Raw genomic sequence first — 144,179 nt, 5'->3', positions numbered from 1 at the left:
CGCCGTCCCTGAAGATAAACATGGAGGAGAACTGGAAATCAGAGGACAGCAGTGACAACGACGATGGGATCCACTCATCCTGGCGCCGATCGACCTTAGGATCCTTAACTGAAGAATGCGGTAACGAAGTTGATGGCGCGCTGCTATTGGCTCGGAAGATTGTTAGCGACGATTCGACGAAGGACGAAAAATGTGATGACGAGCACGAGACGTTGAGTAACATGTGTTACAAGTATCAGGAAACGTCAGATACTTTCCCAGGAATGGCGACAAAAGATTCTTTTTACGATTCGGACGAGGACATGAAAGACATGTTAATAAGTCAACGTGACGAAACGAAGGATATAATTACGTATAAAAATAAAAATAGATCAGTTAGGAGATCAGCATCAATCAACTGCAGCGTAATCAAGGATGAAGATGACGACACCAAGGTGAACAAATATTATTGATATATATATATATAAAATATCAAAATTTGTTTGATATTAATTTTATAAATAACTTTGATGAATATATATATGTTATTTATAAAATTAATATTAAACAAATTTTTAAATTTTACAAAATTATTTTGATACGAAGCTAATGTGGAGGAAGAAAATAGGCTATAAACTTTTGTAACAATATCTATATTTTTGAAGTAACTCGTTTTTCGAAATAATTAAAAAAAAAATCAGAGGACAGCAGTGACAAAGTTTTCGAAATATTTGATTAATTTCATAAGTTATCGCGATCCAACTTATAAAGAACAAATATAATTAGTACATAGTAAAAAATTACACGCGCAATATTATATTGTAATTCCAAATATTATGTGTATGTGCGTGCGTGTGCGTAAACAAATTAACATGTATAAATAATATATAATATATACGATAACAGGTTCAAGATAAAATTACGAAGACCACAAAAGCTAGTAGTACTATAAACGTAATGCGACAATATCCGCGTGACAAGAGTAATAATTTGGAGGATGAAAGTGATAAAATAGAAAATGGTCCACGAAGAGTGACCAGAGCCTTAATAAAAACTAAAAATCATAAAGAGTATCATGCCGGCAAACTCGTATGGGGATTCTTCGCAGGATGGTGGCCAGGTAAATATATTAAAGATAACGATCATAGAGTATTGTATATAATATATTGCGTAAAATCATAATCGTGAATACAGCTTTCACTGTGAGAAGTTAAAACTTAACATTATTGTTTAATTGGGATATTAATACCTAATATAAATTTTTGACTAATTAAAAATATTATTTTTATGACATGCGTGATTCCTTAGAAATGAAATAACGCTTATTTAATTAAAAGCTCTTTTTATGAAGTGATGATCTTTTAAAATTGAAAATTTAATGTTACAGCATTGATCGTCAAAGCTGAACATGTGGGAATGGCTTCTGAACCCGGGAAATTGTGGGTCTACTGGCTCGGAGAATCGCAAATATCGTTGGTAAATTAGCATAACGTAGGAATATCTTCATTGATGGAAGAAATGGTGAAATATAATCGATGATTTCAGCTCAAAGAAGAAACACAGATACAACCATTCTCGAGGAACTTGGAGGATCGATTGTCGCAACAGTCTCATAAAAGTATTCGTTCGCGCGCCATTAACGCGACTATACAGGTTCTTTGATATCTCTTCGAGAATAAAATTAAAGACAATAAGAATTACATAAGGAATTACTTCCAAAAATGCGATGTGCCGTTACAATTATTTTAGATGCTTCGCCAACGTTTCAACTGTACTCTGACAAAGCCTTATTATTATTGGATACGACGGAACATAGCTGATGTGGAAAAATGTAAGTTACGAAACCTTGCGAATAATTCTTCGTAATCGTTACGAATAAATGAAAAATTATTTGGTATGACAGTGGATGATTTAACATTTTATCCGTACCCGGAAAATATACAAGAAAGATTGGATGCTTTGAAGGAAAAGAATGCCAAAGCTACAAAGAAATATATATTAAGTCAAAGAAGTACGTCTTTCTTATATTTGTAGTATGCATATTTGTAGTATGCATGTTTATGAAAATTGCATAATTGCTAATTTGATACTTCTGGCGATAGGTTCACCAGAGTCACCACCGAAAAAACAGAATACGGAAAAAAACAAAGATGTAAATACAAGTTGGGAACAGATTGACAATGAGCGTTTACCTTTACAAAATCAACAGCCTGGTGTAATAGCCTGGGCAAAAATCCCAGGACACTGTTGGTGGCCCGGTATAAGCGCATTTGTTCTTCTATGTTTTTTTTTTATTTTTTATTAACATTTATTTAATCCTTTTCTCGTAACTATGAAAAATTTTTCGCATTCCCTTTAGCGATGATTATTGATTATCGCGATTGCTGTTTGAAAGAACCGAGTTTTGGCTGTCAGTGGATCATGTGGTATGGTGATTATCAAGTTTCGGAGGTAATAAATAAATTTAATATTAATATTTAAATTAAAAAGAAAAATTAAAAAGAAAATGTTTGTATATCAGATATTCTTCTTCTTTTTTTATGTATTAAATGATTATTTCATATTTTATATTTAATAGGTGCGTCATCTCGAATTTCTGAAATTTCACAAGGGAATAGAAAAAATGCGCGAATATATTCAAAATTCGAGTAGGCAGACATATCTTGAAGGCGTACTTCAAGCTTCTAAGGTAACAGATTTAAAAGGAATTTAATCAATAATTTTATAAACAACTTATTTGAATGTACGACATGTATAACGAATATTCTCTTGCAAAAGTTTTCAAAAACTTTCACGATGTTTGGATTTGATTTTTTAGGATTATTGTTCGCGTTTAGGATGCAACGTGGATAGCTGGACTTTAGATAATGTCTTTGAATATTTTTCGAATGATATTCACATACCATGTAACCAATTGCAAGTTTCAGACTCTAACAAGGTATATGATAAGTATTCCGACGAGATAGTAAAAAAAATCAACGAATTTAAATTCAAATCAGATGTAGATGATGAACGAAAACGTGACATAAAAGCGAGCGGTAAGATAGATTATGCAATATAGATCACAAATTGATTCTGTTAAACAATCTTTAATTCGTGATTTTTTTTACACTGTAGATGATTTACGTCGCGTAATGTCAGGAGAATGCGAAGTGGAAAAATTGTGTTTGAAATGTTTGAAGGTTCCTAAAGGTAGAAAAGATGAACATCCGTTCTTTATAGGATCTTTATGTAAAGAATGCTCGGTATGAGATAAGATTTTTGTAAATTTTTTCAGTAATAAATTATAAAAAATTGTTCATCACAAATATATTTTTAATTCAATAATAATAAATACATTGTACGTTTTGTTTTAGAACGAGTTTAAACCGTGTATGTTCGTGCATGGAAACGATGGCAAGTGCGTAAGTATTCGGCAGTTCCGGCTATATTTAAAGATTGAAATATTGATTGTCGCTTTGTTTCATTTGATTTCAGTTTTATTGCACAATTTGCGCTGCTACTGGAACTGTTCTTATTTGTGATTCAGAAGATTGTCCACGGTTAGTTCATTTACATTTAAAATAGATTTCTGTTATATTGAAATATAATTATTTAATGCATTATTAATTTCAGTGTCTACTGTACAGCTTGTTTGAAATTTTTGATTTGTCCAAAATCATACGACGATATGCTGTTGGAAGATCCATGGGAATGTTTCCTCTGCAGAGATGAAGCTAAACAGCCTATGAATATGATTTTGCGACCGCGGTTAAATTGGAAAGAGAAATTTACAAGAATGTTCCACACAGCCTCTAATATTACATCTAATGTAGACATTATAAATTATAAGAAAGATAATAGAGCTGTGCGTGTATTGTCGCTTTTCGACGGCTTGAGCACCGGTAAGATATATTTGTATTCATTATTTTTTGGAAAAAATATAAAATCTTAAATCTTAAATATTAAATCTTTCTACAATAATCAATTTCGCAAGTTTATATTTGAAAACTACATCTTACATGTTATAATGTATGATAGGTTTTTTGGTTCTTCAAAAATTGGGACTTGTTGTGGAAGTTTATTATGCTAGTGAAATCGATGTAAATGCTTTAACAATTAGCTCCGCCCATTTCGGTGATCGTATTACTTACTTAGGAGATGTAAGAGGCATAACAAAGGAGAAAATCCAAGAAATTGCACCCATTGATTTGTTAATCGGTGGATCACCATGCAATGATTTAAGTTTGGTCAATCCGGCGCGATTAGGTCTCCACGGTACTTATCAGCGCAATCAGTATATATCTTGTAAAGGCTTTTGTAAGCAATAATAATAATGTTTATTTATTATGATTTATTTGTAGATCCAAAGGGGACAGGTGTTCTCTTTTTCGAATATTGCCGAATTAAAAAACTAGTAGAAAAAGCTAACAAAAGTCGGCATATGTTTTGGTTATTCGAGAACGTAGCTTCTATGCCAAGCGAATATAGATTAGAAATTAACAAGTAAGTTAAATTATTTTTTAACTTCAATTGTCGAACCAGTGACAATAAGTAAGGCATTACGTAATATTAATAATTTATCATGTTAATTGTAGACATTTGGGACGAGAACCTGATGTTATAGATTCAGCAGACTTTTCACCGCAACACAGACTGAGACTTTATTGGCATAATCTTCCCTTTAATCCATATATGCCGTTGTTTCAAAGTCGACAGGACGTTCAAGATAAGCTTATACCAAACTTAAACCGTAAGGCTCTCTGTAAGAAGCTTCACACAGTTACCGGCAGAACAGGTTCTTTATTGCAAGGTATGTATCATGAATATTTTTATTATAATTTGGATTCGAGATTTTTTTTTTTTTTTAGGAAAAGCGGAATTGAAACCAATCATAATGAAAGGCAAAACTGATACGATATGGATCACTGAGCTCGAGGAAATCTTCGGTTTTCCGCGACATTATACGGATGTAAAAAATTTATCAGCTACAAATCGGCAAAAATTACTTGGCAAGTCATGGAGCGTACAAACGCTTACTGCCATATTACGACCTTTATGCTTATATTTTAAGTGCAATGAAGATGAAACGAGAAAGTCAACTTCTTGATTTCTCTATTTTTTTTACTTCTATATTATATTTTTAACGAAATTTTGATTTAGTAAAATTTTTCTCGCAGTGAAATAGTTCATAGTAACACACAATGTGGTAATATTTACCCAGTTGTTTCTATATGACTGCAATTTTATATGTATCTAAAATTTTTATTCCTTACACATAGACTTAATCTTAATGTTCCTTTGTCAATGATTATATTATAATCATATACGTGATCATATGTGTAATATGTTCATATATGATAAATGTATGCTGTATATTTATACATATTAAATTGTATATCATTTAGTATTGGTCTGATATTGTGAATTATTCAACATAGCATGATTCTTAATTATATGTCACTTAATTATAAATTAATATTTTATCTTTAATTACATCAATGTCTAAAAGAAGGGCAAAAAATGATAAATATTAATTGTTTAGATTTTAGTAATTATTATTTAGTGATTTCTTTTTCTTTTGGATGTTACATAAATTCATCCTTTTATCGACACAGTCAATATCATTCTGTATATATTATAATTTCATTTAAAAACACGTTTTTAAATATTCACATTTACGTGAATTTTTAAAAATATGAATTCACATAAATAGCTTTCTTCATAAAGCGTGGTTTTATCCAAAATTATATAATTATGTATACAGAGATACACATATATACATATCATGTATATTATACAAGATATTATATATGATATAAAAAAAAATTAAAAATAAAAAAAAAAATTCTCATTTAAATCTAAAAAATTGACAAGTATATATAAAGCGTCATGCTCAAACATATAAGATATCGTATATTCATATGATTTATTATGATTTAGTCGGTTTATTTTTATATTTCATTCGGAAGTATCCTTTGCGAGGTTCACGACTCGTTGGTAGCTTTGCCTTTCCACCGACATAAGGAACATCTTGACACAATTGTATCAATGATTCCGGAACAGGAATACAGCCCGCCAAGCAATTAACATGCTGCATGATTGATATTGGTAATGGTGTATTTATGAATATTTCTTGCTGTTCCATGTCGATACCTCGAATTATGCCTGTGCAATAACACACATATTTAAATTTCTTTAAAAAAAGAAACAGAATATTCTTCATGTATTCAATAAAAAATATTTGCAAATATTTCTTTAGAAAAGAAAATCATGTAAAAGTATTGTTACTTACCGAATCCATAACATGTACATAAAGGAGATCTTTGCGTTAATATTCGAAGATTAGAAATGTCTGTATATTCTCGTGAAGCTTTCTCTGTTAAATCTATACCGCACAGTGCTACGATATTAGCGTTTATGACACTTAGAGCGTGTGATGTAGGTACTCCGAATAATCGTTGAGGTATAATGCATAAAGAAGAAAAAGGCATCCTGTAATAGGATACATACATTTATGTCATCAGAATTCCTGCATTTATTGTTATTTAATCCATTCATTTCCAAATTATTTAACAAATTTATGAAAATATGTTAAAATCATCCATTTAAAGATTAAATGAAACATATTTTCATAAATATAACAAAAAAATAGAAATATTTTCATAATTCTGAAATGTAAGTTATATGACAGTAATAATGCGCGTATATGAAAGGGTTAATTTATATGATGATACGTGATACTAACATATACGGTATCACTTCGCTGATATTAAGCGATATTTCCGAATTGTACTGGCTGAAATAATAAATGTCGAAATTAAAATTAAATGATTGTACAAATATTATAAAACTGGAAAATATAATATAAAACCTACTCGGAATCGGTTTTGTTGTAAACGATACCGCTAAGATAAGACATCATAACAAGTTCGCGTTGCTGATATGGCTCCATATTCCACTTCTTTTTTTGTGTGGCGGTCTCCGCTTGAGAATACATTATAAATAAATCGTGTTCGCACGGCTTGTTCCAATTAATGAATTTCTCATCGCAGAACGTCCACGAGCATTCCTAGCAACACAATTTCTCTAGAAATTGATCATTTAACGACAAATGTCGTTAATCGAAATTGTCGAATTATTAAAGAAGTTGTATATTACCTGTTTATTTACAACTTTGGCACTTAAAACATCATCGAAGTTGTTTTTCTTTTTTGATGACACAATTTGTACGATAATTGATGGCCTGATCAATTTTATCGTGAACATTGCGATGTCCCAACCGAGACCCTTTGTAAAACCCATTGTGTTAACTACAATGGGTAAGAGAGATAAGAGAGGGCATTCCTTTAATTTCTCGATCAACATCTTAACGCCTTCCAAATAGCGTGTGACACAACGGTTGACAGATACATCATCGATAAAAAGTTGGTAGACCGGTACTTTCAGATGTGTAAAATTGGGTCCCATTAATGGCTCCTCGATCAAGCTGTAGGAGATGCAGCTGGATGGCGTGCACTCCGATTGTCCAGGGTCTATGTCTACCAAAACCACTTTCTTTGACGTGCGCAATAGGCTGTTAATCAAACATCGCACAGTGGTGGACTTGCCAACGTTTTTACCACCGGCGATCAATGCACAACACCATTCATTTTTGAACCAACAATCCAACATCTTCTCTGTAACATCTAGAGTAATACAGGAATCGACAATCAATTTATTGTTAAAATTATCGTACTGATTAAGATATAGATTCGCTTGTAATATTGTCGCTGCTCGCTTAGGATCTGTCCAAGAGTAAGAGTAGGAATTCTTCATTTTTGGGAATAATTTGAATGGAAAGTAGGTTTCCAAGAAATGTGTCAGAGTATTTTCGAAATTCTGCAATATGAGGACAGCCATTCCCGGTCGGATGTTATCGATATCAATCTGCAGTTTATTTTCAAAGTCTCGATTGATGCCTTTTGCAGCAAGCGCCTTCCACACGTCATCAATACTATCTTCCAACAATTCCTTGTTAGTCTCTATAACGATATTACTATATCCTCGCGGAGAATATACTTTCGTAGCTTTGGTCAATTTGTTCATTATGAAACCATAGATTTTCACAGAACCATATAACACTTTTATTAACAGCTTGCCAATAAAATTAAATCTACTTCCTCTCTCCATTATGATCACAACCATTTTTTTAATGCAATAAACTTTTGGTGGTTTTCTATTACGTAAACGTCGAGGCAAGTTAAGACTTTGCTCAGAACCACTACATGCTTCTAAATCATTATCATAATTTATTGAGCCAGAATTTTTATCTTCGACAAATTCTCTATATGTAAGATTTTCAACAGGATTGCTTTCATTATCAATGTTTTTTGATGTATTATCACTAACATCTTTGTTTTTATCATTTTTAACTGCATTTGATGATGTACATGACACCTGTTTTAAATATTATATGTATAGAGATGTTTTTAAAACTATTGGATGAAGCAACTATGCACTTACCTCACTTGAAATATTTAACGTTAAAATGTCATCACAAGTTGTTTTGTGATTCTTATCTAATCCTGTCTTTTGATTATCTTCAACTATTTGTGGAAAATTTACCAAACTGTCACTATCTGAAATTTCAATTGGTGTATCTAAATGTTTTTGTTCTTTGACAATTACCTGATGCCAATCATCATCTTGTATCTCTTCTTCAGGAATCAATTTCCAACTATCACCTATTTGTGTTTCCATTTGTTGGTCAAGAGTACATTTAATGGAATCATTTATTTCTAAAATTCAAAAAGTTGCAAGTCTGGTTGTAGACTTAAGAATCATAATTAAGTATAATAAGTATTCTAATTATCTAGATATATAAAAATCAACATATCAATTAAAAATAATATAAAAAGGTAAATTTTATATTTCTTACTTTTAAGATAAAATGTTTCACTATCAATTTCTTTATCAGAATATTCTTTTTTATGCTTGAGATTAACTTGTTGTATAGCTATTTTTTCTTTGGAAATGCTCTCTTTGAAAACTGGATTGCTCGATGAAGAAATATTCTCTATATTTTTGGCACATGTGTCATTCACCAAGTTCATAGTGGTATTTTTGCAAGCAGGTTTTATTGTCTTTTTCTGTATTTTCCGTATTTTCACTTTTCTGAAATCAGAAATATAAAAAATTAGTAAGTCGGTATGCTGCATTGATATTTCATACATCATTAGAGAATAATTTTAAACAAACTACGATTAATTTGCTAATCACGACAATATTTATGCTATATTGTTAATGTGAATAGAAATGTTTATTATTTAACAATCATTTTTGATTATTTAACATATGGAAAAGGATATTGAATTATAAACTTATAAGTAGAAATTTAATTTATAAAGAATTGTATAATTAGAAATTTTGCTTCTATCACGTAAACATTCGATGAATACATCAATTTCCATTCAATCTTGAATTACTTCGCTTACCTTATATCTAACGGTATATATCTAGGATTTTCTTCCTTTGTCTTATTATGCTTTACTTTCATTGTTAAACAAAATCAGTAAACAAGAATATCAGTAAGCAAAAATATATAACTACTTGTAAATACAGATTTTTTTATAAACGTTCCGATCTCATACGACTATACCAGCATGGAATCTGGACATTATATCCATACCTTTGATTCTGGCTGCGTTTCACTTTTAACGATCGCAACACTCGCGATCATCATTTGTTTTTACTAATATTTGATGAACACAAAGTAATTCTGAGAGCGTAAGTAGAACCATCGATATATATATAAGTTCCGGTCTACAATAGGTGATTTAAGCCTTAAGTCTTAAGAAATGGACGAATCATAGTCGAAGAATAGGAGAATAATCGACTATGATTAGTCAATTTCTTATGGCTTAAGGCTTAAATCACCTATTGTAAATTAGGACTTTTGTCACAGTATATAGCGCAACTCTCCCGTTTTAGCGCAACAAAATTGAACTGCACATGCGCGAGCTAAGTAACCAATCGTAATTAATTTTCTCTCGGGTTTTTCTATAGCGTTCTCTGTCATTTAAATGCTTGACAAACAGGCGGGAACAAACGTCTGACATATAGGGTGCAGTCTTGGTGCCACAAATGCTTCGAAACATTTTTTGATTGGTCAATTCATAAAATTTTTTGTTTTGATTGGTTAATCAAACGTTTCGAAACTTTTGTAGCGCTAAGTGAACCATAGCCATAAAAATGAAATCATAAAGAGTTTACTCTGTTAGTGTCGGTCCACAATAGGTGATTTAAGCTTTAAGAAGTAAGAAATTGACCAATTATAATCGAATATGAAAAGAATACTCGACTATGATTGGCCAATTTCTTACGACTTAAAGATTAAATACTTATTGTGGACCGACACTAAGTATCGGTCCACAACCTTGCTTTAAGAGGCCGTAAGCCGTAGGCCGTAAGCGTTAAGTGAGTGTCAGTCCACAATAGGTGATTTAAGCTTTAAGAAGTAAGAAATTGACCAATTATAATCTAATATGAAAAGAATAATCGACTATGATTGGTCAATTTCTTACGGCTTAAAGATTAAATACTTATTGTGGACCGACACTGAGTGCGCAATTCGCTTACGTCTTTAGGTTAAAGCCTAAAAACTGCGCGGAACAACTTAAAAACAGGAATTACGTCAGTGTAATAAGTATTTAATAAGTAAATAAGTATTTAATCTTTAAACCGTAAGAAATTGACTAATCATAGTCGAATATTCTTTTCATATTCGATTATAATTGGTCAATTTTTTACTTCTTAAAGCTTAAATCACCTATTGTGGACCGACACAAACAATTCTTACGGCCTAAAGCATAAATCTTCCGGTCGACGTATCATTTCATCCAATCAGCAAAAAGCAAAAGGAAGATTGTTATGTGAAGGCATCGTTTGAATGAGATGCATTTAGTATTCCTCGTGGATAACTTCCGATGGCTGTGATCTTGTTAACTGAATTAGTTAATAAATAAGCGTAACAATAATGGAAAATTCAAACGTGATAATAACAAAAGAAAGCATGAAGGAGGAAATTCAAGATGAAATTCTAATCGCTTTAGTGAAAGAGAACCCAATATTGTATAACAAAAAACATCCGGATTATAAAAATCACGAAGTAAAGAAAGATACCTGGAATATGATAAAAGTACAGTGTGGAATGTCATCAGGTTATTGCTGTTTATGTATGTGCTAAAATGTGTAATTTACAATTTATTTATTCTAACTTCTTTGTTATTCATATAGTCGAAGAAATAGAGAATAGATGGAATCAATTACGAAATTATTTTGAGAAAAAATTAAGAGAAATGAAAGTAAAATCAGCCAGTGGATCAAGTGGAGGCACTAATGCTAAAAAAGTGGAATGGTATCTTATGGGAGCTATGTCATTTCTAATTCCACATATTAGTCACCGAAGGTGAGTATTTTCTAAAAAAAAATTAATTTGTTGATCAATAAACATATATATTTATTACAGAGGTCGTAGTTCTATGGGAAACATATATTTTTCTACATCATCTATGTTATCTACGTCATCCGAGATTTCTTCCCCTACATCACCACAGCCATCTATAAGCAGCAAAGTATGCAACATTGATTTTGTACAAAATGATAGTGTAGATATTGTTGTTGACGATAATACTAGCTCAACAAATGAGAGTACTGCTTGTTCTGATAGTTATGATTCAAATGTTGAAATAAAGCCTGAAACTAAATCTGTTCTTTTAAAAAAGAAGAAAGTCATTTCTGATTTAGATATTTTTGCAAAAAAAAAACAAAAAAATGATGTAGAAAATCTCCTAGCACAATCAATCTCAGCCTTAACCAATGTTACAACAGTTGTGTACAAATCCATTTCTGAATCTGTTCCTAATAAAATAAATGAATACAAATATAAGTCGAATCCTTATGCTAAGAGTATTTTAGTTGCATTTGATCAAGTACCAGTGATAAAACAACTAGATTGTTTAATTGCTACATTGAATGTAATCAAAAGTTATCAAGCTCTACAAGCTGATTTAGTACAACATTAATTTGTCTTTACGTTTGTTATTTGCCTTCGTTTATTTGATATTTTCTTTATTTTAATTTTAATTTTAATTTATATTTTATTTTACATATTTAATTTTAATGTCTTAAAAATTTTTTTTTAAATAAACACTGCATTTGGCTAAACGCAGCTAATATTTATTAATATAATAAGATATTAAAACCTTCGCATGAATATATATATTTTTTTATGAATGTAAATATATTTTATTCATAACACATAAAAAATTGATTTTTTTTTAGTTAAGGTTTGATGCAAAAATAAATATTTATGTTTGTTACAGTTGTTATAACTAAATATATTTTTTTATTTTACTCACAAAATGTGTAATAAAAAATTATTTTTTTAAGTTAAGATTTATTATACATATGATATATAAATAAATATGTATGTTTATTATAAATGTAACTAAATATGTTATAATTGTAAGATGCAATAAAAAAATTATGTTTATGAGTTGAGGTTTATTATACATAAGCCAAATATGTTATTATTATAGTAATTAAAATTGCATGCTTAGAACTACACTATATGTTACACTGAAATATGTACATGTTTAAGGAACATTAATATAGTCACGGAAAACAACCATTCTTTGCCAAGGAACTTGACCTTCTTTGTGGTTGGTAAAATAATCGGCAAGTGTATTTCTTAAATTAACAGCTGCACGATTTGCACCTATTCTGTGCAAGATTTGAATATTAGGTGCTGCAGCATCTCTCCTCCATTCTCCTGGAATCATAATTCTATTATCATCCTCTTGATCAACGTACGCAGGAGGGCAATATTTCTTAAATCCTTGTTGATGTTCTTCCTTCTTCATTATAAAATTATGTAAGCTTACTTGCATATACAATATTTTCAATAGATTCTGGAAGTTGGGCTAATGAAGTCCGAAGAACACGCCACCTGGAATATAAACACAGATGTTGACAATGATACTTTCCGGATAAGATTAATGTCATGTTTTATTTCCTTTACTATACCTTGTTGATAAAATTCCAAAAGCATTTTCTATTACTCATCGAGCTCGAGAATGTCTGTAATTAAAAATACGCTGGGTCTCAGTCAATGGATTTCGTTTAGAGTATGGGCGCATCAAATTGTGACGTAAAGGGAATATCTCATCCCCTACAAAAAAATAAGACATCATAATATGTGTGCCGGGTAAAGGGGATGACGGCGGTATATTCAGTGTATCATTTTCCACAACTTGACCAAATTCTGTAGCACTGAATACACTGCTATCAGAAAGCGATCCTATAAAATGATGATATGAAATATAATATTGTATTTATATCACTACTCATGCAAATCAACTCACCATAATCTCCAATATGGATTGATGTAAAGCAGTAATTTGCAATTACACAAGTTGCCATTAGCACTATACTAAAATACTGTTTATAGTTGAAAAATTGAGATCCAGTATTTGCTGGACATTGAATTCTTATATGTTTGCCATCAAGAGCTCCGACGCAATTGGGCAAATTCCATCGCTGCCAAAATTATCAGCAATTTCTCTGTATTCTTGCTGATTTGAGGGTAAAAGATAGGTTGCACCTATAGTATTAGAAATAACGCGACAAGTTTCCTGGACAATGTCGTAGGCAGTAGACTTTCCAATTTGCCAATAATTAGCCAAAGAAGGCAAGCTATTTCCTGAGGCTAGATAACTGAAATAGACAACCATTTATAGAAGATTTTTCTATAACTATAGAAATATATTTTAATAAAATTAACTAATACATGTATATATGTATATTGTAATATATGTATATATATATATATATATATATATATATATATATATATATATATATGTATCATTGTATGTTGACGTGTTATTCTAAACACGTTATTTGCGATAAATATCATCACATGCCTCGATAGTTGAAAGGATAAGATGCTTGCTCGGTAAACAGGAGATCCAGGTTCGATTCCTGGCTGAGGTGGTATTTTTTCGCAAAATAATTACGAGTTTTCACGACTGGTGATCGGCCCCGTCGTGACGCACATCCTCCCTTCTTATTAATAATTATGGAATATTAACTTACCAAATAGTGAATGCTAGCCGAAATTCCGGGGATAAAAATTCTCTGTAACTGGCCTTTTGTAGATGTGGACCAACTATTTTTAGTAATTCGTCAAATAAATCGACTGTCAGTCTTGTCAGTTGGAAAACTTTTCGTGGTCTGTATATTTATATTTCAAGAACACTACTGTAAAAAAGCTCTCGATAGCGGTGTCGATTACATGGACGCACCCACCACCGTCGATTTTGATATTTTCTTTTTTGTTTTATTATATATATTTGCAACAAGTGCACATTCCACAAACAAAACAATGTTGTTAATGTTGTTAACAGAAAAGTATTACGCATATCCATCTCGCCATGTATAAACAAACGCGTCTTTGCTACAGCGCAACTCCATTATTTTTTTTCTGATTGGTTGAGTGTCGGTCCACAATAGGTGATTTAAGCTTTAAGAAGTAAGAAATTGATTAATTATAATCGAATATGAAAAGAATACTCGACTATGATTAGTCAATTTCTTACGGCTTAAAGATTAAATACTTATTGTGGACTGACACTGATATACATTACATCTAAGTATTTAATCTTCAAGCCGTAAGAAATTGACTAATCATAGTCGAGTATTCTTTTCATATTCGATTATAATTGGTCAATTTCTTACTTCTTAAAGCTTAAATCACCTATTGTGGACCGACACTCACGCATAAACATGAGCCCATTTTTTTCGTTATCATCCATTATTGCCAGTGCATTTTTTGAAGAATTATTGATATATACTGAAATAAATTTAAGTAATTATATATATTGATTTTATTCCTGGCTACAAAGCGCTTTATTTTATATTTGTGAAATAACTATGATCTTTTCGATTTGACATTACATGGAATCTCATTCATTTCAGGTGAGTATAATTCCTTTTCTCTTTCAAGGAAAACTTCTTTTCCTTTGAAACAAGCATGATGCTTAACATCATCTAAGTGTCGATCCACAATAGGTGATTTAAGCTTTAAGAAGTAAAAAATTGACCAATTAAATTGATCAAATAATCGAATATGAAAAGAATAATCGACTATGATTGGTCAATTTCTTACGACTTAAAGATTAAATACTTATTGTGGACCGACACTAATGTAGAAATAATTCCTTTACAATGTCGACAAAAGAACATATCTGCAATAAAAATCTAAGAAGAATTTTAGAATTTATACTAATAATGGGTCATCAATAAATACGTAATGTTTTTAAGCTTATATATTTATATATTTATATATTTCTTTAAATAAAAAAGAACTGAATATTGATTACCTAAGAATTCCGGATTCGGTACTACGTTATTCGAATGCGACGAAGACTTTTTTGCAGATAAAGAATGCGTTCCATTTCTCGCATGATACGCGTGATGTATCATTTATTCTTATCACAATACATTAAACAAGGATAAGTGATGCATTATGCGCATCATGCAAGAAACAGAACGCATCCAAAATGACAATAATGACCGGAATGTATATTAGTACCACACTTAAAAAAAATAATTTTGCTCGATATGTTGGCACTATTGATGTCCGACACGGCCAAACTTAAGCCAGCAGCACCCGATGTTTTTTTCCTGCTGATTTGCTAGCTAAATTTGCGTGCTTGCTGAGCTCTTGTCTTTGATTGGTATATTCTTTTAGATCTAAAAAAACATACCAATCGAAGACAAGAGCTCAGCAAACACGCGAATCCAATTAGCAAACCAGTAGAAAAAAAAGCATTGTGTGCCGCTGGCTTTAGGATTGAGCTGTGTTTCGCAGTGTCGTTCTGTGTCATAGATGGAAAGCACCAGTGTAGACATTGTGTTACACAGTGTTGCCTGTGTACGTGTTGGAAAGCACTCTGTATGTATTGTGTTTCTAACCTTATGTTATGTCATTGTAAACTAGGGCTGCGTTCCGACATTCACTGAAAATATATAATTCAGGTCACGTATATTATAGATTTTCAGTACTGGCAGTGAATATCGGAACACAGCCTAGACTTAATTATCAATTTAATATTGATTGGTTTCTACAAATACCTCATTAAGAATGTTTAATTAAACTTATAACTTATGCGATATAACTTTAGAAAACTTAAGAATCTTGAATGTTGATTGATTCAGCGTTTGCTATTACGGACATACAGCACAACCTCAAAATTTATATTTGATTTTTTTCTTCTTTAATGCTAAAAAATTTAATTTTATATGATAATTTTAACTTACCGGTTAGTAAAAAATTCTAACTCTTCTCTTATTTCTTTTAATATTAATAAAACTGATTCTTTGTTTAATCGAAATCACATTTTAAACTCTATATCATCCAAGTCTTCAAAATAACTTAATTAATAACTGCATTCTTTAAATCTTTTTCTTTTTCGGTGTTAGTGTCGGTCCATAATAAGTATTTAATCTTTAAGTCGTAAGAAATTGACCAATCATAGTCGATTATTTTTTTCATATTCAATTATAATTGGTCAATTTCTTACTTTTTAAAGATTAAATCATCTATTGTGGACTGACACTTATACTTGATCATTTTTATCATCGGAGGATGATAACACAAAATTAAATAAATTTGCCATATCTGAGAAATACAAGTTAAAGAATTATTTCTTTTCCGAGTTGCCGCCAGGTGGTGACTTAAACAATGTTTTCAACCTATTCTTCAGATAATATGACACAAACTTTCTATTCCTTTTTAATCAATATTATTTTCTCTTTTTTCTTTTTATTGTGTATAATAAAACTACTTATACTCGCAACTTCCGTATGAATTTTCAGGGTGCCGTCACATGCGACATAAGTTGCGTAAGCGTACCTTGCGCCAATCACATCGTTTTATTTGAACATCAGATTCCACCTAGTTATTTTATGTTAATTACCCTATTATTGGTCTAGTTTCCACCAAAGTCTTCAATTCGATTCGGGAGAGTCCCGTTAGTACAGTGCGATACTCACATCCAACACATCAGCCGCTGTTTAAGAATTTTCTAATGGACAACCAATCAGAAAATTTTATATTTAATTGGCCAATCAGTATTGTGTGCTATCAGATCCCTCTTTTCGATAGGTGAAATCCAATCGGACACATTACCGATTGATTGATCAAAATAAAAAAATTTTTGATAGGTGGTTCATTAGAAAATTCCTAGGCATTGACTGATGTGAGTGATGTGTCCGATTGAAAATGTGCGCATTTAGGACGCTCCCCTTTTCGATTCTACTTCAGTACGGATCAAATTTAATATGCTGTTTTCGGAAGTAAAGTAGAAGTGAGAAAGACTGACATTTCAGTAAAACCAATATAACTTCTGTTTGTCGAATATAAACAAATTTAATTTCTAAAGAATACATATATAAGTTACACTTATAGTTGTGTAAAAAATGGATTTTGAAATAATTTTGTTAAATTATCAATTATACAGAACTACTGATATATAATGAACGATTATTATTGTTATAAAAAGTAAAGTTGGTATTATTTACTTTCAATCGTTTCCATCGATTAATGCTCAATTCCATCAACGTAGATTAACTTTAATCTTGGTTCAACTTAGGGTTTATTTATGGAGGCCGTAAAAAATTGATTAATCACATTTGAATTGTAAAAGAATAATCTACTATGATTTGTCAATTTTTTACGGTTACGGCATAAGTTAACAAATTACGGCCTTTATAAATCAACTCTAAATCTTGTATCAGTTCGCTACATTTATATGTACTTGACCCGAGAAGTATGCCGATTTAAAAAATTATTATTTTAAATCATTTGTATTTCGTATTGTATTTCGTATGTAATGAATTTTGAAGTGCAATTAAAAAGATTTGTTAGTCATTCAGTTAATTGTAATTAATTAATTATTTTTATACCATGTACTTAGCCCGAAAAATTAATCGAAAATAAATTAGACAATTAGTATGTTTACACGGGCTTCTAACTAGTAACATTGATGTTATAACTCCTACTTAAATGAGTCACATTTACACATTCAGATTTATCTTTATCTCAGGCTTTACTCCCACCAAGTTGAAATAGCTTAACAACTTTCAAATGAAGTGAGTCAAGAATTTTCTTTAATACCAATGTAAAGTGATGAAAAATTAGATACTTGCTTGTGGTAAAATTGTAGTCTAAAAGAATGTGACTTTCACATTTTTTGATTTTGATTTTTTTTATTTTCTGATCTCTCTTTCTGTATAGCACAAAATATTAACCAACCTTACAAACAATGAAGAGTCAAGATGTTTAATTTTTATGGTTGGCATTATCGTCATCCTTACACTGCAACCGTTTATACATCCTTTTTAGGTCGATGTAGTAACTCTAAGGGCCGGTCCTACCAATTCTGGTTAAGTTAAACAGCGTTAACAGGATTAAATTTGAGAACTGCCAATTGCAAAAGTAAAAACTTTGTGATTTCTAATCTAATTTCTTGTTGTAAACATTTGTATTTATATTTCAAAGCACATATATTTATATAACTATTAAAAAATTATATTCTTATTTTATTATAATTTACACTTTACACACTTTCTCTTTGTCCTGAATAGATTAGGAAGTACGAGACCGATTTTTTATTTTTTGCTATTGGCAATTCTGCTGGCCAAATTAACCGGCCGATAGCGTTAACCGGAGTTAGTGAGACTGGTCCTAAGCTTTTTCACCAAACAACTTTGAATTACTACATTGATGTAGTAACTTCGTTATAAAATAATGTGTACATGGCATCTAATGTCAGTAGTTATAACATCTATAAGAAATAGACGAAATAAGCGAAATTCGGATTATAAACAGCTAACATAGAAGAGTCGCGGTCGTGCAGACTAAGTCTTGGTAGTAAACGAGAGATCCCGAGTTCAAATCCAGTCGATCTCTGTTTATTTTTCCGAATCTAATAAATATCTTTTACATCGATGTTATAACTTCGTCGTAAATCGGACCGTGTAAACATAGTAATAATTCTTGTATGGAATTGATTGTATTTTGTATAAAGAATTATGAAGATGTTATTAACAAGTTTTGTGAGTTCAGATAATTATAATTAAATATTTAAGCGTCAGCAGGAATAAGCCAACTCATTTACACCTCATTTATGCGGTGCAGATACAAATCTGTATTCTATCATATTATATATATCATATTATTATATCATATTTCTATCATATTATTATATCATATTTTATCTCGTACACCCAGAGAAAAATTATATTTAAATTGAAAAAATCATTTTTTTAACTTGATTTTTTTAAACTAAAATGAAAATTTATTTGATTTCAAAAAATGACGTTATTCGTCTTTTTTAAGATAAATAAATTATTTGTTCAAATTATTTGTTTAAATAAAATAAATAATTGTTTAATTCGAGGAAAATAATATTGACAGAAATGTAAGAGATAATTTTGTTGTTGTGGTTATTTTAAATCAAGAAAATTATTTTTTTAAATAAAATAAAAGATTTTTTAAACTATGTATGCTAAAGGCTCACGACTACACAAAAGTATACGTATTTCTTTGCAGCCATATTTTTGGTTAATTACGAAGATTGTTCGTGTGGCAGCACCACATAATATATAAATATACATCTAAAGTACATATATAAATATTCACGTATACATATAACTAACTACATAAATATATAAATACTAACATATAGCACACTGTACACACACACACACACACAGTACTATATACGAATACATAAATATACACTAAAACAATACACAAAATTAACACTTACCTTAGTCGACACATCTGACATAACGCCGAAGCGCGACACGTCGGCAGCTATGGACAGCGGGCCCGGCGATCGAGAGCACTTACCTGCTCTTGCGCCACGTCATGATACGTCGCGTCATCGGCGGTCCGGCACGACGCGCCATGCCCCCCTGCGGCCCGTGAGAGAGTCCTCTGACTACCCTGCCTGAGACGCGGTCGCTTTATATTCCGCGCATCGATGCATTGTTCTGCTACGTATTTTTATCCGTTGCTTGCGCTTTGCAATAATATAAACTTTACTGTGAAATCCCATGTAAATAAAATAAACGTTGTGTGTGTACATTACGAACAATTTTATTTGGAATCAATACGCATAATACCCCACATTGATGATCCCTGTCCTGGACATCGGATTGCAACCTTCGAGAACTTCTCCGACTTGAAACCCTGGGAACGCAATAAGTAGAAAACTATTTAATAATGTCAAGATCCAAATCCGACGACAATGCATTTGAAGACGCGCAAGCCGAAGATGGCGGTGAAATATCGTTGTCCACTGGTTGACACATAGCGCATAGGAATGAAAGTCCCACCTTTTTATGCGCACGACTCACAGCTGTAGTTTACACAAGTAGAGGAACATTTTCTCTTATCTGGAATCACAGCAGATAATACAAAGTTCTACTACGCGCTTTCGTATTTAGAAGCACAATACGCTAATGAAATTAGAAATATCATCATCAATCCACCAACGCATAATAAATTCGAAACGCTTAAAAATGAGCTCATTAAAAGACTGTGATTCAAGAGAAAAGGAGGTGAAACAACTTTTAATGGAAGAAGAGTTAGGGAATAAGAAATCTTCTCAATTCCTATGCCATCTCAAGCAGCTCGCAGGCCCCGATATACCAGAAAGCTTCCTCAAAACAATCTGGACAAGCCGTTTACCAACGAATATGCAGACACTCATAGCATCTCAGCCATAATCTCCGTTGGAATCGCTGGCCGAACTGGCATAAAGGAGTTCGTATCTAATATCCCACAAGTAGCGAGTACATCCAGAGACAAAATAATCGACGAAATGGAAAAGCAAATCACGGAGCTGACGAGACAGATTAAAGCCTTGACTACAGGCCGATATTCAAGATCCAGATCCAAGCAACGCTCCGACAAGAATAACTGAGGACACAGCCCAAGCCACGCCAGATCTGAATTCAGTTACCGAAAATACTCCACTTGCTGGTACCATTCTAAATTTGGCAAAAAATCTACAAAATGTGTCAAGTCCTGCGACTTCGATCCAAGCTCAGGAAACACACGCGGCAGTCGGTAATGGCGACTAACGATTGCCGAAAATCAGGTCGCCTGTTCGTCACTGATCGTCGAACGAAGACGCAATTTCTGGTCGATACAAGAAGCGACCTCTGCGTTTTCCCGAGGACAGTAATACGCGGACGCCGATCCAAAACTACCTACCAATTATATGCCGTAAATGGGACGGTTATCGACACATACGGCTTCGCGTATCTACTGTGGCGGTCCCCCGCTCACACAACGAATACCTAGCAGAAACATACACGAAAAAGAACCGTGACCCGCATGGCGCAGTGGTAGCGCTCGAGACTCATACACCGGAGGTCCTAGGTTCGAATCCCACCGCGGCCAACATCTTTTTTCCGTCATCAAAATTCTTCATATGGACAACGCTCCTCCAACACCCAACCAGACGCCACACTACAATTGGACTTAGGACTACGCCGCGAGTTCAGCTGGCCTTTCACCGTGGCAGACGTCAGCAAACCCATTAGGCGTATCGACTTCCTCTCACATTTTAACTTAATAGTCTGCAAAAATCAAAGGTTACTTGACAACATCACGTCACTCTCTTCATCAGCAGTTACAGCTAAATCGTCACATATCTTCCATTAAGACACTATATGGCGAATCAAATCATTATGACATCCTCAGAGAATACCCCGAAATTACCCGACTGCCTGGAAAGAAAAGCAAGCCACGATATAACACAGTACATCACATCCGTACCAAGCCCGGTCCACCAGTCCACTGTACGCCCCGAAGGCTGGCGCCAGACAAATTGAAGATTACTAAACAAGAATTTGAAGACCTGCTACACAACGGCACAGCAAAATCTTAAAGTCCCTGATCTTCACCCCTTCACTTAATACCAAAGAAAGAAAATGGCTGGAGGCCATGTGGTGATTATCGGATGCTCAACAAGCGCACCATCCTAGATCGATACCCAATACGTCACATACATGATTTCTCACACAACCACAAGCAGGATATACTGGCTTCTCCACAATCGATTTGGTAAAAGCTTATAATCAGATACCCTACATAATCAGATCCCAATACACGTTGACATTCCAAAAACGACTATAACAACACCGTTTGGGCTATTCGAGTTCCCATATATGACATTTGAGCTTCGGAACGCAGGACAGACTTTCCAACAATTCGTGGATGAAGTAACTAGAGAAATGAACTTCGTTTATGCCTAGACGACTTCCTTATATTCTCCAAAGATGAAAAAGAACACGAATCGCACTTAAGACAACTATTCGATAAGTTCAAGGAATACAACATCATAATAAACCCAGCAAAATGCGTATTTGGTGTCTCACAAATCAAGTTTCTGGGATACCACATTTCGGGGCAAGGAACAAAGCCTTTGGACACAAAAGTTGAGGCTATCAAACTTTTTCAACCACCGAAAACTGTCAAACAACTGCGAAGGTTTCTGGGGATGGTAAATTTTTATAGGAGATTTCTCCCAGGAGCGGCCAAGTTACAAGCTCCACTCAATGGGTTCACTGCTGATTGCGTAAAAAGTTCACAAGCGATCGAACTAAAAGACGACACACTCGCAGCCTTCGAAAAATGCAAGGAAAGTCTTTGCAAAGCAGCGCTTCTCGCACACCCGGATTGTGAAACTCAACTAGCCCTCGTTACGGACGCTTCGGATACAAGAATCGGCGCGGTATTGCAACAATTGAAAGAAGGCGAACCTCTCGCATTTTTTTCGAGAACATTTAGCCCATCTCAAATTAATTACTCGCCATACAGAGAGTTACTGGCAATATATGAGGCTATAAAATACTTTAGACATATACTTGAAGCACGAATATTTACTGTGTACGGACCACGGACCACAAGCCCCTCTGTTTTGCCTTTAATTCGTCCAAACAAATTGTTCACCAAGACAGTTCAAAAACCTCGACTTCATCGCCCAATTCACTACCGACATCCGTCACATTTCGGATAAAGATAATGTCGTGGCAGACACATTGTCGAAAACTGATCTCATCGAAAAACCGCTTGATATGAAACAGCTGTCTCAGTCACAGCAAGAAGAATTGAAACAAATCCTCGAAAATGGCACACCTCTTCAACTCAAGAAAGTAACCTTGCCAGGAACTCATGATGAGCTATACTGTGATGCTAGCACACCAGTACCTAGGCCATTCGTCATCAAGGATCTACGCGCACAGGTCTTCAAGAGTCTCCATTCACTCAGTCATCCAAGCTCCAACATCTCAGCTAAATTAGTGGCTGAGCGGTTCGTGTGGCTCAACTTGAAGAAAGATTGCAGAGCGTGATCGAGAGCTTGCATCCGATGCCAACAGGTGAAAACAACTCGTCACGTATCATCAGCCCTCGGAACATACAAACTATCGAAAGCTAGATTCACTCAATACACGTGGATCTTATCGGACTTCTCCCACCATCACACGGATACCGCTACTGCCTCATCGCAGTGGATAGATTTACGCGATGGCCTGGAGCAATATTCATAATGAATATGACTGCAGAGACAGTAGCCAAGGCGTTAATCTCCAGATGGATATCCAGATTTGGTTGTCCTATGCACATAGTCACGGATCGCGGAAGACAACTCGAATCCACTCTGTTGGTGTGCCATTTTCGAGGATTTGTTTCGAATCCACTCTGTTCAAATATTTGTCCGAAATAGCTGGCTTCCAACATCGTCGTACAACGGCATACCACCTCGCCTGCAACGGACTGGTGGAAAGATTCCACAGGCAACTCAAGGCAGCCATCGTCCGTCATGCACAGGAGAGTTGGACGGAATCACAATCTACCTTTGTACTACTGGGAATTCGAAGTGCATTCAAAGAAGACCTTGAAACGTCTGCAGAACTCGTGTAGAGAATCACTCAAGCTGCCTGGGAAACTTTTCCACCCTCAAATGGCGACCACGACGGATCCGGTTGACTTCACAGCACGTCTACGAAAAATAACGCAAAAATTGCAACTCGTGGCAACGTCGAGACACTGCAAGTAAAATACGTTCGTATTCAAGGATCTAACGAAGACGAGACACGTATTTTTAAGAGATGACACGATACGAAATTCACTCCGTCCTGCATACATCAGTCCACATGCTGTAATAGAAAGGAACAAAATAAAGTGTACAAAATAATAGTAAATGGAAAACCAGTCATCGTATCCATAGATCGCTTGAAACCGGCCTACTAGAACAAGACGAAGAGACCAGCATCCCATATGAAAATCCTGAAAAAGAGATCAAGGAAGAAAAAGAAACAGTGAGACAGACTAAATCAGGGCGCCGAATAAAATTCCCCGATTATTATCGCCCGTAAGACGGTTTCTTACGGAGGGGAGTGATGTGGCAGCACCACATAATATATAAATATATATCTAAAGTACATATATAAATATTCACGCATACATATAATTAACTACATAAATATATAAATACTAACATATAGCACACTGCACACACACAGTATTATACACGAATACATAAATATACACTAAAACAATAGACAAAATTAACACTTACCTTAGTCGACACATCCGACATGTAACACCGAAGCACGATCACGTCGGCAGCTATGGACAGCGAGTCCGGCGATTGAGAGTACTTACCTGCTCCTGCGCCGCGTCACAATACGTCATGAGCCGCGTCATCGGCACGACGCGCCGTGCCCTCCCCCCCCGCGGCCCGAGAGAGTTCTCTGACTACTTTGCCTGAGACGCGATCGCTTTATGTTTTGCGCATCGATGCATTATTTTACTACATATTCTTATCCGTTGCTTGCAATAATATAAACTTTGTGTGAAATCCCATGTGAATAAAATAAACATTATAAACGTTATAAACGTGTACATTACGAACAATTATTTGGAATCAATACGCATAATAATCCCATATTCGTAATTTGACTGTGAAGGATTGCGAGAAGCGGTTAATATTCTCTCGCGTCTGATCAGATGATTTCTAAACTATTTTTGTTGTTGCTCTCTCAAAATATTTTATTAATATTTTGAGAGAGCATAATTTCATTATATACTGTGATTTATAATTTATGAAAATTTTACGTGATTCTAGTGTTTTCAATGACACTAATCGTCAAAAAAAATATGCAATATGATATTGATTATTTTATTAATTTTTAATTTATTCGCAATGTCTGATAAAAAAGTATGTGATGAAATTTTTAATTAGCCGGAAAAAAAGTTTATATCTAATTATATATAATTATATCATATCAAATATAAATAATAACGTAAAATAAACGTAACATTTTTTATTTAATTGATCAATCGGTAATGACTTAGTTTACACTTAGCCGTCCAATCCCGGTTCACTTCAAAATGAAATGGATTTAGGGAGTGTTTACACCGGATTGATTTTATTCCGCTAAGAAAAGGAGAAGAAGATTAAAGTGGATTGAAATTAACCCGTTTACACTTAAGAAATATTACTTCATTCCGAAGTGAATCGGGATTGAACGACTGGGTGTAAACGGCTGGATGTAAGTCCGATGTGTCCGACTGGATCTCACCTGACCGTATAGCAATGGGAGCGTTCTGTTTGACCACGTTGCGATTGACTACAGCTATTCACAACGGCCAGTGCTTAGAGGTTTTCCTCTGTTCAAACGCTATGAATGGCGAGTGGTCAATTACAACGTGGTTAAACGGGCTCCACCCATAGCAATGCACAAATTTCTTTAATTTGAAATTTTTTTTTAATAAAAGAAACTTTTCTTTGGGTGTAGTAATATTTACTCGAGGTGATATTTTGTCACAAGTTTTTTTTTATCCATATCTTACAAAGTCACGAAATTTGTTACAGAGTCGGATTTTGCAATTTGGTTCTTAAAATAATATAATAAGTAAGATTATCTGTGCTATACTGCACTATAATGCAGTATCGCTGCAACTTTAAACGTTCCGGTTTACAATAGATGATTTAAGCCTTAAGCCATAAGAAATTGAGCAATCATAGTCGATTATTTTTCTATTCTTTGACTATGATTTGTCATTTTTGAAAAATTTATGAAAAATAATCAAATATATTTAAAAAATAATATATATTTGTATAATTATTTTTAATAAGTTTATGTAACATTGAAAAGAATAGAACATTAAATAAAATGGAAAAATGATTATCTTAAAACGATTATCTTGAACAGATATAAACGATTACGATTTACTTCGATCACAATCTAAAAAAGGGGGCTGACTTCAAAAACTGAAACGATATATGAAGGCGGTTATGTATCGGGTAAGGTCCATTTGATCATGTTGCAATTGACAGCTACTCATAGCGTTTGAACAAAAGAAAACTTCTAGGCACCAACCACTGTGAATGATTGTGATCAATGTAGTCAATGTAGTCAAACGGGACGCTCCCTTGTGTATCTGCCTATGATTCAATTTCTATGGGTCTGTTCTTTTTAGCTGAACTGGCTGTACTAGTTCAAAGTTTATCTTTCTTCTTCTAGTATAAGGGCTGCAGCACACACTTCTGCATAACGCATAAAAAAATGAACCAATCATAGTCCTCCATTTCTACCCTATAATGGAAATAAAAGATTCTGATTAGTTAATTTTTTTATGCGTTATGCATTATGCGTTAGGGTGCAGTCACATGCGGCATAATTTGCGTAAGCGTAACTTGCGCCGATCAATCATATCGTTTCACTTGAACATCAGATTCCGCCTAGTTACTGTGTGCTGTTTACGCTATTATTGTTACGCTGAATTTAATTTTTTTGCGGAAGAAACACACACGTAGTAAATAATCAGAATAATCAGAGCTTTTCGGCAAAATGAATAAAGATCAAATCAGGATAAGTTAATTAATTAATATAATGATTAATTAAATCAATTAATTAATAATAAATATATATGTTTATATATATATATATATATATATATATATAAATTAATTTATAATGTTTTTCAATGCGTGGCCCAACAATATCTAACAACTGATTAAACATTTCTATGGACATTCTAGAATAATTGTAGAACATTTCGTAATCTTCAAATTATATTTCTTTGACCAGATTGTCACTGTCATCCTGTAATAATCTTCGTCTTTCTGCGAATATCGGACACATCCACATTCTATGATGACTTTTTTCCTGTTGGTATACCATCAGTTTTCATATTCCAAACAATTTTAAAACGTATCGTCTAATTTTCTATTGTTGAGATTGTTTCATCTTCTTCCACTTTTGCCATCGTTTCCATATTATTAATAACAACACGTCAGAGTTCATAATGACTTCTGAATACATTCTCACAGATTAGGTTCACATCTACTCGACTTGTTTGCACACATACTTGTAGATAAAGTCTCGATTCCCCATGCATACTTTTCCAGATACGCAGATTACAAATTAGTTTAGCATTTCTATTAGAGAGTATAACAGAAATCCTAATCAGCAATTGGTTGTATTAATTACGCATTTCTCGAAATTTCGCGAAATATGCTCTATGTGAAAGAAGGCTTTCAGAATGGTGTAATGTGTTTTAGTAAAATACTAAGATTTAGTAAAATACTAGAATACGCAGATTACGCTTACGCAAGTTACGCGGCATGTGACGACACCCTTATGCAGAAGTGTGTGCTGCGGCCCTAATGCCTGTTTCTACCAACGCAGTTTAAAGAGTTAATCCCTAGTGACATTCGGTTAATCAAAATTTAACGAAATATTGGTTTCAACCAACGATTTGCTCAAATTTAAACTTATGTAAATTGAGTTTTTATTAAATTTATTAAATTTAATAAAATTTATTAAATTTAATATTTATTAAATTTAAATGGTCGATTTTGGCCATTTAGAAGTAGTTAAACTGTGATTAAAAAATATAACTAGTAATTTTAGATATGACACATTATAATATTATATTGGGTACTTTCCAACAACGTACACAGGCGATACCGTGTAACACAGTGTCTACACTGGTGCTTTCCATCTATGACACAGAGAGACACAGAATGACACTGTGAAACACAACTCGATCCTAAGTTTGGACGCCGTGTCGGATGTCAATAGCGCCAACATATCGAGCAAAATTATTTTTTTAAGTGTGATATTAATATACATTCCGGTCATTATTGTCATTTTGGATGCGTTCCGTTTCTTGCATGATGCGCATAATGCATCATTTATCCTTGTTTAATGTATTGTGATAAGAATAAATGATACATCACGCGTATCATGCGAGAAACGGAACGCATTCTTTATCTGCAAAAAAAAATGTTTTCGTCGCATTCGAATAACGTAGTACCGAATCCGGAATTCTTAGGTAATCAATATTCAGTTTTTTTTTATTTAAAGAAATATATAAGCTTAAAAACATTACTATCTATTAAATCTTGATATAGATCTTGATATAGATTACGTATTTATTGATGACCCATTATTAGTACAAATTCTAAAATTCTTCTTGGATTTTTATTGCAGATATGTTCTTTTGTTGGCATTGTAAAGGAATTATTTCTACATTAGATGATGTTAAGCATTATGCTTGTTTCAAAGGAAAAGAAGTTTTCCTTGAAAGAGAAAAGAAATTATACTCACCTGAAATGAATGAGATTCCATGTAATGTCAAATCGAAAAGATCATAGTTATTTCACAAATATAAAATAAAGCGCTTTGTAGCCAGGAATAAAATAATCAATACATATAATTACTTAAATTTATTTTAGTAAATATCAATAATTCTTCAAAAAAATGCACTGGCAATAATGGATGAAAAAAATGGGCTCATGTTTATGCGTGATGGTCTTCTCCTACGTCTTTTATGCTTTCTAGTGAGCGTGTTTAGTAACTTATGTGTTCCAATTAAACTCTATAACTGTGTCTTACAGTGTCTCTCTGTGCCACACTGTGTAACACCAAACTCTCTTTGTTGGAAAGCACCCATTATCGTTCTCGAATGACGAAGATATTATTAAACAATTGAACAGAAGGGAATTAATCAACATGCAAATTATAACAATGAAATTGTTAATGTGGCAGTACGAACAGAAATGATTTATAATTATTTTGCCAAGTATGTAAAGTTTTTATCTGAAAATTTTTATTTAATATTTTCTTTGTTTAGCTAGTAGATTAGTTGGTTTGGTTAGTAGATTAATATGTAATTTGAATTACATTAATATTAGTTATTCGTATTACAAAATACACTTTAATTATAATTATAATTATAAATTATTTATTGTATTGAAAAACTTTTTTATTTCTTTTTCAGCCTTTTGTGATAAATTAATAAACTATTATCTTACTATATTTACTATACTTAAATTAATATAACAAAAATATAAAATATATTACTAAAAGTAAATATACTCAAAAGTAAAAAAAAACTCAAAACGAAAAATAATACGAAGATCAAGCTATGAGCTAATAAAGCTAAAATATTGATGTAAAAAATATTGATGTAAAAAAACAAAAAAAATATTTTATCTATGTAGCAGGAAAGAAATACCACAGTATGAAGTATCTGTGTAACAGAATTAAATAGAACTAAGATAGATATATTATAAATTTTAATCATTTTTCAACATTTTTCTATTTTTTAACATTGTTCTTTTATCATTTTCCATAATTTGATTCTGTTATTTGTACTTATTATGCATTCATTAATTTATTGTTTAAACTTTAGTAATATGTATAATTATAAGAAAAATAGTTATACTTATTTATGTTATTTTATTTTAATTTTCAAAAACTCTTATATAAAATTATGAAACGTAAACAGAATAAAATAAAATAAAATAAAATATATTAATCTGAAATGATTCTTATATTGCTTATATTAACCTTTACTTATATTAACACAAATATTTTGCATTATATATTTTATATTAAAGTTATTACAATTATCATAAAACTGCAAACATTTTTTATATATTTCTTATATTAAAAAAAAAAAACATTTATACTTTAAAATAAAATTTCCAGTTATTATCACAAAAACAAAAACATTTTTGTAGAAAAACTTATACTTTAAACTATAACCATTATCACAATTATTTATCGCAAAAGAAGAACATTTCTTATATTATTGTAGAAACATTTCTATTTCAAACAGAAACATAACTATTATTAATTATTTATTACAAAGAAAAATATTTCTTATATTATTATAAAAATATTTTTACTTAAATATAACAATCACACAATTACTATTTTTTGTTATAAAAATATTATATTAATTCTTATATAAAAAATTTATGTTTGTTATTTATATTTTCTGTGTTTATTTTTAATTTAATTTTTATATTAGATGTATAAAAAAGTTCTGAGCTTTAGATACAACCGAAATAACAATTTAAATTTTATATACCTTTCCGCCCTTTTGCGGTTTTAAAGCGTTGACATTTGGTCTTCTAAAATGCCATACAGTTTGGCGTTTGATGCACATAACCTCAAAAATCAGTAGTGTTCACGATAGTAATAACAAAAGAGCATATTCGATTTTCCATCCACTTCGCGTTTCATCTGAAGAAAAATGCTGCTGAAGCCACTGCAATGATTTGTATTGTATATGGAGAGAACGCTGTAAGTCATGCTACATGTAAAAGATGGTATCAAAAATTTCGTCAAGGAGATTTCAGTCTTGAAGATGAACCGCATGTTGGACGCCGTCAAAAGATTGAAACGGACGAATTGCAAGCACTGCTGGATATAAACTCTGCGCAAACTGAAAAGGAGCTTGCAGAACAGCTTGGCGTTACGCAGCAAACCATTTCCGTACGTTTACATACGATGAGAAAGGTTTGGAAGGAAGGCAGATGGGTTTCCGCATGAATTGTGAATGTGTAAAAGACAACAAAAATCGTCGGCGTGACACTGCACTCACTTTGTTTTCAAAGTTCCGGAAAAAAGATTTTCTGCACAAAATCATTACAGGCGATGAAAAGTGGATTCTTTATGATAACCCTAAACGTAGAAAATCATGGGTTGACCCTGGTCAACCTTCGACATCGACGCCAAAGCCCAATATCCACGCCAAGAAGGTTTTGCTCTGTATCTGGTGGGATTGGAAAGGTGTGTTGTATTACGAGTTGTTATAACCGGGTGAAACAATCACGGCAGACCGCTACCAACAACAATTGACCAATTTGAGCGATGCATTAGAAGAAAAGAGGCCATTTACTGGCCAAGGACGTCGTAAAGTGATCTTGCTTCATGACAATGCTCGACCACATGTTGCGAAAGCGACTCAGGACCATATCTGTGCGTTAGGCTGGAAACTTCTCCCGCACGCGACGTATAGTCCAGACATGGCGCCTTCCGATTACTACCTATTCCGGTCGCTGCAGCATCATTTGGCTGATACACATTTCGTGAGATTTGAAGAGATACGAAAATGCATTGATTGCAATGACTTTATCGCTTCGAAGCCGGTGAGCTTCTATCAAGGAATTCGCAAGCTACCCGAAAGATGGCAAAAGGTCGTTGATGCAAACGGGGAATATTTCGCTGATTAATATTTTTTTGTTTGTTTTTGAATAAAGATTGAATTTTACAAAAAAAGCTCAGAACTTTTTTGTATACCTAATATTATCTCTTTCCAATATTATGTTTTTTGTGTATTTACATTACACATACCATTAGAGCCAATATTGGACCAATCAACAAGCTGCAATAAGTTTACTGAGTTATGACATATAAGTTTAGCTAAATGTTTACCACATAGGTCCGGTTTCATAACTTTCAGTTTAACTCGAGTTTAGCTGAACGGCCGTTAAAGTTGACGTTGGCGTTAAATATATTGCATTCTACAACTCATTTTTAACCCTAGGTTCGTAAACCTATATCCTATTCACTGAAACTCAAAATATACGCTTCTTTCTCCTTAAACATGAAATCTGATTGATTAGCTGAGATTTTGCAAAGGAGATGGTAAAAGCATGGCGGCAAAGAGATCTGATGTTTAATTTTTTACAATTTGCAATAAACATTGATTCCTTGAGAAGTGTGATTCCTTTTTTTAAAATGAATTTTTCGTCTGAAAAAGAAATGTCCATGAAAGACAATCCAAATAAAAAGCGGCTACCAAATTTTACGACAGATGAAAAAATAACTTTAATTCAAATCATCGATAATAAAAAAAATTATAATTGAAAGCAAGCAAACAGACGGTTAACTGTTAAAAAACGGGTAACTGTTAAAGAAAAAGAAAAATGTTGATTAGATATAAATCGTGAATTTAATAGCAAGTGCATACAAGCAAATCGAAATGTGACATCGTTAAAAAATTGTTAGGACAATTTAAAAAAAGGAAACATTTTGCGGAAAAACATAAAGAAATTTTCGCAACAGATATATAAATGTAGAATTTATTATAAACGTATATATGAGCATACTGTATACAACTATTAATTAATAATTGACATATATAGGCGGAAAGATGAATGTCCCTGATGACCTGATAGCTGAAAGAATCAAAAGTGTTATTCAACCATCAGTTGATAGTTTATAAAATCCATTCGACAGCAATTATGTAGCAAGTATATATTTTATACGTTTTGAAATAATTTTTACATTAATTATTACTGTTATTATTACTGTTTATATTTTTATTATCAATAGCAATTATCCTTTGTGAATGACAACCTTGTCAATAATAAATATTCTCAATTATAATGCTGTTTTATAATGCTACATATACCTACTGTTCTATTGGATGTGAAATTTCAGGTTCTATAGCTTCCAACACTTCAGTAATGCATTCTTTTGATAATCGGAATCGAGCGTGAAAATCTATCATCAAATTCATAAAAATGAATAGGTCTTCTAACATTATTTGGCCTTCGATTAACAATATTAGTAAAATCTTCATCATCTGATGTCAATAATACAAAAGCCATATTATATATAAATTTTCGAATTTTAATGAATCTTGAAAGTACTTTTCGATATATTCCGTAAAATGTAATACTCAATTCAACATAATGAAGTACACAACAGTAATCTCAAAAGAGAGTATATTATTGCGAAACTTTCAAAGCAATTTCAGTAGTGCCATGGTCAATATATATATAATTGAAAAATGTTGATATTATCGACTCTTTTGACTGTACTGAGAATAACAAAGGGAAGAAAACGTTTATTTATTACTGTTATTATGATGAATTTAATTTTAAATTAATAGTTCCTTTTACGAACTATTAATTTAAAATTAAATCCATCATAATAACAATAATAACAGCATAATAACATGATAATAAATGAATGTTACCTTTATAGACATATAATATAAACCCCGCATACCATATACTCTTCTATACTACCAGTTGAGTTTGGCCATAGACATAGTATAGATAGACCGAGCATGCTATATACCAGGCAATGGGCGACATATGCGAAATCCCTGTCATAGACATAGGCTGTGTTAGCAGAGAAAGCAGATCAGTGAGCGCTCAGTGATTTTTCAATATGATTGTTCCTTGCCTTTAGGTCTTCGTTGAATGTAAGTATAGAAACCAATCATAACAAAGAATCATTGAACGCTCACTGATCTGCTTTCTCTACTGAACGCAGCCATAGTCCCCACTTAATATTTTTCCTTTTTCTGTTAGAGAGAGAGAAAAAAATTAGGTGTTGTTTCTTCTCACTCGCACATGTCGCCCATTGCCTGGTATATAGCATGCTCGATCTATCCATACTATGTCTATGGATTTGGCAGAACCGTGAGAGAAGCAAAATATCGGGGAATATCTGTCCTTTACTGCGCGCGCATTATTGACAAATAAAAATGGCCTACTCGAGGATCATCTGATATCCGTAGCAATATACTTGTATTTAAAATGAAATAATATATTTTTAAGTTTATTGAATACGAAAAAGAAAGTTTTAATAGAGTAAAGCTATAAAGAATAATATAACTATCTATCACGACTGTTATATAATCTGTCAATAGATCATCGCGTATCTTATCTGCGCAAAGAGAAAGAGAGAACTTCCCCTATATTTTGTCTCTCGCAAATCGTTCTGCCAAGGACTGATATATATAGCTAATGCTGAGTCTATTATATATGTCTACGATTATCCTCCTTTTGTTATTCTCAGTATAACCAAAATTGATTATATGATTGATTATATCAATGTTCTTCAGTTATTCTCGGATTCTTCCGGGACTCCATTAGTGGACACGAAAATTTTCCTATGGTTATCGCTCTTTAATAGTATTTCGTCGTGGTTCTGATAATACAAGTTAAAGATGCATTTGGGATATACTCATCAAGATATAGAAATATTCCGAGTATATTACATGTAGGCTGTGTTTCCCTTTTTACTGGTAATACTGGCAGTACTGAAAAATTGTTCCGTTATTAGCATACATGCTACGGCATCATCTAGTTCCATCAATGACGTCATAAATGACAACCATATTGCCACTGCGACTACTGCAGCTCTCGAGGTGAGGCAGTACAGTGCAATATGACGTCGAACGCGCGAAAAATAAATTTGTTAGATGCTGAAACAAATAAAATATTTACTTTATATTTAAAACAATTACAAACAATAAATGTTTATTTTCTAAACATTTTATACATATAACTACACATTAGTTATATTTATAATTAGTTATATTTATCTTACCAAAAATGGCTCTTAAACTCCACATCTGAGTATTTAGTTATCACGTCCATATAATTTTTTATACGCGGTCGAACTAGAAGTGGTATTCGTATTATTTTTATTTGTTCTTCTTCTTCTTCGGAATCGCTCTCGCTATTATTTTCATTTAAACTTTCTAATGCTATTAAGCATATTGAAAGTTTCGAGTGTTTGTTCATCTTGTCTATAACGTCTACAACTGTTACAGTCCACTGCAGTTCCGAAATACGACGTCATGCTACTGGCAGTACTACAGTAATTTCGGAACGACTACGGCAGTGAACTATCATGACGTCATTATGATTGCACAGTAAAAAGGGAACACAATCATAATTAGGAGATCAATTATGTAACTTTTCCCCTAGGGCGGAAACGTGAAAAATGAAAAGTTTCATTTTTCATGTGAACTTACGATCATGTACGATTTCGGGATTATATAATTCTCTCAAATGTGAAAATGTGAAATTTTTCACGTGAACTTTTTCGCCATGTAAATCTTGCGTAATGTAAACTTATAAGAAATGAAAAATTTCATTGACGAATTCAATGTTAATCGAAGTGGAAATTACAAAATGAAAATTCATTAAACTATTTGCGTAAACTTTTTATATGTCGAAATCTAATAAATTTCTTCACTTTTGTAATTTTCATTTTATTTTATAAGATATATGCACAATTGACTAAAGGAGCTCATATTTCAATTTCGCGCCTATATTCGCGTAGCGATCTGCTGATTGGTCCGTATCTCCAGCAAACGCCATTTCTTTTTGCGCGAAGCGACGCCCTGACGCTTCACTCCTACTATGCCATCTCCGCCGCTGCTTCGGACGGAATTGTGCCACGGGAGTTGTGTCCGATATTAGTAATCGCCGATGAAATGGAGCAGTCAACCACGTACTGTTTTTGTGGTCGCACGTACGATCCGCCACAGTTTATGATACAATGCGATGTGTGCAAGGAGTGGTACCATGGCGGGTAAGCGTTTCCGTGTATGTTGGGGAAGTAAACGTCGGGACGCGCGCGAAAGTTGTTTCTTCTTTTGCAATCTTCTACAAATGTTAAGGAACCTCGCGCGTAGAGTCGCACATTCCAGGAATGTCTGTTTGCCTTGTAATTGGTCGCGGACTTGACAGATCACGCCGCGAGGAATGTTTTGTTGACGGTAACATAACCTATATCGCGCGTCGCTCATTCTAATGTCCGTGTTTATTAGTATATAGATAATGCAATGAAAGTCATCTAAGCACAGACAATCGCTAATCGCGATTGATCAAAACTCTTATTTGCGATTTATAGAATTGCGTAATACTTTATAAATATAATATAATTGACGCCTTTGTTGTGTCACTGTTATGTCATGTTACTATTTTGTTCTTGCAGGTGTGTGGATCTGAAGGAATATATAATTATAGATGTTGACAAATACCATTGTCCACGGTGTGAACTCACATGTGGTCCTTCACTTAGTAAGTGTGTTATATCATTATACATTTTGAATATATTTACAAGTTTATAATATTATTGTTAATATCTATTTTGTTACTACAGTGAAAGTAAGGACAAACTGGCATAGACATGATTATTCTGAATGTGATGCGGATACAAAACCAGTTCAAACTGGAACCCCAGTATTTATACGAGAGCTCAAGTCTAGACACTTTCCCAAAGCTGATGAGATTGTGAAACATGTGAAAGGATACCAATTAACTTTTCAGTATTTACAAATAAATGGTTTTGAAACTCCTATTATTATTGATGGAAAAGATGGACTTGATATGACTGTACCACCTCCAAGTTTTAATGTCAATGATGTCGAAACCTATATAGGTAAGATAATATATAAAAGCATAAAAATATTCATAGGATATTTTATTTTGTTTTTGATATATAAAGTTACATAATTTATGTTCTTTTGAGGTGGTGATCGGGATATGGATGTGATTGATGTTACTAGACAAAGTAACATACGTATGAAATTAAAAGATTTTGTAGAATATTACAACTCTCCTTCTCGAACAAGAGTATTTAATGTCATAAGTCTTGAATTTACTAATACTGGGTATATCAATATTTATTGCCTTGCTGTATATGTGTCTTTATAAATTGTCATAGACCGTACATATATAATTTGAGAAATAAATTACAGTCTTTCATCATTGGTTGAAGCGCCGTACATCGCCCGTAAACTTGACTGGGTTAATTCGGTGTGGCCACGTGATTGGCCCGAAGACAGTGATATAAAACGACCAGAAGTACAAAAGTATTGCCTAATGGGAGTTAAAGACAGTTTCACAGATTTTCATATTGATTTTGGTGGCACGTCTGTATGGTACCATGTATTACGTGGCGAGAAAGTGTTTTATCTCATCAAGCCGACACCGGCGAATTTACAATTGTACCAACATTGGATGTGCAGTTCAACACAAAGCGAAACTTTCTTTGGGGATCAGGCTGATGCTTGTTACAAGTGTGTGATTAAACAGGGCCAAACGATGATGATTCCCACAGGCTGGATACATGCGGTGCTCACGCCAATGGACTCCCTGGTTTTCGGTGGAAATTTTGTGCATAGTCTCAACATTCAAATGCAAATACAGTGAGTAAAGGAAACTTGTATATCAATTTATTAAGGAATTTATTATTCGTTTTGCGATCAAATTTCATCATTTTATAGAATATATGAATTAGAGAGAAAAATGAAGACTCCAGCGAAATTTCAATATCCTGGGTTTGAGACAATTAATTGGTTTGCGGCTAAAAAATTACTGAAGGAATTAAAAGAATTGAATAACGAGGGGAAGAAGTGTCCGCCGTATTTTTTACAAGGCGTAAAGGCATTGCTTGGAATTCTTAAACAATGGAACACGGATAAGGATGTAAGTCAAAAATGTTTATTTATATATATGAAAATATAATCTTAATTGAAAAATATAGTAATTCATGGAATAAAAGTCGATACATATGTAATTTTAGTATAACATGATTAGCCGCGGCCAAATACCAGTCACGATAAATAGTCAGAAGTTATTGAAAGATCTCAGCAAAGAGATACGACATGCGGAACGATACTTAATATCCTTAAATCCACCGAAACCGGAACGTGAAAGTAAACGAAAGAAAAAGAAACCGTTGAACAAAGATTTCGTAGACTTTGATTATGCTGATAGGATAGCCGATAATGCTTTTAAAACGAATAAAGCGACGATAAAGGAAACAAATAAAGCGACGTTAAAAGAAATGAATAAAGTGACGCTAAAGGAAACAAATAAAATGGAACCTGCTTCGATTGAACCGTCATTATCAAGACCACCATTAAAGCTTACATTACCGAAACCAATTATGTGTCCCGTAATTAAAACGCCCGCGACCGAGAAATCTGTCAACAGTAATAATAATAAACGACAATTAACTAAACCAGGAAAACAGAGCCCTACTGTGATTAGGTTTAAACTCGGCAACAACGAGGTTGTCAGAAGTACAAACGACAATATAAATGTATACGATAGCGGTATTGCAACCAGTCATCACTCTTTTGAAACAAAGGAAGCGCTGTCATGGAATCAAATATCGTCTGTGTATGATTTTCATGACGGCAGCAACGAGAGTGATTACGGTCTCGTAATAGACGAATCGCATAAACGGAAACGGGCACCGAGGTCGAAACGACTTAAACGCGATTATGACGGCAATGTTGATGTGCTAAATAATGCGCCGAAGAATGGTATAGAAGAATTGTTGAAAGCATCAGCATATACCCTTGGAAACGGCACTCAAAGGCTTGACATCACGTACGTATAAATTTAGATGCAGATCATCTAGTATCGAATTATGATGGTTGTAATAATTCAAAAATAATTTTAGGCCATCGACTACAATCTCAGTACAGTACAGTCAACCTATGCCACCGCCCACTGGGTATGCTAATTTGTCATGAAATCTGTGTGTTGTAGACTGTAGTCATTTGCTTTGAAACTATTTTAATTAATCGCAAATATAATGATTAATAAAAATTTGTAATAGCTAATTGCTATAATTTAATTACATACGTTATTATTATATAATTAGATACATTAGATACATTAAATACAATTAGATACATTAAAATTATTATGTATTTTATAAACTTTTGTAATTTTGTATTTAAAGTTATCAAATTTTCGGAATAGAATTAATGCCGAGTGACTGTAAATATATAGTTCGTTTTTAAGCAGAAAGATTTTTAATTAATTATCGAAGTGCTTATTAGAAAGCTCTTATATTAAAAGATTTTTAGCCGTGCGGAGGAATGAATTTGATTTCTTGGTGTCTTAGTATTTATAAATTGAAAACGGTCAGTTCCGACAGGGCATCACCATCCACGCGGGAGGCAATTGCCGGGATGTTGTCGTTCAGCCAGCAAAGTTATTCAACAACAAGTAGTCCTACGAAAACGTCAAAAAGGTCTATTAGGAATCAGCACATTGATGATGAAGACGATGATCAGTTGATAGAAAATATCGATAAAGTTCACCAAGACGATGATTTTAGTATGTATATATAATAAGAAATATTTTATATATGATATCTTTTTACGATGGAACTATATTAAATATATGCTATTTATAGTTTATCCAGCTTTAGATGCTTCCGACGATGAGGATTATATCTTTAAACCTAAAGCAAAAAGTCAAATTGATGAAGCATGGAATCCAAAAGCTAGAGTAGGTCCCCTTTTACCAAAGATGAATCGACCAGCGCGAGAAGGTGTGAAGAAAACGTCCGTAGAAAAAGTTCTGGAAGCAGCTGCGGCGAAGCGAGCGAAACAATCGGTAAGTAAATTATTTTATTTAATATTTTACTTTATTTTATATATATTTGTTTTACGTATAATATATCTTACACATAAATAATATGTTACACGCGCGCGCGCGCGTGCGCGCGCGCGCACACACACACACACACACACACGCGCGCGCGCGCGCGCGCGCGGTATCCCAGGTTTTAATGACCGAACTTTGTAAGTATATTCTGTGGGTATAAATAAGAAAAAAAATGTATACATATAGATATTTACAGTTTTATTCAAAAGTTATGATGAAAATATAAAATATGAAAGAAATGTTAATTTTTGATTACTATGATACAATGTAGGATCAACAATGTTTACATTTAGTCTGTTTCTAGGCTGTATCTACTATCTGAGATCATCAAAAGTAGTATGATACTTTTAGCACCTCCAAAATTAAATATTTTATTTAAAAAATGTAATAAATTTATATAATGAATTGACACAAAAAATTAATGATGCATTCAACGAAATAAAACAAAATAAAAATAAAATTCATAGAATACATTTGATTTTTGACTGCTGTCAATTTTCTATTGTCAAAAATGGTAGACATTTTGAAATAGAATATTAATTAATTCTAGAAATGCTAAAAATGTCATGCTACTTTTGACGACCTCAAATAGTAAACATAGCTTAGATAAACAAATTGAATGTAAACATTGTTGATTTATTCTTATATTATATCGTAGTAAAAAATTAACATCTCTTTCGTATTTTTATTATAACCTTTAAATAAAGCTGTAAACGATTTATATTTATATAACATTAATTTTATCTTTAGACTCACCAAAATATACCAAAATATGTAAAATTTGATCATTAAAACCTGGAACATCCTGTACATACACACACACGCGCGCGCGCGCGCATACGCATACGCATACATACACACAGTACTTATTTTAAATAATATATTTTAATATTTCTTCTGTAATTTGTCACAGAAAATTTTTCAAACAGAAGTTGCATGGAGAGGGTACGTGATGAAAATACGGAGTCGATCTTGAATAACTTTTTCAAAGTCAGATTGAAGTTACTTAAAAATTTTTAAATGGAAACTTTTATTTCTTATTTCAAATCCTTGTAGCTGATTTCAAGACTTTTTCAAAACATAATAAAGTATTTTTTTAATTAAATACTTTCTGAATTATAAGATTCGAAAGTTAATAAACAAATAAAGGTTAAATAAGCCCTCTATCTTAAAGCAATTAAGTTTGAAACTAAGCCTACTATCTTAAAGCAATTAAGTTTGAAACTAAGAGAGAATGATGACTTTAGTTGGCAACGTATGTAAACTTGGAACTATGTAAAATTTGGAAACTGTGCTCTTGTAAAGATGTAAGTTTTATTCAATATGTTGATATAAATGTCGATATTATGTTTCAAATGTTTTTACGATAGTTATCATTCAAAAATATGTCAATTTTTCGAAAAGAATTACAATATATAGAAATAAAGCAGAATTTAGAAATAATTTTGGAATTTTTAATTGAATTGCACAACAATATTATTATACATTGCAGATATTAAAATTATATGATAAAATATTAAATTTAATCAAATAGTAATTTTTCAAACAGACTGTATGCATTACCTAATTATTCATTTGCATATTGAAATCATTCAAATACATATTTGTAAAAATTTACATGGAAAAAAAAAATTGAAAGAGATTCGAATGGAAATCTGTAATGTGTAGCTTTGCAGTCCGTTGTCTTATCTGCTACATCAGGCTATCTGCCAAACTCGCTTGTGTATGCAGTAAAGAAGACGCGATATTTCCAGAGAAATTTACAAAATTTTCGATATAACTTTTTCACGAATATTTGAAAATTACATTGTGCCACTTGCACATGAATTTTTAGAGTGTAAGTACTAAAACATATTTAAAGTTAAGCAAAATTCGTGCATTCCCCTTGATTCTCCCCTTGTGACAAATAACAAACGAACAAAAGTAATAAACGATTGATGAAGAATAAACAATTGAGAGATGAAAACGCAAGTAATATACGAATGAATCAATAATAAAGTAAAAAATTCAAAATTTAACAAACATGTGAGATAAAATAACATTAATACAAATCACTGAAAAAGTCTTCTTTACAATCATTGTTCACAAATTAGTACAAACGAACTTGTATGTCGAGAGCGAGCGTGGCATAGTAGACAGCGCATTGGTCTAGTATACTAGAGATCCCGAGTTTGAATCTCGGTAGAACCAAAATATTTTCATACGCTTGTGTCTCCTCTCAATGGCCTGGCAAACCACGAGAGAGAGTATTCTTGCGCAGAACCTCCTCAAAAATTTGCTGTTCGGAACCGGCGTTGAAAAGTAGATCCCATATACCTGTGCATCACAGTCTTACATGCACATCACAAGCGCATATGAGAGTGAGGTAGAAAAGGCTTTTTAAAAGCCTATACAAAAGTAGAAAGAGGAGGAGGAAATTGATTGTATGAACCCTTTCAAAAAGATAACGATTATCTTTATCAAATTTTTCTCATCATGTTTTCCCCTCTTAATTGCAAACAACTTTTGATGCTCCAAAACGAACAGAAACTATTATCCATGCCGTTGTTCTTGGATAATGCCGAAGTAGAGTAAAAGTAGAATAAAAAATATTTTAAAAATTCAAGATAATTTCGATCTGAAGATAACAAAATCAGTTAAAGTCATCATTTTCTCTTGGTCTCAAACTTAATTGATTTAAGATAATAAATTTATTTAGCCATTATCTGTTAATTTTCAAGTCTCATAATTCAGAGAGTATTTAATAAAAAATACTTTATTGTAAAGTTTTGAAAAGATCTTGACGTCAACAAGAATATGACATAAAAACGAGAAAATATGAAATAAAAGAAGTTTTCATTAAAAAATTTCTAAATGACTTTGACCTGATTTGGAAAGGTTACTTAAATCCGTATTTTCATGTATCCGCCTCCAAACCATGCAACTTTCGTCGGAAAAACTTTCTGTAACGAATTACAGAAGAAATATTAAAATGCACTATTTAAAATAGGCTATGTGTGTGCGTGCGTGCGCGCGCGCGGACGCGCAAAATTGATAATTTATTTAATATAAAAAATTTAATATATTATTTATAAGTTTTCCAATTATTAAATACATTAATATTAATCCAGTCAATCAATAATTAGTAATGTAGTTAAACACATTTAATATTAGTAAAAAATATATATTGATTTTTTCATATTGTTATTTATCACAAAATGCTTTATCATTCATAATTTTTCTTAAATATCATAATTCCATATTTCTTGCATATATATTTCACATAGGATGAATACCTGGATAACGACATGGACAAGGTTACCAAGAAGAAATTGGTAGGCATATTTAGATCTCTGCAATTTGATATAAAATTCTGTAGTGCTTTACTTTTCTACAGCTTCCTAATTGTATATATTTTGTAATCACAATTTTATTCTTAGTTGTATTTCTTCATTTATAATTCATGTTCTTTTTCTTTTTTATTTTAGTTATTACTGTATTATTAGCCTTCACTTTTTTTCCATTGCACACATATAGATATTGTTAATTATAGTTTGCTATCATTAATTTATAAATTAGAAATAGGTACAACAGAAATTTAATTAAAATAAACTTTATATATAACTAAATATAACTTTATATAACTTTATAATAACTTTATATATTTAGTTAAATATCTCTATTTTGGTAATTTATTTTGGTAATTTATTCTTTATGTCTTTCGTCCTGTATTCATCAACTTTTTCATTTTTGTTGTCATGAAAGGAAAATGATTTAAATTATATTTTACGCGTGTAATAGGGTTCCAATAAACGAACATACAATAAAAAGAAGCAAAAGGATGCTATAGTTAGTGCAGGAACCACATCATCCACCGCAGCTTCTGAAAATATTATAAAATCGTCTACCTTTGGATCAATACTGACAAGTCCTAACAGACTTAAGGATGTTAAAGCCAAACTCGCAGCACCCGTTCCTGTTGGTAAAGTATTAATTTTTATTACATACGCATTTTCTTTTTTTATTTCAAAATTTGCGTATTTTAAGTTATATTTTTATAACTTGTAATTGAAGAATATGGAAGATTAAATAAATTCATAAATTTTCCAGAACGGAAACCTAAGAAGGGTATGAAAACAGCAAAGCAGCGATTGGGGAAGATTCTGAAACTTCATAAAATGATGCACTAATAAAATTAGTGGAAAAAAAAAGAAAATATATCATGCCATTTTTCATTTGTGTATAAAATCATATAATTGTATATTACCATGTAAATATAACAAATTTTCCATCGAGCTGATGTACACCTTACAGAAGCAAATTGTAAAGATCAGCACGTTTTCTAAGAGATACTTATATTTATTACCACATCGTGTTTAATTTTAGGTGAACACATACCCACATACACACACACACAAATATATATACATATACATAAAACGACTTTTGATATTTCGATATTTCAGTAAGACGATATACTTATATTGTAAACATTAGTAACACTTTATGTGATGACTTAAGTTGATAGTGATCTAGGAAAAGCTGTATTAACCCACAGTTTACAGCACGCAATCTTTATTATATTTCAATTTCAAGATCGCAATTTAATTTATGATTAAGGCTCGGTTCTCTCATGGCGCAACATGGATTGTGTGACGTCAGAGGCGAGAAATGACAAGTAAAAAGTTTCTTGCATCGTATAACATCTTGTACTTTTTCCTCAAAAACGTGATATTTTCGTATTTTTAAAACTTGTAAAAAAAAATACCAGAAAGTAAGATATCTGTCCAATAAATCACGTAAAAGTGTCTTTTTTTGTCACTGCTCAGCTATCAGAAACAACTAGATCTGGTAATTTTTGATAGCTAAGCAGTGTACTATTATTTCAAGAATTATTTATACACTTTTATGTAATTTATTGAACAGATATCTTATTTTCTGGTATTTTTAAGAATACGAAAATATCATGTTTTTAAGGGAAAAGTACAAGACAAAGCATACAACGCAAGAAACTTTTTACATGTCATTTCTCGTCTTTGACGTCATAATTCAATACGGCTACAGAGAGACAACCGAGCCTTAATAATATATAATAATATTAATAATAATAGATTCAACAAATTTTACAATAATTTAATGTTAAGAAAGTAAATGTTTTTTTTAATGAATAGTACATAAATACTTCACCGTCCATTATCAAGAATGCAGAGAATTTTTCATGCGTTTCATATTTTTGCATTTTTTAGAATACACAATTAGCATGCAAACTTCTCTGCTGTGTATTTTCTAATCCCAATTATCGGAATACGATTCTTCATTTTGATATGACTATAGTTTAGTATTTTCCTTGCATGTGAAAATGCGACAATAGTTTTATTGATTTCGAAAATATTAACAAAAATTATCTCCATGTTCAAAATGACAATTGCCACATGCTTTTTTATTTTATTATAGATATAATTAAATCATAAATATCAAACGTAACTTTTTCTTTGCTTTTTCAAAGACAAGAAAATTCAAGAAGTAGATTACAAATAATATCTAGATATAGAGTTGACTATAATAATAATTATTATTATTACAGGAATACACTTGTATACAATAACTATAATTTTTCTTCTAATATAATTTGTTCGATGTTATATTTAGTATTTTAGTTATTCCTAGCAACTTTGCCACTTAATTTGTATATTATAAAGAGAGGCTGTAGGATAATAATTTAGTTTTTCACATATTTGTTATAAAAGTAAAAAAAAAAGAATGAGATATTTGTCAGCAAAAATATTTTAATGTAACTTTCAAGTATGTGGTAAGATCTATTTTGATCGTTACGTGGAGTTCTAAGCAAAGTAGTATAAGGAATATTATCGATTGTTGTATCGTACAGGAAATTACCTAACACACACACACACACACACACACACACACACACACACACACATTGTACCTGTTTCCTATGATACAAAATGCGAGATATATATGAAAGCGTAAAATACTAGGAAGTTATAATCTCATAAAAGAAAATTATTTACAATCATCGATCGTTTTCACTTAATAAGTTAAACCCTCCAAGTTATCTGATATTTGTAAGAATACTGATAACATTGTCTAAAGAAATGAAGGAAATTTTGAGAAGATATTTTCTACTTAATAATTTATGTGTGTATATTAAAATTAGCTGCACAATTAAATTGTTTATGGACTTCTAATGTCATAAGATAAAAATTTATTTTACATTCTAATAATATTAATGATTAGAATCTTTACTTATTATTTAACAATTTAATTTCTACTAATATAGATTGTGATAAGTATTAAGAATTATATTTATTTCATATTTGTTATTGTTATGCAATTTATAACTTGCTTAAACATGTGGCAAGTAATTATTTAAAACGTGACATCTGATTTATTCGAAATTTTTATCATTGGTACATTGGTTTATTTTTTACACAACATTTGCATATATAGACGCCGAACATATATAAACATGCACATGTCACGCGCGCGCGCCCACACACACACACACACACACACACACACACACACACACAGTCGATATGAGTACACTAAAAAAAATAATATTATTCATATTAATAAATGTATTATTATTTTTTTTACAAAAATATACAATATACAAATATACAAAATTGTTATAACAATAATAGATATCAAAACAGCATTTTATTTCTCTAATATACAAGATAATAATCGTGTTACCTTTAGACAAATAGAATAGATTATACTAATTAAATAATAAAAAAAATTCTATTATTTTTCAATTTATGCAATAATATAAATCCGTGAATGAGCGAGCATTCGTATAAAAAAAGCCCAGTGTTATGCGTGCTCATAATTGCTAAGTACGCGACAATATGTTTGTAAGCACATAACGTGCACATAACGTTGTAAACAAATCTGTCATTTGTAAATCACATTCACATGCAACATCTTGTCTAGAATAAACTACTAGGCTATCCTTTCACGTGAATATTCATTTGCGAATCTGTATAAATTAATATCTCTTTAATTATTGCGAAAATCATAAAATGACACAGGATTTTTTCATTTAATATAAACCGCTCTATTTGCTCATGAAATGTTATTATCGAATATTCTGTATATTAGAGAATAAAATGATTCGATATTTGATATTCCTGTAACAATTTTGTACAAAAAAGTAATAATATATTTATTAGTATGAATTATTTCTTTTAGTCTCTCTTATACTCATATCGACAATATACATTGTGATAAATTAAGAGAAAGCGATAATAAAATACATGTTCTCTATATACTTAACAACAAAACTATTTATTTTATGCTATTATATATTGCTTTCTTGTATAAGATTATTGCAGAAAGAATGAAAAGGCAAGTACTTTGTTCATTCATTTGGATAAAAAGTTACGAAAATGGAAAAATGTTACGTTTTATCCGCTTTAAATAGTGCAATTTAATGTCTCACTTTTGTTGTCTTAAAAATAACGTTGTTTTATCCTACAGAATTTAAGTTATATGTTGCTTACATAATTTAGTGCGTTGTTTTAATAAATGTATCTACATGTACAAGTCTTGCAAGATTATGAAAGACTGACTGCAAAAACACCGCAAGAATCGTCTGTTTGGTCACCCTTGAAAGTGGACTTAAATTCAGCATACTTTTATTGAGTTACTGAGATGTGAGACCTCAAAGTTACACTTATACACTATCCTATCTTATGATAAGATAATACATGAATCCATTAATGCCCATGTAAATCCATTAGACCGATCTTTTTCAAACATTGCAAAAGCGGATATGGCATCACAAGATGATAATTCATGTGATAAAAATTATTTCATAATTTGTTTAAATAATTATTGTCATACAGACGGTTACTCTTTAGATGTGTACGCGTAGACATATGCAATACGCGCGCGCGCACACACACACACACACACACACACACACACACACACACACACACACACATTTTTTTTACAGAGCGTTCATCTTGAATTGCGAATTGTATTTATTTAATATCTATTCGTTATATGTCTTTATTAAATTTAATGATTCGCGCAACACGTTAACGCTGTACATTCCTACATCTCTGACAAAATTAATGTGGTTTATACGAGAGGTAGATTTGCAGACTTTCGTCACAAGAAGGATATATTTCAAATGTGTTCATTAAATTATAATTATAGACGATAATATTGACAACAGACTTTAATGTTCGATGAGAGACTACATTATTACTGAAACTAAAATATTAAATATCAGGGATGAAAGTAATATTTATTTTCAGGATGCGAACTCTTTATTATAGCTGTTCGTAGAAGCATTGCAAATGCAATATTATTATAACAATAGTATCTAGAGGTACAAGATTAAGACTTTAAGATTCTCATTCGATTTAGCTTTCGACACAAAGTAGTTTTAAAGAAGATTTTTAAATGATTTTCTAAAATCCAAGTCCATCAAAATTCGTCACTATTCTTATTCTCCTGTTTATAAAAATGCATTGATGCTTTCATGAGCTATTTATTATCTGCGAAAAGTAAAAAGTAAATGTATTTTTAAAGATCTTGTTGGCTAGAATGCAAACGAATTAACTATCTATTGAACGGATCTTTCTACTTTATCTCTAATAGAGATTTGAAATTTCGTCCTCATAACTTTTCACGAGTTTAAAATTTATCGAACCCTCGACAGTTCGTGCGAGAAGCATTGTTCAAAAAACGATTTGTAAAGATATTCGAGATGTATTATACGATGATTACGAATATTACATCAGCTGAAGCAACGGAATGATTTTTCATTGTGTTCGTATTATTGCCGAATAAAATGTTGGATTCATTGATTGTATTTCCTGATCTTTTTCTTAATATATAATATATTATGAATATATTAGGAAAGATTCTTGTATATCATATAATAAAAAATATTTTATTATATTTATTTATTTTTTTCGTTTATTACATTCCAATATTTTCTTCAAAATGATGTTATTATCTATGTTTCAAATAAAATTCAATTCATATAATATCATGTCGATACTATTACAGTTATTTTTTTCAGAATTGATAATGACGATATATTTTTTTTATTAATAATAGTAATAATATAACATTACGCATTACATTTTTGGATAATGGTAATGAATATAACCATTACTTTGCATACGTAAAATGATATGTATATTCTATATGTGATCTGAATACAAATAAGTTTTAAGAAAAGATTCTCAAAATTTGATGAGAAAGCAACAGAAATTATAACAATCTATTAACTTTTTCAGTATGATAATAAATTACTTTTTTAATGAGTAATAGAAACGGTAAGGAATTTTTAAAGTAACTTTCTTAATCGTGAATATTACACACACACACACACACACACACACACATACACACTCACTCATTCACTCACATACATAAGAATACATATTGAAATCGTCCAATTCATGCATTTAAAGCTTTTGACTAATCGCTGCGGCCATAATTGTAACGTCATAAACGACAAATAACAGTGAAATTTATTGCATGTTATTTGCAAATAAAAAGATGTTTGACTAAAACAATATTTGAGATGGCTTTAAAACATTTATGAAAATAGATGGTTACTATCCTTTCCCTTCCTAATAATCAATAAGTAGCAATAGTAAAAGGTATGTGAAATGAAGCTTATTCAGGCAGAAAACACAGTTTGACATCTGTTGAAAGAAATGAAAAATATGCTTTTACATGTAAAAGTCAAAGGTAACTTTAGATGTTATCTATTTTTACGAGTTTGATGAATACGAAATAAATCATCCGCACAAGTGAGCATATAATAATGTGCAATAAAAATTGTCATTTTTAACATGTTATTTTTCATGCCTATTCCTTCTTTTATTGTAGTCAGAAGTTGCAATAAAATTCCTGCTATTCATTCCTGTTACCACCCACTTTCACAAATGTTTTAAAGTGATTTCAAGTGTTGTTTTATCCAAATATCTCTTTATTTGCAAATGACACGCAAGAAATCTCAATATTTTTTCTCACTTATGACATCAATTCAATATGACGCAGTAACTAGTCAAGAGCCTTAAACTGAATCATCTTCAATATGTATAGAAGTAAAAATTGATTTAATTTTATATCACTCAGTATAAGATTTTTTTCAAAAACAAAGGAGCAATATTGATATATAATTTGTTTATTTTCAAAATTTTATCGTTCATCAATTCGATCTAACCCAAAAAAAATTTATCAATATTTTGACAGTTAAATTTTAAAATATTTTTCTCCTTTACTGAATCTTTCAAAATATTGCTTTACTTTTCTTGAGATATTCGTCTTTCCAATATTTTATTTCGATCTTCATGGACATATCTTCGCAGACATCGTTAAACTTTGCCAAGTATCAATCATCAAATTTCTTTTTTAGTATCTTGCGAGAAAATGCAAGAAAAATATTATATGTTACATATTCCAGAGAACATTGTGACGTTCCAAGACATTTTAAAGACGTCATATTTTAAAAATATCTTATTTCTAGTTCTACCAATGTTAACATCTAATTTGTAAAACTGGAAAAAGATAAAAAGTAAATTAACTCGAGAGTTAATCTTTTTTTTGTTTACCTTAAAAATATAAAAATGAAAAGATTAAAGATATTTTTAAAACATCTGAGATGATACAAAATTCAAAATCGAGACATAAAAAGACGTCTTAAAAATATCGTTATGAAAAATATCTAAAGACATATGTCTTATAATTCGGTTTAAACCGGTACTTGGTACCGTCTGGGATCTTTTAGTTAGGCATGTCGTTAGACACGTACACGTCTTACAAACAAGGAACTGTCCTAACATCCCTCGAGACGCTGCGCATCGCGCTCGCCATGCTTCCGTCTCGACGCGGTCGGCCGCGCGCGGCTTCATATTTGCGCGGCAACGCGCGTCGCGGCTATCAGTCCGCAGCCGTCCGCCGCGCGGTTCGGGTCGTTTGCCGTCGTGTCGCGCTTCGAGCGGGCGAGTGCGTGATAACCGTTGCCGTGCGATCGTTCATCCGTCCGTTCATCGCTCGTTCGCGCGCTCGCTCGTTTACTCGACGCCGGTTTCTCGGTCCTTTCGTCGAGTGAACTCACGCGCTCTGGTCACCGTCGCGAGCAAATCGCGGACGAATCGATAGCGCGAACGATAGCTGTCTCCTTGTGCGGCGACAGTGTTTCGTGAAATAGCGAAGTGATAGACCTGGCCGCTTTCGAGAACGGAACGTAGAACGGCACTCGTGGACGCCATAGCGTGAGCTTGACGTTTTCAAGGTATGTACGTATGTATGTTGCGTATATCGTATGTTTCGTAGTAGATAGTACAAAAGAAGTAAAAAGAGAGAGAGAGAGAGAGAGAGAGAGAGAGAGAGAGAGAGAGAGAGAGAGAGAGAGAGAGAGAGAGAGAGAGAGAGAGCAAGCAAGGAACTCGGCGCGTGCACGCGCGCGCGAGCACGCATACGTGTTTAAATTTCGCGTAACATTTTTCGCAAATGTCAGTCTGAAGTTGGAGCGAATCGTATTTATATTGATAAAGCCTGTTTTTATTTATCGTTGTACTGGACTGCACTAAAATTTTTTTTCTCACTTTCAACAAACTTCAAACGTATATTTATCTTTTTATGTATAATAAGTATACATTAATGTATCAATTAGAAAAAAAAAACCATTTATTTTCTTTTTCCTTCAAACTCGTAGATTTTTCATAACGTAAACAATCAATACGAAATTTCTCGAGATATATACATATATATGTAGTATATGTAGTATATGATATATGTGTGTATCATTGAATTGTGACGTTTTCTAAACACGTTATTTGCGATAAATATCATCACATGCCTCTGTAATCGAAAGGATAAGATGTCTGCTCGGTAAACAGGAGATTCAGGTTCGATTCCTGGCTGAGATGATATTTTTCACAAAACAATTGCGGATTTCTACGACTGTTCGTACTCGGGCCTCGTCGTGGCACACGCCTTCGCTTCTTATCCTCTTTTTATAAAACTAAAATCACCAAGTATAATTATAAAGATAATAAATTGGATTCGTCAAATTTGCCAGAAAATACAGATTGAAGATTATTTCAATTAAATTATAATTATTCGACGAATAACGCGGATAGAATTATTAATTTCTTGTTTAACAAAAAAAAATAATGAAAAGAAAGATTAGATTAAAGCTAATTACATAGCTAAAAATTTTACCACGGGCAAATCTACAACAAAATCAGCCGGCAAGTGACTTAATCAGAGTTTGATTTCAATCATTCGATATGCATGGTCTCTTGCGTTTGAAGAGTCACAGGTATATCACTGAGAACTTCCTTGTGCTTCTTTTGTTTGATATAAAATATTTGGAGTTGGTGGTAAAAACAGGAAAGTAAAAAAGGAGATAAAGGAGAGGAACGAAAGGAAAGGACGAAACAGAGACCTCACAATTTTCGAGAAAGTTTAGAAATGTCGCTAATCTAGCTCACGCCGGCTAATCTTCATCCAGCAATCGATAGAGCGCCGGCGCGGCGTTCGAGGCATATTTTTTGCCGCATTACGATATATATTTTCGCGTGTCTGTGATGTCGTACGGAAATTTTTCGAGCAGAATACCGATCATGTAATTTTTTCCCTACGATAGAAACATAAAAAATGAAAATTTTTTCCATTATCTTCAATAGTAAAACTAATGAAAATTTTTACATTTTTTGCTGTAGAGAAAAAGTTACATGATTGATACTTTGACCAATGGGAGTTGACCAATTTCTCGACAGCTGAAATTTGTGAGCATAAATCTCCAATTCGATATTGTCGAGTGACAGAATAAACATAATCGGTTGCACAAGGCAAGCATTCAGAGTTTATTTTAAACTGGTAAAAAAAATACCGCATTCAGCGTGCGATGACAAATTCTTAGGTGTATTATTTCATTTAGCGTACGAAAAATTTTTCAAACGCGTTGAGTGGTTGCAAAATTACTGGAGACTTTAAATAAAATATAATTGTCTTATAAATACTTATATGAAAAGAATGCATTCCAATTTTTTTTTTTAATTTAGAAGACAATTCAATTATAGCGGATTATTCAGTTAGTTATACCAGAGATAAAGGACTGAGAGAATAAGCGTGACGAAAATTATATCAATTAATTTCTTTTTTTCTTGCGTAAGCTCCTTTGCGAATAGCAGAATTGACCTTGATAATTAAATAGAATGAAATTATTGACAATTTCTAAGATAGAAACTAAGCTTTTTAATAAATTTGTCGTAACTGAGTCATCTAACGGAACTAACGGGTTTTACAAGTCGAATATATCCAGATTAAACATCAAGTGACTTCTCATGTTTATCCAGTTTTGCTGATTGAAACGTAACGATACTCATAATCCGTATGAATCAAAAAAATGTGCCAGAAAAATTGTTTGAAATTTAATTGAAATTTGAATTTGGAAAAGAATTATATTTTGTTGCAAAATCTTTGCCTAAGCTTTTTTTAGCCTTCTCTCTCACGCTTTTAGATTTTTTGCTCGCTTATAGATTGTTCGCGTGATTTTTGCCTCATACTCATGTAATTCGACTGATAAAGACCGTTGCTCCCTCGTGGTACTAATAAAATTAAAGATAAGATATCGCATCCAGACACTGACTCATGCGAGTCAATGTCGCACGGATTGCACTTCCCATTCGTGAATTTGCAAATCACGTGCATGGCGTAAACGCCAGACCAAAGGTCGCTTCGAAGAGCATATCAATAGTATACGTACATGAACGTATTGCAATTCCGATTTATTGCATCCAGAATGTAGATTATTGTGTGACGATAAGCTTGAGATATTCGTATCGAGAACCGACTATCGGCACAAATTTTTTGAAAATAAAACATCAAGTTTATGATAATAAAAAGAAAATAGAAAACAGTGCGTTAGAATGGAAATTTCTTATTTTCTTATTCATTTCTCTTTTTTTCCAACCATCATTATTTATGATTCAGCTCGGAATCACGAGTTTTCGATTGCATTTCCATCTATGTCTGTACAATTATTATAAATCTTGTCAAAATATAAATGAAATTGGCTTAGAGATGTGTTGATTGTATTTAATGTTATATAATGTTAGGAAAAAATTATTGAAATTTAAGAAGAACTTTAAAAAGAATATATTTCTTATGTTTATATTGTTTAGAACATCAATTAAAGAGATTTTAATTGTAAAAAGTTAAAGTATAAATATACAGAATAAAATCGGTTTCCGAATAGATGCATAATAGGCGTCTAGTTAAAATTTTTTTACCAAATCAATCAGATGAACATTGATCTAATATTTGCAAAATTTTTCATAAATTTCATTGATTGTTTATTTTTATACATTTTACGTTACAATTGTTATTTTTTAAATTTCAATTACCATTATTTCAATTACCATTATTTATCATCATGGCGGCTATTTTCTGATTAAAATCTGATTAAATCTGTTTTATCTTTTGCGTGTATACCTCTTTCTATCATGCACATTACATTTAAATATTTTTTAATTTTTACGTAATAGATTATATTTATTATTATATTTTACAGTGATGCTGGTTGTTTGGCAAGGAGCTCGCCGTTGCCTGAGTTGCAGCGGGCAGCGCACTAATCAGAGTCATCAATTTCATCAAAAGCACTATCGTCGCGAGCCAATCAGTGAGAAGCTCGATCGGTATCATCTCATTAAATCCAGGTAAATGTTTTGATCGTTATCGAGCAGTATTTTTCTATTGTTATTTTTTATTATGTAATCAGTATCGATATGAACACAACTTTATAAAAAAATAAAAATGCTTCATACAATTTGTTTGTACTTCCTTTGTACTTCGTATCTGTTTGTACCGCTCTTTATATCTCAAAGAATAAAAAGATACAGGAATATATATAGAATATAGAATATATATAGAAAAATAGTCAGTATTCAATTAGCTCTTTAAATTTTGTTTACATTATTTTGTTTATGTCAAAGATAATTATTTGTATCCGTTTATACCCCAAAACTTTAACTTCTTTAAAACTATTTGATTGATATTTCGAACATCATATTATAAACGTAAATATATTTATTTTAAGATTTTTTTTTTGGATATACATTTTTAGCATTTTTCAGTTTTAGTGTAATTCTATAGGGAACTAAACTATTTTACAAGCTACTGAACATCGATCTTTATAAAATATTTTTTCTTATTTCAAAGTAAACAAAAAATTTTAAATTGATACAAAAAGAAATATTACACAATTTGAATTAAATTAGTTGTAAGATACAAATTTATTCATTTTGAATTAAAATAGATAAAAATATAAATTATGCATTTATGAAATGTATTTTAATTTATAAAGAAATCAAGCCAAGAAATATTTTATAACTCGAATTATTTGAATTAATTAATAAAATATAAATAATTTAAAATTAAACAAATCAATGTAACAAATAAGTGTAACAAATAAAAAAATGAATAATTTAAAATAAATTCATTTTATATTGTGGTTACCTTTATAAATAGATAATAGTTATTAGTTATACCATCATGAAACATTTTAAAATAAAAAAAAAATTTTAAATTAAAAATATCAAATCATTGATTTTTTAATATATCTTATAGAATAGCTTATTTCCTAATTTATAGAAAGAGCTAAAACTGAGAAGTACTGTGCTTCCGAATTTTTTGCTGATATAAATAGATAAAACGATTATCTTTTAAATGGTATAAACAAAATTTAAACATCTTATAATTGGATTATGTTTTTTCTATTCACTTATATTTTTTTACAATTTGAAATATAAATGAAACAAAAGTTGATACAAATAAGATACAAACATACGAATTATATTAAGCATGTTTATTTTTTATAAAATTAGGTGCCAGGTAAATCGGTATAATCAGCTAAACTTATCTGTTCTTTGCATAATTATTTGATGAGGAAAAATTGTGTAATAAAATTTTGAACGATCTAATTTTTGGAATAGATCCACAATTATGATATACAACAGATTGTAATAAAAACGTATGTTGTGTTTCTTAATCATTAAGTTTTAAGGAAACGTGAAATTTTAAACTCGCAGAGATTCACTCACTTATAGATTATCGAAAACTTTATTCATGTTCGATAGAAAAATTTTAATATCGGAGACAAGATACAATTCAACTCTCGACAGCGGCGATTCAACAGATAAAAGAGCGCATAATCGATATATGTGAGATCTCAAAATGCACGTGCATGCAATATTTTTCAACGCATGCAATATTTTTGTTTTTATAAAAAATTAATTGAAACTATATAGAATATGAAACTATGCAAAGTCATTATTATCTTATCAAAAAATAATTGAGAAATAAGAAATTAAAAAAATCATTAACAGAAAATAGGTAATGTTATTACATATCTTTTATTTAGGGATAGGATATTATTTCAATCAAGATTTTTCTTGGAAGGAATGTTTAAAAAATCATGAATAAAACGATGTAACTTAAATATTTCTTGAATTTATATAATAAATGAACCTCGCACATTTTATATGAAAAAAGTGGCTTCGATCAAATTGGCTGAAATTAAAATATTTTTTAGTTTAGATGTACTAATCAAAAGTTTCCTCTGACGAAAAATCCGAAAATCAACAATACAAAAGATACGATCATTAAAACCCATGCCTAGACCGGCAGTGATAGCCAAAAAATAATTATTGGAAACAGGACTGAAGATAAAAAGATATTTCTGACATAAAAACCACATTGCAAAAATCAATTTTGCAACTAATTGTATTATAATTTATAATTATTAAATTATTAAAAATTGATTGTAGAAAAAAGTTGATCAATCAATTTTACGGGAAAAATCACTAAAGAAATATATAATTCTCTCTTAAATTGTTCTTTGCTTAAAAAATTATTTTTTCATAACTTTATAACTTTGTAAAAAATTATTTTTTTATAACAATTAGTTGCAAAATTGATTTTTGTGATGTGTGTTTTACTTCAGAAATGTTTTTTATGCTTCGGTCTTTGTTATGTGGACAACAATGATTGGTTGCACACGCTGTATTTTCGTATGTAAACTGTTTATTGTTCGTTAAAACTTAACAATTTGATTACCACACAACGCGCTATTGTTGTTATGCGATATGCGATAGTGTCCGACGACGCCTGGGAGCTGGCTCAAATGAGAAGGGAGGGTGTGTATCACGACGGGGCCCGATCACGAACCAATCGTGAAAACTCGTAATTATTTTGCGAAAAAATACCACCTCAGCCAGGAATCGAACCTGGATCTCCTGCTTATCGGGCAGATATCTTATCCCTTCGACTACCGAGGCATGTGATGATATTTATTGCAAATAACATATTTAGAATAACATGTCAACAATACAATGATACATATATACATGTATTCTTTCGAATCTCCACGACCGGTACTCCAGAGAGATGATGGTCCTATTCTCTCGATGGATGCAGGTCGGACTACAATGGCGACACCCTCCAACGCCATTGGCAAATATACAAATAATCCTCCTGGAGCATGACAGGAGAAATTGCATCAAGCATAGCTCGAGCCCCCGAATAAGAGGGTATGCGTCGCTCTGAATCGGCACTTCGTAATCTAGGATTGATGCCCTGTTTCGGCACTCGACAATGCTAGGACGTATCACTCTGAGTCGGTGCTCACACTCACGGATCCGCGACGAAGCTTCGAGGTCTTAGCCTTGTGCGCGGTTGTCGACGCATACTGCACGCAAGGAGTTGTGAATAGTATTGTATTATACAACTGAAACGTCTGATCTCCTGATTTAAATCCGTCGTAGATCGACTGACTGCCGATATCCTCGCGCCCGATATTTCGACTCCCTTGTTCCCAAATTTTATATGATTGGTTCGGCTTCGCTGAAAGAACTGGGACAAACAACACGTGTTCGAATCGAAAGCGAGATAACAGACGCCGCGCACATTGGTCGGCGATCCCATTGATCTGATCCTTCGAGCCGCGGATTGCTTCCGTGTGTGAACGGCAACGTTCTTTAAAATCGTCAGTCGGCGCGGATGACACGAATAATGCCATACAGTTTCGCACATGTGTGTATGATGTGTAGGTATATACGAGGATAGTCTGAAAAGTTTTGAGCCTAACATAGAAACAAGTATTTTTTCGGTCAAATATAGTTTTATTTTTCAACATAATCTCCTTTTAAGTCGATACACTTTTCCCATCGATACTCTAACCTCTTTAATCCCTCCAAATAGTTGGCGTCTCCGCAAAATAGGCGTTTATATATGCGATGACCTCCTCGTTCGATGAAAATCTCTGTCCTTCAAGCGAAGCTTAGGAAACAGGAAAAAGTCGCTGGGGCCAGATTTGATGAATACGGTGGGTGGTCAACCAATTCGAAGTGCAGTTCGTGAATTTTGGCCATGGCGACTGCCGAAGTGTAAGCAGGTACGTTGTCTTGATGGAACAGCACTTTCTTCTTCTTCAAATGCGGCCGTTTTTTTGCAATTTCTGCCTTCAAGTAATGATGCGTAATACGCTCCCGTTATTGTTTTACCTTTTTCAAGATAGTCGATACACACAATTCCGTGACTATCCCAAAAAATAGTCGCCATTACCTTCCCAGCTGATGGAACCGTCTTCACCTTTTTCGCAGCAGGTTTACTCTTTGCAATCTACTGTTTTGACTGTTTTTTTGTCTCTGGAGTGTAGTGGTGGATCCAAGTTTCATCTACAGTTATGAATCGACGCAAAAAATCTGACTCGTTTCGCTTGAACCGCTCCAACAGGGCCTTGGAAATGTTCATTCGAATTCGTTTTTGGTCCAAAGTGAGCAAGCGCGGCACCCAACGCGCGGATAACTTGCACATATCCAATTTCTTCAGTCAATATATGACAAACGCGTTCTTTCGATATGCCCATAGCCTCTGCTATCTCTCTAACCTTGATTCGACGGTCATCCAGTACCATTTGGTGAATTTTCGATGTTATCAGCGGTGGTCATAGTTTTTGGCCGTCCCGAACGCTCATCATCAGCCAAGCTGGTTTACGACCACGTTTTTCAGCTGCCTATCTTTTTACGGTGACAAATGATGGGGCAGAGTTCCCGTAAACAGCGTCTAACTCGATTTTAATTTGCGCAGGCGTATTGCCTTTTAAATGTAAGAATTTAATCACGACACGATATTCAATTTTTTTCCATTTTTACAAAAACATTGACATCGACTGACACAAACGACTGTCAAACAACAACTGAGTCCAAAATGGCTGAAATTTTCACAAAAGTCTTTCAAAGCATATACTATTGTAGTACTAGAATGGTTTTGACGAGTAACGTCATCTTCATGTTAAGGCTCAAAACTTTTCAGACTACCTTTGTATGTGAGTGTGCGTCATGTGTGCGATCGAACCGTGAGCGTTATCTTGTAATTTTCTCTTTCTTAAGTCGTGCACGACTTCGCTCGTATGCGACAGTTTTATTTTTAATAGTTATTTTTAGCTATCCTTGATCGTCTGGGCAGAAACGAATTTTAATAAATAAATAATAAATACCGTTTATTATTTTTTTGCATAAACAAAAAATAATTTAAAAAAAAGATATATGTCTCTTTAGTAACTTTTTCCATACAATCGATTGACTTAATTAGTTTTTCCCTACGGTCAATTTTTAATAATTTGGTTATAACAATTATAATTGATGTGCTTTTGCAAATATCAGAAATGTTTGCTCCAGTTCTGTTTTCAATAGCTATTTTTTGGCTAATCTTGCTAATCTAAGCATAGGCTTTAATGGATTAAATTCCAATAACACTCTTCAAATGATCACATTTTTTATACTATTGATTTTTGGACTTTTTCATAGGAAATTTTTAATCAGTACCATATAAATTAAAACATATTTCAATTTCAGCCAATTTGACCAAAGCCAATTTTTTTCATATAAAATGCGGAGTTAAAAATAAAAAAGTTAATAGATATTAAAAATTTTATCTGACTGAACAATGTTTATATTATCTTTTTTTTTATTGAACTTGGTCTTCACACACACACACACACACACACACACACACACACACACACACACACACACACACATACACACGCACACACACATATAATTTTATTTATTTATAATTTATAAACTAACCCTCAAAATAATTAATTCTTAAATTTAGAATAAAAATTTAATCTCTTAAAATTTTTCAATATTTAAAATAATCAATCTTCCCCCAATAAAATTTTATCTAAATACATTTTCCAATATATTTACTATGTTACGACTTCTCTCACTCATAAATTCATGAGAATGACGGGCAATTTGTACACATTATAAATCACTTATCAATTAATAAAATTATATTAATTTACAATTAAATTCTTCTTCAATTAATTATCAAAAACTAATATTCGCAAAATACACGCACACGCACACACACACACACGCACACGCACACGCACATATACTTATTTGTATTATTAATGTTTCATCATAAGCGTACATTGTTTAATTAAATAAATATTCGACAAATTGTTTGTAAAAAGGACAGGACTGATGTAATGGTTCATTATCCTACCGTCTGCCGATTCAAGTGTAATTGATAAAATTAATCACGCTCGGCTGAACTTTATGCATATATATGCGTATAATCATCATGTAGAATATTGGTGCCTTGTCGACGAACTCGAATAAGAGACGAAGTAATTTTCCAATGACCTGACCGTTTAATTATAGGACATTTGTAAGAGGAAAATTTTCCAATGGCGATTCCAAACGACAGTCTGGAACACACCCACGGTATTTTACGCGTTTCTCAAAGTCATCTTCCTCTTGCCGAGTTTCTATCCGCCCGCAGGTTACTTGAATCATCGAAAGATTCATTCAAAATAGGAATATCTCTCCGAATGAATAATCGGAAAAATTGCAGCTAAAAGAGCGATTGAATTCAATTGTGGGAAATACAAGAAACGTAAGAAAATTAATCATCTAACTTATTATCTTAGATATTAAATATCGATTGTTGTGAATTTTTATCGTCAATGATTTCCAAATAGTGTAATGTTTTATAGAAATAACAGACGCTAAAAAGAAATTTTAACTGTTATTATTTCTTTAAAATTTATCTTGAAATTTATCTTGAAATTTATCTTAAAATTTTATTGTATAATTTTTCTCTAAATCCGCGCGCGATTTTTTTTATATCTTCTGTTCAAAGAAATGCCAGAAAACGCACGCGAGTCGCTCGTGTCAGATCGGATTTAGCGTGTCATAATCGATGTTTTTATAGTCGACAGTTTTACGATAAATCCGTAAGCAATACCTGCATATCAGACACGTGCGTGTGCGGGGCATTCACGCCGCGGACACGTGTCGCGTGACATGCTATGCGAGCAGATTCCTCTACGGTTGCGTGCATTTTCTTAAAAATGAACGTGTGAACGTTGTGTAACAATATGTACACCTGATTCGGCTGCTCGACCTTCCCATAATCAAGTCACGTATAGCGACGAAGTTCAAAACAGCCGTGTCCAATGTTTTGATCTTCGTTATTACATTACTATCATGTAACATAAATGATAATAAATGATAATATCCCATGACGATGCCGAGAATTTCATGACTGATATTTTGAGTAAAAAGAAAGATTAGGGTTAAGTAAGAATAAAAATCGAAATGATATTTATAACAATTCTTAACATTTCATCGTTCGCTTATCATTCCCGCGTTGTGCGTGAAAGAACCAGTATCTCGTGTCAATGTCGTGCTTGATTGACGTTTCTGTAATAATTTGATCGCGGAATATGAAAATCAAGCATCAAAGAATCGGATGATGTATTAGGAATGAGCAGTTTTTTCAAAAGAATCGATTTTTTGGAACAGTTTAGGTCGAATATTTAAAAATCGATCTATCAAAAAATTTATTGTCAAAGAATCGATTTATTAAAAATCGATTTTTTATCTCATTTTACAAAATATTAAGTATTATTTGAGATAATTACACAATTTTTTATAACTGCAAATTTTTGTAAAATACAAAACACGTTTTGTAAATACAAAACATCAATAACTAAACATAACTTAATATATTTACTGTTTATTTTCAATAAATATATAGGGTCCTTCAAAAGTATGGGAACGATTAAATAACTCATTAAGGAATTTTTAGAAAAAAATGTTACAGTTGAAATTGTAGGATTGTAATTGTTTTCAAAATGTCGATTTACTGATTTTATCAGTTTGACCTTGGGTAACGTTACCAAGTTCATATATAATAGAAATCAATTTTGTTTCTTTAAATGGAAACCTCCACTTTTGATTACATATTCTTGCAGCTTGCTTCGAGAACTTTCAAAAACAATATGATAAAGTATTTTTTTAGCAAATATTTTTTGAATTATAGGCTTAAATTTGATATGCAATTTGACATAAAGTATAAAATATCTCGTAAACTATTTATTTTTCGGCAACTATGTTTTAATACTTTTATGCACAGAATAATGAGATGAATCAATTGGTGTAAAGAAAATATATAATTGTTTTTCAAAAAAACATTTTATATTGCGAATCTCATTTTTTTAAGCGACAACTTTATATTTTCTTTACACCAATCGATTAATCTCATTATTCTGTGCATAAAAATATTAAGATATATTTGCTAAAAAATGAATAGTTTATGAGACATTTTATATTTTACTTGATATCAAATTCAAGCCTCATAACTTATAAAGTATTTATTAAAAATATACTTTATCATACTGTCTTGAAAAGCTCTCGAGGCAAGCTATAAGAATATATGGTATAATAAAAAATGAGGGTTTCCAGGTTCTCAGATTAAAAAATACAGAGTTGCTTTTTCTATGATCTCGGCAACATTCAAGGTCAAATTGATAAGATCAGTAAATAAACCTTTTAAAATCCTACAATTTCTTTTGTAACATTTCTTTTCTTAAAATATACCCCCAAATTATTTGATCGTTCCCATATTTTTATATAAAAAAATACATATATATATATATATATATATATATATATACATACACACATTATATATATATATATACATATACATACATACATATATATATATATATATATATATATATATATATTTTGCATATAATATTGCATATTTTATATACATTATTATTGCGATTTTCTTAACTTAAACGTAAACGAAAGTTTTATATGAAATGTATCGTAAACGAGAATACTTTTAAAACAGTATCGAAGATAATGTATCGCTTAAAGCCTATTCAGTAAAATAGGACCATCATCTCTCTGGAGTACCGGTCGTGGAGATTTGAGAGAATACATGTGTATATGTATATTGTAATATACGTATATATATATGTATCATTGTATTGTTGATGTATTATTCTAAACACGTTATTTGCGATAAATATCATCACATGCCTCGGTAGTCGAAGGGATAAGATGCCTGCCTGGTAAGCAGGAGATCCAGGTTCGATTCCTGGCTGAGGTGATATTTTTTCGCAAAATAATTACGAGTTTTCACGACTGATTCGTGGTCGGGTCGTGACGCACATCCTCCCTTCTTATTTGGGAAAATAAATTTGTATAAATGCTATACACATAAACGAAAAAATAATCAATGCGTCTAGTGATTATACTTATATTTTATATTTTTATAGGATCGATCGTTTCGAGAATTGTTCGAGAATCAATTCACTGGATTAATCGAAATTATAAAATCAATTTAAAAAATCAAAAATCGGATACAAAAGAATCAATTCTCTCCACTCGCTCTCTCGGTGTGCCTAAAACACGTGGCGTTAATTGTAATAGCGATTGCCAATGAAACTTCGAGCACAGCTAATCTACTTTTTCTCATTAAGACTAACGCGGGTACATAATATAACAACGTTAACGACGCGTTCCTGCGACGGATCTACTACGTCAGAGATTGGTCGCCGCGCAACTTCGATCGTCGAAGTAAGAAATATTCGCCATCACGTGATAATTGCCGACGAGCACGTCGCTGGCGATTATAACGCACTTAAAAGGCGATTGACGTTCTAGTGCGTTAGTCCACGATCGAACATCGACGCGTCGACATCTCTTTACAATTCGCGCGTGTCGTGTCATCATAACATTCGTGCGCTATCTTTTATGAATTTTATTTCATACGTTTGTGGATTTCTTTACATTTTTTCGCGATCTCGCTCTGACACATCGCTGTACATCATTTCCCCGCAATCAATTCTCAGTACATCACTCGTTACGCTCAAAAAAAAGGAATATTCAACGGAAAATATCGAAAATAATCGAAGTTGGAAGTGAAATCTTTTTTATATCGAGGATAGATTATTTTAGAGAATCTCGCTTTCTCTTGTGAGACTTTCGGTAAATTAGCTTGATGTGTTGTGCGTTAGTCGATTCCGCGAGCGGAACAAAGTGCATGTGATTTTCGGCCGCGTGCCGAAAGTCAAGTTTCAAGTACTACGTGTTCTTGTGTAGAAATAATCCCGGAACTGCATTGTACGATAATAATCAAGCGTACTTTATATTTAATAGAAATCAAATCAAATTGTAGTGTGAGGGAAATTTGTTTTCGCTGCTCCTGCGCATTGTTGCACCTGCTTGCGTGTGCATAGCATCAAGGTTGAGGACGCAGCGGAAAGAAGTTGAAGATTACGGTACGTATAAGGTTTTTTGATTGATAGATAGCATGTAATTAATCTCCCGGAAGTGCAATTCTAGAAAATCCTAATTGCTGTTATTTGCTGTTTTCGTGACGTATCTTTTCCCTTAGAAATGGTCAAGTACTTTTTCTAGCAGCTTAATTCTTACCGATAATGAACTCAATGCCTTTAAAATTTGTTAAAAGCGATTTGAGAGCGTCTATTGAGAACGCAACGCTAATACATTGTTAGCAAGAGCTGTTTTTAAAACGCTCTTCGCAGGAATGCAGTTAGAATGCAGTTTTATTCACAAGATTCACAAAAGTTGTTGCTCCCATCTTCGATCGACTTTCATTCTTGTTCGAACAAGATCACATTAAAATCTGCTTGAGAATCATTGCAGTTTTTGTCGTGTATCTTTGATTCACGATCCGTTTAGAATAACTGAAACGTAAACGTGAAATATATAGATAAAATATTTATAAAAAAGAGATGTTATTTCTTTGAAACAAATTAAAAATAAAATTTTACTTATAAAAATAATTTATCAAATTTTAATCTAAGATTGGAAAATGAGATGTGAAATATTTTTTATATTTATACTTTTATTATAATCATGTTTCAAATAAATTTGAAAATTACAACGTCGTAACAGTTACATTAAAAGCCATAGTATGTTTTTTGCGATTAATTGCACGATTATATATATATATTTATATACCAATTTTTCCGTGAATCTAATTTACGATTAAGTTGTCACTACACATCTATTCCTTTATATAACACGATGGACGATTTTGATAGTAGTGATATGCCCGCAATGGCTCATAAGTGGGATAATCTATGCGATCTTTTTGTTGCGTAAATACGAAGATATCTGAATCAGTCGCGAAAATAGTCAAAGGTTGAAAGTCTCCCTCTCCCTTCTTCCCCCGCACATTCTTCAGACGCGAAAGTAAATGAGCACGTGCTATGGTTCTCGCGTTCCTTCGTCGAACTTCGTTCGGTTTCGCCGATAACGATACGTTGGAATAGCAGTCGACCGTGATGCTCACATACACCTTGATATATAAAAACCAGTTCATTCCGGGTCGCCGTTCAGTCTAGATTATGGGCGATATCCGAGTGCGTGAGATTTGCTCGTCGAAGACCGAATTAGAACTAGGAAATTCCCCTGGTTCTCGTTGATTTTAGCCAGTTTAGTTGAGATGCTTCTTCATTCTCATTTTTTTTATTTCTTGCATATTTTGAAATAATGAAATCTTTTATTTTTATTATCAGTATGTTTATCAACTGGCATGAATTAGAAAATCAGTTTGGACCACAAAAAAATATTTACAAGCACCTTAGAGTGTCCTTATTAATTAGGTAAAATAGTAGAAGTGCAGAGCGCTTCGGTTTTCTATAAAAAATTAATAAAATTATTCAAAATCAAGTTTTCAACATATTTACAACAATAAAAATAAATGTATTGAAAAAAATTTTGAAAATCAGTAGAAACAAAAATTTATCCATGGGATTTGAATTATGATTTTTTACTTGTTATTCTATTATCGAATAGAATTACTTGCATTCTATTATCGCAATCACAATAGAATTTTGAGAATGAACATAAAGAATTCCTCGTAAGATTGATTTGATTTTGAATAATTTTATTAATTTTTTATAGAAAAACGAGAAACGCCATCCATTCATATTGTTACCATTTAATAAGGACTTAACTCTAAGTTACTTGTAAAAGTTTTTGAGTTCAAAACTAATTTTCTAATTCGTATCATTTCCTTGTAATTTTTTTATTTTTTGAGAAGTCTAGTTTTTTAGTTATTCCATATTTCTTCTATTTTCTTTATCAAGGATATTTATTCTTTTTACATAATATGCTTTTCATTCTTTTTTCTTTAAAGTTTTATTTTCCTTTTCCTTTGGTTGTAATATCGTTAACTAAACGAGAACCTTAACTACTCAAATGGTTAAAAAACATTTGACATTAACATTTGACGAGTATCATTTTAGCCAGTGAAAATGATTAAAGTTTTAAAAATCCAAAACTTTAAATACCTGCTTTTATTTCGCTCCATTTGATTTAAAAAAAAAAGCATCAGTTCCTCGAAGAAACACTTTGGTTCGGTCTCAAACTCGAGTACAGTTAGCAGTTTTTTTTTTTTTTTACAGAGCGTTGCGAATATATCTATTCTTCGAGAGGAGAAAGAGCGTGGGCGAGGCTAGAGCGTTTGATAGACTGCGAACAAAAGAGAAATAGATTGATAGTGAGCGAGATTTGTGGGTGCAGTGCCGGAGTTAATCATTTGTTGCAGCTTTCAAATCGCTATATCGAAAGTCTCTTTCTTTTCCGAGATAAAAGTCAGCTGCAAATTGATAGTGTCTCAATTTAAAAAAGTCGAGACTACCGTTTCCGAGGTTAACGCGAGGCCTCTGGTAACGCGAGTGCGAATCCATGCCTTGCGGTTCGCTCAGCTTGTACGCGAAGTTCGACCCTGATTCAGCCGAGTGAGAGAGGGAGACGGAGACCCGAGACCCGACTCCCGACTCCCGACTCCCGACTCCCGACTCCCGACTCCCGACTCGCGCGCGCGGAGACACTCTCGGATACTACTCGCGCGAGCGAGTTAGTCACGTACGTAACGCGGCACCATCGTGAGGTTCACGTTTTTCGTCTCGCCTTTCGTCAGGGGACGAGTTTCGTCAGCGACGTCCGACGCGCGATCGACTCTCCCGATCGGCTCTCACTTCCCCAGTTTCGCACTTGCGACGCGCCCGCTCGTTTCCTCCGCGGTGATAAACGACGCCAAAGTGGGCTGATAGTGCGGCCGCAATTTCAGTGAATATCTTGCTCTTCCTCTCTCTCTTTTAAACATTGTTCCGGCTCACTGCGCCCAAGCGGGTACAAAGGTACGTTATAGATCCGAATGTTGTGCGTTAGCACGTGTCTGTGAAGGTTCGCAAACGCTTCTCAACTTCATGACTGTGTACATGTATGTGTACATATTCGCAGAGGTTTATTCCTTTGCGTTACATAATATTTGCGTTAAATAAAACATGCATGACAATTAGAGAGTGGAAAGTTAGAATGATCCCTATATTAAAATAAATGCTTGCTCTTTTGAATATGAATTATGAAAAAGATTATGAAAAAAATTATGTCAAACTTGTATTACAAAAAGATAAAATGCAGAATATTCGTTAGAATATTAAAAGCATTATTGCATTATCAGAGAGACTTGCGAAATAATAGAAATAATAAATTTTTTAAATATAGATAGGTAATTTTTCTAAAAATGTTAATTTTTATATTTTAAAAATATTTTTAATTCTCTTTTTTAATTTCTTCTATTCCACAATATTGTACACCACAATTGAATTTACATCGTGACGATCTTTATATCGTCGCGCGAGCATTTGTGTTCTTTTGGCTCAATTTAACAATTAGAAATTAATGTAGAATACTTGAATGATCTTTTACGAAACGCAATTCTCTGTCGCGATTAGAGTAGCTATAGGGTAGCTATAACGTGCGTATTTTTAGATCTGTTCTGCACTATTGCAGTCATGTTGTAAGAAGTGAAGATCGGAATGTACATATATATCGTTACAGAAAATACAAAATGATATGATAGCATGATACTATTCTCATTTTGAATTACATGATTTGCATTTCGTGCATGTGTCCGTGTCGAAGGACAATTTGGTATCATTGTCATTTAGTGTCCTCTTGAATATCATTGACGATGAACATTCTTCTCGGAAGCGGCAGCCGAAGGTTCCGATTTGCATTCGCCGCGGGAGTAGAAAAATGTGGAATTTAATTAGCTTAGAGCAATCTATGGTATTGTAAAACATTTGACCTCACAATCCACCTTATCGGTGGATTAAAATCTTGAATTGATCTTCCTGTAATCAATATAGATAAATTAGTGTCTAAATTGCGATACCACTAATGGAATGTTACTGTTCTTTGTAGCATAAAACCAGTGAATCAATTTGAATTAGGCGTCAATCAATTCAGCGCATGTGAATGATGTTAATAATGCCATTGGCCGTGAACAATTGCGTAGTCGAAATTAGCAAGTCTCGAATTGTTTTGCGTATTATTTTATATATTTGCGTAGTATTTTATATATTCTTCTTAACCTGCGTAAAAAAGAAGAGCTCAATTAGTTTTTTACATTATACATACTGATCAATATTTAAATATTTAAAAATACGTATATCACCTATAATTTATACATATTGAAACGCATTACAAAATTTTAATTAATCATTTCAGATATCTAATGTATATTTTACATTATAAAATAATAAGGATATTCTGGGATTTTGCTATAAATATAAATAATGTATAAAATATGACGTTTACATGAAATTGTCATAAGATATAATGCTATGACTTGAGATTTTTTATATTTTCATATATAAGCGGATGCATGAAAAGTCTCACTGAAATAAATACTACCTGATTTTGGTTTACGATTTTGGTTTAAAAAGAAGACTGAAGGCTGAATAATACTCGCGAAAATTTTTAAATATTCACGATCCACGTTGACGATATTAATTTTTACCTGTTAGTTTAGTTCTTCGCATCATGATGTGGCATTTTTTTATCTTCTTAATCTTCTATATTTATTTCTATCGTGTTACTCATTGAATTTTTTGGGGGAGTTGAAATAACACGTATTAGAACGATCGGAGTTACGAATGTGAATGAGCAACTATGTACGAAATTAACATGGGTTCTCGCGAACAGAGAGCATGCTTTTCGTATGTCACAATTGACGCTGTGCCAAAATTGATGTCGACCTACCTAAGTAAGTTATACGGCCGGCGCGGACGATATTATTAGATGAATGTGAGTGCAGCTATAACGTATCGATGAAAATCGCACACAGCATCGTTTCAGACAGGGAAAGACAGACAGAAAGAAAGAGAAACAAAGAGAAAGAATTTCGTGTTTGTTCCTCCCGCATGCTTGAATTTTATTTAGCGGGTTGATAGTAAACTTCCTAGAACTTTTAAATATCCGCGAATGATCTTTTTTCACATGACATCGTCAAGGCGCGACTCTTATTTTTAGTTTTTGTTTAGGTCGTGGATATAAAGTAGCGGGCAGCCGCATAAATGCTGTATCAGCAAGAACGGATGTTGCTTTGTCTGCAGCGCAGACTGTGCAAAAGCGCAGTCGCCGATTGCGGTTGGGTAATTCTTGAATAACGAACTTCTACTTATGTCAGCTACGAATAAATTTCACTCGCTAAGAAATTCCCGATGTGTTTTCCATGAATTATCATTATTTTTTTATGAGTAGTGGGAAATAAATTAATTCCCGGAATTTCAGTTTTACATGATCGACACGTTTTATTTTAACAAGGAGGATTTCGTAAAACGCTTTTGTTGCGGTTTAATCTTTAATCGATATCGTAATCTCGTAGTCATATTCTTGGAATGAACATACGGATCCAGAGTTATCAAACAATATTTCGTGACAAATGTACATTAATAATAAAAGAAGAAAAAGAAGAATAAATTTCAGTTCTTTGAATGAGAAATATAAATTATTCTGCTTACTCAATTTTTTTGGAGTATATTAATAAAAATTTATATTGCTAGGATATTAAACGGTATAAAATAGGTCAAATTTCATCCTCTCTTGCCCTTCAGTTTCGTACAGCCTTTCGTTCGCCGTTAGAGAACTCGTTCACAAGCAGCAACGCAATTTTGCGAAAAAGTTCCATCATCCTTCGATGCACTTTCGATCTTGCCTTGCGTCATGCGGTGACGCGCTTTCCATTATCATGTCAATATCTACGAGATGTTTGCCGTCTCGTCATCGTGAGACGAATACATGAGATTTATTGTTGCCATGCGTCTCGCTCAAAGTCCGTTCGAATAGCGTAATTGTCGGTTCAACGTCAAATCTCACGATTCAGCACGATAGTGCCGAAGAGAAAGCTTCAATGTTGGAGGTGCAAGATACAAGACGAGCCTTCGCCTTGGTTGCTCGTGATTCGTCGGTTCGGTAGGCGTTGGTAGCGAGACGGTTCGTGATTGGCGATCCAACCGGTTGAACGAGAGGCTCGTCTCGAGCGGTTCTCATTCTGAAACTCGTGGCAAATTTGCCTGTCGACTGTTAACCCGTTAAGCGCGAGATATGACAAATCCCAGGTATTACAAACACAATGTTATTTTTACAATTATTCTACATTTGTTACTGTGATTAAAAAAAAGTTTTTTTAAGTAATTTGACATTTGATATATTTTGGTTCCAGAACCGAATTTTATTGAACATATTCTAAAAATTTTGTATTATTATAATTGAGCTTCTTTCTGGGATTATAAGAGATCCTACTTTACTAATCGTGTTAAATATTTTCATTTTAACAACATCAAGTTAAAGATCGTCGATTCTGAATTGACACAAAGGAACATTATAACAAAAGATATAAAGTTTAACAAAAGCTACAAAGGTTATTAAATCGACAAAACAAAGAGCCAAAATAGTAAATTGTAGTAAAGCTACCGCATGCCACAACTTTTAGCACGCACCAATGTGTTCAACGCAATTTGCTATCAGAGATTGTATTCGCTGACGTCAAATTACTTGATTATCTTGCGTCATTGAAGACAATATTATATTCCCGCTGCGATTGTGCGGAAAGAGAATCCCCGCGGAAATTACGACGATTATCAAATTGTTTACGAAAACTTTGGAGTCGCGTCAAGGAAGACACGTATTTGATGCAAATAAATCGATTATTTAATTATGTCGATTTATGAGTTGATTAATCATTAATAGTAATTTATGTTGCACAGAATTGAATTTATTTTATTTTATAAATTTAAGTAATGGATATAAAACTTTTTGTTTCATATATATATAATAATCTTCGGAAATTTAGTTCTCTTAGAAAGAGATTTATTTAAGATGCTAATGCTGATGGTAGCAAAAAATTAAAACAAAATATTTCACTCTTTTTGCAAAACAAATTTTGTAATCTGATCAAAGAATGTATCATTAGACGATTGCGGAAATTGTTTGATGTCGGTGACTAATTTAGCAGTTATACTTTTGATGACATTGTTTAGCGAACTAGACTCGATTGACCGCAACAATTGGAGCAATATACGTGACTTTGACCGATTTGCCAATAAAATGTCTCGTAATGAGTAACACGCGAGCCGACAAATCAGCCGTCGCTTGAATTTGATGACTTGATGACCTACGACGTCACAACAAGAAAGCCGCTCATTGGATAGATTGATTGTTGACCGAGGGGCTCGACTAAATACTGGTTCTCAACTTGAATATTCCAAAGCTCGTGATTTTCGATATATGATCGATTTAGCTCGAGTTACAAAAGATTTCCTGATGAGAATCTTTTAATTTGAAAATATAAAATGAGTAAAAATGTCGTGACGTCACTTTGAATTTTAATTTTACTGTTATCAATCGTTCCTCGTATTTTGTATTATGCTCGATGATGTAACATTACACATTTTGCGGACTTTGGCCTCGTATTAATGTGAGATAAGCGTGAGACTTTCGCCATTTGTTCGTTTACCACCTGCGCAACTTTGTTATTATTTTAACCTTTGCTAGTTTACTTTTCACGTAATCTCTCATCAATGAAACAAGACATATTTCATGTGGAAAAAGGAAATTCGCAAACTTTTATGTACTAATCACAAGCAAATAAAATTCAAATAAAATTTGCAAATAAAGAATTTGGATTAAATTGGATGAGAAACATTTATTTAATTAAAGCGGAAATCGAAGATTGTTTGCATGATTGTATGATAACGCAGGGATCTCGAGAGTATTGTGAGTTGGTAAAAAGATCCACGATTGATCGAACGGAAAGTAATTCTACTTTTACCTTGATTAGCGACATATCAACATTCTATCCTATACTCAACATTCTTATTGTTACGGAATTGCACATTTTATCGAGTAGAGACTCGTAAAGTGACATCCGCAAATTAACGCGTTCATGATTATTAATATTGTATGCATATGTATTTATTAAGTTTTATAATTATCTAATTGGAAAATATCGAGAATATCAATGATTCTTGAAATTATGAAGGCTTTCAGAAACATAGTTGCATTATGACTATATGTAATAGGTATTATATCTTCTTTTTTTCCGAAGATAAAATGGCAAGAAGTAAAATATATTTATTCATTCTAAATCATAGCTCATTAGAGAAAATTACTTACAGTGCATGATCTATTCAGTTCATTATCATTCGGTATTACTTAATATTGTTACGCTAACAATCATAATTACTTAACATTCTATGAAGTTGCACATCGTCATGGTTAATTAATTATACTTTGCAATTATGAGTCTTCGCTTGAGTTTACTCACTTGTCATTAAACGTAACAATATATACACTTGGTGTCTGTTTGCGAATAAGTACGAATAATTTTGGTCGTTAAAAATAACTCATTCCAATAGGTGCCTCTAATCAGTCGGATTTTCAGAATGATTCACATCATTGATCATATTCGCAGAATCATTATATGGACGTTTTTTCAATCGTATAACGAGAATGATTACATTTAAAAATTCAAGTATCCGTAAACGCGCAATTCAATGTTACATTCTCATATAATTTTGTATTGCACAATATTACATTATTAATTAATTTGTCGTTATCAATGATCTTTGAATAACAATAAAATGATATTGCAATTTTCCTAATCCTTGAGTCGAATAAAAATTTGTTATATAATGTGCTATTTTCAAAACATTAGTATCGTGAATTTTAATCGCCTACAAAATATCTTTATTTTTACGAAGGTCGTTTGATAAGTCAGGTAAAAAAGCAATAAAATCACCTATTTTCTGAAAAATTCTTTTTCATTTTTCGACATAGTCTCCTTGGAGCTCTACACACTTAGTTCAACAGTGTTCCAATTTTTTTATCCCTTCGGAAAAATAGGAAGTCTCGAGGCCTTCAAAATACGCATCGATGACCTCCTCATCGGACGAAAATTTCTTTCCCTCGAGCCAGATTTTGAGGTTTGGGAATAGAAAGAAGTCATAAGGGGCCAAATCAGGAAAATAGGATGGATGGAACAGCAATTTGAATCTTAATTCATGCAATTTTGCCATTGCGACTGTGGAGGTGTAAGCCGGAGTATTGTCATGGTGAAAGATGACTTTTTTGCGCGCCAATCTCGGCCGTTTCGTTTGCAGCTCTTCGTACAAACGATTCAAAAGTGTAGAATAATATGCTCCTATGACTGTTTGACCCTTCTGTAAGTAGTCAATGAAGATGATTCCTGATTTGGGAATCCTAAAAAACAGTGGTCATTATCTTCCCGGCCGATAAAACAGTCTTCGTCTCCTTCGGCATACATTCACCAGGCGCTGTCCATTGCTTCAACTGTTGTTTTGACTCGGGTGTATGATGGATCCAAGTCTACGGTCGAATCGACGCCAAAAGTCTTGTGGATTGCGCTTAAGCATCGACAAACACTGCTGCGAAATATCTTTTCGCATGCGTTTTTGATCGATGGTCAGCAATCGCGACACCCATCGTGCACAAAGTTTTTTCATTTCTAATTCTTTGTGCAGGATATTATGCACCCTATCTACTGAGACGCCTATAATTTCAGCTATGTCATGCTATGTCACCTTTATTCGGTAATCTTCCATGATGATACAATGGATTTTTTCAATCGTTTCTGGCGTAGTGATTTCAATTGGACAGCCGGGGTGCGCTTCATCTTTGGTTGATGTCCGACCTCTTTTTCATTAATCCAAAAATAAACGGTCTTCAACGCTAGTGCAGAATCCCCGTGAATTCGGCTTTAATCTGCGCAGCCGTCCACTTCTTTAAATAAAAAAGTTTAATCACGGAATTTGTCTTTCTCTACTTTTATGACACTGCTGCTATGTTCACTTCCAACGTCTGCTATATGTAAACTAAGCGTCACTTTTGTCTGAAACTTGAGGTATGAGGCAGTTTGTGAATAGTGTTAATTCCTGGCCATATACTACACAGTTCATTGTAGCACTATCTCGCAAAAATTTATCTTACCTATCGAATGAGCCTCGTATTAGTTGTTATAAATTAAATTAAGAATATATATTATATATAAAATAAGAATATAAAAAACATTTTTATAATTTTTGATATTTCAAGTTTTATACATAATTCTTTAGATCACATGCACACAAAGAAATGCTTTGTGTTCGTTGGTCCTTTAATCGCTATTAAGTAGTTCGATCAGAATTTATCGTACGACGTTGTAAAGCCTGACGTTCGCAATTAATCGTCATTGTCGGAGGTGAAGGGTCAGTCTCGTCTGTCGCCCACGATCGTGAAATCAATTTTAATTGAGCTTGCGCTGATATCGTTCGCCCGCCGATTTCGCCTTGGGGTTCACTCGTGGTCTCACATGCGATTGGCGAGCACGCTTGTTGACGTCACATAGCGCAATGAAATAATTGCAGATCAGTATTCTCTCTATTGCGTTCTTTATTATTTTGTCTCTCCCCTACGAATCGACTGAGACTGATCGCGTTTGCAGACGGTGATAAAAATTTTCCACGATTTAAACTTTGCGTGTCTTGGCAAATGCGCAAAGCTCCTCTTCGTGATCTTAAAGACTAGCCATACAGTAAATTGCGCGTGTATTAGTTTCTTAGCGATGTTTAAAATTGCAAAAATTGTGATTTATAGTTTTTTTTATATTGCAAGAAAATTTTCTGATGTTCGTACAAAGTTTTGAGTATATACGATGCATATATACGACTACGTAACGTAATTTATAATACATTAACGCGAAAAGTTACACTTGACAATGTTGTTGTATATTTTACAATATTTTCCATTTTTTCAGACACGCAAAGCGAACTTCACCGGATTGATAAGATAAAAAAAACGTTACTCGATTACTTTGTTCGCGTTTCTGTATGCTGCTATTAGCATAAAATTGCATTGAAGAGATGCATTGAAATGCGCTTTATGTAAAACACCGATTGTCTCATATTGTTACAAATTCGTGGATAAGTTTACAGAACGGAGCGTTTTCAAGGTCATGATAAATGAACAGACTACACGTGACAGCAGACCTTCCACTTTCGGACGATGCGCTCATTCGCGAGTCTCGCGTTAACCAGAACTCGGATCGTACGTGCCGACAAGCACGGATCTACAATTTATCATAAATAAATATTCGCGAAGAAATATTTTCGGGAATGCCTTATTGTTATGATATGGTCATTATAACAAACTATATATGCAAAGAAATCCTTGTATAATTAATTAATGATAAATAATTTAAATGAAAGATAATATTTAAATAAAAATTAAATGAATATTTAAATAAAATAATATTTAAATGAAAATTTATAAATGACTTTATTTTATTGAATAAAATTAAAAAAATTTCTTTTTCTCTAAAAACCCTTCTCGCTCTTTTTCATTTTTTTTCTTTTTGACGACTTTTGATGTATTAAACTCTTTGATATAAGTTTGATATAATTTTTGCAATTTTTGCATATTTTAAAGTTGTATATAAATGAGAGTATATTTTGTGATGCAACACAATGTAATAATTTATTTCTTTTTTTTTACCGACTGATGAACTGCCTTATCGACGTTGTCTTTATCGACAGTTTCTTATCCATCAGTGTGTAAATCATTTTATTACGAGATCATATTAAAAGATGGCAGTATGGCTTCTTTCATGAATGAAAATTTGCATTCCGCAAAGATGCAAATGATTGATCTGTATGATCATTTGATCTATCAAATCAACGAATCTAAGCTCAACGCAATGCAGAGTATATTTTTACACATATTTTTACACACACACACACACATATATATATATATATATATATGTTCTTAAGTTTATCAAACACATATATATTTTACCTATTAGAAGTTAGCCCCCCACTTTTAGAAATAACTTATTTTGAGAGTTGTGCTGAATTGTGCTAGGTTTGTGCTACATTGTGCCCGAATTTTAAAACCGTAATGTGAAAAATGTCATAAAAAATGAAAAAAAACGACATTTTAGGCTAGCCCCCCACTTTGCGATTTTTTTAATTTTCTCGATTGTGCTAGGTTGTGCTAGGTTGTGCTAACATTGTGCCAAAATATTATCTTTAAAAAATAATAACAATAGAAGTTATGATAAAAAATAGATTTGGGAAAAAAAATATATAAATGACATTTATTCTTATATCAGTCATCTAAAGAGTATGCAAATGCATATCTAATATATATTCGCTTAGCACAAATCGGCACAATCGTCGGTTTCGTCAGCAGAACGATATGAAGGGCACTTTACTCTTGAGCGCGACCCTTCGCGCGCGCATTTTTTGTTAAAAATTCGGATTTGTAGTTATTGGATGTTCATAATATTGCATATCTGAGTTGTGCTAGCCTAGCACAAGTTGGCACAATCATAACTTTCGTCAGCACAACGATATAAAGGGCACTTTACTCTTGAACGCGGTCCTTCGCGCACGCATTTTTTGTTAAAAACTCGGATTTGTAATTATTGGATTCATAATACTACATATCTGAGTTGTGCTAGCCTAGCACAAGTTGGCACAACCGTCGATTTCGTCAGCACAACGATATGAAGGGTACTTTACTCTTGATCACGGCCCTTCGCGCACGCATTTTTTGTTAAAAACTCGGGTTTGTAATTATTGGATATTCATAATACTGCATATCTGACTTGTGCTAGGCTAGCACAACTCAGATATGCAGTATTATGAACATCCAATAACTACAAATCCGAATTTTTAACAAAAAATGCGTGCGCGAAGAACCGCGTTCAAGAGTAAAGTGCCCTTTATATCGTTGTGCTGACGAAAGTTATGGTTGTGCCAACTTGTGCTAGGCTAGCACAACTCAGATATGTAGTATTATGAATATCCAATAATTACAAACCCGAGTTTTTAACAAAAAATGCGTACGCGAAGGGCTGCGATCAAGAGTAAAGTACCCTTCATATCGTTGTGCTGACGAAATCGACGGTTGTGCCAACTTGTGCTAGGCTAGCACAACTCAGATATGCAGTATTATGGACATCCAATAACTAAAATTCCGAATTTTTAACAAAAAATGCGTGCGCGAAGGGCCGCGTTCAAGAGTAAAGTGCCCTTTATATCGTTGTGCTGACGAAACCGACGGTTGTGCCAACTTGTGCTAGGCTAGCACAACTCAGATATGCAGTATTATGAACATCCAATAACTACAAACCCGAGTTTTTAACAAAAAATGCGTGTGCGAAGGGCCGCGCTCAAGAGTAAAGTGCCCTTTATATCGTTGTGCTGACGAAAGTTATGGTTGTGCCAACTTGTGCTAGCCTAGCACAACTCAGATATGCAGTATTATGGACATCCAATAACTAAAAATCCGAATTTTTAACAAAAAATGCGTGCGCGAAGGGCCGCGCTCAAGAGTAAAGTGCCCTTTATATCGTTGTGCTGACGAAAGTTATGGTTGTGCCAACTTGTGCTAGGCTAGCACAACTCAGATATGCAGTATTATGGACATCCAATAACTACAAACCCGAGTTTTTAACAAAAAATGCGTGCGCGAAGGGCCGCGCTCAAGAGTAAAGTGCCCTTTATATCGTTGTGCTGACGAAAGTTATGGTTGTGCCAACTTGTGCTAGGCTAGCACAACTCAGATATGCAGTATTATGGACATCCAATAACTACAAATCCGAATTTTTAACAAAAAATGCATGCGCGAAGGGCCGCGCTCAAGAGTAAAGTGCCCTTTATATAGTTGTGCTGACGAAAGTTATGGTTGTGCCAACTTGGGCTAGCCTAGCACAACTCAGATATGCAGTATTATGGACATCCAATAACTAAAAATCCGAATTTTTAACAAAAAATGCGTGCGCGAAGGGCCACGTTCAAGAGTAAAGTGCTCTTTATATCGTTGTGCTGACGAAACCGACGGTTGTGCCAACTTGTGCTAAGCGAATATATATTAGATATGCATTTGCATACTCTTTAGATGACTGATATAAGAATAAATGTCATTTATATATTTTTTTTCCCAAATCTATTTTTTATCATAACTTCTATTGTTATTATTTTTTAAAGATAATATTTTGGCACAATGTTAGCACAACCTAGCACAACCTAGCACAATCGAGAAAATTAAAAAAATCGCAAAGTGGGGGGCTAGCCTAAAATGTCGTTTTTTTTCATTTTTTATGACATTTTTCACATTACGGTTTTAAAATTCGGGCACAATGTAGCACAAACCTAGCACAATTCAGCACAACTCTCAAAATAAGTTATTTCTAAAAGTGGGGGGCTAACTTCTAATAGGTATATATTTTTCTTATTCTTATTACTTCTAATTTTGTTATCTTTATTAAGCCAAGCACTTTGCTCTAATTATCTTCAATTGTTTATCGCGGTATATATATATATATATATTTGTGTTTATCAAACACAACAATCAGCCTATATACAGGGTGTCCGGCATCGGTCATATCATGTGTAAATAGAGCTAGTAAAACTGAATAGAAAAGTTCTGTATCATTTTGCAATTTTCACGATAATTATCACGAGTTATTAATACTTAAAAATGACCGTATTAGCCCGGCCCACCGGCAAATGCAAGCGAGCAGTAAAATATTCCCGCCCGGCGATCATCGTTGCTAGGCGCGCGAGGAATTGATTTCTTTAATATATTGGCTATAGCTATTGCCACTTGAAGTAAACAATTCCTCACGCGCCTATCAACGCGGTGAGATAAAACTGCCCAGTGAGACACATTCGCCGTTGCTAGACACACGTAGAGCACACTAGGCGCACGTAACATACGTAGATGAAAGCGTAGTCAATGCCGCTTGCAATTAACAACTCCACGCGTGTCTAGCGACGGCGAACGCGTGTCTCATTGGGCGGTCCTCTTTCATCGCGCGTTTGCAATTTGACTATTTTCATAAATTAATAACTCGTTAACTATTGCAAAAATCGCAAAATAGTACAAGACTTTTCGACTTAGTTTAGTCTGTTCTATTTGCATATGACCGCTTGACCTTTTTTTGGGACACCCTATATATATATATATGTATATATATAATAGGTTGATTACTCTCAATATCGCGAGATATTATCATTAATGTCGATCGCTGCTCTTATATTACGACTCGCGTTAGAAGAAACACAATCGCATATTACATAATAGAACTCACGACATTCACCGCAAGAAGGAAACCGCGACACCAGCTTCATCCATGAGATCGACTGAATAATAAAGTTAGCATCAGACTATGTGCGATTTGCGCTTCGTAATTCGCAGTTCGCTCTTCATATAAGATTTGTCGTTCGTTAAATCTTCCATAGTGTTCGTGATTTGTTATTCGTTATTCATAATGTGCGACTCGTTTATGTTATGTACTAATTCATGTTTTACTAGCAAGTATCTTATCAGTGGGCTGATGAGTCACGGAAATACATGAGTAAATACGAATTTTAACGCATAGTCTAGAATGAATTAACTAATTTATGATGAATTCATATTCTTTAATTTTGTTTAAAACTGCCTCGTTAGCGATGTGAATGATAAACAATAAATCTGCTCTTTCACACTGTTCATGAGTCTCAAATGAATAATAACGAATTGCAATCACGTGCATAATCTTATGCTTAACTTAAGTGATTCCTCTCGAATTGATCGTCATCGATCGTACGATGATCTGTGATTCCACATCTACAAAAGAATTTAATTACTATAAACTGGATTTACCGGATGTCACGAGACATTCATCTTATTCGTTTTCGTGCGCTTTTTGTCATCGGACTGAACAATTTGCGTAATTGCTCGCGCATTACATAACTGTGATTGCACGTGCAATCTTCCTTCCTTTTCCCTCGTATTTTTTTCGACATTTTTTTATCGGGCGATATGCATCGTACAAAATGAATTCTCGTGTTCTTGGCCGATAGCGATTAACTAGCGGCCGCATGACAAGAATCCTTCGGACCTCTCCTCGAAGGCGGATGCATTCGTAACTCCGTCGTTTTTCATTGAATCGTGCCTGAATAATCATATGTCGTTTCTGCATGATTTAGATGTATGCGTATCCTTAATTAACACATGTTGCGTCGATGAGTACGAACGCGAGTGCTGGGGAATGCACATAGGGAATGTATCGTCTGATGCGATAAACATATACGCGAGAAAATTTTATATTAAGTTTTATTAATACAATTTTGAATCACATTTTACTATTTTTTTATTATCAGTAGATCATCATGACTTTATAGACTAAATTACAGTACGACATAGTAAAATTTAAAATTAAATTGAGTCGCTGAATTTGAAACGTTTACATGATTTCGATATAACTTTTACTATGGCAACACTAATTTTTGTCATATAAATAAAATAATTTTTGTTAAATCGGCGCTCAAGCCATATTCTAAAGTGGAAAGTGTTAATTTTTACTATAGTATCTACTATAGTAAAAAATTACTAAATAAAAATTTTCTCTCATATATTTTTTACTTGTCTTTACAATACTAACTTTTATTCAACAAGTTTTGCCTTGTATAATATAAAAATTTTTACTAAGACAAAGTATAAAAATTACATTGCATTATTGTTTTTAAAAAAATTTGTAATTACCTGATGGTTTGTAACTTCTATTACATTATTACATTAGTAATTTTGGATATAAAGTTTTCTTTGTGCAGATGTGCTGTTGCGTGTGATGACATCTTCAATCAGAAATTTGTCCCATAATTGTGTAAGAAATAATATTATTTCTAGACGATTGATAGTTCATATTTATTATATCTCTTTAATTTTCTTACCAGTTAATTTATCGATTTTTTTATAACGGTGCAGTACACTCAGAGCTGAGAGAATCTTTTCAATGGATCAGGGTTAAATATTCACGCTTAAATATTCATTCTATTATGTGCGTCATAACAAGTGCCGTCATTTATTGGTATCATTCCGATCGATTTTCCAATTAGCTTCCGATTAGATTATTTGAGATTATTTGAGAAGTACGTGAAGTTGATATCGCGCAGAAACACGCGATTTGCGCCGAAGCACACATTCTTCGATCATGTAGCGGATGCGACCCGCATTTACTCAAGTGCGTACAGTTATATTCAATAGATGATGACGAATTCTTGAATTGCCTAATGACAGTGTCATTACGCGTGTGGTAATTAATTCCATGACACCTCTTAGTTGTCGCCTGTTGCTATTAATAATCATTTACCATCGCCGTGGCTGATCAAGTCGACCTTTCTCACTGCGGATTGAGTTCGTCTGTAACAATCTTGGTCCGAGATGCGATCATATAATTAATTAATTTTCGTTAATTCATATTTGACAAAAAAGGTTTGGGTTTTACATTAATGAGCCTGCTAAAAATATTATTATTTCTCAATGTATTTCTCAATGCTTATTATTTCTCAATGTATTTTTAGATTGAACTTATATCAAACAAACTTAACTCAAACATCTGTTTAAGAATACATATTGTTCTAATAATAATTTTAGACTGTAGTGATTGATCGCTCTTGGAAAGATTGAAATCTATTTCGGATAAAAACGTTAATTATTTACTGTTTCATGTACTTTCGTGTGGAACAGTCGTTTAAATATGCGACACAAAAAAAAACAAGATTTTTACGTAAGCTGATTGTGTGTTGATTGATGAGCGTGATAGATGTTATTCATCCTTGCACAAGCTTACATATAGTGATACGAGTCTAAATTATTGTACATATCATGTCCGATTCTTTGTCGGTTAAACCAGAAATGCGTCAGACAAACTTGAATATGTTGATATTAAGAGTATTTAATTATTAAAAGACAATATGCTAAATAATACATTGATATATTTAAAAAATTTATTATTTTTATTATATTATAATTATAGTTAATATCTATATAGATATTGATAGATAATTGTTCGGGGAACAAAGGACAAAAGGATAAGCAAATTGATATTACTTATTGGCGGAATATAAAGTATATCCCTATTCTAAAGAAAAACAGAACATCATGATTAGATCACTCTTCACCTGTTTCTCACTTTCTATTTATAATTGTTTATATATAATACAATTATAAATTGATTATTGTATATAATTATTAATTCATACAAAAAAATAGAGAAAATAATCTTTTAGATACTTAAAAATGTTTAATATATATAGAATTTTTAATTGTATGTAATTTTTGTTATACAAAATTTGTATGTCAAAAAATAAATATGATAGAAATTTATTAATGCTTGAGGAATTGGATAAGAATGATGAAAAAAAGAAGAGAGGATTTCCCGGAAAGAGATAAGTACGGGATGCATGGCTGTCATCACATGCGTAAACACCGACGATTCTAGCTCATCATACTCAAATATATTCATCGTGCACTAGAACATCCATCAATCGAGATCGTTGTCTTACGCCGTTAATCAATCTATGTTAATAAGCGGACATATATCTAGTTATAGCGCACAAATCCTCTTAAAGATGTCGTATCAACTATATATCGAAATTTTTTTTTGGATTATCCTATTTGAAACCATCTTTGATATCGAAAATTTAATGTGATATTCTAAATTAGCGGTTTCTCTGCATAAAATCCATTCTTCATATTCTGACAGTAACGTTTGTCGGTGTCATGAATCACTGTCAAAAACACATGCGGTAATTGCGGCGACAGATTGATGCGAATCGGAAGTTACAGCGTCCCATCAACTTGCTATGACAATTTCGCGATATTTTTTTTTTTTTTGACACCAAAAATATGTTATTAACGTCGTACGGAGTCGAGATTTTAATCGCGAGACTCAGAAACGAGAGACGAAGAAAAGATACCCATGAAGATAATTGACTCGAGCAACGGTGATTCTCGAACCTCGTGGCTCGGCGACGACACCCGCCGGCAGAAACTATTCAGCATGGCCTCTTATTGCCACCAACCCTCCACACACACCGACCTATTTCCGGCTAAAAATAGCCAATAGAATGATTGTCGCTAAAATGATGTCCACTCGAGCGCGGCGTGTTGCGATTAATTGTAAGTGCGAAGGCGCCGTAACGCAATCTCTCGTGTTACCTTTGGCTGCTTTTGTGTTCGAATCTTATGCCTTCTATCGCGTGAATTTTCTTTAAACAAGAAAGAAAAGATTTCAAAGATCGATTTAACAATTCTCGTAAACATGGATGAAATTGAATTAGCCAAAATGACAACAGTTTCACCGGTCTATTATGTTGTATTTATAGGTACATTTATAAATTTTATCTGAAATCCTTGTTTCTTCTGCATCGTTCAAGATGTTAAAGCATAATTTATTATATGGCGGTTCGCAAAAATTACATTCTGTATTATATAAATAAAAAGTTGAGAGGATAATTCTATTGAATTTCTCGATTTTTTGTATTGTCTCATTAAAGTGCAAATTATCTTTAATGGGGGTTGATCTTTGCAAGTAATTTCGCTTGTAATAGCGCTTGTTTCTTTAATGATAAGATTAAAAACAACGTTATCATCCATTATCATCTCTCACAGAATGACAATTCGACATTCTTGAACATCGAATAGTACTTCATAATATTTATCTGCTCCTTCACACTGTGATACTGAACTAGAATATAATTTTTAAATTATTTAAAAATTACTAAGTTACAGAAATAAATGCAACAATTGTGTGCAATTATTGCTGAGACATTTCTATCTACAAATAATGTTACTAAATTTATTTTCCGTAATATTTTAATCGGTATACGATGCAATTGTTAATGGGTAATTCGATATTTTGCTTTGAAATAAGTTTCGCGATACGTTTGAGATAACTCTCGTGAAATGTTCCTCTTACTTATCCCGAGCTAAAATGGTTCCAATTTTTCTCTTACTTATTCCGAGTTAAAATGGTTTCAATTTTCGATGACAAATAAGAAGAAAGTCAATCCATACCAAAAATCGATTTTGCAATTTTTACGTTTGTATAATTTAATTAAGACGGAGCGCTACGCACAAAAAAACGTCATCCGATCGCGCTCGGCAAGGCTAGTCTCGCAAAACATCTCGAGGGAAAGTATTAAAAGAAAGTTTATACACAATTAATCTCCTCTACACTTCGTCGAAATCGGGTAGTTAAGACAAGATTAAGTCGGATAATTGTTCAAGAGTATCGCGTAAACCAGTTTTTCCGCGAAAAGCAGATTCTGCTTGCCGATTAACGAACACAATGAATGTTAATTTTGTTAATAAGAAACGTTCTTCCATTTGTCATGGACACGCGACAATATATTAATTGTCTGCAAAGACTTGCAAATACAAGCAGAAATAATCGTACCTGTAAAATAATTGTAGATTACCGCGTCTTTAAACAAGGCGAACAGCTTAATTGTCAGTGATTTCGTTATCCCGAACAAGAATCGTGCTCGATAAGAGAATTAAATCGTTTTAATTACATTCATTACGCTGAGTGTTCTTTTAATATTATAATAGCGAATTTCGTTCGTTGAAATAGCGTTGAAACAGCTGCAAAAATTGGAAAATAAAATGATATAAAAAATGATGATTGTGATTTAATAAATGATAGTTTGATATACATAAAGTTGTTTAGTTTTAATTACATACAACTGACTGAGTTAATTAATCTCATCATGTTAAGGAAACAAATAACCGCGGTCTTAGTATCGTCTATGATATTAGTCTATGATTTCGAATACATGACGCAACGAAAAGTAATGTTACATGTTGAAATCTGACTGGGATCAAGTCATTGCACCGCATAAAGCTATCTGTAGCTTGTTAATTTGTAAACGGTCATAGGAAAACTTGACTCGAACTGCTGAATTTGTAAACCCGGCATTTGAATCGCGTTTGAATCTTGAAAACATGATGACTCGGAAAAGGAAGTGCCCGATTATATAAAGTTGCACGAAACTTGGTCCAAAAATTGTTTCGCCATCGTAACGATATATGATGGCAGCAGAAAAACGATCGTGATGTGCCAATTTTTGTCGAGGAGGCTGTACAGGCGCGAGATATAGATAAGATATCGAGATTAGACAGCAGATAATGAAACGCAGATGCAAGAAATAGGTGAAGAATGATCTTCTGAATCATGATGTTCTGTTTTTCTTTAGAATAGGGACGTACTTTATATTCCGCCGATGAGTAATATCCATCTGCTTATCCTTTTGTCCTTTGTCTTTTGTTCTCCGGATAATGTATTTGTATTGAACGACGGACAATTAAATAAATGTTATGCATATGTGCATATGTACCTGCCGCCGTTTAGAATAATGTAACTCGTGACTGTTCACTCGTTAGGAACGTGAGTGGAAAGCTCAAAGCTGTGGTGATTCAAAGTATTATAAAAAGGATTATATAATATCGATTGCGCAATGATAGATGAGGAGGGTATGTGCATTTCTTCTATTTAACCGTCACGATTTCTGTCGATACGATCATTATCAAGAAACAACACGATGACGAAAAAACGATTAACATGCACAATATTATCGATTAATGGTGAATGATAATCCATGATATCTGTGAGACGATTCAATTTTATATTACGATAGCACGGCGGTTTTACGCTGATCATTCGCCGTTTCACCGGTCAGCACAATCAATCTTTTTTCGCGGCATCTAGTTGATATAACCTTGAAGTATATTTTCGCTTATTGTCAATGAACCATGGCATACGACCTACTTTTTACTTGCACGAAACGAATCGTTTCGTGCAAGTAATGATCGTTTTGTCGATTTTTTATGAATTTAGCAATACACTTTGTTCCGTCGAGTGAATTTACGGACTCTTCGAAAAAGAGAAAAGAACTCTCCGATTGCCGCAATAACTTTTGCTTATTACAACTAGGTAGAACGGTTTCTTAAATATGTTATATTTAAACGTCACTTCTGACGTTTATTTATTTCTCATCAGTTGTGCACAGTTCTCAATTTTGTACGTTCCTGCGATACTTTCACTATTTGCGCCAGCGATCGACGTCATGAGCACTATAAGCAGAGAAATTGTGAATTAAGACGTCAGAGCTCGATTAACGTTTGCGTATATGATTTTTTTATATCTTGACATTTTCTTATCCGCAAAAAGAAGTTTTAATAATATCCTTTATATAATTTTCCCTACTTATAAGAGACATTAAAAATAACTCGAACTTATGAATGTCATTTAATATGTGATTGTAAACGATTCCGTCAATTTTAATACGTATAACTTTGATTTATCGCGAAACGTGTTTATATTAAAAATAATATTTAAGATTCTACGTCACACATTCAAGTATCTAAATGTCCTTTCGTTTAGCTTTAAACGTGTGTAATTTTTTTGTAATCTTCTCAGCATATACTAGATTCTTATCTGTATAATCGTCGAAAATGATATCTAAAAAGGTTTGTTCGCGCGCATGTGTACGAGAGACGTTTATGATATCCGCGATTTAATCGTCGGTCATTGTCATCCGATCTTATTTACAGATTCATTTTCGTTTTCCAAAACGCACGCAACATCAGTAACAACAACCTCTCTTAGATCCGGATCATTCTCCCTTTCTCTCTTTTGCGCGTGCCCGCGCGCGCGTATCTTTACGTCCCGCCATGAATGCGTCTCAAGTTTGAATCCGACATGGAGTGTGTGTGTCCCATGTCGACCAATCGGCGCAACTACCGCGCCGCTTTTGTCCAATCGACGGCCACGCCGTCGGAGGCTCGACTTGTAACGCGGTGTGACGTAACACTGTTTAAAAGGCGAGCCGCGTGGGACGCGCGAATCAGTCGCACGACGCACGTTGCACCGTGTGCATTGCTGGAGGAGCTGAGGAGTCAGGAGGAGTCGGATTCCCGTCGGCGGGAAAGAGAGAGAGAGACTAGTGCATCGTCGGCGTGTATCTCCTTCTCTCCTTTCCTCTTTCGTTTTTTCTCTTCTTCCTTCTCTTCTATCTCCCGTTTCTCCCGTTTCTCAGATCCTCATCCTATCCAATTCTATCTCGCATACATCGGAGATCTCGTCGTCCAGCATTAGTAGCTGCAATTAGACTAGCCGCGTGTGCGTTTCTGTCACTGAACCGTTACGCTCTTGAGGGATAATTTTACACGACGAGTTGGCGCACGATCAGGAGTGGAGCGATCACGCTATTCGAAGAAAAAGATACGCAAAGGTTGATTGTAAGTGGTTATGCGCGCGTCGAGATAAGAGGTACTTTAATTGTAAAGATTGATTTATCGTATCTTGATCATTTCCTTAAAATCCTTATATAAATAAGATCAAAATGAGGATCAAACATTCACAGTTACTTGTACTGTGCTCTCGTTTGTTGTAATCTCAAAATTTTTTTACGATTATATGACCGATTACATTATCACGATATCAGAGGGTGCTATAATGAAACGTATTGTTAATTTATAATTTTGTTCCATTGAATCATGGTTAATCAAATAATCGGTCACGGGCGTTATGCCGTGTTTCGCAACATAGCTATTCGAAAACTAGCTGGCCTTCTTATTTTCGCGTATCTATTAACCTTTCAGAGATATATATAAACTTAAAACAATTACACAATTTTTATATATATATATATATATACATACACATATATAATTGCGCACGCGTGTTTGAGAGGGAGAAGAGGAAATCTTAAACTATGTCACGAAAGTTATTGATAATTATTTGATAATAAATATTTAGTCCTTATTTAATACTGATTTGATTTATTCGTTCAATTCATATATCGTAATTAAGGCAGGTAACACGTGTCGCTCTCGTGGTCACTCTGTGATTAAATGTAGCCGATGCCATTTAGAGACGGAAATAAGTGCAAGCGATGTCAATTTGGTGACTGATATTGACAAACTTAACAAGCGTATCGCTGATACATGCACACGTTTCAATGGCGAGCGATCATGCAGAAAATAAAACGCATCTTAAAACTTGCGATCAGAATTTCGTATTTATAATCCAGAATTTTGTTTTTGATCTTATTTTAATTATAAAAGTAATTTATCTATAATTATAAAACTATACTTAAACTATAATTATAAAAGTAATTATATATGACTCAAATGAAGTCACGTTGTAACTAATCTTTTAATCTTTTAATAGCTTGAAAAAACTAAATTGTTGAATTTTAATAGTAATATGTTATAATTTAAATGAATGACTTATTATATCAATAATCATGTAATATATAAATTAAATAAAATAAATATATTATTAAATATATTGTTATATGTTAATTGTATTGTTAAAGGATAATTTTATTAAATAATTTAATTTTGTCAAATTCAAGATTAATTTTTTCAAATTATTAAAAAAATCAGTTACATTATTATGGAACACTTATTTTTTTAATCAATTAGTTAGGATAAATTTCTCAGTACATTTACATTGACGAATTGAATTGCGATTCTATGAAATTTGCAGACTATGTTTGTTCATGCAGGTACCTGTTACATTATTAGTATTAATTACGACACGTGATATATTTACAGATAATTTACAAAACCCAAATATAATATTTTCAATCCAGGTTCCGTTGCCGAGAAATGTTTGAAATTATCCAAGGCTTCTTGACGAGGTCAATTTTGCTCGCAAAACTGATGGGACTTATTGCAATCTTACGTTAAAATGTTTGCTTACAAAAATATAAAAACTTTATTTTCTTTTTTTTTATTTTGTTTGTTAACAAAGTCACAATGCTTGATTACCGTTACCGTCTTTCATAAATTTGTCGAATTATTATTTTCAAATTCATAAATGATTCATTGCGATAGATGCTCAAGATCATTCTTTACTGTATGATATATTTATCATCCCCGTGATCAGCACGGCGTTGTAACACACACCCAATTATTTTAATGTGACTCACAAATCATAGACTCAGCTCGTCGCATAAATCAGACGCAGCTCGTCGCATAATTCAGACGCGTTGAGTGTAATTAGCTAATGAGAGTATAGCAATCGATTTACCGGTGCGGTTATTAGACTATTGCTACGTGGATAAGTTTAGTTTCCTTGAGACAAGAACGTAGTAAGAATCGAACGGTTGTTCGCGGACGCAGTGAAAGAAAAAACCGTACTATATATTTTTCCATTTTCCGAGAATATCGTTTTCATTAAAAAATGACATTATTTGATTCACTTTAATTTGTTTTCATGGACGAGTTTGCTAAATGCGTAAAATTTTATAGTTAAAATTAAATTAACTTGATGAGATATTTTATTTCTGCAAGTTTTACTAATTTCACATGTCTAATTTTAATCATATGTAGTGAGAAATGCTCTGCGAAGATATTGCGAATATAAATGTAAAAATATATAAAAATTATAAATGTATAAAGAATATGCATATAAGCGATTGCGATATTAATAGAGAAATGTTTTTCATGAGAAATTCATGCATGTCTAATTTAATTTTTTTTTTTTTTGTATTGCAGAGGAGATGCGGCCTCGCTGTTGGAGCTGAGACCGCCGCGTCGGCTGCGAAAATTCGTAGGCCCGCATCCGAAATCGATCACGAAAAAGTAAGGATCATTCGTGTCAGGATCATCCCGCGTTATCATCCTCGTGTCCTTCGAGAGACACTGTGTCGAATCGAGCCGAGGCTAAGCAAAAATAAAAACAAATATCAAAAATCGAACAACGGAGGGAGAAACATTTAACGAAGAAGGCAAAGCCGCGATCAAGAGTGAAAGAGGAAGAGAGAGAAGGAAAAATAAAAGAAACGTTTAAAAAAAGAAAGCGCGCGTACACGATTGTAACATCGAGAAGAGAGCAGCTTTTCGTTTCTTAAATGAAAAGAGGGAAAGTCGGAGAAAGACGTCGTTAAAATCCAACTTTCGGTATACGCATTGTTAGTTTTTTTCTTGTTTTCATTATACGCTATTTTTTCGTAAAGCTTTAAGAAAAAAAATTGACACGCGCGTGCTTCTATAACTTGTGTGTAACGTAAAATCAAATCGTGATACTCGATCGACGATACAACGTAATAAGAAACGAGCAAAAAAAAGATAGATTGTACACATACGTGATAGTAGTACGCAATCGAGAGGGGCGCCGAAAATCGGTAGTCGAAAACGAAAAAATGGCCCCGATATGCTCCGTTTTGATGTTTCGTCCTCTGGTGCACGCTGCGTTCTTCACGTTCCTCGTCGTTCTTCCGAGTTCTGCTATCGCGGATAACACGGGCACGATGAAACCGCCCCCATGCTCAAGGTAAGTGTCTCAGAGAACCACCCAAAAACGAAATTCCAGTTTCCACTCGTTATTTTTTTTTATCTATCCCGATTACTATCGGTTTGAAAAATTTTTTATTCTCGTTTTTCACGTCGCGTCACCGTTCGCGATGGATAATGAATTCGCTCATTGTTAACAGATAATTGCTTAAACCAATAGTTGCTGAAACCGATTGCCAGCTTTAGCTTTTGAAATTGCGATAAACTGCAAGTTGATTTTTCGTCGCATATTGTTGGAAACTTTTAACGTTAGTTTCTATTTATAATTTAGCGTCAAATAGCGTTAAAAATATTTTTGTCGTTCATTTTTTATTGTCTATCTTTAAAAGTATATTATGTTTTTTCGATATGTATCCGTTCTTAGTTAACGTTGAAGAATACGAAGATGAGAGAAAAATCTTGAATAAAATGTTTGAGAATTTTTCGGCGCAAATTCATCTTGTTCGCAGCGATTTATGTATCTTGTGATCTTGTCAGAAACAGACACTCGAAGTGCTTTACGCCATTGACTTATACGTAAGCGATTACGTTAGGTGCGTATAATTGCATAAAATCTCATCCCAATTATTGTATACCTATCTCACTAACTATCATTTACTGAAGTGGAATTACAAAATGACATAGAATTAATTAGGACTGGGCATTACTACATTTTGTACGCATCCGCATATGAGATTACAGGTTATTATATATATATATAAAAAAAAAAAAAAAAAAAAAAAGAACGAGAAAAGTCCAAATTTTCTAGTGAATTTATATCTTCTCAGTGTTTAATAATGATTCTTTAATTTAAAACAACAAATAATGATGCTTTGCGTCAGAATTATTTATTGGCCGCGTATGAAAATGAATTTGTTTAGACCATCTTTTTTTAGAATTGATTGTTTGTTGCACTTGATTTAAAATTATTCTGATTGTTATTAAAAATAGACGAAAAACTGCAACAAAAATTTGTGTAGTTGCCAGAAATTAATCGCGCAACAGAACGATACAAAGTAGAATCATAACTGTAGAATCTTGGATATAATTGCCAAAGTATCGTTACCACACTGCTTTACTCAAGGAAATTTAATCAAAAATGAATCTTATGAAATAAGATAAAATACTTATGAAATAAGTATGAAATAAGATAAAATACTTTGAATGAATATTTATAATTCTGTCATTAAAAAAAAAAATAAATATTTTTATATAAGACATTTAAGAGATTTTAACATTTAAAGAGTTTTGAACTCATACTTATTTAGATATTTATCATTTTCATTTATCAGAAAATCGCGTTTCTATGACAGTAAACAATATTAATTCTGACAGTCGGTCTTATGTATCAGACGCATCGAGGAAATGGGACGAGACTTCAAATAATCTGTCGACAACGACAAGGCAAGTCGTTCATACGGTGATAAAAATAGTCGCGTCACGTATATAAGTCATCCGTAAGTTTTCTCAGTGGATTAGCAAACAATTTTGTTTGCAATAAAATTGCCTGTTTTCATTTTACTATGTCTTAAAATTTATATTATTTATATCTGAATTTTGTGAAATATTTTTTACTATTTTTATTACATTTTTTAATAAAATATATTTTTTTCTATATAATATTAATTTATCAAAATGACATTTTTGTTAAGCATAGTAATGATTCATAATTTACAGATTAAAATGTCTGTAACATCAAATTTTTATTATTTGAAACTTTCCAAATGATTCTTTTATTTTATTTTGACGTACAAATCATATATTGCAGAGATGTACGGAAAAAAGTTATCCGCTTTCGAAATTAGATTTATAAAATTTTAAATATACCACTGTTCTTTTATACGTTTATTGTTATTTTATTTGGAAAAAAAAAAGAATAATTATTCGAGAAATAAATGATCGAAAATTAATTATTGACGAAAAATTATCATTGAACGCCCGATTTCGAAGGAGACCGAAGAGATAAGAATAATAGTTAGATTTGAATGAGTTTGCCACTTTGCAAATTTTACGTTCTTTTTCCTTAACAAGTGCAACGCGATTGTACAGCATAATCTAGTGGCTCTGACGCACTAAGGAATCTGTGTCGATGTTTTAAACGAACGGGATTATGTATGCGGTATTGTATTAGCGAGCACGCGTGACGCGAGCATTTAGGGAAATGACCTTAGCAATGAACCTCGTCCTGAAATGAGACGCGTGTCAAGTTGGGCTCTAAATTAACGTGTTCCGCAAGCACAATGAGCGTGACCTTTACGCGTCTGCACATGCATGCATGTGTGCACATGCTAATGGCGGACCTCATGTATATACATACGTCGACTTGCAACGGAAACTTTTCACTCGCGCGATCGATGATGCGTCTCCAGCATCTCTGCCTAAGAAAAATTCAGCATTCATTATTGTGCACGCCGAAAAAAGCTCGCGTTTTGGCGAGAAGCGTGTCTAGAGCACAGAATTATCGAGATTTTATATACTCATTTTATATGCTCGTTTAAATGTAAATGAAAAATACATTATTAAAGTTCGCGCGCGCACGCGCGCGCGGATGTGTATGTGTATGGTGACGTTCTAAAAATATTTTATTTGAGATATTTAACGTATTTTTAACCGAATGATTACTCGGTATAGATATATACAAAGAAAGAAGGTTGGCATATTATGAAACTGCTTTTTACAGATACATCACGGTTTTTAAACGAAGCAATGAAGGATATCGAATGTTGTTAACACTACATAAGATAAAGCCGTGGACGATATCGTAGTGTGTTCTCCATAAACGCTATATATTTTTTCAAGAAGCCATCAGAAGAAATTTTATTATTTTATTATACTTTGATATTTTTACAGAATTGATATACAAGAGCATTATTGAAACAAAATCAAAATTTATTATTTTGACTTTATAATTTTATAAAGAGTTTTGGTCACGAGATTTTAATCAAGTCAGAAATGATGGTATTTATATATTGAAATTCCTAGAGAAATCGAACATTTTCGTGTATATTTATGACTTCGCGGATTTTGGCGTTACGCCATCTGATTTAAAACAAAATTTATCAACACTCTCCACAATGCAGAAAGAAATTAGTCAATGATGATATATATATATATATATATATATATATATATATATATATGTATGTATATGTATATCCGGTATTTATTTCTTGATAAATCATAAAATTACTTAAAAAAAAAAACATAATAACTCTCTTCCTAAAGTGCTCAAGGATCACGATGTTGTAATTTGTGGATGATGATAGGTTCCGGTGTGGAATTACCTACGAATTCGCGGATATATGAAATTCGGTAATGTTTTCCAAGAAGACAAGGTGTTTTCATACACCTCGCGCATCACATGATGCAAACATGTTTGTGAGGTATAAGCGTGTCGCGACATAGACAGATCCGTGGCGAGATCCAAATCATGTCGGCGAGATAACATGCACCGAGTATATCCGGTAATGGGCGCACATTTCATGAGTGCGACAATGACGAACTGCTGATCTTTGTCGAAATCTTTTTGTTTTCCCAAGTCGGCGCGTGTCTCATCTTTAATCGTGGCATGACGAAAGCGAATGTAGGATATATGACGATGATGCATAAGGGATACGAGAGGCCGAATGCGCTCAGAGCGAAGTAAATTGATTCTTCCGGAGATCTTTCGAATGACGTCTTAATAAAGTGGCGCGATCAGGCCACTTCTTGGCTCGCATGATATCTCAGTCTAAGATGCGCACCGAATTTGACGTGAAACTTAGTTCGAGGCATTCGCTTATACATAAACAAATATTTATCCGACTGCCAATGAAAGTGCATGTGTATAGTATCAAATGCAGAATAATTTCTATTGCAAACAAAGTAATAGCATGTAGATGCAGACGTACGATTCTTTTGTTGCATGATGCAATATTTGAAATCACATTTAGTCGCGTAATTAAATTAACCTGCAATTAAAACGATCCGTTGCTGGCGTCGAACGGTCCGCCAGACATTTGACACAGCTTTTCGCGTCTGTTCGCGATAACTTCTATCGTTATTTTTCACGAGATTTTTTGTACACATAACGGATATGAAGAATAATATCAATCCATATCGATTGTTTGAAAGAAACTTAGTTATGTATTTAAATTAAGTTGTCGCATAAAAGTCAGTGATAATTAGCAATATTGAACATAATCGCAGATTCATAGACGAAAAAATAAAAAATACTAATAATCCATATCGAGATCGATTATATAAAATAAAAAAGTAGAAACTTATCTATGTGTTTAAATTAAATTGTAATGAACTGTGATTGAAACCGAGGATAATTCGAGCAATATCAAACATAATCGCAGACATTTATTATACATGGAATTTATCGTTAATCTTACGATAGAAATGACAATAGTGGAAACGGTGAAAATATTGAAAATTGAATGACCACGGTTAGCGTACGAACGTATGTACTTGAACAAAATTATCATAGATATTAGTGAATGACGCAAATGCTAAAATGTGTTATCATTCCCACGACATAATTTCCATTCATTTGAGAATATATTAATAGATAGTCTGAATAGATAGTCTGATAATAGCAAATAAATTTGACAGAAAAAAAACCCTTTAAATAACATTTTAAAAACAGTTTACTTGAACAAAAACAGTAACAAAAATAGACATTTTTTTAAAGAAATATATATTCGAATTATCCGGATTATTAGAAAATACTGAATTAGAAAATTGTCCGTGCAATTATTCCACGCGGATAATTTATATTTCCATAAAAAGAATCGTGCCGGCGCGAAATCGCGGACTAATAATCAGATCGGAGACTTCGCGAAAATTTGCACATTTCTGCCGCGGTTTCTCGCGGTAATCTCGTTAGCACATAATAAGAAGACGCGTGGAGATCAGGTCGGTTTTTAGCGAGCGGGAAAAATCATTATCCATCGCATATTTGCGAAGCGAACGAGACGCTGTAAGACGCGCGTATTAGTGATGATAATGATAATGAAGTGTTTGGCACATTTCGCGAGGCTAATCGCAGTCTCCTCGCACATTCCGTCACGCCACGCGAATATGGTCTCTTCCATATCGCGCAGATACACGATCGATTGCAGTCCTAGCTGTGGGACGCGTGCGAACACGTGCATACGGGGATCTCGCTCGATCAAGGTCGCCGAGAAAAGCAAAAGTCGCGCGATTTCGCACGTATCGGTAGCCGGGGGGCGATCTACGTGTTCGCGAATCCGCGATATCACACTTGGCGCGTGCGTGATTAGTCGAAAAATAATCCACACGAGAGAGAAGAAACGGAAACGAAAAGAAGTTCGTACGTCCAAATGCATATTATTTTCGTCATATTATTTTCGTTGGCGTTGGGTAACAGTGGTCTTTTTTTAACGAGTTATCTTGATATAAAGAAATTTCATGAAACTTTAAAATTCTTTTTACGCTCGTTTTTACGCTCATGACTTGTAATAATGTAAAGCTGGGATAATTTTCATTTTTATGGGATTTAATAACTGTTGCTATATGAATAGGCGTTTGTCCGAATGAATACGTTCTTTTTATGAGCTCTGATCTAATCCTACTTCGGTCTAGCTAAAGGTGTACCCGGAAGTGAATCAGGATACTTACAATTCACAGTTTATAAGAAAAAAATAAAAGACGTAATTGCAGGATTGGAATTTTGCTACTGTTAAGCAGGCGTGTAATTCTTTATATATGTTGCTTGCTGCTATTTTATCGACGTATCATTATTGTTTATGAGGATAAATGATTGGCTAATAGATAATACTGTTTTACAACTAGAAGTTATAACTGCTTTACTCTTACAGTCAAAGGCTACAACTTCCTTTATTCTTATTAAAGATTGCGCATTCTGAAGTATCTCCAGTTTGGCTGGAGGTCCGCGAGACATTGGTCCAGATGTCGATCCAACCGCGAAAATCACGAATAGTTATAAAGCGTGCCACGTAAACTTACTATGCCATAGTTCCGAATCTTAAGTTAGAGTTTTCTCGAGTTGGCTTTGCATTATCGTAAAAAAGAGATCTAATAAATATTATCGTACCCAAAAAATTAGTAAATAACGGGAATATTAATCCTCGGATATTAAGTACGATCCCTCATCAAGATTCTTGGTTATCGTGTTGTTATTAGATAGATCTTTATAATCTGCATAAATTAGCAATTCCGTTTGTTATCTCTTTAGATACGTTTGTCCTTTCTTTTTACTTTGGTGCAAAGTTCATCCTATTTGATCGATCTCATCCACGTAACCGGTGGATCTCCCGCGATCGGTCCCGGTGAGAGAGAGAGAGAGAGAGAGAGAGAGAGAGAGAGAGAGAGAGAGAGAAAGAGAGCTCACCGTTGCGACCAATCGCATACGATCGAGAGAGTCTCGTGTTCGTCGAGTAGCCATGTATCGTGCCTTTCCAGTGAGATATACTGCCACGGCGAGCTGCTGCACACGATACAGATGGCTGGTATATACAAGGATTCCAAGTACTTTGTCGACATGAAAATGAAACAGCCGGCGAACGAGACGCTGGCGTCGTTCCGGGCGTTCATGCGGAGCGTGAACAATACGCCGAACAAGCACCAGGTGGAAAAATTCGTCAACGATACGTTCGAGATGCCCGGTTACGAGTTCGAAGACTGGGATCCGTCCGACTGGACGGCCACACCCAAGTTCCTACAGAACATCGAGGACGACGAGCTACGGAAGTTCGGCTCCGATCTCAATCACATTTGGAAGCTACTGGGCAGAAAAATGCGGGATGACGTGAAGATCAATGAGGACCTCTACTCGATCATCTACGTGCCGAATCCGGTAATCGTGCCCGGCGGACGATTCCGCGAGTTCTACTATTGGGACTCGTACTGGATCATCAAGGGCCTGCTGCTGTCCGAGATGTATACCACCGTTAAGGGCATGCTGAATAATTTTGTCTCGATAGTGGATAAGATTGGTTTTATACCGAACGGCGGTAGAGTCTACTACAAGATGCGTTCGCATCCGCCGCTATTGATATCCATGGTGGACGAGTATCTGAAGACAGTCCACGACGAAGCTTGGTTGAAGGAGAATCTCTGGTTATTGGAGAAAGAATTTGACTTCTGGATGACCAATCGGACCGTGGATATTGAAAAGGACGGGATCAACTATACGCTCGCTAGATACTACGAGGAATCATCGGGTCCTCGACCGGAATCCTATAAGTGAGTAGCGCGACTTTAATAATAAAAAATACTATGACGATGCGACGATTTCCGACGAGAGAAACTAGATGATCCAGAATTGAAACAAATAAATTGAACACGGGGATATTATTTTTGATGATATCGAGTCGTGAGCATTAATTTTTATATGTATATTAATAATTAGTGATGCTATCTTCATTTTTTAACATTAATTTCGACTTTCGATTTTCTAATCTCGCAATTGAATGATCAGGGAGGACTATCTGACAAGTCAAATTTTTCGAACCACCGAAGAGAAGGACAATTATTATGCAGAATTAAAAACGGCAGCTGAGTCCGGATGGGATTTTTCCAGTCGATGGTTCGTACACGAGGGTACCAACAAGGGTAATTATCATTATTTAATTGTTTCCCGCGCGATGAAAATACAAGTCTTTATGGGTGAGCGAGGTTGGACGCAATAATATTACATGCGTGTTCGCGAGTACGATTAAAATAGCTTTGATGACTGGTATGATGAACGTCTTATTGTCGTAAAGATGACAGAAAATGATGTATCACACTAATCATAAGTTTATAAGAGTGATATTTGTTAACAAGAAAAGTTAATAACGAAAGTTAATAACGTTTGTATATTCGTGTAAAAAGAAACTGCATATATTTAAAATGTTCCGCAACTGAATAATTTTTTATTCGCGCAGGTTTTCTATTAATTATTCGCGATATTCGTTTGAAATAGAGATATTAAAAGAAGCTAATAGTCAATCTTAATCATTGGTCATAATTTTTTTTAATGAATCGAACCAAAGCTATATGTAATGATGTATTACATATACATTCTCACGCAATGTTATTCAACAATTATAGTGCTATTCTACATTAAACGTATCTTCAATGAGATCTGCACTTCAAGGCTTCCATCTCGTTTCTTAAGTGAAAGCATTGTTTGAAGCATCGGTACTCTAAAATCCATTCTCGCAAAAGCGTATATTACAATTGAGATCGTTAGACCGTGCCACTACTGTTTCTGTAATGTTTAAATCGCTTCATCTTGCTCAATTTCATCTTAATGAAATTGAAATCGCCATTTAAAAATTGTCATTATAATTTTTTTTATTTATGAATTATGCTTCGATATAACGAGAGCTCGTAAGAGCGACTTGGAGGGAACTGGAAGGTTGATAGCGACACTAATTCTAGGTAATCTGACAAATCTCAAGACCAGATACATAATCCCGGTCGATCTGAATGCCATAATATACCGAAATGCTGTACTGCTGGCGCAGTACAATCGTCAAATGGGTAACGAAACGAAGGCCGCGTATTACGATGACGTGGCCAAGAAATGGAAAGAAGCGATCAGGGTATTGTTGTGGCACGAAGAAGTGGGTGTTTGGTTGGATTACGATATTCTAAATGATATTAAGCGGGACTACTTCTATCCGACCAACATTTTGCCGCTCTGGACAGACTGTTACGACACTTCGAAGAGAGCCGAATATGTGCCGAAGGTGCTCAAATATCTTGAAAAGAATCAAATTATGTTGAATCACGGCGGCATACCGACGACATTGGAACACTCTGGCGAACAATGGGATTATCCCAATGCCTGGCCTCCTCTCCAGTATTTCTTCATCATGTCGTTGAACAACACGGGCGACCCATGGGCACAGAGATTGGCTTACGAGGTTAGCCAGAGATGGGTCCGTAGCAATTACAAGGCTTTCAACGAGACACATTGCATGTATGAAAAGGTAATTCAAGGTATTCCGAAGAAACATATTCGAATAATTATAAGAATATATTCGTGTGCACCACAATTTTGAGAACAAGAGTAAAAAGAATTAATGTCGCTGTTGTCTGAAGAAATAAAATTTACACGACGAATATTAAGAACTTAATTAATTCTTAAAGATTTTTTCTGAGCTAGTCCGCGGGATTGTTGTTTGTGCAGTTCTGGGAGGAAATAAAATAGGAAAAATTGAATTCTGTTTGCAGTACGACGCGATCGTCTCGGGTGGTCACGGTAGTGGAGGTGAGTACGAAGTACAACTTGGTTTCGGCTGGTCAAATGGAGTCGTTATGGTATTGCTGGATAAGTATGGTGACAGGTTGACCGCGGAGGATTACTTCATGTCAAACGCCGTGGTCGAGAATGCGGCACCACCGCCAGTTGTTTCGACAGCTGGTCAAATGCTGACCGGGATTTTAGCTCTCATAATATCGTTAGCAGCAGGATTTATAGGGTGAGGTAAGTGTCAAGCGAGAAAATTAAAAAATATTTTCATGTTACAAAGGAATAAATACACATACACACACACACACACACACACACACACACACACATACACACACACACACACATTTAGACACATTTTATATATTTTTATATTTGAAATTTATAATATAATTAATGAGATAATTTTTTTATAAAAAAATTATAAAGTCATATACTCATCTACAATCTTTTCCATCGATTAATTAGTAATACATACGAATTAAACAAAATGTTTTGTTTTGCTTTTTCTGTTTCAGATATTCACGTCACCTAAATCAACTAGTATAAATTCGCGAAAAAATACATTAGAAAGATCGATACGTATCGATCAGTAGTGGTAGTAGATACTTTCAGTCTCGAAGAAAACAAAATCCATCTAAGTATTTTTGCTCTTCTTCTTCGCTCGTTCAATTTTATATAATTTAATCGGACGATCAATGAAGAGAGCATAATGGGTAAAAGGACCAAATAAAAGCAAGTGCGGGCACTGTTTTTCTTATATTATTATAAGACATCCGAGTATGCGAGGGGGGCCTCGAACGGGTGTTATTTTTATTTTCTTGCCACACACGCTTCCAAAGAATAATCTATAAGCCACAGGATATATTTCATACATTATCGATAGTATTTTGCATTTAAATATCGCTTTAGAAGGAACATGAATCTTTATTGTCTTACTCGCGATATATTATTGTTATCATACTTATCAATTATTCACAAATTTATTATGATATTATTCTGTCACGATACTATCTATCATTCTACGCTTTACATTCCGTGTGATTTATGATAAATTTTACAAAAGTATTTATAGTGCAAAATATTGATTTTTTCTGAGATTATATTAAAATTATATCGCCAGTATGCCTAAACAATCTACAAACATGTACCTTCTTAGCTGGAATTATGTTATATTATTTATAGGAATGTTGTGGCCCTTCTCGCTGATGGATAAGGTAGACAGGATCTATTATCGCTAGACAATCGTCTATTACTTAATCGTTTCATCAGACGTGCGCTGTTACGAGGTATATTCTGTGATCATTTAACGAACTATTTCGCTGGTCGAATTACGTTCTATCATCCTTCTATTGCAGGAATTTATTCTTTAACTTTAGATCTAAAACTTTGGAAATACCGCAGGCGATATCTCAATTTTAGTCTATGATATACCTATATATATAAACCGATGTATATTATTTTATTTTGAGATTAGCTATTGATATCCTATTGTACTAGTATTATTAGGATAGATAAATTATTATATACGCATATCTATGAAACAAATGAAAAAAATCGACATCTCCAAGATATTTCGGAGAAGGTCGGAGTAAGATTCCTCAGAAGAAAAGAGGAAGAATATAAAAGATGCAAAATGAAAAGATTAAGGAAATAGTTTGGTAGGACTAGTTACAAATAAAAAATTTAACGGGAAAGATTCCACTCTCTTTCTCTTTCTTTTCTCAGAAAAGAGTGGACTCATCTAGTCAGTTATGTATACGGCGCCTAGCTATTTTATTTTTATAAGTCGCAATGGCGACATTGTGAAGGTTGGGCGTCGCCAAAATTACTTCTCTAATCTTCGTCAATATTCGAAGGGTGCCTATTTATGTAACTTGGATTTAAAACAGGCGGATAATACAAAGTTAAAGTTGAAGCTGCAGAGGATGCGGGATAATGGACGATTTATCGACGTTTGATAGTCCACAATGATAACAGATAGTTCACTTTTGATTCACGAAATGCCGCCTCTGTATTTTATATCTCTCGTCCATCCTTGCGACGATCATTCTCTTTTGTACTAAATTTGTATGAGCTTTACATATATATTTGGCGAAATATTAAAGCTATGATCTCGCAAATATTGTTATATTTACATATTCGACGAATTTATTGAGTAGATTCTAAAAAACAATAAAATATATATGTATATGTAGAAAATTGAAGAAACATATTTTTATTAAAAAAGGAGAGATTTATTATATGCTATTTAAAAGTTTATTTGAAATATGAGGATCTAATATAAAAAAGTAATACCATTATTTTATATTTAATTATTTAATTATTGGCACAGTTTTGCAAGTTATTTATTTGTACAGATATTAGATAGCGTACGAACGGCACTATAATGAACCCTCCGATTATTTTGTATGTTTTATTTCAGAGAAAAAAATATCGACTTCTTTTAGGACTTTTATTTTGACAAAGATGATATTTAATAATGCATGAGTGAGTATATATCAAACTATCGCGTTTGTCTTGCCATAAAAAATGTTTGCACGAGCTATTTTTATAATTACAATACTGGGCAAAGACAATTATTTTTAGATGAGTACCATTTCTTTTTTTCTTTCCATAATCTATTTGTATGAACGCGAGTAATGTGTTACGCATGCTTCCTGCATCCAAGTCCATCTCCTTGTACGATAACTTTATAAAATAAATAAATCAAACATTTATAATAACCTATCCTGTGATACATCAAATGTTGCATGCTGCCATTTACGTTACTTTCGTAATATCCGTAAAATATTTGAGAAAAATAAGACATTCCAGATACGTCATCGAAACTAAATCGGATAAACACACGCTCCTTCGTTCTATTTGGTAAGTCTACATTTAATCTGCAACCGGATTTGTCAAGAGTCATTTGTAAAGGAATTGCATTCACGAGATGAATTCATAAACCAGTATTTATAAACCAGTTAATGATAGAAATTAAACGTAATGATATACATGTGCTAAGATATGTATATTTGTTCTTATGTATAATTAAAACGGATAGGTATACATTTTTTTGACATTTATATAAAAAAGGAATGTCAGTTTGCAAGGATGTTTCTTTCAGTAGATGGCGATCGAGAATCTTTTGTTGTAGCAATAATTATCATTCCACTGTGCTACGCAAGTGGAAGTTTTCACGCACAATAAGCCACCTTTGATGGTGCTCAGTCAATAGTAATTACGTAGATAATAATCGAGCCGTAATGTTATACAGGGTGATCCAAAGTATATGTATTAAGAGGCAAAGAATATCTTGAAGTTTTTAAAAGTATTCTCTAAATAAAATTTAATCCGAAGAAGAAAAATTTATATCTAAATATAATGAGATATCTAATAGTACTCAAACCTCTATGAAGTTAAGGTTTTTTGGATTAGAAAAGAACCTAATTTCACCCAGGAAAAGAAATTGAAAGATTATCTCAAAATACGGCATTCTTGTGCGAATCTCGCTGTTGATTTTTTTATTTATTAGTCTGAATATCCAAATAAATATGTCGATCCCGAACAATTTCTAAACTTGTTTAGATTTTAGGTAAAATTAACTGTATCTTGGATCGAATGTTTAACAGAGAAGAAGTTTTGAATACCCACAAAATATTTTTTGCCTAGAACATATTTTAGATTCTCTAGATGCATTACCATGCGAAAAACACGTAGTTGCGATATCTACGACATTATCGCGATAGGTGTTATGAAGCTACTAGCTGTAGCCATCAGTATTCCTGTGAAGGTACCGATACAATTACCAGCACCAGCACACGTAGTGGTTTAGAGAAAGAGGAGGAAACGAATGGCCGTCGGTGAATATACACGTGATGTAGGCGTGATTGGTAGGCTGCATTTGCCATTCAGACTTTTTGCGTGAATTCCTGTCGACATTAAATCGCGCTCAAGGACTGACCTGCGATTGTATTGATATAACATGGTAATCCCGCGCTGAGCTATTTGTGCCGTTGATAAAGACGCGAAGATAGATTTGTACAAAGAAAGTATTTTCGAGAGTGGAAGAATACTTAATTTATTGATACACTAAGTGAGGAAGAAAAACCATAAACATTTTTTGATAAAATTGTTAAAATAAGATCGTTTTTGTGAAAAAGAAACAAAATTATTTAATTTTATGAAAACTTGGCGACACTCTTTTCTGAAAGAATCTGTATTTGAAAAATAATATTTTTAACATCCTTAAATAAAGAAAAATTTTTCCTGTATTTTCGACAAATTATACAGTTTTTTTTTTCTTGAAAAGGAGATTGAAGAAAAAATTTAAGTTTTCTGCAAAAAAAAAATTATAACATACACAACGTTATACAACATTCTGATAATATCTAGTTATTTAATAACTTTTTAAAGGAATTATTTAAGAGAATTTATGCATGACGTTTTCATAAAAATGTTGTTTGTTATTTCTAACTTTTCTATATTTATAACTTTTATGATTATTATAATTTCTTATACTAACTATAATAGTATTAAAATCTGATCATAGAATTATAAAGAAGGAACAGCGCACGTAGATGGACAATATTGCGAACGAAAGATTACAATTCATTGCAATATTATATTATTTTGTTATTAAAATAGAAGGGCTCATAGAATATTGTTAATTATAGCAAATTATAATTTACGAAATAAATTCCGAATAATTTTTCTTTAAGAAATGTATTGCAGACATGCTAATGTATTGCAATATTATATTATTTTGTTGTAAAATAGAAGGATTCACAGTATTGTTAATTACAGCAAATTATAAATTATGAACTTCCGAATAATTTTTTTTTTAAGAATCGTATTACAGATATGTTAACGGTCTTCTTCTCTCGCAGGTTGGTCATGTACAAGAGACGACATTATTACGTACCAGGTCCATCAACAATGCCGAATCAGAGGAATGTGTTATCGAGCGGTAGCAATCTATATCGGAAGCGGATTGCGTACACTGAGTTAAAGGATATGAATAACGATTGATGACCGCTCATTATCTAGACCGAATATCGATTCGTTACATGACTAGTAAAAGAAAAAGATACGCGCACATGTGTAAGAGAAGAAAGAAGAAGAGATCAGCAGGAAGTTGAGACACAGCGTCAGGATAGAACTGAAACGAAGTCAGGATGAAGAGATGTTTCTAAATGTCAGATGCTGAAGAATATACTTGTAGGAGAAGAATAATGAAATTGACTGACGCGGAGTATTAAACGGAGATGGAAGAATGGTCTATTAAAAAAATATCTAATAAAAGGAAGGCATTTCAAGATGGAATGACATGATACCGTTCAACAGGATTTTCCAGTTTGCGAAATCGAATAGCGACAGGATTGACATTGATCGCGCAGGATTCTGGAAACATTTGAGAATTGATTCTGATTGTTGCTTCTGTTTGACTTAATAAAAGATTGAGATGAGAAAGAAGCAAAAGATTTATATATAATGTAAGAATTAGAATAAAGAGAATGCGTGTGACGGTCTACTCCAGCGATAGAAAAATATAGTTTTAATTTAGTGAAATATTAGGTAAAATAGAATGGAGTTTCGTAAGTTATTTATTGAATCAAGATGAAAGATACAATTGTGCAGGAACTTTATATACCGAAGCTCTTTAAAACAGGATTCGTTCAGGAAGACTCTTGTGAACACATTGTTAGTTTTGATATTACATTTGATATACTATTCTCCGAGCTAATTTTAAGATTATTAAGATTATCTCTAAAAACAATTTTCAAATAATTGATACATTAAACGACCACTTAAGCGTAAAGTTAAACCCTGGTGCCATCCAACGATGTAATTATGTACGGAAATTAATTCTCTGTACAATGTTAAATATATTCAAGTAACTTTCTCCCGCGATATGAGCAAGTATGTGAATATCAACATTATAGTGATTTATGAGAAGCGCTTTTATAGTAATAAATCAATTGATAAAAAAACGAAGACTCGTGGACTCTATTTACGAATACGGATAATTGCACGTGAGATGCAAGAATGACATATATGTGGTTTATACAATGTACGTCAGATGTATCAGAATAATACAAAATTATAAGTATAAATAAGTGTGCGTGCGTGCGTGCGTGCGTGTAAAATTTAGCTAAATGTAAATAGTAAATAATTGACGATATTATAAATAAATTATTGAGGATGTTGTATTTTTGCTGATATTTTTATAAGTGAACGAGTGCGTTTATCTCGTATTATCAATTTACGGATGTTCATTTGTTAAAAAAGCGATACGCCGTGTATGACAATGTTAAAATGACTTCACAATGTATAAGAGGTAGAAAGTTCCTTTGCCAATCTTATGACAGAGCTTTCATGCGCTCAATTAGTTTTATTTGCTAATTCTAACAATCCTATGCTTTATCGTGGTATTTATATTTTGTTCAGCGTAAAATAAGCCTACTAAATAGAGAATTATTTTAAATAGTTGTCAGAAGAGTTACGAGTGTACATTTTATTGCATCTATATAATAAATTTATATAAATAGTAAATTTGCTCTCTTACAAGCCAATGCGATTTATGATCAAAAAGATAATTTTTGCATGAGGGCATTTCTCGATGATGTCGCGATTTCAAATGTACATAAAATATTAGATGATATATATAAATTTTATTTCTGGCCAGTGTGTGATACAAAAGTACCTGGTAATTCTTTGCGACACATTCGAGAAATTTCCTAACGAATTGTATGGGATTTCTCAATTGCAAACTTTTCACAGATTATGATCTAAGTTAATTGTAAATAATTATTCATAAATGGTTAGAGGGAAGAAAGAGAAAATATATGGAAGAATATTCGACCTATTGAAAATACCCTTTTCCTATTTTTTTTTATGTATTTTTTTTGTTAGATATTCAGAAAATATATTAAGAAATAATTATCTGTATTACTTATATATAAATAAGAATCTGTTAGATTTGTTAGATTCTTAAATTGCCGTACACGACGCATTTAACGGAATACTCGGAAGAAATAATAAGATAATAATAAAATAGACAGTTAAACGAAGGTGCATTCGATTTAACTCGATAAAATCGCGATATCTCGAAAATATTGATTTTATTATATTATAAATAGAATATTTGGCGCCGTGCATGCTACGATCCTTGTTCTTGTTGCTGTCTGCTTATTTTTAGACTGTTTATTGCAACCGCACATACATGGATTACACAGCGCCAAGTTACATAGTGCCAAGAGATGCAACAAATCGACGAATCCACAATAAATGATATTACATAAAAATTAATCAGATAAAAATATTTTAAATTGTTCAAAATCTAGATTTTAATTTAATATTATTAATATATACTTTTATAATTCATTCAGATGTATATTTGGAAATTTGGATTTCCAATGAATCTTCATTTAAATAGCAAGGGAAAAGAAGATAATTGGCGAAGGATATTCACATCATGAAATATTAGCGTATATATTTTCAAATATTAGCGTATATATTTTCAATCATAAGTATGTATGTTAATAGGACTACTGCTCGTACTGGATTTCGAGCTTAGTTTTATAAAAAATCTGAGATCTCTCTGCGAGATAATTTACTATTCGGATATAATTATCCTCTCGAGCTTTTTAAGCTTAACATAAAGACGTTTCTCAGGGATGAGAGTGGTGTTGGAGAATATTGCCGCCGCGGTCTGACCTGCATCCATCGAGAGAATAGGACCATCATCTCTCTGGAGTACCGGTTGTGAGGATCGAGAGTATACATGTATATATGTATATGTAGTGTATGTATATATGTGTATCATTGAATTGTTGACGCGTTATTCTAAACACGTTATTTGCGATAAATATCATCATATGCCTCTGTAGTCGAAAGAATAAGATGCCTGCCCGGTAAACAGGAGATCCAGGAAATCGATTCCTGACTGAGGATATTTTTCGCAAAATAATTTCGGATTTTTACGACTGGTTCGTGGTCGAGCCTCGTCGTGGCACATGCCTTCCCTTCTTATCCTCTTTTTATAAAACTAAGATCACCAAATATAATTATAAAGATAATAAATTGAACGAGCATTGGTATGAGCATTTTTCCATGTTTTTTTCTTTCAATATAATTAGGATTTCTGCGTAATATTTTTTGCATCAAATTATTTTACATTTTAATTTTAATTCACTTTTGCATTTGTACATAATTATACAAATATTTAAAAATATTTTGACATGAGATATCGAACTGTAATTTCGAAAATCTAAAAATTTTATTGTAATGCAATTCAATTGTAATGCAATTCAATTTACATAGGAAGCTCTTGCAAATTGCTGCAATTTTCTAAATTATCAATTTATCATATGATTTATGATAAATTTATTTTCCCGCAGGCAGAGAATGGTATTTGGAATTTCACTTATTAGCTTCAAATTTAGTTCTTCAAATTTAGTTGAACTGGAAATTGAGCGAACGTACGATTTCTTCCTACGATCATTTGCATGGAAGCTGAAACGCAATATCATAGGCACGCGATTGCATGTAATAAAATTTTTCACAAATACCGATTAGATGTAAATGAAAAGATTGTACGATTGAATTGTTAAACTTTATACGATGATAATTTTTGTGAATCATGCACGACCAGCGTTCGATGTAACGAAAATCGAATTGCAAATAAACGATCTCGTATTAGAGACTACTTCAAAGGAAGCGTCCTATATTTTAATATGTATACAAGTATATACACAATACATATGTATATCCTGTGAAATTTACATCATTTGCAAATTTTACATCATAGTCGGAGAAAATGCAATCGATGAATTTGATTCTCTTTTAATTGTGATGGGTAAAATTGTTGAAATATTCTTCGTATAGATTTAATTACTTTTAATTTTTTATATTATTCAGCATTAAAAAAATGCCAAAGAAACGTGAGTGAATTTCAATGGAAAAGTGTCCATATATTATATATATATATATATATATATATATATATATATATACATACTAACATTTGTGCAGTTTTGTAAATATAGGTTGCAAAATTTTTATATAAAGCAAACGCAAGTTCTTAGACAGCTTTAGACGTCATATTAAAGTAAATAAATGATAAAAAAGATGATAAATTAAAAAGATTTTTTCTATTCTTGTGTGTGCGTGCGCGCGCGCGCGCGTGTGTGTGTGTGTGTGTGTGTGTGTGTAAAACACGAAGTCCATGTAGCAAACATATTTATCATAAAGTTTAATCGCGAAAAAGTTTCCAAGTCTATAAATGTACAAGTTTTTACGAAAGATATTGCATTGGTAATACAGACGAATTTAGCATTTCCTTAAGAAGTAACAAATATTTTATCTTGATGAATATTATTCATTGATGACAGCAATATTAATAAAAAACATCTGGAAACGAGTAAAATTTATACTGGAAACATGACTAAATAATTTGAAGAATACAGTGCCCTATTATTGGAGAATATAGATGCAATATTTTCATAGGTTTATGTTTTCAGAAAAATTGTCGAAAAACATTGATCTCTCGCTCCTGTAATATACAAAAAAATTAAACTTTATATATTATACGTACATACACTGTTGGAAAAAATGTGTTGAATTTAATATAAATCGCATGTCCCAAACGATCCACTCAAAATTTTGTGTTAATTTAATATAATATGGATGTGTTAAATAGTAACACCGACACTATGTTAATATTTCAACAAAAAAAATGTATTCTTGATCTTAATTTGAAGTTAATTGTGTATTACAATTAACATAATTTTTATGATAAAATAACATGTCGAGACGCGTCAAAATTCGAGACTGTGCCGAAACTACACAAAGAATAATAACAAGTCATCCCCACTCCTGTTATAGAGTAAAACCAACATTTTTTTTTGTGTAAACTTTAACATATTGAATAAATACGTACGAATTGTGTTATTTTAACACATTTCTTAAATCATTTTAATAATTTTACATTTTATATTTGTTAAGATCAGTTATCAGTAGACATGTGTTAAATTTACATATAAATATGTTATTTAACACAAAAATTTTAACAAGGATCGATTTTAACACAAATACAAAATGTTTTTTACTGTGTACATATTACACTCCCCTCCACACACACACACACACACACACACACACACACACACACACACACACACACACACACACACATGCCCGCGCGCGCGCACACCACACGTATATATAAAACATTTATTTTTTTTATATTGTAGAAAAACAAGAGATTAATATTCCTAAAAATATAATTATATATATATATATATATATATATCAGACGATACTAGAGAATAATTTATTGAGTGAATAATTTATTTTAAACGAAAGGCATTTTGCTTACAATTCTTCATCCTGACTCCAAGAAGAAACACATTATATTTGTATTTATATATATATATATATATATATATATATATATATATATATAATATATATAAAATATAAATATATTTCTTCTAAAAATATATTTTTTTTTATATAAATATATATATATAAAATGATATATGATCATTTTTATCTACTTATTCAATATTCAAAAGAATAAATTTAGCATATACGTGTATGTATATATATATATATATATATATATATATATATATATAATGTGTATAATATATATATATATATATATATATATATATATATATTATACACATTATAGATATATATATATTATATAATTATTTCATTAAATTTTAATATATTAAAAGATTATTTTCCGTCTCATATCCTTTTTTAATCAAGCAACTTGTTTTTTTATAAAAATAAATTTAATTAAAGCTTTGATTATTATACATTATGTTACATGAAGAGAATGCGAATTTCGACTGTGCGATAAATGTGAGCGATCAAAATTAAAATCTCAAAATTAATGATGTAGAATATATGTCACACACACACACACACACACACACACACACACACACACACACACACACACACACACACACACACACACACACACACACACACACACACATTCGAATAATTGTGATATTTGGGAATAAGTATGTACATTTTTGTTGTTTTACATTTCATTCTTTTATTAATCTCCACTATTGCGAAGATAAACCTTTTAATCCAATTCTATTTTAAAACTGGCTGAGGATAACTAGAGAATAATTTATTGAGCTTTAAACGAAAGGCATTTTGTTTACAATTTTTCATCTTTTTCATCTCCCCAAGAAGAAACACATTATATTTGTATTTATTTATTTATATATATATATATATATATATATATATGTATAATATAAATGTTTCTTCTAAAAATATAATTTTTTTATTATGTATTAATTTTATTTTATTTGTTTTAATATAAATTTATATATATATAAATTTATATTAAGAGAAATAAAATAAAATTAATATATAATAAAAAAAAGTATATTTTTTATTTATATTATTTTTATTAATATTAATGAGTTTGTGTATGTGCGTGTGTTGTGTGTGTAATCATCCAGTGTCTTCATTAATGTTAGCTGTGATAAATGAATTCTATAATTATATAGCTTATTTTTAGTAAATAAATTTATGCACTACTTTTTTCTTCTATTAACGGACTTGAAGATAATTTATTGTAAGGTAAGTGACTTTAATATTGTGGATATAAATAACAATGCACGAGTTACATTACAGTTCATTATTTGTATTTGTACACAATATTATATAACAAGTAAAATACTGAACGAGAAACAGATGCCTTATTTGGTGTATCACACGGGCACAAGTCAAAAAACTATGTCGCAATAGAGCATCTCTCTTTCTTCCCTCCTTTTCTCTTTGTTGATTATATAATTTAATACTCATGGCTAGCAAGGAGAAAAAATACTCTACATAGACTACATTATGAAACATGTTCTCGATTTTTCTTCTCTATCCATTCGAGAAATTGCTAATTAATGTTTTTAATATCTCGATTAAACATATATATTACGAGTTACATAAATAAATGGAATATTACGAACTATTTATTTTATACAATACTTGAATTTTACTCGTAATGAAGCATATCATACATTGAGAATATGTTAGACATATGCATAAATAAAAGTAATAATTCATGGAAGGAATTGCGCAACTTGTGGTCAATTAAGTAATAGCAGTACTGGCTCATTGTCTTATACAAATTTTATGCCATTTTAAATTCTTTTGCAATATATAAGTCATAGAAAAATATATACATTATATCGTGAAAGTTAACTTTCCAATAATACCTGTAATAAAGGCATTTATTTAACTTTTTACTTTCATAATAATCACTTGCGCGCATTTCACATTTGAACTTTTCTATTAAACACTCTTTTTCGTTCTCTCTCTCTCTCTCTCTCTCTCTCTCTCTCTCTCTGTAAGAGTATTTTAAAAATGTTTTTACTGTTAAATTTAAATATATGCAACAAGTTAATCGAAATTATTTATATAAGTAAAAATTTATTAGAAATATACGAGAAGGCTCTTAATGTTATTAAATATATAATTTTATCCTACAATGATGCATCAATATATCCAAGTAATTTAGAACCAAATAATTAAATAACGAAGTAAAAAGATATTAAAATGAATAAAAATGTGTTATATTTTTCACAAAGAAGGCTTTTAGTCTAATTCAATCCAAATTTTGCCATTTACAAACTTCAATATGCAAACATAAAATCATGAAGAAAAACAAATTTTTATATTTTTCATGATATATAATATCGAAGAATCTTCGAGTCTCTAGTACATTACTCAAATCCCGAAAACAACTATAATAGTACATGGAAATTTATCCGTAAAAGTCTCACATTGTATGCGTTTCAACTTAATTGATATTAATACTAATGAAAAATGCCTACAAAAGCTAAAGATCCTACATATATCTGGAACACAATATATCTATTAGTAATGAGCAACATTTTGATTAGTAAACGAATTAAATTAATCGAAAATATAGTGGTTTGATGTCACGTACGATTGCGATACAAGAGGCAAAGCAAAATACCTAAAATCAATGCTTTGGTTGGCAGATGTACACCCATCCGTTAGTAATCGCTTTTTCGGAATAAAACGATATTTCTATTCTCATCTTTTCTTTTCTGCGCATCCATAAATAGCCGCAATAAATCTAAAATAAATATCTATCACAAAGGCTCTAATATATATGTGGCTTTTATAATTTATAGTAATATTCTTGCACGTGTCACAATGGTTATGTTAAAAAAAAATACAACGCTCATACAATAATTGAATAAATGTTTACGCGCTATATAATCAGTGAATGCATATCAGTGTATTTAACAACATAATTTCTAAAAATAACTTTTCGATATGCTCAGCAATTATTATATGTTAACTGAATGAAATTTTTTCAAAAATTTTAAACCAATTGATGTTTGTATATTACTCTGAATTTTATATTTACATATTTATATTGTAACCAGATATAAATATTATTAATAATTTAATACAACAGTAATGCAAATGCTATAGAAAATATATAATAAAACAATAAATGAGACAAAAATAGAAATCGAGAATATAATAGAATCTAGGAACAAAAGATTACGTTTTTGTTTGTATATCAATATATATATATATATATATATATATATATATATATATATATATATACACATATATATATTCCTCATATACTTACACACACACACACACACACACACACACACACACACACACACACACACACACACACACACAAATATATATATATATACACATATAAATTATTCGAAAGATATAAATATATGAGCGCTGCATTTTTCAGAAACGTCAAATCAACGACACGCGATATATACTAATTTTGTAATAAAATCTTAGTCTAATTATTTACATCTTATATATGCCTGATCTTCCTACACCGAGTTATCGAGAATCGTGTTAATAATAAATATGATGATGTTGACATATAAATGTTTCGCTATCGTTTTTTTTTTTTTTTTATATTGTACTTAAGCCATGACTCACTGATTCATTCTGAAACAGTAGTAACAAATACTCCGTTGTGCATTAGACTGTCGCAAGGATCAATGTCCACTATAGGTCACTTTCTAGGCAATAGGACTGATAAGTCCATGTTCCTCATAATACTATAATTGATTAATATACACGACTTATAGAATATTTATATCCTAGTTTAAACATTAGTCGTGTTCACGAATATTCACTGCAAAAACGCTAGATGCGTAAATTCTGTTGAGTGACACTCGATTTCTCACATTAGTTGATTAAATATTGGATTTTTTGATAGATAGTCCACTAAAAAATTTCTAAGTAATGTGAATAGATGTCGCATAACTTAATGCTTAAACCAAATCAGTGATACTGAGTTCAAATCCAGCCGTCTTATTTACAAAAGTTTAAATCTTGCAATTTTTAAATATAAGGTTCGGTTCTCTTTGCGGCGCGACATGGATTGTATGACATCAGAAGCAATTATCAGAAACAACTAGATCTAGTAGCTAGATCTGGTAATTTCTGATAGCTAAGCAGTGTATCATTGTTTTAAGAATTATTTTACACTTTTATAAGATTTCTTGAGCAGATATCTTACTTTTTACGAGTTTTAAGAATACGAAAATATCATGTTTTTAAGGAAAAAGTACAAAATAAAGCTATACGATGCAAGAAACTTTTTACATGTCATTTCTCGCCTCTGACGTCATAATTCCATATGCAGAGAGACAACCGAGCCTTAAAGCTTAAATTAAAGTCGGAAAATGAATAGTAAAAAAAATTCTTTTATTTCCGAGTATGTCATCTAGTGAATTTACGGTTCATAAATCGTGATATGGGCCAATTTCATGCTGAATTAGCTTAATTGGCCGATTAAATTTAACAATTGCAAAACTTATAATTGATCATTCTTATCCCAATTTTTAATTATTTTAATTAAAAATAATACTGAATATTGTATTATTTAAAAATATATTTTACATAAATAAATTATAATTTGCGGAATATGAAGAGGAAAAATAAAATAATATGATCAGTTTTAAATTTTGCAATTGACAATTGCTAAATTTAATCAACCGATCAAATTAAGAGATCGTGAGATCGGCTCTGTGATCGGTTAAAGTGAGTTGGAAATCCATTTTTCTCAAAAGGAGAGGAAAAAAAAGAATGGGCATGTTCAATTACAACGTGGTCAAATGGACGATCCCGTTCCATTTAACGCATATTTCGCATACTTCGTTTTTTTAGACTGCGCTATCGGCGTTTTCACTTGCATGCCGCTCGTGATTTGTGTAACGTAAGAGAGGATCGTCAACGTTTATAGTTCCCATTTCTTCCTCGTTATTGACAGAACTAATCACGGCCTCTTCTAATGAATATAAAAATATGTTATTCGTGACGATAATCAAAAGACATTAAATATAATATTAAATATAATATTACAGAGCAATATTAAATGCAGTTTCATAATGGAAATGCTGAATCTTTGCTCTGTGTTTAAGACATAAGAATTACTTACCAGGTAAACACAATTGTAGCTGATCGTTGCTAGGATTAGTACTGTCTCCGGTTCCACTGTCCTTGCTGTGTTGCGAACTTGTATCTAAATATAATTGTGTCTGTACCTCTGGTACGGTCAGTATAACAGTCGTTGCCGGCTGTATAGCGATGTCCTGCGTGGAATTCAATTGGCGTCTAGTTTTGTAAATTACGAGCACCCAAACCACGGAAGTAAAGACGGCACAACACACCACAGTTATTATTATCAGACCCAATATTTCAGATTCATTCAACGTGGAAGTCGGAGCTAGATATCAAAGAAAAAAACGTAATAATAAAGAGGAAGCTTTCATTACAATTTTTCATATCATTAGAGATTAATGAATTACCTGGTTTGACTGTGAGCTTTGACGCACCAACGACGCTGCCTAACGAATTACTCATCTCGCACTCGTAATTACCGGCATCACTGGCGATCGTATTGACAATAATCAATAATTGATTCTCCGCAGTGAAGAAATGACGCTCTGTTGCTTGTAATGGACTACCGTTCTTCCGCCATGATAATTTCGGACGTGGTGAACCACTGGCCATACATTCGAGCACGATCGAGCCACCTACCATTATTTCTTTATTCTCCATTGGTTTTACGAATGATGGTGTTTCTAGAGAAAAGAAATAGCATTATAAATATATACAAAATAATTTTTATATATTGTCAATATATGCAACAGGAAATAATTATTACCTAATATTGTAAGTGTGGCGTTTGCAACGATAAGACCAGCCAAATTTTGCGCGGTACACGAATAAACTCCACTGTCGGCCATTTTCACATCTACTATGAACAGCACATCATCGGTCGGCATCATATGCATTCGTCTTTCCCTCGCAGCTGGAAAATCGTTTCCACCATCCTTCTGCCAGGCTATCTGCGGGGACGGTTGTCCTTCGGCAGAGCATTCTAGACGAGCGGTGCTTCCGGCATTCGCTCGTATATCATGTGGAATTTTGGAGAATGATGGATAAACTATGTTATGACAGAAAAACATATTATGACATATTTTAATATATTTATATATACCATATATATAATCTATTTATATATATGATATATAATCTATTTATATTAAAGTCCATATAAAATTTGATTTTTTAAACCGTATGATTGTTATCTTTTTAAAGTTTTAGATTATTTATTTAGATTAATTTTCCATGTTATTTTCTTAAAATAGATATATCGAAATTAAAATTCATAAAATTCAAAGACTTAATCATATCTAAAAACTTTGTCTCAAAAATGAATTGTTAATAAAATTTATATATTTTATTAGCATAATTAAGAACAATGAATATGTTTAATTTACCCAACACACTTAGTCTGGCTTTGGCTGAATATGTAGTTCCATAAGTATTCATTACCATACACTGATATTTTCCCGCGTTAGCATAGCTGATGTTAGTAAGGTATAAAACAGATGTTGCTTCGGTTACTCCGCTCTCGGAGGAACTCAAAGTGGTCTGCAGATTTGCATCGTCCAACTCCACATTATCATGTTTCCAGATAAAATGAAGCGGTGTGTCAGCAGTGCTGGTTGCGCGGCAAACTAATGTCACGTTCTCTCCTTTGATGCTCATTTGGCTCACGGGTTCTTGAATAATCCGTGGTTTTGGATATTCATCTATGAATGAATATAACGAAGAGAATAATTTTTATTAAAAATGTGAAAATAGAAAGCAATAATATTCAATTATAATGAATAATATAGATATATATGATATAGATATATATATATATATATATATAATATAATTGTTAAAATTTATATATATATATATATATATATATATATATATATATATATATATATATGTAGAAAACATTCTTTCAATTTACTGAAATACTAACCACAAGTAAAGTTTGCATAATGTAACTGAGTTAATGACATGCCTTGCAACCAATGTGGATAACCACAGTGTAACTCAGCTTCATCATAAGGATGGTCTGGTAGCCACATACTTAGCCACTGAAGTCCACAGTCACAAACTAAGGCTCCTACAACAAAATAAAAATAAAATTATAATCTAAAAAAGAATATCTATTGATATATAATTATATATTTGATATGTATAAAATTTACTAGTAAATTTTATAAAACTTACCAGTATTCATTTTAAGTTTTTTTAAATTAGTCATTGAAAGGAAAGCATTTTCTTGAATGGACGTAACATTGTTTCCGATTAAGTCAAGCTCGACAACACGACTCAGACCAATAAAAGCATTCTGATTTATAGATTTTATTCTATTGTGCGCTAAACCTAATTTCCACAACTGACCGAGCGGAGAAAATGCGCCACTGATATCTTCTACCATATAGGATATTTTGTTCGAATTCAATTCCCTTTAAAGCAAAATAACAATTTGTAACACATACAATATATAGCAAGCATTAAATAAGATTGATGAAATATAAATATATACAAAATACGAAGATTTGTTGTAAAATTGAATGCTCCATCCGAAATATATGCAATTTTATTATGATCCAGTTTAAGCTTCTCCAGCTTTGTAAGATATTCGAACAAACCCCGGTCAATAGAAATTAATTCGTTATGTGACAAGTCCCTAAAAATAAGAATAAAAATTCAAGGTTAATAATTTACAATCGTATTTCATTTAATTGTATTTAATTATAATATTTAGTAATGATAAATTGTCTCATTCAATTATGAAGATATTACTAACAGCTCTATTATCTCTTTGCATACATCCCATGCTTGAGGTTCGATCGTTGAAATTTGATTGTGGGATAACGTCAGCTTTTTCAAATGTTCTAATCCGAACAAACCTCCCTTTTTTATAGTGGTCAATGTATTAAAATCCAACTGCAGTAATTCTAAATTTTTAAGTGGCCAAAAAGCTCCGTCATCCAATGTATCAATTTTATTTCTTTTTAGATATAATTCTTTTAGATTCTTTAAATTTTTTAGGCTTAGTCCATGTATTTTTTGTAGATTATTTCTATTTATTTCCCTGTAATGTTATCGCATATTTTAGATAATATATTTAGAATATTTTTCTAATATATTTTATATATATAAATATTATTAATATATTAATAATTATAAAACATGTAAAATATAAAATATACTAATATATTAATATAATATAAAAATAATATAAGAATGCATATAAACACTTACAATATTCGTAATTCTCCTAAATTCATGAAAAGATCTTTCAACTGCATCAAATTGTTCTTGTTTAAACGAAGTTCTTCCAGCAAAGTTAAGTTATCTAAACTTCCATTTTCGATGATTCTTATGTGATTTGCATTTAGATTCCTTCAAATTTAAAAATATTAGACAATAAAATTAATACATAATATGATTAATTTTTATTACAACTAAAATACATACAAATGTATAAGTCGATTGGGACTAAAGAAAGAATTCTTTTGAAGGACACTTATTTTATTTCCACTGAGATCCAAATATTGAAGTTGTTGTAAACTAAGCAATGCAGTACCATTTATACTAGTAATTAAGTTGTGGGATCTACAAAAAAATTATATAATAATAATATTAACAGTTTTTATTATATGAATGTTTTATTATTAATAATTCAATAATAAATTTTTGTATCTCATAACAGATTATATTGAAATTTTTATATTTTTATGTATGTTAAGTACTTACAGCATAAGATGAGTAATATTCTTAACAAATACAAGTTCTGGCACTTGTGTCAAGTGATTTTTATTCACTTTAAGTTCACGTAATTGTGCAATATCTGACAAGGCAATAGTAAAGTTATTTCCGAGCTTATTAGCACTTACATCTCTGAAATTAGAGGGACATACATAGGAATAAACATTTTCATATTTAAATGTTAGATGTTAAAAAAATGTTACAATTCTTACAATTTTTTGAGTTTTGTTAAGTGACGCAGGGAATCAAATTCCAAGTTAGCAATATTGTTGTCCTTTAATTCTCTAAAAATAAACAATAAATAAATAAATATATATATATATATATATATATATGTGTGTGTGTGTGTGTGTAATACATATATACACATATATATCTGTATACTTATACTTGTATATAAAAACATATTTATTTCATATCTCTTAACAAATATATAATAATATTAATTAATGCACATATTTTAGAAACAAATTAATATAACATTAATTAATTAGCTTAATAAATTTGAACAAATTTAAATTCAATTTTTTATGATAATACTGATTAATTAGGCAATAAATAAAAATACAAATATACAAGAATGATTTTGCAAGAATGTACAGAGAATAATTTTGACTCTTCTTCTTAATTAGATAAGCATCATATAAAATAGGTTATAGCTGACTATATATCTTACTAGCATAAACCTTAAATAGCATAGACATGAATCTTCTCTACTTAGATCTTGTTATCCTTGACTCTAAGCATTAGAGGACTTAACAATCAGTCATCATCATATATACCCTATATGGTTATAGAAACCTGGTCATGTATTTATATAGAGCCAGTTCCATCAATCTGACCATTTAGTATATTAGAAAGAGCGACCCACATGTAGCCATAACAAGCAATATTGCTCCCCCTCAATTTGACGTCCAAATAATATAGAATAATAACAGTTATCATCTAATAAATAATAAATTGCTGCATAATAGATTCCATATATCATTTTTTATTTGAGATAAATAAGTGGATTATCTGCATATCTTAATATACATATCATTCTTTGGATAATTCTGATTAAAAAAAAATTTTTTATTACAAATCATACCAACGTGTGCCAATCAAATTCCATTGTATGTTAAAATTTATTAATAAACAATACCTTTTTTAATCATTCCACTAATTATTGGTATCATTTAATTAGTAAATTACAGATCATATAAATATTGTTAATTATCAATATTTTTCTCTCAAAGACATAAAAATAAATTATAAAAATCTCTGATAGCCATTGAAAAAATATATCAGTATACATGTGAGTCTCTCTCTCTCTCTCTCTCTCTCTCTCTCTCTATATATATATATATATATATACATATATATGAGTAATTATTTTATCTTTATTATAAATTCCACTTTTATCTTATCTCTGTGTTAACTCATATTACATAGGAAATATATAGATCAATTTTTATAATCTTCCATGGTTCATATAATCATCCTTAACTCTTGATGTTTAAAATAAAGCAATTGTTATACATTCTTGTCTTGACAAGTAAGATATATTTCACGCTTTTAAAATACATTTCCTGAAGACACATCTGACCGATCACACAGAGAAAACCGAGACATTTGTTGTAGACAAAGGCAATTCGTCATTTGTTCTAACCCAACCATCTCGCAATTGGCAGATTATAGCATTTACTCACAAGATCTCTGTCCACGGTGGTAAGCCGCTGGGCGCCTCGATCAGCTGGAGATTACTGCAGGCGACCAGGTTGCCGAGACAGGAGCATTCAACCGGGCAGCGGTCCGTCTTGTCGCTTGCCTCGGCGTTGATGGTCGGCGACGCGCTCAACGCGAGCACGTACACGAGCGGGAGGAACGCGGCACTCCATTTCCACGCGAATAATCGTGCGAGACGACGACGCCTCTCCGAGCACCGCGACATCGCGCACGTATACGTACGATCACGTACACGCACACAAACGCACCGCGAACCACCGTGTATCAGAGAGTTTACTGTTCGGCTTAGATGATCGCGCGGCGACGCTCATCGCTACCGTGCCGCATCATTGCCACGGCGTCGTAGAACGAATACTGACGCCCCGACCGGGGACAAACCACCATAACACCACCGAAGAACAGTGAAATTCCCCCGCGTTGTTTTCGATTCACAACAAACTCGCATCGGTTTCACTCTCGAAAATGATACAGCTACGCACCATCATGACGCCTACAGACAAGACTGCACTGCACGCGCTAACGCGGCGCCATCTGAAGAGTTGCCCAACGCGATTCAATCTTTATCGGCTGCGTATTCAGTAAAAAAAAAAAAGGTGCTTTCCATTTAGTGACACAAGTCGACACAAGTATCATTTGGATGTTAAATGGAAAGCACCCAAAGCAACTTTGCAATTGTGTAAGATTCTTCAATATGATTGGTTTATACATTTAGATAGATAAGAACAAAACCAATCATATCAAAAAGATTTTCACACTGTGCAAATTGGGGGACACCCGTTTGACCACGTCCCGATTGATCACTAGCCACTCACAGCGCTTGAACAGTGAAAAAATTCTAAGCTCCGACCCTTATAAATGGCTAGTGGTCAATCAGGATGTGGTCAAACAGGTGTCACCCTTGCAAATTCAGTGAATGCGTTCAGAATGCCAGTAATGTAGCAAAGCGCTGTAATGTACAGACGTGATGTCATAAACATATAAATATTATGGTACGTAGTGTTATACATAAATATTTTGATAAAAATAGATTTTTAGAAAAAAATTTTGTGTGCATAAATGGTACCTAAAATGAACTTTGAAGTCTTGATCATAAACATTTATACTATACATTGGACCGCTAACTCCCCTACCCTAACAGCACGCGTACGTTCTGAGTATGTTCTGAGAAGATCGCAATGTGTATATTGCGATCATCTCAGAATATTCTCATACGTACTGCTATCGACTAAGTACGTTCTAAGTACGTTCCTATGTTCCGAGGTAACACCTTCTATGGACTTTCGCCGCGAATATTCGCAGTGAATGATGACAGTATTAGGAAAGGATGAAAACGGGAAGTTTTCAGTAGATTATGGTTGCGTTCCGATATGATTGATTGCTAGCACTGAAAATCTATAATATATATATGTGACATCCCTTATGGAAAATAAGTGAAAAAAATGAAAAAATTAAAAAAAAATAAGAGAAAGTGATAAAACATTTTTTATTTTGTATACAAGATATATTTATTACACTTATTACGTACATGCCCGCGCATATGTCAAAAAGGATGTGCAAACCAATAGGTTACTATTTGAACAGTGCTACTAATCTATAGAAACTAAAATTATTTCGTTTAGAGGATTTCGTTGATACCAATATTATCCCCTCCATTTTTCGGGAAATTGTCGCCTAATCTTACTGGGCACCTATTATGGAAATGTTCGGAATCGATTCCGCTCGGAATTATTTCGTTTTTCCCCAGATATTCTTAGATAAGTTATTATGGACAGTCGGATCGTTTCCGAATCGATCGGGAAGTTTTCATCATCTCTCGAGCTGTTGAAATGTCGATTCCGATCAGAATGAAATAGCGAGATCCAATCAATGATTAGATGCATAAAGTCTATATCAGAAAAATTACTAACTAAAGATTAAAATTGAGAATAAAAATAATAGACTAAAAATATTTTTAATATTATATTAAATATTTTAATATTATATTAAATATTTTAATATTATATTAAATATTTTTAATATTATATATGTACACGTATAAAACAATTTGTTTCAAGTAACAATTAACTTTTTATATGTAATCGATAATGATAAGTATTAAAAATATTATATTACGTATATTTTTAATATTATATATTATATTTTAATATTATATTATTCTTAATATTATATATGTACATGTATAAAATGATTTGTTTCAGGTAACAATTAACTTTTTATAAGTAATCGTTTAAAAAAACGATTAAAAATAATGTTTATAAAACGTTTATAAAATAACGTCTATAAAATAACGCCTATAAAACGTCTATAACGTTATATTACGTTATGTACTGATTGTATTAGCCTGTGTATAAAAGTAAACTTACAATTTGTTAAATCAACACATAAAAAAACCGTAACGTAACGTATACATATTACGTTAAGATTTTCTTTGTGCGTTGATCTAACTTTTATATACAAATTAATACTTACAATCAGTACATAGCGTAACGTAACATGTTATGAACACGTTCCTCTTGCAAAGTCTCTTAGTTCTTAAACAGAAAAATAAGATACATGCCAGCAAACGGATATTTTAAGTCTAGTTACTTTTCTTTCACTCTAATTGGTACACGTAACAGTTCGCCCGTTCCTCTCGTTCCGCTTCATTCCGCATCTAGAGAAATGAATGGAAAGATGATTCCGCTCGGCATCCATAATAGCAAAAGCGTATGAATGAAATCGCGATTGGAAACGCCAGTCGGAATCTCACAATTCCGATTGGAATCGTTAAAATTCTATAATAGGTACCCTGACCAATAAGCGTATTCTCAACATGTTCAGTGAGCGGACGCCATTTTTCTGAGCGATTTTCAAGTACGCTCAGTGAGTACAATGTGTTGTAAGCTTAGCGGAACTTACACTTTATTATGAAAATGGAGAATTTTTATCACTTTGTATCATGTAAGGCTTACTTCTACAACTATTCTCGACATGCTAAAATGTTCTTTAAATACAATTATATTATTATATAATGGAACTATTCTTTCATAATAATTTTTATTTTTTCAACGTATACGACGTCTTGCATTAAAATTATTTGGTAATTCATCTTGTAATTCTTCGACAAAATGTCTTATTATATTTCTCTCTATAATATTATCATCTAGCAAAGCCAGAAGTATGAAATTATTAGCAGCCATTATTAAATTATAAAAGAGAACTGTGATTTCTGTGAATATAAATAGTACGACACAATAATGCGATATATATTATTTTTAAATAAATATGTACATACATATTGCATGTCAGTGTTTAAATCGTTCAGGAAACTGTTCACTGATCACTTTGTGCTGAAAGAGCGCTCAGTGATTAGTTGTCCAACTGTGTGTTCTCTGAACGCAGCCATTAACACACGAGAGTTTGACGACCCTGAGCTGTATGTTCATTGGATATCGCACATCGCGTGTTGCGTCATCGCGTTGGTCTGAATCCAGCATTATTTTGAATCACCCTGTGTATGACAGAAACAGAAAACGAATCTTATATTTCCTATCATCGATGCTCAATGAGCAACGTTGAAAATAGCCTACTTTAGTCGGACTCTTTTGCTGCTTCATTTTATTGTGCAATTTGATCCATGTAAAGTGCGATCAAGGAACCGGTACCGGTTCCATTTCCATACATTAACATATTGAAGAATCAACGTCAATAAGAGAATTAAACGAATTAAGAGGTAAGAAGTGCAATTTATTTTTGTGTTAATCTCCGAATAAATACATGTACGATATTTGTCTCATTATTTCACATCTTGCTATATCTAGTTTCGAAATAACCGGAATTATCAGAAGAGAGACGTACGTCAACATGGAGAACAAACTTCTGCAAATGTTGCAAGATGTTGGGTAAGTAATGAAAGATTATATTATTTAATCTGGATTTATTTGACAAAGAATTTGGAGTTTAGATATTTGGAATAATATACTTTTTACTACAATCATAAATTTATATCTTTTACATTTAAATTATTTGAATATCACTTTTAATGATCTTGCAGATATACAGGTCCGATGCTCGATGCCAACAAGCTATCAGATGCCTTAAAGCTTGGCGCAAAATCGCCAGATTTTACTAGTCTTATAAGCTGGTTTACTGAACAACTAGCGACATTTATAGATATGGATGAGACTGTTCATGCTACAACAAGTGCAGATGATGCTAGTTCCTTTCTCTTAGAGTTAAGCTTTTTCCTTAAGGAAATAGGATGTATGAATGAGAAATTAATGACTGGGCATATGAATCAAAGACTAGCTAATGAATCTGAAAGAAGCATTCTGATAGAATTTTTAATAACTGAACTTATGGCTTGTAAATTATTAGAGGCAAAATATCCTGAAGAAGAGAAACAAATGGAAGTTACTATTGTAAGGATATTTTTAAATATAAGTTTAATTATATTATTTATATATTATTGCTTAAAGTAATTCTGTTTATCAAAATGACATTACTATATATGTATATATTGTTATTTCATATTTACAGGATGAAAGTGATACTGCAAGAAAATTAAAAAATATACTGGTCATATTAAAGTTTCAAAAACCACCAGACAATATTTCTCCTGAATTACTGTTTTCAAGACTAGAAACTAAATTATCAGAAGTTCTAAAGACTGTACCATCTTATCATTTAGGTAACCCACTTATAGATGTTGAACTCTCTGCTAAACAATGGGAACAATTGAATAAATTGCAGGAAAAAATATATAAGGAATATATGATTCGTCGTGACATGTTGCTCAAACGTCTTGATGTCACAGTTCAATCATTTTTGGTAAGAATGAATCTCTTAAACAATTTTAAATATTTGTTCACACATTTGATGATAATTATATTTTATTAAAATATATTTTTGTTAAAAATATATACTGTTGTATTTACAGTGGTCTGACAGGATAAAATCACAGGAGACTGAAGTAAATACTAAGTATGAGGAGAGAAGAAAGACTCTGAAAAATGAGCCAAAGGTAACATTGGCCGATTTATTAGCAGCAAGGGATGATTTAGCAGTGATCGAGAAAACTAGTAACGCGAGTGTTCGCAAAAATACAAGAAGCAAAATTAATAGCGTCATTATTGGAGCAGTACCGGATAGAGGTGGTAGACCATATGAACAAGAACCGCCGCCACCAGAAATGCCTCCATGGCAGAAAGATAGAGTTCAAGGACCACCGTCATTTCAGTAAGTTAAAATAATATTTTATAAAGTATTAATGATGGGATTGTAAAACAATAAACTATTAAAATGACTATGCTGTATATAATATTATATCATAAATATATTATTATATTATAAATATATAATTTTTTTTCTCAGGAGTGGAAGAGGAGGAGGAGGAGGTGGCGGACGTGGAGGCAGCAGGGGTGGAGGTGGAGGTGGAGGCAGAGGTGGAGGCGGAGGGGGCTATCGCGATCATAAAGACTCTAGCAATAATTTTGGTCAGAATTTAGATTATCAACAATCTCAATATTCTGGACATGGGCATAGAGAATGTTATCCCGATCACAGAGATGTGGGAGGATATCAGAGAAGTGGCGGTGGCGGAGATAGAGGAAGTGGAAGCTATCGCGGAGATTCTGGCACGAATTACGGTCAAAATTATAGCCAGAATTATGATTATCAACAGTCATATTCTGGTCAAAGAGACTCGTACGAAAATGATAATCGAAGCGGAAACTATTATCAAGATAGAAGGGAAAGTAGTAGAGGAAGAGGTGGTAGAGTTCAAGGTGGATGGAATCAGGGTGCGAATAATCCCAGTATGAATAATTATCAACGCGGTGGTTATAACAGAAGCAGAGGCAGAGGGCAATATTGAAAATATTATTTTTAATGATAATAAAAAATTCACAAACTGAAAAGAGAAAGTTATGATATTAATATAATTTTATAGTGATGTTTATAATCACTATCGCTTATACGCTTACATTATACTCACACATAACTTTGGTCTCAAAATAAATCTGAATTTAAAATATGTATAATAATTATATAAACTATGTATCGTTTTTAGATCACAATTAATAATTATTATTCGAAAAACTGTAATATTATTAATATAAAATTTAGAGTAATGACTCCTTTAATGACAGCTTTTAATTTCATCATTCGATTTAAGCATATATATTATATAACTTATGTTTTCTGTATAATTCGAATATAATAAATATAATAAAAGTATAAATATACATTTGTCTGTCTTTTGAACATGGATAGTTGAAATTAATTTGTAATGCAAAGTATGAAGACTGTAAATCAAGCCACTTAAATTTAAAAATCTTTTATTAAATTGTGCATGTATCAAAATATATCAAAAGAGCAATATTGTATTGTTCCATATCTCAGTTCCTTACATATAAAAAATATTTCTGCACATTTATAAGAAAATAATTTAATATCTTATTTTTTCAAATAAAAATAGACTAAAAGTTATTCCATATTAACATATTTCATAATTTTAAAAAAACATTTAAAAGAGAATCTGATTTTAAAATCTGATAAATTTTAAAACAAAATTTTCAAATTTAATAACTTGTCTATATTTAATATCCCGTTTTCTGATTTTAATAACTTTTTAGTTCTGTTCTTTTTCTTAAAGGTACAATTTTATGCAGCAAAGCTAGCTTTTACTCCCACTCACTGAAAAGTAGTGTTCAAAAGCTATCGTTTATCGTCTCCTTTCTTTTCATGAAGCGAAAAAAAGCGTTTTATCCCCTCTACCTCAATGCAAAAGAGCGTAAAGACTTTGGCTATGCTCCGATATCCAAATAAATTATAATAGTCAATAGGTCTATTCTCTTACTTCTTAACAATAGTTTCATTAGCTAGGGATGTCGTTACGCAGATTTAACGACACATATACGACAGATATAACGAAAAATGATATTCTGTAATTTAACGTAACGCTAAATGTCGTTAAAAGTATCGATAAAGTACCGAAATCTTATCGTTAAGATATTGAGGGATATCGGATAAGTCATAACGACAACATAACTAGACATATCAATCAATAGCAAGTTCCGAAACGGCTCCGAATAGTAGTATGGAAATGTGCAAGTATAGTATAATTTTATAATTTAAATATATGAACATCATAAATTTATTTTAAACATATTAAATATATTTTAATAGCACTCGTACATTCTGAGTATGTTCTGAGAAGATCGCAATGCATATATTCATCTCAGAATATTCTCATACGTACTGTGATTGACTAAATACGTTCTAAGTACGTGCCTATGTTCGGAGTAACACCTTCTATAGAATTTCGCCGCGAATATTCGCAGCGAATGATGACAGTATTAGGAAAAGATGAAAACGGGAAGTTTTCAGTAGATTATGATTGCGTTCCGATATTGATTGCTAGCACTGAAAATCTATAATATACGTGACACTTCTTATGGAAAATAAATGAAAAAAAAATAAGAGAAATAAAGTGATGAAACATCTTTTATCTTACATCGCATGTCTCTAAAACGACCACCCCATCCAACTTGGGATTCTGGCTCGATGCTGCTTCACTTCTGTGTTGGGATGAAACCTGCTATTGAAATGATGATACATCCGAGATCGCAAAGCAGATTATCTACCATCAATTTATTTCGGAAATATTCAGATTGACTTCTTAGATATGTCTCTTTTCATTGAAAATAATACTATTATATTCGATTCGTACCACAAACCAACATTCTCGGGCAGATACTTGAATTTTGTCTCAGCATCCCATCAAACAGAAAAAAAGTATAGTCATGAATATGGTAGACAGGATTTTTTTATCTCTCATATCCACAATTTCACGGGAAGAATTTTAACTTCGTGATTAAAACGCTTTTACAAAATGATTATTCATTGGATTTTATTTTTAAAATAATTAACAGTAGAATCAAATCTTTAATTTATAATTGTAAGAAAAAACACAATATGACGATACAACATACATTGTTAATAATAAAACCCTATGGTTTACTCTATCTTATGTGAAAGATGTCACTGAAAAATTTAAAAATATGTTAAAAGATACCAAATATAGAAACCAAATTAGCCATTTATAGTATCGATAAATTAAACAATTTTATTAAGGTATAGAAAGATCCTCTTCTACTTTTGGAAAAAAAAAATTATTTACAAGCTACAGTGCACGGATTGCGATGCATCTTACGTGGATCAGACCAGTAGACAATTGAAAACGAGAATCAATGAACATCGGAGTCACATAAGGTAGAATACCTTTACACATTCAGTCATTGTGTGTACCACAGAGTACACACAGGACACGATTTCGATTGGGCTAACGTGAAAGTTCTGGATGTAGAGAAAAATTGCAACAAACGATTAATTCTAGAAATGTTACATATCATACTACAAAAAAAACGGTATCAATTTGCAAACAGACACGGAATCTCTTAGACATATGTACACCTGTCATAAACAATATGTAAGCGTGTGACCCTATTCACTCCATAACAATTTTTTACTTTCTATCCTCGTTATTTATCTTTTTACATTTTAATAATTGACTCGAAACATTTAAGACGTGTTTACTTCTTTTCTTTTTTATATTAACCGACTATTATCTTATATCTCTGTTAAAAAATTTTTTTATTTCTTTTAATTGTGACCATGTTATTGCAATATTCAGTATTTATTTCCTTCTGTGTACAAATTATTATCATAATCGGCGATATCGAGATGAGTTTCCAACAGTTCCTTGTTCTTTTCATTTTTAAATACATTAAAAAACGTAAACTTATTTCGTGAATATATCATAAACGATTCAAATGATATTGATTATACAGTGTCTTCTACATTAGCTGTGGAACTTTGGACAGAGGCCCTCGAGATATTGCACTATTGTGTTTATCGATGCGAATCGGAGAAGTCATGGACTAATACGGTCTCAAACCATTCTTATCATGTATATATGTATCTACTGAAGATGATTCGAAAATGGATCGAAACGTCTGGAGGTAAGAAGAACCTTAAATATAGATAGGATTTAACGGATAATTATTGCGCTTGACTCCCAATGCTTTTATTGTCATTTTTATTTGTTCTTCTAATTAAACGAGTTCTTCTCTTAATCTTTTTGAAATGATGATATAAGTGAATACAGAATTTTAGCATAAAATATGACAGATCTGGTTAATGAATGTTACTATTGTCGTATAAACAGTATCAATTTTAAAATCTCGATTGCATATATAATTCTTGTAGATAATGTAATTACATATATAAAGCCGCGAATATATTATGTTTAATGAGAATCATTTTTTTAATGAAAATTGTTTATAAATTGTTATATATATTTTGTTTATGAATTTGTTAATAATTGTATTAAATATGCAAAATATTTTTTTTTATTTATATATTATAGTTAATTAGTATATATAGTTAATTAATTAATTAAAAAAGATAGTAATTAATAATGTTATTTTATTATTTATTTATTAAAAATGGCTTAAAAATAACGATTAAATGATGATATATTTATGACGATAATATTTCGTGACAAATGTTACATCTATAGAATATACGCACGCGATAGAAAGGCGTACGTATCATTTCCGTACCTCTGAGTGTAACTTGAGAATATACGCGCGCGAAAGAAAACCGAATGATATTGTCAGTGATGTTTCTAGCGTGCATCTCAGTACGTTACAGATAATCACAGTACAAACAGTACGAAAATGGGATGATTCGCAATATGTCGCGTTAGGGTATTAAGAAGAGCACGCAAAAAGTAATATTACAATAAAATATTTTAATTAAAAGCAATCTATTATCAATATTAATAACATCTAAGGATATTAAAATAAATAAATAAATAGATATAAGTTATATTTTACTTATGAATTATATGCAATGTAAATCAGATGTTTTTCATAAAAAATTTTAGATAAAAAGTTTAAGATTTTCTCATAGGTTTAAGATAAAATGGATGAAGGATATTTGGCATGGAATATATTACTTTAAAAAAAATTTTTTTAATGTAAAAAAAAAAAAATTTAAACAAATAATTTAAATAATTATATTTAATAGCATTAAATTACATTAAATATAATTATTAATTATTATTATTAATTATTATTAATAATAATTAATAGTAATTATTATTAATAATTTATTATTATATTTAATAATTTTAAAAAATTATGTATTAATTTTCTGTGTAATCTGTTGTATATAACACTAACAAACTAACTGTTTTAACTCAAAATAAATAATTAATCATTGGCCAATTGAACTGCTAATAATTAATATTAATTTCATATGTAATTTATTACTATTTTTTCATATATTACTTAAATTATTTATATATACTTATTTTGACATTGCACAGGATTTATTTTTCTCTTCTACTATTTCTCACTTTATCACTTTACTGTAAGTTTATAACTTTATCATCGATTATTATTAATTTATTTTCACATTCCTAAACTCATCGGAAAAGGATGTTAGAAAAGAGATTTTATTATTTGGATATTACAACGAAAAAGTTATATGGAATCAAATATACTCGTTACGATAACGACATCGAAATCACATTTTGCGTCGATATCGTTTCGTTAACTTGTATTACAGAATAGCTTTGTCATTATAGTACCGCCAGCGCAAGCGACGATTGTCGCTACGTAACGATAACGACATTGTCGTTACGAAGTTAAAAACTAGGCATACAGTAGGCCTATTTTCTAACTTCTTAACGACAGTGTAGTATCGTTACGTTGTCGTTGCATAGGTATAATATATGGGAAAAAAGCTGCGTACATCACTAGCTAGTGAAACTGTCGTTAAGAAGTTAGAGAAGTTAGGCCTACAGCAGTGTACATCGAATAAAGGTGTCGTCAGGTAGTCACATGTGGCGTAACTTGTGTAAGCATAATCTGCGTATTCTAGTATTTTACTAAAACACGTTACGCCATTTTGAGAGCCTTCTTTCACATAGAGCGTATTTCGCGGAATTTCGAGAAATGCGTAATTAATACAACCAATTGCTGATTAGGATTTCTGTTGTACTCTCTAAGAAATGCTAAACTAATTTGTGATTGGTTTTTGTAATCTGCATATCTGGAAAAGTACGCTTCATGAACCGAGACTTTATGTATGAACTTTATGTATGTGTACGAACAAGTCAAGTAGTAACTGTAAACTTAATCTGTGAGAATGTATTCAGAAGTCATTATGGACTTGATTTATTGTTATTAATAATATGAAAGCAATGGCAAAAGTGGAAAAAGATGAAACAATCTCAACAACAGAAAACAGACGATATAATATTTTAAAATTGTTTGGAATATAGAAACTGATGATATACCAATAGGAAAAAGTTCGTCATAGAATGTGGGTGCATCTGATATTCGCAGAAAGACGAAGATTATTACAGGGTGACAGTGACAATCTGATCAAATAAATGGAATTTGAAGATTACGAAATGTTCTACAATTATTGTAGAATGTCCATAGAAATGTTTAATCAGTTGTTAGATATTGTTGCCATGCATTGAAAAACATAAATTAATTAATATATATATATATATTTTTATTAATATATTTAAGTTAAGCAAGTTACACCGCATGTGACGGCATTCCTAATGGAGCAATATAGATAGTGGCAATCATAGTTGCAATAGAGATTAGGAGACGACGCATAATCGCTGCACTAGCTATGATGATACATTTATTATTATTTATTACATTTATTACATTTATTTTTACATTTGTTATTATTTTTATTTTTTTTCATTTATACATTTATTTATTATTTATTTATTTCGTATATATTTCTGGCGCTGCCAAAGATGTCCCTTCCATAATTTTAAAATTCTATAAATATCTGTATATCTTTTATAATTTCTCTTTCATTTCCGGCAACATTTTTCTAGCGTTACTTCGTTAGTAAGTTGGATAATATCGAATTTTTCAACATCTCTTCGCTATATTCATCAGGGGATCGATCATGTAACTTTTCCCCTAGGGCGGAAACATGAAAAGTGAAAAGTTTCACATGAACTTACGATCATGTACGATTTTGCGGGATCATGTGACTCTCTCAAACGTGAAAATGTGAAATTTTTCACGTGAACTTTTTCGCCATGTACCTTAGTGGCGGAAAGGCAGAAATCTAGGGAATTAATAAATATGCTTCGGAATTAGAGAAGATTAGGGCTGCATTAGGATTATAAGTATATGTAATACATATACAATTGGTTATTAAAAAATGTATATAATACTGTACCAATAAAATAATTTTCATTAGCTATAAAACCTATGAAACTATGTTTCATGATTTCACTTTTCATGCATCCAAGCTACATACATAATCGCTGTACGTGAAAAGTTTCACGTGAAATGTCAAGGTGTGAAAAATGAAAAGTAAAAAATTTCACGTAAAGTTATATAATTGACCCCCAGTTCGCTGTTCATCGAAAATCAATGGACAGGGGATAAAAGCTAGCTTTGCCTCGCTGCATGAAAACAGCTTAACTGAGCTTTTTAGCTAAATGGAATTTGTTTTTTATCTCCGCACTAGGGCTGCACTAGAACTGAACTGAACTGAACTAGTGCAAGCCAAATTGACGAGTATATAAGCGTGCAGCTAAGGAATAGAAAACGATTTAGTGCAAGAAAGAAATGGCGTCTCATATTATCTGTATGGAAATATTAGATTCGTCTTCTGATGAAGACAAATTATTTATTAAAAGTTACTTATTAATTATTTATTAATTACTTATTTAATAAAGTATGACTTTTATGTTATTTTATGTTATATATTGAAATGTAAATATTAAAGTCTTTTAAGTCTCAAGAAAAATTCTTATTTTCATACAGTTACTGTTTAAATATCACTTAGTATGACTGTAAATATTAATCTTAATATCTTCAAAGATACATATGTAACATATCCATTTTCATTTACGAGAATATTTCCTGCGCTGTCTTTTTTTATAATCACTATTTCTTTATTGTTTGCCATTTCTACTTTTTCTTCCTCTGATTATTTCTTTCATACACATTTTGGGTAATATATGGTATAGAATGCCAAACGGAGACGGAAAGAATATCATGAAAAAGTTCGATTTATTAAAATGTCTTTTATCCGTGATTTAAGAACACGTCTGTACACGTTAGTGTCTGTCGGTCGAATCTTCCGCCGTTCTCTTATTCCGTATCAGCTCTCTTCCCTATATACTTTTCTCCTTCGAGATTATTCTTAAATAACAAATATCTTAATTCTTACAAACAAATACAGTTTCGAAGGAGAACCTGTTTGCTATTATTGTTTGTCTCTTGTCTATTGTTTTGATTGTTAAACGTTTCGAATTATGTTTTTTAACCCGCAGATATTACAAAGACTTGAAAACAATAATCATGGAATATATATGTCTAGTTCCGAACAATACAAAAAAAAATTATTACAAAAGAATATAGAAAATAAATCTATTCTGTTGAGCTGATATCGGATATGAATACATGCAACGTCTTCGTATTTACGTGTATTTAGTGCGATTCTCTGAGATAATTCGGCGAAATTCAAATACTGCCGCATGAAAAAATGTGGTCGTGAGAGTCGTGACGAAATAATCGCCACAACATAAATCAAATTTTAATATAATATAAAATCTTTGTAATAAAAAAGAATAACTTCAAAAAAATTTCAAGCATTTGTAAGACATTAAACAGTAAGTATAAATATAAAAACATAATATGTAATATTATTAATTATTATGCATTAGCAACTTTTTAATCTACAAATTTTCTATAAATTTAATATTTAATAAATACTGTTTTCTAAACAGTGAATGTCGATAATTTTAACTTGCATACTTCAAGTACTATATATTAAAATATAAACTCAAGTACTATATATTAAAATATCAATGGTCTAGTTTCCGAAGTCTTCAATTTGATTCTATTTTGATATGGATCAAATTTAATATGCTGTTTCCATCAGAAGTAAAGATTTGTGGATCGAAGCGGGATTGAAATGAACGCAATTTGTCGCGTTTTCATCGACTCAAATCTGGTTCTACATCGTATTAGGCATGATATAAAAATTCGTATGTACTTGACCCGAGAAGTATGTCGGTTTAAAGAATTAGTATTTTAAATTGTTTGTATTTGGTATGAAGAGTTTTGAAGTGCAATTGAAAAGTTTGTGAGTCATTCAGTTAATTATAATTAATTAATCATCTTTATATTATGTATTTATACAGATTTTTTATTATAAATTTAGAATATTGAAAATTTAAAAAAACGTTATTTCCTTTGAAAATCATTATTTGTTTATTTTCATTATTCTAAAAATAAATGAACATTTAACATAATTATAATTGCATATATGTAGAAGTATATTTATAATACTTTTAAAATAAATTTAAAATAAAATAAATTCTTTCTCCATACAAAAATATTTTTTAATATTGTATACCTACATTTCTATTTATTAAATTTCTATTTATTATTTCTATTTGTTAAATTTTATTTCTAAGTAGTATTATTTCTAAATTTTATAAATATAATTGTATTTTTTAAATCTTATAAATTTAAGAAATATTTACATTTATCCTTTTATTTTAAAGTAATAATATTATTTAAATACATACGTTTATTTTTTATATACTATTTTCTTATGTTAAATATTTTTTTCATATTTTATGCAATTTTTTTAAACCAAAATTTATACCAAAATTAATAATATAATATAGTTTTTTTTATTAATTAATATTTATATATTTTTACGTATATTTTTTAAATTATTGTCTTACTTTTATATTTTAAATTTGATATTTATATTTTATATTGTCTATATGTATTTTTTATTATTAGTTACGTATTTATATCATATTTATATTATTTTTATTTAATTTATTTCTTAAATATGATGCTAGTATATAAATAATAAGTTAGAAAAAGAGAGAAAACAACATAAATACGTTCGATGTATTTAAAACGAAATAAATATATATTTAAAGTTTGGTGAAAGCGAGATAGAACATTTTAGTGCAGCACCGAAGAGCAGATCTATGATTGGTTACCTACTTAGCTCGCGCATGTGCAGTTCAATTTCTAATTTGGCTAAAGCTACAGAATTGACTACGATGATTTCTATAATAAGATCTGATAAGATTGATAATATTGATGAATATGTACGTAATACAACACAAGAGCGTTTGCAGTTGTCGCATCCGCAATTATATTTTGACGCATTTATATTTGCCCACGCATATGTCAAAAAGGATGATAAGATGTATAAACTAGAGACTCTTTAGACTGAGTTTCGATATTCACTGTCAGTAAAATATAGTTCAAGTCACGTATATTATAGAGTTTCAGTATGCAGTACGGGCAGTGAATATCGGAACACAGCTTTAGTAAGAGTTTGGCCATCACATATCTTTTCAATATTTCGATTTTAAAATGTTTTGATTGGTCCGCCAGTTGTCTCTAATGACATTATGTCACATGACATCGATCATAGCATCTAACAATCGTTGAGTTTGTTTTCGACGTTTTTTTCTTTTATTTTTATTATTAAAAGAAAAAAGCAAGGAGAAATTATATATTCTAAGGTTTTTTGGATATAATTGCCGAACATAAATCTTCAAAGCATCGTAATCATTCTCAGGATTGTAAACTATTCTCGGCATTTCTTATTCAGTCAAATGTTGATATGTCATATGTATCTTAAAAAGTAGAAGAATTAAATTATATAGAATTATATAGAAAATAGAGTTTTATATAGTATTGCTGGTTACATAGTAACAAGTATTAAAAAAAAAATAATTTTGTGAGCAATGTATTAATAGTTTAGGTTCTACAAATTGAAATTTTTCACGACATGCAAAATTAGTACGATTAAGAAGTTATAGATAACACTTTATTTTTAAGATTAAAGATAACACTTTATTTTTTGTTAATAATCAAACATTCAAAATATTTAAAAAACTGGAATATATTGTAAGAATTAGACGACCCTAAGCGGTCATGAAAGAGATTCGGAATATAAACAGCTAACAGAGAGGAGCTGTCATGGTCGTGCAGACTAAGTGAGAAGTCAGATTAGTAAACGAGGGATCCCGAGTTCAAATTCAGTCGGTCTCCGTTTATTTTTCCGAATCTAATAAATATCTTTCAATATATTCAAAAAATATCCAAAAATCTACTCGCAATAATAAGAAGTTTTTAGTTAATAAGTTTCTTATAATATTTTAAGTAATAGTCACATCTTGCAATGTCATAATTTAAATACAAAAATAGCAAACAGATTTGCAGTTTATAGATTAAGGATGAAAAAAGAAATGAAAAAAGAATTATTAAACATAAATATTATGACAATAATCAATGACAATGCATAATGCAATAAAATAAATTAAAATAAACTGTTAAACTTTGCATAATGCAATAAAATAAATTAAAATAAACTGTTAAACTTTGTTTATTTAATTTCTTCCTTGTTTATTGAATAGTGAAAATATCATTTTGCACTTATCATTGGTTACATATTACATCCTGTTACAAAAATTACTAGCCAATATAATACTAGAATTAGTTATTTTGAATATTAAAAGCACAAAATAATATTGCTTTTAGTATTCAAGTTAAGTAATCTATCACTACCTTTCAGCATTCGATTTCTATAAAGACATACGTTACAAATCTAAAAATAATTTTATTAAGATTTTATTAAAGAAAAAGAATTGTGTCACAATCTACCTAAAAAATAGAATCTACCTGAATAATATTCGAGTCGATATATGTTTCGTAAATTTTTCTGAGGTTATGTATGTATCATTTCATACGCTTGCGCTACCCTCTCTTAAATTAGAGAAAAAATGATGGACCAATCAAAATCACTTCAAAATCGAGTTTCTGATGGCCAGACTTTTAAGGTCATTGCACGTGAAAAAATTTTAATCATAATCGTAGATCATAAGGATCATAAGGAAATTGATCAATCAGAATCAATTATTCTCCTTACAGTCTAAAAATAATCGATTGTAGTTGATCAATTCGTTTACAACCTTACGATTACTACTAAAATATTTTCACGTGCAATGGCCTTAAAGGGTCTCTAGTGTAAATTAACAGATTACTACTTGAACAGCTGCTAATTCATAGAAACTAAAATTATATTGTTTAGAGGATTTTATTGGGACCAACATTATCCCTTTCATTTTTCGGGAAAATGTTGTGTAACCCTTTTCACGCTTAAGAAAAAAAAGAGAAAAGATAAATGGTGCAAGAAGTTAAAAAAAAACAAGCTTTTTTTAAAAATGTCTGTCTCTTAATGATGGCGCTTGGCATCAAGTCACAATACGGCATGTTATTGGTTAGTTCGTATAAATAGAGGTTTATCAGACATAAAAATTCATTAAAATTAATTTCGAAATTACACACAAATATTACTTTGTGCTATATCAAATTAACATGGTTACACGATTATACATTAATGATAAAGATTTAGTTGATCGAGAAGAATCTGTATTGCACTTAATGCCATGTAAAATTTACGGAGACGAAGCTGCGAATGTTTCTTCTTTTTTCAAGCCCTATATTCGTAAAATCGATGAAAAACGTGAGTGACTGCGAACAGAGGAAACTCGTTCATATTGCATATAGTTTATATAGATAACATTAAAAATACAATTTTATAAAATTAATTTATAAGAATTAAATCGGATCTTTTTTAGTTTGTTAAGTAAATGATTCAAATGAATCAAATATAAAGTCATTAAAGGGAAAATTTAATATTTATAATATCAATATATTATTTGATTGTTTAAAGATTATGATTGTTCCTTCCGTGGCTATCCACTCCAAGGAAAAAAAATAACTGTACCTGCTGAATATAAAGGCATGATGTTTATGCAGAATAAAAAAGCAGATATTGAAAAAAATAAAGAGAGAAATTTGTATTGCACTGGAATCTTTTCACAATTTACATATTGGAATTATGATAGAATACCATCCAAGAATGATGCTCTTGCAGCTGCATTTGATTGGATTGATATAGCTAAAGTGGTAACTCTTATTTAATCTTTTCATAAATTATGTAATGCATCAGTTATCATTAATAATAACTATTCTAATAAATCTTTAATAACTTTTAGTTACATTCACCAGAAACATAAGTATGATATCAGAAGATAACACTTATTTTAAAAGGAAGATATAAGAAATATATGTTCTTATCAGATAATATATTTTCATATCATTCATGATAATATATTATCATATCATATTCATATCATCATATTTTGATAGAAAAAAGAGAAAGATAATAAAAATATATTTTGTATAACAGATTTATTTTTACAGCATCATAATTGAATGTTTATATTACAAATAATGCATGTAATCTAAGATAATTGAGAACCTATAGCTAAGTGTGAAGAGAAATAGTGGTGGAATTGATAATTAGCCTAATTAGCAGACATTAAAGAAACAGTTTTCTATTTAGACATCTGTGTGGACTTATTCTTTTTTTTAATATAATAGTATGATTATGAATACATTTTTGCAGATTCTTAGAGGCATAAATCTGTTTTATGTTTTAAGGTTACATGTTTTATATGAGTTTATATTTAGTTTTATATTAAATATGCATTTATATAGTGCTGTCGATAGCTTATGACCTATAATAAATTAAGAAAGGATGCATTTGGACATCCATACATGCTATCTTAATTATACAATTGTCAGATTTACAAAATATATTTTCCAGTACGTGGTATGCATTGAATTATTTAGGCCAAAGAATGTGATCGATTTGCGATAGCGTGTATTGAATGTGTGTGCACGACGCCTACAGAATTGTCTTCTAAATACACTAAAATGAAAAACATACATAGAATTAATGATAGTATGTGTCTTAAATAAAGTACATTCGTTTACATTATTGTTTATATTATGTCTTAATAGTCTTTTAATTACTTTATAGATAAATGAATAAGTTATTAATCTCAATCTGAATTATCTTTGGCATTGTAACAATACTGAGGTATATGATATTTCTAGAATTGAGACAGAACTCTGAATGATATATATATGAAATTACAAAAATTCTCATGTTTTCATGTTCGTTCATTTCCTACATTCTAAATTATTAAAGCCGCAATAACGAAATATAACAAAATATTTCTGTTCGTGATTCTCTCCGATGTTCTCATTATATGTATATATATATATATATATATATATATATATATATATATATATATATATATATAATTACTAATAAAATAACTTTTCATAGGTTCTAAAGGACCTATTTACAATAAGATTATAGATTTCTAAGGAACTATTCTAGAAAATAGGTTCGCAGCATATCACTTTGTTTCATTCATGCAAAAGCTCTCTAAATACTCATAAAATTGAGAAAGTAAATCATCTTACAGAGGTATTAGTTTTGTCGCTGTTGTTCGTATATTAAGCTAAACATATTTAATTACTTCTTACATATAAATTGGATAAGTGGTCTGCCTGTTCTCTTAGGCTGATGCTAGCGAAATGGAGTCTTAGGTGAACAAAGAAGATTCTCCCCGAAATGGCAGATACAAGCAGACTTAAAATTTGCTTGCTTTTTTTAATTTAATTTTTATAAACTGGACATTGTGTGTGTGTGTGTGTGTGTGTGTGTGTGTATGTGTGTGTGTGTGTGTGTGTGTGTGTGTGTGTGTGGTATGTAATATGTATATATATATAAATATATATAAAATTATATATATATATATATATATATATATATATATATATATAAATCATATTATTCCCGAAGATTCTAAATTAAATTTTCTTCAAGTTTAATGTTCCATGGGTGACTCTATGATTTTATAGATATCCATGAAATTATATGGAATTATAATGAGAATGCTTAAATCATTTACGACTTTCCTTACTACTTTGCATCATACTTGCGCAACATCATTTTTCTTCTTTCTTTTTTTGTACCCTGATCTTAGATGTGTTTTCATATATGAGATTAGATTTTCTAGAATGTAAGATATGTCCCGTTTGAATGAAGTTCTCGAAAAACTAATCACAAAAACTAATGTATATGGCAGTGATGATGACTGTAATATATTGAAGTCTCAAAAAACATCAATTTGTATAAAGTGCACAAGACACTGCAATGGGCAGTATATAAATAAGATACGCTTTAATATTGTCCGCGTATTTCCTTGTAATTTATAAAGTTTTCCAATTCAGTAAAATATCAAAAAACTATTATATAAATGCCACTCGTATATAATGTAAAGAAGACAAAATTGACAGTCTTATGTTTTACAAGTAGAACCTATAAAATCTCAAGCAAATAATTCACTTGGACCGATATTTATCAGACCGTAGTTGTATGGTAAAACTATTTCTAATAAATTTTGTACATCCGTAAAAAATGTCAAATCAAATTTTATCCTATTTATACATGTTGAAACGTGCCTAACTCATTAGCTTGCTCTTGATGAAACTTGTTCTGATCCTGTTGTTGCTTAATAAAGGCGCTCAATCTGTTCAATAAAAATTGTTTATCATGACCTTCCAGTACCAATTGGTTTTTTAATACTGTCACCATGTGCTTGTTCGCTAACCACATTACATAATAATAGTAGAGAAGCAGAGAAAGGATGACAAATGCCGGTATGCCAAAAGCAGCCGTACCAAGAAAGGACAGAGCCGATTGCAACCAGTTGGGAAATTGTGAGAATGTCGTAATCAATAATGTCCATACGGATTCCAATCCTCGAAACGATCCACATGATTTCGACGGCATGATCTCCGCGATGGAATAACCAAGCGGTATCATTGCCAGGATAAAGGAAATCAATAAAACAAACATGAATAGGCAATTCGACCTACTCGCACGATAAATCTTACTTGATGGTGTACTATTCACTAGACAAGTGAATTTTTTAATGTAAAACAGTAAGAACGTTCCAATGACGGCGACCATGGGTAATAATGGGGCAAAGAAGCAACCAAGCCAGCAAACCATTTGTGAATAGAAAATATCTAGCACATGTTTGGGTAAGTCGAACTCTTGCTCGCCGACGAAGCGTAAAAGTTTGTTCTCGGTGTGACGTGCGATTACTGATCGCGGAAAGTTGACGAAGAACGTCATAAAGAATTGGATGAAAATATCGGTGGTATAAAGTTTGAAGAATTGTTGTCCTACGAATGTTTCCCAACATAGCGGTTGTTTATTTTTTTTGTTGGTGCACTCATTGTCCGGGATCTTATCTGCTACGAGTCTATATAGAGATGTTAACAGAACAAGGAGGGAAGCGAGTCTGAGAAACATAGTTCTATATAACGTCACTCGGACGACATACGATGGATTGTAATGTTCTAGGGCGACCAGATAGCGAAAGAGAAATGGAACGGCTATGTTAAGTTCGACGATACATAGGTATGGAAGAAATTCGAAGAATAGATAAGTGATTTCGTAACTTTTTGCCGAGTGTGCCGACAGCTGACTGAATGAAAAATCGATTATATAATAAACAAATATACCGTAGCCACACAATACCGTGAAAACTAATAGATTAACGAACAGACGTATGAAAAGCAGCTTTGTCTTCTCTTCTCTTGTGCGATTTCGTCGTTCCTCCTCCATTTTTTCTGACTCGAGAAATGCTTTCATTTCGTTATATAGCGCTTTGTGTTTTATGCCGGCGGATCTCTCATTGTTAATGCAGTAATCCCATCCGCCAAATACTAGATTGCAATATCGATAAAACTGGCCCTCACCTTCTATGACTCTTTCTCTGAAACCTTTTGCAGCTGATCGTACGATCGCTATCAAACTAACGATGAAGACGCTAATAATGGCGCAGATGTAGGCCAGTGGTGAATTATAGTAAAAATTGGTACCTATACTCTCGTAAATTTTGTGCGTGTATGAACCGTAGAATAGTAGAGTGTGCTCTAATATCCCACCGTCTTGCATGATCTTTACTAGACTGTTATTTTCCTCAGTCATATTCCGATACAATTCGGAACAACAGGCTACGCTGGCGGCATCATTAGGTGAACATGTTTCGTTCTGGGGCACCTCCAGCACTATCGTCGGTAGTACTATCAGCAAGAATATAATTGCGAATAAGATCAGATTCAGATACATCAACCACTTAATGAATAAAAAATATGCCACTATGCCCATTCCGAAATTTCCACCTATTTTTTTGAGACTGTCGTTCCATAATTCCATTTTGGAATAAGCTTCTTTCATTCTAATGCGAAATTGCTGCCAAGCTTTCCTGCGCTGCCATTTTAGCTGCTCAAAGCCTTGAAGCCGTAGCTTCGTGGCACTCTGAAATACATGAGTTTACTATTACTGCCAAGTCACATTTAATGTATTATTAAAATACGAGCTTTTTAAAGTACCTGTAACTGGTTCTTCAATTGGATCTTCTGAGACATGCATACGGGCATGGCCTTGATTTGCATTATTTCTTCCCATGTGCGCTCCTCATTGGATAAATTTTCCGACAGATCCGGCAACATCGATACAGCCGCGTCATGTATGTTGGTTGACATACGTCTTGAAGTCGTGGTACCACGAGATCTAGTACTTGTACGCCTTCTCAATGTAGTTTTCGTGTCATTTCGGATTCGTTTCACTGTGGCTACATCAAATGCAAATGTAAGATATAAAGAAATTTATTTGCAATTTGTTTCTCAAAATGAAACTTACCAACGCGGGATTTTTTGCTAGGAAGTAAAGTTGCTATATGCGAGGGATCCCTCTGCAATGCCTGTTGCAGATCCGCTTCTATAGCCGCTGGATAACTTTCTTGATAGAATTCAGCGCCAGCCTCCTCCCATCCATGTCCTCTATCGCAACCCCTTTTTTTCCTTTCTCCACCCGACATTTTTAGGATATAATCCTTATCTGATCTTTAAGTAAGTCAATTGCATACAATAAACACAATTTAATTTTTGACAAACAATTTGTACGATTTAATGCATGATTACAGCAATTAGTCTGTTTATCTCTCCTATTCAAGAAACTTTGTCAAATTACATCTTACATGTTGCTCGAAGACAATCATAGATGATATTGCTCATTTGACAACAATGCAGTAACTGTGGAAAAAAATAATAATGATGCAATCATTCCCGAAAGATGTATTAATAATAAAATAAAATAATATCAGTATACATATATACATACAGTGAGAAGCAAAATTGAACCAAGTATTTTTGCAAATATCTTTGTAAATAATAATAAATTATTTATGCTTTGTAATAGAGAATGAAAAGAACGTATTGCATATATTAATTTATAATTGTTTTACTGCAATTAGCAGATAACAATTTTGTTCTATTTTTTTTATTTTGCCAGTTATTCATTTATATTTCTGGCTCAATTTTGTACTAAATGTTCGTGTATTTTTTACATTCAATTCTGCATGAAGGCCAAGATGGTTTACATTCAACACATATAGGTCATATAGAAATGTATTAGTAGCAGTTTTCAATCAATCATTGAAGGTAACATATCTAAATTGAGTATTTCGCCGTAATG

General features: G+C 32.1%; 9 protein-coding genes, 2 long non-coding RNA genes, 2 other non-coding genes and 2 pseudogenes across 39 annotated transcripts in view; 9 read left to right on the top strand and 6 right to left on the bottom strand.

Annotated features, from left to right (window-relative positions):
• The window catches only part of Dnmt3 (DNA methyltransferase 3), a 125,815-nt gene extending 120,447 nt beyond the window's left edge, over positions 1 to 5,368 (top strand). For all 4 annotated transcript variants that reach the window (XM_089081055.1, XM_089081058.1, XM_089081057.1 and 1 more), the window contains 18 exons: positions 1 to 434; positions 886 to 1,099; positions 1,367 to 1,455; positions 1,525 to 1,632; positions 1,729 to 1,810; positions 1,883 to 1,990; positions 2,082 to 2,237; positions 2,339 to 2,430; positions 2,558 to 2,668; positions 2,798 to 3,017; positions 3,097 to 3,224; positions 3,336 to 3,383; positions 3,457 to 3,521; positions 3,595 to 3,863; positions 4,000 to 4,236; positions 4,323 to 4,464; positions 4,557 to 4,771; positions 4,830 to 5,368. The exon at positions 1 to 434 is cut by the window's left edge and continues 1,621 nt beyond it. In XM_089081055.1, the coding sequence (XP_088937181.1) occupies positions 1 to 434; positions 886 to 1,099; positions 1,367 to 1,455; positions 1,525 to 1,632; positions 1,729 to 1,810; positions 1,883 to 1,990; positions 2,082 to 2,237; positions 2,339 to 2,430; positions 2,558 to 2,668; positions 2,798 to 3,017; positions 3,097 to 3,224; positions 3,336 to 3,383; positions 3,457 to 3,521; positions 3,595 to 3,863; positions 4,000 to 4,236; positions 4,323 to 4,464; positions 4,557 to 4,771; positions 4,830 to 5,068 (2,957 nt within the window). In that variant the 3' untranslated portion in view covers positions 5,069 to 5,368. The remainder of the gene's footprint in view (positions 435 to 885; positions 1,100 to 1,366; positions 1,456 to 1,524; positions 1,633 to 1,728; positions 1,811 to 1,882; positions 1,991 to 2,081; positions 2,238 to 2,338; positions 2,431 to 2,557; positions 2,669 to 2,797; positions 3,018 to 3,096; positions 3,225 to 3,335; positions 3,384 to 3,456; positions 3,522 to 3,594; positions 3,864 to 3,999; positions 4,237 to 4,322; positions 4,465 to 4,556; positions 4,772 to 4,829) is intronic.
• A 127-nt stretch (positions 5,369 to 5,495) lies between these two features.
• On the bottom strand, positions 5,496 to 9,846 carry LOC105422684 (polynucleotide 5'-hydroxyl-kinase NOL9). 4 transcript variants are annotated; one of them, XM_011632162.3, is made up of 8 exons: positions 9,629 to 9,846; positions 8,879 to 9,114; positions 8,464 to 8,738; positions 7,120 to 8,397; positions 6,837 to 7,030; positions 6,707 to 6,757; positions 6,254 to 6,453; positions 5,496 to 6,126 (listed from the first exon to the last, which is right to left on the bottom strand). In XM_011632162.3, exons 2-8 carry the CDS (start codon positions 9,051 to 9,053, stop codon positions 5,891 to 5,893), a joined length of 2,409 nt encoding a protein of 802 aa, XP_011630464.2. In that variant the 5' UTR covers positions 9,054 to 9,114; positions 9,629 to 9,846; the 3' UTR covers positions 5,496 to 5,890. The 4 variants fall into 4 exon arrangements, with proteins under 4 accessions (XP_011630464.2, XP_011630462.2, XP_088937188.1 ...); XM_011632160.3 differs by lacking the exon at positions 9,629 to 9,846 and adding an exon at positions 9,435 to 9,622; XM_089081062.1 differs by lacking the exon at positions 9,629 to 9,846 and adding an exon at positions 9,435 to 9,622 and having other exon boundaries at positions 8,464 to 8,579.
• A 595-nt stretch (positions 9,847 to 10,441) lies between these two features.
• Positions 10,442 to 12,496, top strand: LOC148935763 (uncharacterized). Of its 3 annotated transcripts, none has more exons than XM_089081064.1 (4): positions 10,442 to 10,456; positions 10,759 to 11,174; positions 11,236 to 11,407; positions 11,468 to 12,496. In XM_089081064.1, exons 2-4 carry the CDS (start codon positions 10,976 to 10,978, stop codon positions 12,021 to 12,023), a joined length of 927 nt encoding a protein of 308 aa, XP_088937190.1. In that variant the 5' UTR covers positions 10,442 to 10,456; positions 10,759 to 10,975; the 3' UTR covers positions 12,024 to 12,496. The 3 variants fall into 3 exon arrangements, with proteins under 3 accessions (XP_088937190.1, XP_088937189.1, XP_088937191.1); XM_089081063.1 differs by lacking the exon at positions 10,442 to 10,456 and adding an exon at positions 10,477 to 10,656; XM_089081065.1 differs by lacking the exon at positions 10,442 to 10,456 and having other exon boundaries at positions 10,483 to 11,159.
• Positions 12,378 to 14,578, bottom strand: LOC112552322 (uncharacterized; annotated as a pseudogene). The gene is made up of 5 exons (XR_016140205.1): positions 14,098 to 14,578; positions 13,365 to 13,716; positions 13,027 to 13,300; positions 12,885 to 12,949; positions 12,378 to 12,772 (listed from the first exon to the last, which is right to left on the bottom strand). The product of XR_016140205.1 is annotated as an uncharacterized LOC112552322 (transcript).
• A 13,539-nt stretch (positions 14,579 to 28,117) lies between these two features.
• Positions 28,118 to 29,927, top strand: LOC148935762 (uncharacterized). Of its 2 annotated transcripts, XR_016140162.1 has the most exons (4): positions 28,118 to 28,432; positions 28,591 to 28,728; positions 28,836 to 29,182; positions 29,381 to 29,927. It is a non-coding gene; the product is annotated as an uncharacterized LOC148935762 (long non-coding RNA). The 2 variants fall into 2 exon arrangements; XR_016140161.1 differs by having other exon boundaries at positions 28,591 to 29,182.
• Positions 29,928 to 30,403: 476 nt separating this feature from the next.
• On the top strand, positions 30,404 to 35,020 carry LOC148935761 (uncharacterized; annotated as a pseudogene).
• Positions 35,021 to 35,538: 518 nt separating this feature from the next.
• LOC105422686 (lysine-specific demethylase 7B) lies at positions 35,539 to 45,360 on the top strand. 5 transcript variants are annotated; one of them, XM_011632164.3, is made up of 13 exons: positions 35,540 to 35,736; positions 36,142 to 36,227; positions 36,310 to 36,588; positions 36,679 to 36,820; positions 36,908 to 37,357; positions 37,436 to 37,637; positions 37,735 to 38,549; positions 38,623 to 38,676; positions 39,106 to 39,287; positions 39,367 to 39,569; positions 42,887 to 42,934; positions 43,401 to 43,581; positions 43,710 to 45,360. In XM_011632164.3, the coding sequence occupies exons 1-13, from the start codon at positions 35,639 to 35,641 to the stop codon at positions 43,787 to 43,789; spliced, it is 2,820 nt and encodes a 939-aa protein (XP_011630466.2). In that variant the 5' UTR covers positions 35,540 to 35,638; the 3' UTR covers positions 43,790 to 45,360. The 5 variants fall into 5 exon arrangements, with proteins under 5 accessions (XP_011630467.2, XP_011630470.2, XP_011630466.2 ...); XM_011632163.3 differs by having other exon boundaries at positions 39,097 to 39,287; XM_011632166.3 differs by lacking the exon at positions 35,540 to 35,736 and adding an exon at positions 35,766 to 35,923 and having other exon boundaries at positions 39,097 to 39,287.
• A 5,194-nt stretch (positions 45,361 to 50,554) lies between these two features.
• Positions 50,555 to 108,403, top strand: LOC105422688 (trehalase). 11 transcript variants are annotated; one of them, XM_089081208.1, is made up of 8 exons: positions 50,555 to 50,895; positions 54,184 to 54,328; positions 89,714 to 89,800; positions 96,923 to 97,705; positions 97,941 to 98,074; positions 98,888 to 99,441; positions 99,686 to 99,933; positions 100,890 to 102,434. In XM_089081208.1, the coding sequence occupies exons 2-8, from the start codon at positions 54,186 to 54,188 to the stop codon at positions 100,918 to 100,920; spliced, it is 1,980 nt and encodes a 659-aa protein (XP_088937334.1). In that variant the 5' UTR covers positions 50,555 to 50,895; positions 54,184 to 54,185; the 3' UTR covers positions 100,921 to 102,434. The 11 variants fall into 11 exon arrangements, with proteins under 11 accessions (XP_088937334.1, XP_088937331.1, XP_088937335.1 ...); XM_089081205.1 differs by lacking the exon at positions 100,890 to 102,434 and adding an exon at positions 104,576 to 108,403 and having other exon boundaries at positions 50,556 to 50,895; XM_089081209.1 differs by having other exon boundaries at positions 50,556 to 50,895; positions 99,686 to 99,938; positions 100,223 to 102,434.
• TRNAI-GAU (transfer RNA isoleucine (anticodon GAU)) lies at positions 56,876 to 56,947 on the bottom strand. The gene has a single exon. It is a non-coding gene; the product is annotated as a tRNA-Ile (tRNA).
• TRNAT-GGU (transfer RNA threonine (anticodon GGU)) lies at positions 63,024 to 63,095 on the top strand. The gene has a single exon. It is a non-coding gene; the product is annotated as a tRNA-Thr (tRNA).
• LOC148935758 (uncharacterized) lies at positions 64,780 to 66,802 on the bottom strand. Its single transcript, XR_016140236.1, has 3 exons — positions 66,663 to 66,802; positions 66,313 to 66,493; positions 64,780 to 65,491 (listed from the first exon to the last, which is right to left on the bottom strand). It is a non-coding gene; the product is annotated as an uncharacterized LOC148935758 (long non-coding RNA).
• A 2,951-nt stretch (positions 108,404 to 111,354) lies between the features above and the next one.
• On the bottom strand, positions 111,355 to 121,219 carry LOC105422691 (uncharacterized). The gene is given in 15 exon segments (XM_011632174.2): positions 111,355 to 115,047; positions 115,198 to 115,485; positions 115,568 to 115,843; positions 115,927 to 116,208; positions 116,546 to 116,860; positions 117,088 to 117,234; positions 117,342 to 117,580; positions 117,661 to 117,804; positions 117,925 to 118,212; positions 118,383 to 118,523; positions 118,599 to 118,736; positions 118,878 to 119,021; positions 119,102 to 119,173; positions 120,581 to 120,865; positions 120,867 to 121,219. Coding segments are annotated over 15 exon segments (2,946 nt in total). The 5' UTR covers positions 120,929 to 121,219; the 3' UTR covers positions 111,355 to 114,922.
• A 2,921-nt stretch (positions 121,220 to 124,140) lies between these two features.
• Positions 124,141 to 126,841, top strand: LOC105422693 (protein FAM98A). Its single transcript, XM_011632175.3, has 6 exons — positions 124,141 to 124,329; positions 124,418 to 124,498; positions 124,651 to 125,017; positions 125,136 to 125,426; positions 125,536 to 125,834; positions 125,970 to 126,841. The coding sequence occupies exons 2-6, from the start codon at positions 124,461 to 124,463 to the stop codon at positions 126,469 to 126,471; spliced, it is 1,497 nt and encodes a 498-aa protein (XP_011630477.2). The 5' UTR covers positions 124,141 to 124,329; positions 124,418 to 124,460; the 3' UTR covers positions 126,472 to 126,841.
• Positions 126,842 to 137,535: 10,694 nt separating this feature from the next.
• Positions 137,536 to 139,557, top strand: LOC105422694 (ribonuclease H2 subunit C). Its single transcript, XM_011632176.3, has 3 exons — positions 137,536 to 138,227; positions 138,438 to 138,673; positions 138,763 to 139,557. Exons 1-3 carry the CDS (start codon positions 138,080 to 138,082, stop codon positions 138,781 to 138,783), a joined length of 405 nt encoding a protein of 134 aa, XP_011630478.2. The 5' UTR covers positions 137,536 to 138,079; the 3' UTR covers positions 138,784 to 139,557.
• Positions 138,942 to 144,179, bottom strand: part of LOC105422695 (transmembrane channel-like protein 7) — a 7,058-nt gene continuing 1,820 nt past the window's right edge. Inside the window, exons 2-5 of one of the 3 annotated variants that reach the window (XM_089080727.1) lie at positions 143,683 to 143,737; positions 143,346 to 143,548; positions 143,036 to 143,277; positions 138,942 to 142,961 (exon numbers count right to left, since the gene is read on the bottom strand). In XM_089080727.1, coding sequence (XP_088936853.1) covers positions 141,072 to 142,961; positions 143,036 to 143,277; positions 143,346 to 143,523 — 2,310 coding nt within the window. In that variant the 5' untranslated portion in view covers positions 143,524 to 143,548; positions 143,683 to 143,737 and the 3' untranslated portion in view covers positions 138,942 to 141,071. Of the gene's footprint in view, positions 142,962 to 143,035; positions 143,278 to 143,345; positions 143,738 to 144,179 lie in introns of all 3 variants that reach the window. The other 2 variants (XM_089080726.1, XM_011632177.3) reach the window with 2 other exon arrangements.

This window comes from Pogonomyrmex barbatus, unplaced genomic scaffold, assembly GCF_055798465.1.
Source record: "Pogonomyrmex barbatus isolate J1 unplaced genomic scaffold, ASM5579846v1 scaffold4, whole genome shotgun sequence".
Taxonomy (NCBI): domain Eukaryota; kingdom Metazoa; phylum Arthropoda; class Insecta; order Hymenoptera; family Formicidae; genus Pogonomyrmex; species Pogonomyrmex barbatus.
This window is presented reverse-complemented; position numbering and strand designations above follow the sequence as displayed.

Bases quoted from the DNA above. Each gene is read 5' to 3' on its own strand.
- LOC105422684 (XM_011632160.3), bottom strand. From the start codon at position 9,496: ATGAAAGTAAAGCATAATAAGACAAAGGAAGAAAATCCTAGATATATA. The intron at 7,031-7,119 runs GTAATATACAAC...TTGTGTTGCTAG, and splicing joins CCAAAGTTGTAAATAAACAG to GAATGCTCGTGGACGTTCTG. The intron at 6,454-6,706 runs GTTAGTATCACG...ATCCTATTACAG, and splicing joins AGCGAAGTGATACCGTATAT to GATGCCTTTTTCTTCTTTAT.
- LOC148935763 (XM_089081064.1), top strand. From the start codon at position 10,976: ATGGAAAATTCAAACGTGATAATAACAAAAGAAAGCATGAAGGAGGAA. The intron at 11,175-11,235 runs GTATGTGCTAAA...TTATTCATATAG, and splicing joins ATCAGGTTATTGCTGTTTAT to TCGAAGAAATAGAGAATAGA. The intron at 11,408-11,467 runs GTGAGTATTTTC...TATTTATTACAG, and splicing joins CCACATATTAGTCACCGAAG to AGGTCGTAGTTCTATGGGAA.
- LOC105422686 (XM_011632163.3), top strand. From the start codon at position 35,639: ATGGAGCAGTCAACCACGTACTGTTTTTGTGGTCGCACGTACGATCCG. The intron at 36,228-36,309 runs GTAAGTGTGTTA...TTGTTACTACAG, and splicing joins CACATGTGGTCCTTCACTTA to TGAAAGTAAGGACAAACTGG. The intron at 36,821-36,907 runs GTATATCAATAT...AATAAATTACAG, and splicing joins CTTGAATTTACTAATACTGG to TCTTTCATCATTGGTTGAAG.
- LOC105422688 (XM_089081205.1), top strand. From the start codon at position 54,186: ATGCTGGTTGTTTGGCAAGGAGCTCGCCGTTGCCTGAGTTGCAGCGGG. The intron at 97,706-97,940 runs GTGAGTAGCGCG...TTGAATGATCAG, and splicing joins CCTCGACCGGAATCCTATAA to GGAGGACTATCTGACAAGTC. The intron at 99,934-104,575 runs GTGAGGTAAGTG...CTTCTCTCGCAG, and splicing joins TTAGCAGCAGGATTTATAGG to GTTGGTCATGTACAAGAGAC.
- LOC105422693 (XM_011632175.3), top strand. From the start codon at position 124,461: ATGGAGAACAAACTTCTGCAAATGTTGCAAGATGTTGG. The intron at 125,018-125,135 runs GTAAGGATATTT...TCATATTTACAG, and splicing joins AACAAATGGAAGTTACTATT to GATGAAAGTGATACTGCAAG. The intron at 125,427-125,535 runs GTAAGAATGAAT...TTGTATTTACAG, and splicing joins TCACAGTTCAATCATTTTTG to TGGTCTGACAGGATAAAATC.
- LOC105422694 (XM_011632176.3), top strand. From the start codon at position 138,080: ATGGTTACACGATTATACATTAATGATAAAGATTTAGTTGATCGAGAA. The intron at 138,228-138,437 runs GTGAGTGACTGC...GATTGTTTAAAG, and splicing joins TCGTAAAATCGATGAAAAAC to ATTATGATTGTTCCTTCCGT. The intron at 138,674-138,762 runs GTAACTCTTATT...AATAACTTTTAG, and splicing joins GGATTGATATAGCTAAAGTG to TTACATTCACCAGAAACATA.